Source organism: Schistosoma haematobium, chromosome 4 (assembly GCF_000699445.3).
Source record: "Schistosoma haematobium chromosome 4, whole genome shotgun sequence".
In the NCBI taxonomy this organism is placed as follows: Eukaryota; Metazoa; Platyhelminthes; class Trematoda; order Strigeidida; family Schistosomatidae; genus Schistosoma; species Schistosoma haematobium.
Window position 1 is genome coordinate 10045608 of NC_067199.1, and position 144179 is coordinate 10189786.

General features: G+C 35.8%; 5 protein-coding genes across 6 annotated transcripts in view; 1 reads left to right on the forward strand and 4 right to left on the reverse strand.

The window, feature by feature from the left end:
• Positions 1-207: 207 nt before the first annotated feature.
• Positions 208-39026, reverse strand: MS3_00007347 (uncharacterized protein). 2 transcript variants are annotated; one of them, XM_051215611.1, is made up of 5 exons: positions 38642-39026; positions 32335-32578; positions 24507-24608; positions 22270-22483; positions 3953-5539 (listed from the first exon to the last, which is right to left on the reverse strand). In XM_051215611.1, exons 4-5 carry the CDS (start codon positions 22286-22288, stop codon positions 5031-5033), a joined length of 528 nt encoding a protein of 175 aa, XP_051066142.1. In that variant the 5' UTR covers positions 22289-22483; positions 24507-24608; positions 32335-32578; positions 38642-39026; the 3' UTR covers positions 3953-5030. The 2 variants fall into 2 exon arrangements, with proteins under 2 accessions (XP_051066141.1, XP_051066142.1); XM_051215610.1 differs by lacking the exon at positions 22270-22483 and having other exon boundaries at positions 208-5539.
• A 9025-nt stretch (positions 39027-48051) lies between these two features.
• MS3_00007348 (uncharacterized protein) lies at positions 48052-55493 on the forward strand (the record flags this gene model as incomplete). The annotated part of the gene is made up of 2 exons (XM_035730090.2): positions 48052-48156; positions 53094-55493. The coding sequence occupies 2 exons, from the start codon at positions 48052-48054 to the stop codon at positions 53358-53360; spliced, it is 372 nt and encodes a 123-aa protein (XP_035589257.1). The 3' UTR covers positions 53361-55493.
• A 1419-nt stretch (positions 55494-56912) lies between these two features.
• Positions 56913-75788, reverse strand: MS3_00007349 (uncharacterized protein; the record flags this gene model as incomplete). The annotated part of the gene is made up of 2 exons (XM_035730089.2): positions 74526-75788; positions 56913-59075 (listed from the first exon to the last, which is right to left on the reverse strand). The coding sequence occupies exons 1-2, from the start codon at positions 75060-75062 to the stop codon at positions 56913-56915; spliced, it is 2700 nt and encodes an 899-aa protein (XP_035589256.1). The 5' UTR covers positions 75063-75788.
• Positions 75789-91224: 15436 nt separating this feature from the next.
• Positions 91225-119802, reverse strand: GAD2_2 (Glutamate decarboxylase 2; the record flags this gene model as incomplete). Its single annotated transcript, XM_035730088.1, has 11 exons — positions 91225-91482; positions 96681-96782; positions 97944-98042; positions 100493-100648; positions 102863-102957; positions 104766-104832; positions 107933-108085; positions 111011-111166; positions 114265-114399; positions 116622-116735; positions 119587-119802. 11 exons carry the CDS (start codon positions 119800-119802, stop codon positions 91225-91227), a joined length of 1551 nt encoding a protein of 516 aa, XP_035589255.1.
• An 11474-nt stretch (positions 119803-131276) lies between these two features.
• Positions 131277-144179, reverse strand: part of RPS15 (ribosomal protein S15) — a 13624-nt gene continuing 721 nt past the window's right edge. The window contains exons 4-5 of the mRNA XM_051215612.1: positions 144142-144179; positions 131277-132375 (exon numbers count right to left, since the gene is read on the reverse strand). The exon at positions 144142-144179 is cut by the window's right edge and continues 260 nt beyond it. The gene's annotated coding sequence lies outside the window, so the exon portion shown is untranslated. The remainder of the gene's footprint in view (positions 132376-144141) is intronic.

Sequence of the window (144179 nt, forward strand, 5' to 3'; positions counted from 1 at the left end):
AATATATAGCTTCACAAAAGTGAAAAGACAGTTGAATATAGATTAATTTAAACACTTGAAAATTGACATCTGGTATGAATAAAACTCTACCCGTATGAATCTATTTTGTATTGATATTTGATCAGACATGGTTAGCTCTTAACAATTTAGTATTCAACATCGATTAATTGAGTGAATTAGCCTAATAATCCAATTTATAAATGTCGTAAGTTTGGTATGCTAGCACTAAATAATAATGATTGGTGAGTCATGTGCTTGACTCTTGACATTTTATACGAGCGAATGTAGGTGTAGATGTAGGAGGTATACCTCCTTAAGAGGATTTACTTAAATTCTGTCCCCAGCGTAATACTTTACAAGGTCTCTGTAGGCCGATAAAAAAAAACAGATTTTTGCCGAATTAGTGCTTCATTTATTGATTTGCCTAAAATTATTTCCACTGGAATGTGAAACACATAAACTCAACAACCTATAATCAAGAAAATATCAGATTTTCCTTATTATTTCTTCACAGGATTCTGACAGCAAATTGTGAGATCAAGGGAATTTTTCAATCAGTATGTTTCCCATAGATAATAAACTCAGTATTGTCCGATAATCTAGATAAAAGTTTTAGAATACTTCGTATCTTGTTCATTAATTACTTCTTCCCTTTCCGAGGATCAACAAAACGTTCCCATGTGCTATTAATTGTATGATGATGATAATATAGAAGAGATCTAATATGTTTAATCTCAAAATGGTTAATTACTTTCCTAGAATCTTTGAAAACTCCGCCTAGAGCCCCTCTGGGGCTACTGCCAGTCCCAAGCCCCGATAAAGGAGGAGGGTTGGACATGGGGTTAGCGACTCCGTTACGTAAGAAATGAACTCGCTAAAAAAACGCTAGAATCTTTGGAAGATTTTTTGAAACTGCTAACCATTTGGAAATAGCATTAAAACAATACGAAGAACACTTATCGAATGGTTCAGCAAAATTCTCATGCAGACATTACTGAATTTCTGTCTGTATTAGTCATCATGATGAATCGGAATTTAATAAGTAACATCGACAACTGTGTTGATTTTTAAAGTTTACCGAATGGTTAAATATATTTTAATCATACTTTATTTCCATTTATTTATCAATGGAATGTAGAACGTGTGTTTTGTCTTGCCTGAGACTTATTAATTTGATGTACCCAAAATTGATTATTGATTTCCACACTGAAATTTGAACCTAGTACCAATGAGCGGCTAATTTGTTCAAAAATGGTTTATCCACTCAAATATTTCAATTAAAGAGAACAAGAACGAAGATTATTGCAGAATGAATTTATATTATTCTGCATCAATCTTCGTTCTTGCTCTATTTAAGATAGTAAAGGGAACTATGTATATATTATAACGGTTGGTTTTCCACGTTTACAAGTATGGGACGTTAATTTACCTTAAACGAATATCTACACTAGATTCCCTTCCCAGTGTTTGTTCTACAGGACTTCAACATAACTCAGATCAAGAACACGTGATTAGCCTGACCACAACGTAAATATATTCCCACACCAAAATCCGACACAATCCAACAACAATGAACAATCAATGATGATAAGAATAGAGGAATATATAACTCATCTGACATTTGTCAGACTACTTACATGTCTGACTAAGCAGACAACCAATCATTATCATTCTCGCCCACACATCAGTATACGTCATTTCAATTAAGACTTATCGAAAAAACCAGTTCGGAGTATCGTCAGCTGAACGATACAAATCCCTACTAATAATATTTATAAAATAATTTTATTGTCTACTCCAACTTGTTTTACATTAGTCGTAGTTACAAATAAAAATCAGTGTAATATGAAAAGAAAATACATTTGGGACCTAAACAATTTGTACTTTAGAATCTATTACATAAAAACGTGATCAATTCACAAGTGTAGCACATTAAGAATTAAAATAATTTAAACGAGTATTCTTTTACATTATCTATATAATCTAAACAAATATACAGTAAGAAGGGATTTTGTGAAGATTTTAGTAATTTCAATAGTTGAAATTATGAGTTAAATGAAGCTAGATCACCAGGGGAAACCTGGAAGCACTGGATGTCCGTTTGATTGTTAGTTGAAGCAAGTAAAGTAGTTTCCATAACATGACATGGTGTCGTGGTATGAAAGAAAGCTGCAAAGGACTGGCTACTGTCGGCCCTTCACGGCTCCCCAGTTGGGGTCCGAGAGATGGTGCAACACAGTGGCTAGAGACGTTATCAGATATGGCTCAGAATAGAAGCCAGTGGCGATCCTGCTGTAACCTTCTTTTACTTTCTTCATAAAAAGTGGTTGTGTCTTCCTTACCTGAAAGGTTTGCTTCCGATTGTACCTTTCCGTTCCCTCGTTACTACCACACTACCTTACACCAATCTCTTCGTTATTCACTTTTTTTTCTTGCGCTCCTTACCTTTTTTTTCTTCGATTTCTCATTGCTTTGTGTGGCGCATATATATAAGCGCTCTCTTGTTCCAATATTTATGTGTTCAAATAAATGAATAAATTATGGATGTCCATTTCGTCCTACTGTGAGATTGCTCAGAAGTGCACATCCACGATCTCGCCTCGCGAGATTAGAACCCAGGACCTATCAATTTCGAGCGTGAGCGCTTAACCACTAGACCACTGAGCCGGTATCCGACGGTACTAATGTTTAACTTCAACAAATCCACGAAATTACGCCACCGTACACCATTGCCTTCAGTGAGCTGATATCTCACAATAGACCTGGTTCAACTCCACTGGTAACGGTTTCTCACTCGAATCTCGCGGCGAGGGGCGGATCGTCGGTGTGCACTACTGAGGAGTCCCACATTAGGACGAAACGGACGTCCAGTGCTTCCAGGTTCTCCATGGTGGTCTAGCTTCAACTGAATGATGATTTTAACTATTGAAATATACAATTTTTTTTCAAAAAAGGTTAGAATATAAATATTCTTCTGTTTTGAATTTGTAGTGATTCATATTGATTGAAAGGAAAGAAAACGTGTGCATTTCGGAAAGTAGAACTCTATTTTATTTTATACAAAACATGTATTGAATTTGTCCTTGTGAGAGATATTATCAACTTTAGGAAATAGTTATTTGAAATGAAATTCAACTTTTCAATAATCTTATAATTTAATGAGATGAAATAAACTCAATTCATTTCATATGTATCTGACTGGTCAGTGAGTAGTGACTATTGTTATGTTTATCGTTGTTTAGTGCTGGTATATTTACAGTTGAAGTTGATCGGAGTCTAAATAGTTCAGTGGTAGCAACTCCTACTGTGAAGCTGAGTGATGAGGATTCGAATCTCACAGTCCCCTCAAGTTTCCAGGTATAACTTGACGACTAGCGTCAGCTATTACGATGTTTAAGTCAGCGATTCTCTGCTGATTCACCTTTAACCATCTAACATCTCAACATAGAACACATAGTGTCTAGTAACTCAGGCTAGTGGCCTGACTGATAGAGCCCGCGCATATGTATTATATGTCCTGACCGTCTCAGTCGATAAAAATTCACATCCTCGTCAGCCGATCAACCGTCTTTACCTGGTATACTGTGTTTAACCACAAAATCGCTAACTCGATGGCCTTAAAATATGCGAGCGATGCTCTAAAGACACCTATGACCGATTCTTAGTGAACTACGAATATCCCCTATTTTAAGAGGTCAGGCTTAGCAGCCACAAAAAACAACTGCTGTATAGTGCACTTATCCTTTAGTTGGTAGACGAATAGCTTACCTACGCCACAAATGATGTAATTTGGTAAAAGACAACGGGACTTTTTGAATTTGTGTTGAAATCTCGTCAGACACCAACCCATCCGGGCTGTTGAGATTTCCAAGACAGGTGAAGTGGTCTACATGTTTAACTACTGCACTTCCAATCATTAGTTCAGGCATTGATGCAAACCAGTACTAAAGTAAAATTTTGCATATCATTTATCGCTGTAATGAATTATGTATTACAATAATCATGAATTCCATAAATTTATACAACTGCAATACTAAACTATACTCGATTCAATTTCAATTCATAACATAAATAGTCATATATGTAATAGCTAGAACTGTAAAACAGGAATACTACACGAATCAACAGACATATATATATACAAATGTGGCGAAATAATTCATTGATACACGTATCATTGTTTACTGAAAAGAGTAAATCAACATAAAATATCATCAATCATGTTTACCATATCATACTATTTTCTAGCAAATAACTGTACATCAGTGTCAGTTTATGTTTCATTGTAATCAGAAAATCTTATCAACTAGAGATGAATGAATGGATCCGATATATGAGGGAATATCACATTGATAAATATTTGGTTCAATGTTCAAACAGTTGTTAATTTTAAAAACAAATCAATAAAATATAAGAAAGATAACGAAAGGATAATAAAATGAATTCATGTTGGAGGTTTGATCCTGTTTTATTGTTTTACAATAAATAAATAAATAAAAACCCTAATACAAATGATAAAATGTACTTGAAAAGAAGATTCATTAAAATATTTTAATTAAATTGATTTACAGGTGAGAATACAATTTATGGACAACCTTTGAGCGACACTAAAGTGATCTTGAGAAAGTCCATATACTAACTAGGACCAAATGAGGGTTATAAACTATGGTGAGGAACTAGAATTAAGATTTACTGTTGATGATTAAGGGTTAGGAATTAGATTCATGATTTTCATCACGAACTGACATCAGCTAAAATGTCAAAAACGCTCTTTAACCAAATGGATGAATGAATTTCGTGACAAAATCCAAGACATTTTATCTTATATCTGATTGGTTTGTCCATAAATTATAGTCTTGCCATGAATGATATGTATTATGGATAGGTTTAATCAGGTTAAAATTATCAATTCACTAACATAGATAAGTAGCAGCAATAATAAAGGAGCATTGAATAGCAGTGTAAACCTTGTTGATTAATATACAAACTTCAGTTAATTTCCATGAAATTTCTATTTCCAATTGATGATATCATTTTAGTTTTTCATTTAAATTGTGTACACCAGTTGATGATGATGACTGTCGACTTAACAGATCTAGTGTAGTTGTACTGTTATCCATTAAATATGCTACATCATCATTAGAATCATACCATACAGTAGTACTTTGTTGACATAAACTTGCAAGAAAATCTCGAGTGATGACTAATGTTAATAGAATACAATGTATCATAATACCAATAAAGATAGCTCCTAACAAAACGATAAATATACGTGGTATATTTGAAAAATCTTGATAACCATTTGGTAACAATGCATGTCCACCAATGAATACAGTTGGATTTGAAGGAAACGGTGTAGTTTTATCCAGATTACCAATTGTATACGCTAAATACAGGCTTAATGTTGCAACAGCCAAATAGATTAGATGTACAATTACAGGATAGAATGTATGACATATATATAATGGGATACTGTTTAAAAATAAATCCATTAATATTAAACAACCAGGTATGCTATGTTTCAATGTTTGTTCAAGGGCTATAATGGAAAAAAAGCGAAATAACAACAAAACATATAACTAAATCAATAGAAAGGCGGGTTTATTATCCAAGATGGAGGCGGGTAAACATTTTGTTAAGATGGATAATAGTTGATTAGGAAAAAACGAATAGTAACTTACTGATGGTTAGTAACAACTCATCGGTTAGCATAGCAAAAAACCTATAAGCTAGAAGTGGTGATATGTAGGCTCAGTTCAATACATTTAGACAGAGTTGTGAAGTTTTCACTGCTATTCTAGACGACAACAGCAATATCAACACCTATTTTGGGTAGAAATTAGTTTATTTGTTGTAAATCATGTTTGTGACTAGTTGTTTTGGCTGAATTTATTATCTCCATATATGTTTTTGTATTTTTGTTGACTGTGTTTATACTTTTGACCTTAGACTATAATGGTGATTGGGTAACTTTCTATCCAGAAATTGATTAAATGGATCTATCAGTATAGAGGGATTGTGAATACTGTTGAATGTTATAGCTTACATCAGGAACCGGTTATCAATCGGCTCTTAATCCCGTGGTCTGTATCTAATATCAGTTTTGAAAAAAAATTAACAATTAGTTCACTTAACTTTAACATTGTTTAAAATCGGTCACAATCGTGTACAGTTGCATTTAATCTCTACCTTTTGTTGTAGTGTCCAAACGTATCTCTCGGAAAAATCCATAGAGGCCCAGAAAACGCTTGGAAACACTTTACTCAACCAGCGTCGAAAAAAAGCACCTCAGAAACATCTAGAAACTGAAGTTATATCTCATATTTCTGACTGGATATTCAACTATACCGCTACAGTATTTAGCATGGTTCCAGAAACCCAAGATCGTGTGTAACTCTACAAATACCAAAGTTTTCTGTGCATACATTAACATTAGGGTAAAGCGTTCTTCTCATATTTGGTGCTTTTTTTCTTATGTTTAAGTTGCCGAGTAGATTTAGTCAGTTGTTAGGAGAGGAAAGGAAATCAGATCGAGTGTTCATTTCGTAGACTTACCATCTATACTCCCTGAGATTATGAACTGCAATATTGATTAGTGATTTTTATCCCACGAATTTATTCATTCTTTTACAATTACTGATATTATGAGTATTTTTGCCTCATTTGCTATCTAATCTTGTCAATTTCCCATCATTGAGTTAATATCAGTTATGATCACTTGAACTGATGAACATTATAATTACACTTGATAACATTGTTCATGATTGATTGATTGATACAACTATATCATGTATATTTTGATACAAAAACAACTGAACTATTCTAAGCAAACAAACAGAATTTAAGCTCAAAGACCTTTAATAAATGCGATTGATTAAAATTTTGGAATCTTTTTCTTAATCACATACATGACAAATAATTCTCACGGATTAAATAAATCTTAGTGATTGTGACTTATTTCTACAAAGTTTCCAGTTATTTCTAAAAATTCCTTTCATAATCCAATCGAAATGTCAACCGTCAATTCACTAAACAATGTACTGGTGTAACGGGCGGATCGCACGGTTAGATGCGCAGCGTATTTATCGATCGACTCAATGACACGTAAAACACGTAAGGACGACCTAGAGTCCCGATTGGTCCCGCTTCCCTGTCTAGCCCAGCCAGTTGAGTCTAGAACGCAAGTCACAACCTCTGAGTTATGAATCGTTATATTTCAAACATACTCTGTTTATATACCAACCAAACAGAGCACACCGTACCATAAAAATAGAAAACAACATCTGTACAATATTTAACGAGTGAAATAAATAATGGCCAATAGGGAATGCCCATTTAGAGTCCAAGGACATCATTAGACTTAACATGATAATGATTGGTATATTCCTCAGCATCCTTAACACGTACTTCATTTTAAACTACTTTCTCTATATGTTACTAAGGTTAGAAAGTGAAATTCATTCACTTAAACTCAATTAATGTCAATTATTCTAAAATCAGTTAATAAGACTATTGAATAAATTCATTACTAAATAAAGCATTATTGATTAATTTTAGATAAACTTCCAAATTATCTTTACGTCGATTGATTATAGACAATCAGCAACAACAAAACAACCAATTCGTGAATTAATGTAAGCAACTTCTTCAGAGTAAATAAATAACCGAATCAAATTAACACAATTACAAATAGTAACAAAAGAAACAGTGCAAAATATTTTTTGTACATTCAAAATCATAATAGGTCTGAATATGTCAATGTCAAGTTATTCTTCTACACAAAAATTGTGTTAACAGAAAAATTATGTCGATTTTGATGTGTTCTAAATTAGAGAGCCTTACCATGAGATATCGATCCGACCAGAACAAAAACTAAATTATACAAAATCATCTCCTAATAATCCTGTAAAATTGAGACATCCACAAGTTAAATCACCAACAGTAGTACATGCTAGTTTCAACAATCACCAAATTCATATTAAAAATATTTCAGAAATGTTCTCCCAACTATGAAGGCAGGACAGTAATCTGATGCTAAATCCCTCTTCCTTCAATACGAATGAACACCTAACCATCCATCCAATCTGAACTGTTTATCCAATTAACCACATTTCACCCCATTCATTTTCCACACAATCTGCATATACACACATATATATATATACTCAATTTCAATCTCACTCTACTTCATATTACAAATGTATACATCTTTTACCCATACATTTCCACTTATGACGCACAAATTAATGCAGTGATAGGTGATACAAAATCACCTTGACTAAAAATAACTTGACATTCACATGTTCAGACCTATTATAACTCTGACTGTACTAAAAATATTCTTCATTGTTTCCTTTGTACCATTTAAACTTGTGTTAATTTTATTTCGGTTATTTATTTGCTCCGAAGAAGTGAGTTATGTTACGTGACGAAACGTCAGAAATACAATTTTCTACTCATTGCAATTTCACTTTCTACCCAATGTTCGATTTATTTGAAACTACTAGGTCCAATCTTGGCATTGATACCTATGAAAAACTATTAGCTTATCTTAACTTGTTTCAAATAAAATGTTAGTATAAAAGGGGTTTATAGAGATTGTTGAATTCTAGAGCTTAGTTACATCAGCAACTGGTTGTGGTTAGACAACCACTGAAAATTAGAAGCACTGGACAACTGTCTCATCCTCATATGGAACTCCTTAGACGTTAGCCATTCATCATTCGTGGTCAATGCAGGCCTTGGCAAAGATGACAAACCATATTAACATGACAAGATAAATTGTAAAACAGACAGAAATAATGCAATAGCAATTATAATCAGAAATATTGAATATTGGAAATATAGTTTGAAAATACGAAGTGGGAAAGGTATAGACGAAGGAATTCGCGATCGAGAAGAGGATAAAGTGTGAATGAATCTGTGTCATTGTGAACGATTCTGAATGGTCCACATCTACGACCTGATAGGGGATCAAACACAGAACCTACACATATCACCGTAAGCGTTTTATCTTTTCAAATGAAAATGTTATCCGAGTTGATGTAGCGTTTTCCGTAGAACTAAACTATACCAACGGCTTTCAAATAAATGGAATTGGCCATTCATAGTAGAAATAGCGATCGTTGAATATATGCACGAATTTTAAAAAGGAATTGCAGGATATCATGCTTTTGACGAAATTTCCCATTTTGGTTAAGTTGGTTAGTGATATCAGATAGATCAGCTATAGAACATTGAACTACATTCTGGCTGGCTCATATTCGATTGGCTAATCCCAAGGTCACACCTAAAACCGCTCAAGGCCGTCACTATTACTTGGTTCTACCAAATTTTCTATTCAAAAAACATAAATTCTATAAAAATATAAAAAACTATTACAGAACATTTACAGCTATATGAGTTAAGAAAACGTTTTTTAGTTGAGATCATGAACCGATCAATGTTAGACCACTACTGAAAACCTGAGAGCACTGGACTGCTGAGGAGTCCCACATTAGGACGAAATGGCTGTCCAGTGCTTCCAGGTTTTCAATTTTGGTCTAACATCGGTCGGTTCATGATCTCAATTAAAATTCAACAATCTCCACAACCTGATACTAATAAATATTTTTTGTCTATAGCAAATCGAAGTTTTTTTACTCATATGCGACAATGGAAAACAGAACACATAAAGTAAAAAACCAAAATGTAATTTTACGCTCACTCTAAAGTCGTTCACCATTCAAATAATCAATAACTATAATAGTATTCGTATTCATAACAAGCTAATGAAGGTATCATACGAATTAAACATTGTCCACTCAGTTGCTAGTTATCTTAACACAGTCAACCAACAAAACCATAGTTTGGTGTTCGTCGTCATAGTAACAATATTGAATAGCCTAGGTACCGTTACTAAAATGTGTATTTGTGTGTGTGTGTATTTGTAAATAAAATTCATTAGATTTCAATAGAGTTCTGTTCAATTTTTGATATATTGGAGAAATTGGCACGATTTAAGAAAACAATTCTTGTAACAAATGCTACATACTACTGATAAACTGAAGCAAACTGATCATTAAAACACGGTTATTAATATATAGCTTGTAATAACACACAAGAGACACGTGGCAACCTTGAATAGTGAACTTCTTACTAGTGCTTCACTTTGTTTGACACGATATAAAGACGGGGAAAATGTAGAATTTCGAAAAATATTTTAGTGAAAAAAAATCAAAAGTAGAAAGCTTTTATCGACTAATCGGATTTAGAATATATGTAAAACCGATACGTTGAACTTTGAGAATTATAACACTGAATCAGTGGAGAGTATAAGATTGATACTAAAGTAAGAAATATGTAAAGATTATTCAATCTGTAATTTTACATCACAGATTGATATAATACAGTAGCCAAGTAAATAATTATATTTTCCAAGTAACTCTCAAAAACATAATCTATTTATCGTTTACGTTAAAGGTTAAGTGATACAAGGGAATTAGCAGGATAATGATCAATATGATGTATTGGGAGATGTATTGAGAGATCTGTATTATTCACATGTGTATAAATAGTGATAGTTGGAAACAATATAAGAGCTGATACGAACATTCATACATCAAGGTTGTCACATTACAACAACACAAAGGGTTCCAGTAGAGTTGCATTCTTTGAGTCGGATGGCTTAATAGTAAAGTTTTCATTGACACTCTAGACAATGTTATTTGCATAAACTTCAGCATAGCAGTTTTTCGGTTGACAGAACACTTCTATCTGAAATTTGTGCTGCTGAGCCAGCGCGTTTAAGGTAGATTAATGAAAGCCTGAAATCTAGTGATTAAAACTTGTAGTATTCTTTTATCTAGACTTAAAACTGGCTGATAGAAGGCGCTTGTAACAGCATATCAATAACAGTTAAGATGATCTTGTCAGTGTTCAAAGTTACTCGTGTTAGCCTTATTGGTCAAGTTAAGTAATCAACCAGTAGACAGACTAACTCGAACTCGAGGAAAATAAATCAAAATTTCAACTGGTGCTTTGTCTTCCCGAGATATAGATTCAAGAAGTCCAGATTAACGTCTCAATCATAACAAAATTACACAAGATCCATAACAAAGAAGAGCAAATTTTAGATTAATGTCTACCAAAGTAATAGAAAAGAATACACAAAAATGTAGTTTTAATCGAAGGACGGGAACATAGGAAATAAATAGTAATGAAATCAAACTTGACAAATTAAGATTTACGCGAAAAGTTTTTTTAAGAAAATGAAAAAACCTCCAAAGATACTCCTAGCAAAATAGTACCAATTTGTGCATATGTTCACAAATTTCAAAGGTTATATTACATAACTATCATTTAAAACAAAGTGAAAATCTATACTAGTCTACTATAACTAGTGAAACATTGACACAGTACCAAAGTGAAGTAAATTATCTGTCAAAAACTAAATCAGTAGTTTAAGTGTACAAATGATTTACAAAGTTTAATGCCAACATGAATAGCTTCAAATTCTGTCTCGCCAAAAAAAGACATGAGTTAGGTAGCCAATTAACTAAACCCAACTAACATTGAAAGAAAAAACACTGTAAACAAGGCTACGTGTCAGGTAGTAAACAATATCTATGTGTAAATTCAAGTATATATTTATACATGGTCATGTTTGAACAGGAAATAAGAATCAATTGTCTGGCTAGTTCATCATGTACTAGATTTAGTTGTGAAAAATATGATTATGTATACTACAAAATAAACCGTATGATACATGCTTTTATCGAGATGGGGATTTGTGGAAATTGTATTAATTTTAATAGTTGAAGGTTAACACCGTTGGATGACAACTCAGTTGTCTAGAGGTTAAGCGTTCGTGCGCAAGGCCAAAGGTCCAGGTCTTGAGTCCCTCTTGCGGATAGGGGTGCGCACTGCTGAGGAGTTCTATACTAAGACGAAACGGCTGTCCAGTGCTTCCAGGTTTTCAATGGTGGTTTAGCTTGAATCGATTCATGAATTCAACATGCTTCATGATAAATTTGAAGGGAGTTAGCGCTACGACTTTAAAACTTGTTTCATTTATAAGAAAAATATTAATCACTGAATAGTTCTAAACCTCGACACTTTATACACTCACAACTAATGAGTATTTATAATTTACAAGTAACCCGTTTTGATTTAGAACTGCGAATTGTCATCACTCAGCATCAGCAAATTGTACCTCCAAAATGTCTGGGTACAGTGAGAATAAATAAAGTCCCATTATGTTCCACGATTGAATTTAATTAGTAATGTGCCTTTTTTTAATCCTAGCCTAACCAGCCATGCAGATCACGAAGCCTAAAATTGAGTAGAAATCGGTTTTGTCAAAAGCCGAATGATAATGTGCATAACTCATGTGCATATGTCAGTTAATTAATTGATTCACACTGTGATGCTCAAATGGTGATTTTTCACATGATCTGCTCATACGATTCACGTGGTGAAGTAATTTCCACATAAAAGTGAGAGTAAAAGCAAACATCAAAAGCGTGAACTGGTTTGTTGGTTGTGAGTGATCTACATAGAGAAGCCATGAAATCGATTCAAAGCACGTAGTGCATATGCACTCAAGACCTGTGGAAAAGAATGATGAGAAAACATACTTTAGTTACCAGAGCATGAATTAAAGTTATTCCACTTCCCCGTGGATTAAAACATTACGTCGTAGGTTCGAAGAGTGATCTTCCAATAAGACGACCAGCTTTAATTTCAGAGCTCTGATATAATTATCGCCCTAACACAAACCACAACAACTATAACGAATAATGCAAAGATTATGAGTTGCTCGCCTTACAGTACAGCCTATATTTTTCAGGCTGCACTGTAGCAAGCATTCATCTTGGAGATTTCGTCTAGTCATCCTGATGTTGTGTGGCAAATTGAACAAAATGTGCTGGCAACAGTTGAATCTAATCAATTGGATAACTGACTAGATGTTCACATAAAACCGTGAAGCTGTAATCTTGTAGTTTAATCACTCAAACTTTCACACCCACTAAGTCAGTTGACAGTTTTTAAAACATTCACAACCCACAGGAATTAGTGCATTATTTAATCTCGAATTTATCAATGGATTTATCTTTAAATTAAGACTGGTATAAATAACACAATCTGATTACATAGAAGGACTCTTTAGTTCCATTCAAATAATATATCTTGATAATCGTAAAATAAAAGTAGACAGATAACCGGAAATGAACAAATAACAGGATAAATTGCCAAAACTAAAGTATACAGATCAACCTGAGAAAGTGAAGTCGTCTTTTTATCTAATCGGAAAAAAGGTTGTGAAAATGATTGATTTTTAATTGAAAAAGTATTTGTAAACAACTTAAAATATGTGCACCATATTTGTATAATATGGATTATTCAAAGGTTTAATGTGTTTCATGTCAAAACAACTGTGGCAAACACATTCATTTGTATAATTAAACGGCACCATTTCAGGTGATCCTTCATAAGTTCGAAGATAGTCTTTGACCATACTCACGTGGCCTTAATGATTTTGTACCAACTTACCCGAAGACTAACTAATTAGAATTCCTCTACCATGATGGCACAAAATTGTTTTATGAATCAGGACCTTATATTATTATTATCACATCTTCGTTAAAATTAGCTAGCATATATTCGATAGTGTACTTATTTTTTGGAACAGGAAAGGTGATCTGAAACCCTTATGGCTCGTCTTTGTACGTTAATCTGACCGATAATTTTAATAAAAAAGAGAAGTAATACACAAACCGATTTGGTAAGTATCCTATAATCCTTTAATTTCAAATTAATGCGTTTCATGAAAATGAACAGAGATTAACTATTGAACGAAAATAGACAGATTTGTGTTTGCTACTATATGTTTCTCTATTCCATTGATATTTGTCATACAATATGTTGTCTTACGTTCGATTCCTGATCAGTTCTCAGATAATTGATTACAGTGTACTATACGATCGAATGTCTAATGCCCAATTGAAAAGACATTAGTGAGAGCTATGACAGTTGATCCCGGGTATTTAAAAAAAATGAACATTAGTCATTATTTTGCCGTTGTACAACCTTTTTCCATAACCACAAATGAATGGTGTAAAGGCATTGTCGCAGCAACACAAAAAATTAATTGAAGCTTTGGTGGCCATTATATCCTTATTGCGACGGAAAGAGAACGATGAAAAGTCCCTCCGCAGCTTTTTTGTTGGACAGTACTGTCATTTATCTGTTTCGTCTCCCTGTCGTGTATTTTAGCCTTTGTTCAGATCTCGTTTAACCACATCTTTTGTTCCTCAGTCTTCGTCAGCCACTCCTCTAGGTAAAGGAACAACATTGTAACTTTCATCGAAATAAGTATCGCGCTCTACTATGCTGCTTACGTTTGAATCACTCAGAGATAATGATTTATCAGAGGGATAGTCGCCATCAAACTCATAGTTATACTCCACAGGGACATCAATTTGAGAGATATAATTTACAATCCTTTTACTGTTTTTGTTAAAGCCTGTCGGTCCAAACAGAACCCATCCTAGGAGTGTCCTAATAGCATATGGGCTTTTACTTCCACCCAATCTTTGATCCAGGACCCAATTCGCTTCAGGAACGTCACAACCAATAAGCAACATAACTTCACCACCCACTGATTCTGTCCAAGGTAAGTCAATAAGATAGGGCCATTTATTGACGCTGTCCTTCACAGGCACTTTTGGTCGATGCACCGGCAAATCATCTACTGCAACAGCCTGTTCAATACATATACATTCGTCTCCGTTCAATGAGTAAGCTTTAAAGGCTTTAGTTGTCGATCTGCTTAACTTATTTCCGTTGACTGTTTTGATGGTAATCGACGCACTCTCTGACGATAATCCTAAAAGTCGTACGGTACTTGACTCGATTAGGGTTGTATCTGAGCCATTGTCTAGAAACGTATATCCAGAAACTTCCTTGTCCCCAGCTCTAAGGCGTACAGGGACTAGACCAAGAAACACATCCTCTTTTAGTGACTCTGTGTACCCACAATGACTTTCTTTTAAGCACTTACTCGAACCACCCTGAACTCGAATGGTTTTATGCAACAATAGGTGGTGCCGATCCCGGCAACCTTCAACAGTACACACAACACGATCTTTACAATCCACTGATCTGTGGCCCCTTCGAGGACAACAAAAGCACAAACCCTTTTCTCTTGCTTTCGCCCACTTATCGTTGACTGTTAATGTTGAGAACTGGAAACATTTATCCACGCTATGAGTTTCTCCGCATATAACACAAAGTGACTTGCTAACAATTCTACCGAACGACAAACCTTGTGTGGAACAGGCCACTTTGCTTACAACTCGTTTACTAGCAGTTGCAATCTGTCCGAATCTGCTAAGCAAAATTCCCACTCTAGATGATACAAATTCTGTTAACTCGGCAAAAGTAGGCTCTCTTCCATTCGCTGTTACCTTTCCTACTGTTTCAGCCCATCTCATCTGTAAAACCGTGGGCAACTTCTTTACTATACTTTCTATTGTTACTACGGAGTTGAGATCCGCTGAATAATCCATTTGTTTTAAGGTTATAGAACAATTTCCCATCTTGATCGCTAACCTAGATAGACTTTCTGCCTCATTATGCATAATATCAGGACCTTCAGTTAAATCTTTCATTAAAGCCCGACTTATTTCGTGAATTCTGCCAAACAACGGTTTCAGTATATCGCACGCTCTACGATAACCCAACGATGGTGGAAGCATTATGCATTCCTCTATGGCCTCTCGAGCTTTTCATTTACAATAACGTAACAAGTACAAGAGCCGTTGACCATCGTCTTCAACCTTGAAAACCACATATAACTCAAATTGTCTAATAAATTTCCAGTATTTAGCTGGTTGCCCATCAAAAGTACTTAGCTCTACCTTTGGAAGTTCAAGACCTACACTTAGAGATTCCAAGGTCACTTCCTTCTTCTTCGTTCCTGGATAATCTAGCAGTTTTGACTTTTCTGGAGACTTTATCCTAAGGTCATGAGAAGGGCTTACGAACCTGTGAACGTGCTCCTGTTCTCTGTCATCACAATTAGAGGCGGAAGATAATTTACTATACGTGTTCTCGTTCAGCCTTAACGACCCGAACTCTCTCTGAAAGCACAGTAGTTGTTTCCTCTGTCTATTTTTCCAATCTCTAATTTCTGATAATTGTCTTTCTTTCAACTCTGCTAAGGTAATCCTAGAGCTAATTTTGCTATGTCGACTTACGAAACTAACATTAGAGCCATGACATGAAAATGCATCTAATTTGACTTGCCGTGCATCTGGAGGTGCATCCGATTGAATTTCGCCGTGGACCAATGCCGAGTTCTCGTTGATCTTATTGCGCTTTCCAGGCATTCCAGTATTTGTCACTTGGGATCACTGTTCGTTTGAGAACTGTAGCGACCGAACAACGGACAATTGGTTGTTCGGTCGCTACAGTTCTCAAACGAACAGTGATCCCAAGTGACAAATACTGGAATGCCTGGAAAGCGCAATAAGATCAACGAGAACTCGGCATTGGTCCACGGCGAAATTCAATCGGATGCACCTCCAGATGCACGGCAAGTCAAATTAGATGCATTTTCATGTCATGGCTCTAATGTTAGTTTCGTAAGTCGACATAGCAAAATTAGCTCTAGGATTACCTTAGCAGAGTTGAAAGAAAGACAATTATCAGAAATTAGAGATTGGAAAATAGACAGAGGAAACAACTACTGTGCTTTCAGAGAGAGTTCGGGTCGTTAAGGCTGAACGAGAACACGTATAGTAAATTATCTTCCGCCTCTAATTGTGATGACAGAGAACAGGAGCACGTTCACAGGTTCGTAAGCCCTTCTCATGACCTTAGGATAAAGTCTCCAGAAAAGTCAAAACTGCTAGATTATCCAGGAACGAAGAAGGAAGTGACCTTGGAATCTCTAAGTGTAGGTCTTGAACTTCCAAAGGTAGAGCTAAGTACTTTTGATGGGCAACCAGCTAAATACTGGAAATTTATTAGACAATTTGAGTTATATGTGGTTTTCAAGGTTGAAGACGATGGTCAACGGCTCTTGTACTTGTTACGTTATTGTAAATGAAAAGCTCGAGAGGCCATAGAGGAATGCATAATGCTTCCACCATCGTTGGGTTATCGTAGAGCGTGCGATATACTGAAACCGTTGTTTGGCAGAATTCACGAAATAAGTCGGGCTTTAATGAAAGATTTAACTGAAGGTCCTGATATTATGCATAATGAGGCAGAAAGTCTATCTAGGTTAGCGATCAAGATGGGAAATTGTTCTATAACCTTAAAACAAATGGATTATTCAGCGGATCTCAACTCCGTAGTAACAATAGAAAGTATAGTAAAGAAGTTGCCCACGGTTTTACAGATGAGATGGGCTGAAACAGTAGGAAAGGTAACAGCGAATGGAAGAGAGCCTACTTTTGCCGAGTTAACAGAATTTGTATCATCTAGAGGAATTTTGCTTAGCAGATTCGGACAGATTGCAACTGCTAGTAAACGAGTTGTAAGCAAAGTGGCCTGTTCCACACAAGGTTTGTCGTTCGGTAGAATTGTTAGCAAGTCACTTTGTGTTATATGCGGAGAAACTCATAGCGTGGATAAATGTTTCCAGTTCTCAACATTAACAGTCAACGATAAGTGGGCGAAAGCAAGAGAAAAGGGTTTGTGCTTTTGTTGTCCTCGAAGGGGCCACAGATCAGTGGATTGTAAAGATCGTGTTGTGTGTACTGTTGAAGGTTGCCGGGATCGGCACCACCTATTGTTGCATAAAACCATTCGAGTTCAGGGTGGTTCGAGTAAGTGCTTAAAAGAAAGTCATTGTGGGTACACAGAGTCACTAAAAGAGGATGTGTTTCTTGGTCTAGTCCCTGTACGCCTTAGAGCTGGGGACAAGGAAGTTTCTGGATATACGTTTCTAGACAATGGCTCAGATACAACCCTAATCGAGTCAAGTACCGTACGACTTTAGGATTATCGTCAGAGAGTGCGTCGATTACCATCAAAACAGTCAACGGAAATAAGTTAAGCAGATCGACAACTAAAGCCTTTAAAGCTTACTCATTGAACGGAGACGAATGTATATGTATTGAACAGGCTGTTGCAGTAGATGATTTGCCGGTGCATCGACCAAAAGTGCCTGTGAAGGACAGCGTCAATAAATGGCCCTATCTTATTGACTTACCTTGGACAGAATCAGTGGGTGGTGAAGTTATGTTGCTTATTGGTTGTGACGTTCCTGAAGCGAATTGGGTCCTGGATCAAAGATTGGGTGGAAGTAAAAGCCCATATGCTATTAGGACACTCCTAGGATGGGTTCTGTTTGGACCGACAGGCTTTAACAAAAACAGTAAAAGGATTGTAAATTATATCTCTCAAATTGATGTCCCTGTGGAGTATAACTATGAGTTTGATGGCGACTATCCCTCTGATAAATCATTATCTCTGAGTGATTCAAACGTAAGCAGCATAGTAGAGCGCGATACTTATTTCGATGAAAGTTACAATGTTGTTCCTTTACCTAGAGGAGTGGCTGACGAAGACTGAGGAACAAAAGATGTGGTTAAACGAGATCTGAACAAAGGCTAAAATACACGACAGGGAGACGAAACAGATAAATGACAGTACTGTCCAACAAAAAAGCTGCGGAGGGACTTTTCATCGTTCTCTTTCCGTCGCAATAAGGATATAATGGCCACCAAAGCTTCAATTAATTTTTGTGTTGCTGCGACAATGCCTTTACACCATTCATTTGTGGTTATGGAAAAAGGTTGTACAACGGCAAAATAATGACTAATGTTCATTTTTTTAAATACCCGGGATCAACTGTCATAACTCTCACTAATGCCTAGAATTAACCATCTACATCCAACAGATATAATTGATATGACTACTTCTTAATATACGATTAAATGTCATTGATGATTGAACAAGAAGAAATCAATATAATAATTCACTGACACTTCAATCAATTAGATCTTTGTTCATAATATCAGTTAGGCGTGTCAAATTATGATAGTTGCAGTAATGATATTTTAAGAGAAATAACAATGATTCACATTCTCGTTGAAAATGTATAACACTCTTAGTGGATGTTTGATGAGCAATCGTCAATGTAATATCCTTAGTTAATCTGTAATTTGATTTCTCTCAAACTATGAAAATCTTGAGTGAAAAACCGTCAGAAATCTTTGAAAATCAGCAAAGACTATTTTAAAGAGGAGGGTTACATTTATACTATAACGAATACTACACCAAGTAATGTGATTTGCTGGAAAATCGCTGCCGTATGCTTATTCAAAAGCATTATGAATTAAACCGAAAATAAACGTCGATAACTATTGACTGTCAGCAAAGATTGATCAATTTCATAAAGTTATTCAGTAGCAATATATATTATTTGTAAGGTATAATTAAGAATTCGGAAGATCTATGCATATAGTTCATACAATTCTACTTCAATTTTTCAATTATGAACGTTAGGTTAACAGGTGGAATTTGATTTTCTTCGTAGTTAATACAGCCGTTTTTACTCCAGTTGAATAGTGTCTAGCAGTGATATCCGCAACATGCGTTTTGTCCTCGTTGAGACTCGTCAGCTAGATGTACATGCATCCTAGTGTTGATATTCAAAATGGAACTTGAACTCAATACCTTTTGCTCTAAACACTGACCTATTATCCACTAAACTACTGAGTCCAGATATCCACTCCGGTCAGAATGCACATAACCCAATAGAGACAGATTAGTTCAAGCCTTTAGTATCAACAAAGGCTAAAACAATTAAAGTTTGTAAATAGCACTATATTTAATTAAAGCAGCCATTTATACATATTTCGTCGGCATGTTGCATATGACACTAAATTGTCACAGCAGTAGTTCATATCGATTAGTACTGATTGTTTTTCGTTTTCACACATTATTATTATTATTAATGATTTCGCTTAATTATATCTTTTTCTTTAATCAATGTTCTTGTTTTATTGACTATCAACGACCTTGAATCATCAATTCATAGAAAACAGTGAAAATGATGATTCTACTGTTTAAGAATGAATAAAATAATTGTCTTGTTAAAGTGTTAAATCAAGTAGACTTTCTTTTCTTCATAATATTAATATTTAGTTGAAGAAAATGATTTTCACAACAAACTAACTTAGAACACTGATAGAACAATTGAAACTAACCTAGACTTATTCAAAAAAAAATACACTTCACTTCTTGAATTTAACCTTAATTAATATGAAAGTTTAAAAAACCTGAGACTAATTCGTTCCCTTACCTTAAAATATTATCTTGACTACTAATAGATGCTGGATTAAATAGTAAATGAATGATGAGATATCATGCCCATAATAAAGTTTGAAATTTTCAAATTCACTATATAATTGAGAAGTTTTGTATTTAGAATAAAACAATCGTTCACTATTACAACTACTTTCTAACACTCTTACAATTGATGATATCAGATCCAGATGGAAATAATTTTTAACTTATCAAATGTTTTTTTTTACGCAATCGGTTTCAAAGGTAAAACATGAGAACAGTGTGATCAACACTCCAGTCACTATAGATACGTGGAAAACGAAGATACACACAACAAAAACTCAACCAATAAAGTATAAAAACAGTCATCAGTAAAGAGACCATCAATTAAGTTTGAATGCAGTCCCTAAAAATCTGAATACATTTTACTCATTATTGCAATCAATAAGTACCACCCAATTTAAAGTGATCGAACTCACTACAGTAACATTGCAAAGAGTAAAAATACAATAGAAGGGTTAGACATAGTTAGCTACTTAATGACAAAATTAAAAGTTAGTTTCCCTCTAAAGTTAATATCAGCTGCGGAATTATTAAAAACTCAAGAGGACTGAATAGGTGTTTCATCCTAGTTTGGCACTTCTCAACAGTATACATTTACAATCGAAGATGTGATCGAACTCAGGTTTCGTTGAAAGGGCGATAACTTTAAATCAGGAAATGTTGCCTTAATAATGTTTTAACGAGCAACTAGAATCGAGATGGATTAGCAAAACTCTAATTAAAAGAATTAATGTATAGAGATTAAAAAAATTCGGGATTGACACTGTAGCTCAACGATGATACTGTTTAGGAATCGCGCTACATCACATCCGTCTTCGTGGCTCATACACAGTATGTCCTGAGTCAGATTTGTAGGCATAAGAAGTTAACCCTTTCCAGGATCTTGGGTATGAAACTTTTGACGAATTCCAAACAACAACAAGACAATTATCTACCACTTCTTGGTATTCAATGGTTGGCTAGTTCAAATCATCCCATGATGTAGCTTCGAAGTAAACAATATCTCTAAAAACTACTATCTCAATATCACATACAATATAACACAGAGGCATTAAAAAAGAGGAAAAACAAAAAAGTAAGAACGGCCATCCAAGAATGCCAAACTTAACCTATTAGATACGAATCAATGCCAAGGTTGGACTTGATAGTTTCAAATAAACTGAGCATTGGGCAGAAGGCTAGTGATAAATATATAAGTAGAAAATTGTATTTCTGACGTTTCGTCATATAATGTAACTCACTTCTTCAAAACAAATAAACAACCGAAATAAAATCAACACAGGTTTAGGTGGTACAAAGAAAACAATGAAGAATATTTTAGTAAAGTCAAAATCATAACAGGTCTAACGGGACTATATTCAAAGATCGATTCAAAAATCTTCAAGTGGCTAGGAATAAGGTTAAATCACAGAAAAGTGAACTTCTGAGTGGACTTCCCACATACGCTTTATCTAAATATCGAAATAATACTGGAGCTAATTCAGCATAACCTAATTAATGTCTTAAAGGATTCATACGAATTCAAATCAAAGAACTCGGAGTTATCCATCAGCAAGAACGAAACAATGGTAAGTTATGATGTTGCATCTTTATGCACTAGCATCCCAACTGGTCTTTGTCTAGAATTTATTAATGGTTTAATAAAGAATATTGTTACTCTATCTAGCAGATATCCATTAAGCAATAGTTCAATCATGAAATCCTTCAAACTATGCTTGAATTCAACACCATGCACTTTCAAAGGGACAAACAGAGTAGCCATCGGATCTCCGATTGTTGCTAATTTATTTATGTCCCGTATTGAGTTGCTTATTTTTGCCAGTACCATCAGACCACTCATTTGGCTCAGATATGTAGATGACACATTTGTCATTATTAAAAAAAACCTTAGAAATTTCTCCAAACAGATAAACATCTCACTTTCGAAAAGGAAGAACATGGTGAACTAACTTTCTTAAACTGTTTAGTTAAAAGAAATACTAATCGAAGTCTAAATTTAATCATATACTGATAACCGGCACATCCAAATCGATATATTGATTTTAGCCCTGTACAACCATTCAGTGCAAACGTTTTCGTAGCTCTGGTTCCTTTCAGAAGAGAAATCAAGATAATTACTTCGGGAGAAGACAAGCTAAAAGAAAAATAGAATTAATAAACATCCTACGATTTGAGAATTCTCCTAAGAATACTATTAAAAACATTAAGACAAAACCATTTTTCTTTAAAAAATAACAACTTTAATGAAAGATCTTGGATTGGTACTGTGATTTTACTTTATCGTCAAGATAAGACAGAAAAATTACAACCAAGACTAAGAAACGCTCTAGTTAGAATAAAAGATAAGATCCTGTCCACTTTACACGAAAATTGTGTCGATAGATTATGTTGATTTCAATGCGTTCTACATTAGAGAGCCTTACCATGAGATATCGATCCGACCAGAACAAAAACTAAATTATACAAAATCATCTCCTAATAATCCTGTAAAATTGAGACATCCACAAGTTAAATCACCAACAGTAGTACATGCTAGTTTCAACAATCACCAAATTCATATTAAAAATATTTCAGAAATGTTCTCCCAACTATGAAGGCAGGACAGTAATCTGATGCTAAATCCCTCTTCCTTCAATACGAATGAACACCTAACCATCCATCCAATCTGAACTGTTTATCCAATTAACCACATTTCACCCCATTCATTTTCCACACAATCTGCATATACACACACATATATATATACTCAATTTCAATCTCACTCTACTTCATATTACAAATGTATACATCTTTTACCCATACATTTCCACTTATGACGCACAAATTAATGCAGTGATAGGTGATACAAAATCACCTTGACTAAAAATAACTTGACATTCACATGTTCAGACCTATTATAACTCTGACTGTACTAAAAATATTCTTCATTGTTTCCTTTGTACCATTTAAACTTGTGTTAATTTTATTTCGGTTATTTATTTGCTCCGAAGAAGTGAGTTATGTTACGTGATGAAACGTCAGGAATACAATTTTTTACTCAATGTAACTCCACAAAAATATGGTTATTTTACCTATTAAGATAGTTGGAGATAGTTATCAAGAAACCTTGATCTTAGGTTTATACTGGTTGGCACTCGTCAGTAAGGTGCATATTTGGTCTTGAAGAAATTAATGCTCCTTCGTGAATCTGGGCCTGAATCATCCTGTTTTACCGTCTAAAGCATTACCACTGAGTTATGACTGACTTCCTGTAGAACTGAGATATTTACATTAGCTGATCATTGATCACAGCTAATCTCACGTTCATCTAGCCCTTAGTGGTTGAGACAAGTGTTACGTATATCCAATTGGCATCTATCTCGGTACACGTTGTTTGCTTCCTTACAAGTAGGTTGTGAGGAAAACAGAGAGGTCAACTCAGGGCGTTAGATTGGTCCACAAAATCACTGGTTGTTGTACAAAGATGTGCAGATAGGTGTAGACTGCCTTGTTGGTGTCCTCACTATTACTCTAACCAAATGTTGGAAACGTTAAGTAGCGTAGCTGGGAAATAGTAGTAAGTAGAAGATGCGTTCACTTTTTGTCTTCGCTTAGACCTTGAGTCTAGAAATGATCGTACGCTTTTTTATTCTGCGAGTTCATGCTTTCTTCTTGAATCACAATTCCGATAACTAATCCGTTTGTATACACTCTCGGTCTTCCCTTAAACTATGAGATTAAAATTGCTTTCTTTCTTTCTACCAACTAATTGTTTCTTACTGTACTATATGCTCATATGCAATCCTTTTCTTTATATTTTAGCACCATTGAATTAACTACTTATATGAATTCGGTGTTCATCTTGTTGTGCTAATGAGATGTGGCAACCTGGAGCGATGCATATATATGCCGGATCCTACGTTGTAGCTGACTGACTGACCTAATCCGTTCAAGTACCACTGATACAGTTACTACTACTATTCTGGGATTTATTTTGTCATTTCACTGTGCTAATATGGTGTGACAACTTCAATCGATGTACATGTGTCTGGCCTTGTTGTTTATGATTAACTGACTAACCAGTAGGCTAAACACCAAAATGTCAATGTAGATATATTAAGATGAATTTAAAAGATAAACAAACTATCGATACCTATTATTTATGAAAAATTACTTACAAGATTGATGACCACTAAACATCCAATGCAGTGTCATTGTTGAATACACGCAATTCACGCTGCATGTATATAATAGCCAAACAAATTTATAAGGAATCGTAGCTACAAAGACAAATAACAAAGTTGATATAAATAAATAGAAACAAAACTACTAAACGAATTTTTTTAATTGAAACTATAGTATGTATGATATGTGTAGCTAGTGAAAGTAAGATGTGATTGGTCACTGGGCGTGGATTGCAGGATACCCAGCTTGCCAACTGTCCTTCATATTAGTAATTTTACTCTAAACTCACTGAATTTACACTGCTTGTAATTGTATTGCATGAAGCAACGTCTAGCCTATACACTGGCTCTCTATATTTGGTCGTGAGTCGTGTATCTGTGAATGGCATATCAATTGAGTATCCAGTCTAATGGCAGTATAATCTCCGTCACCGATCCTATTATCGTATTATGATATGTTGTTACGTAGAACAGAAAATACCCGACCGTTGTTGCTACCTTGACGTGGTGGTCGGGCTTGCCTATCGTGATGAAGCAACCGAGCTATATTGGTTGGAACAACCGTTCCTCAAGGTCCTACCATGTCAGACAGGTCGGTTGAAGAGCGGTAAGACTAAGAGCAACAAACCCAAGGTCCGAAGGCGAAGTCGTACTGCTGACTGTACAGAGGTGTGACAGCAGTAAGGTGTTTCCTTCAGACAACCAGCATGATAGAGATGCTGCCTTCCCACAAGGAGGGGTGGGGTTAGAAAAGGTCGACCCTACAAATGCACACCCCGCCTCATCCCACGGATATCCGTCTCCGGAGGTAAGGTCTCAACAAGTACGGAGCTAACACAAAAATTACCCACAAGAAGGTCGTGTGTGACCGACCTCAAGCAGTTGTCCTTGGGCACTGCGGTCACGCTCCCAGGTTACTAAGACCACCTCTAATCCAATTTCCTTTTCAGGTACCTGCAGAAGAACCCTTCCACGGTGTGGGCAACCGGGAAGTGATAATTGCCCTCATACCTCTGACAGCACTCAAGACTGACTGAGAACAGAAAATAACTTTTATTCTCCCCGTTATACGAATGTGAAATAATCGGTTTAATTTAAAAATAAATTTTAGTACACGGTTGATATTGACGTGGAAGTCTAACATTCAGGTGTTTGTTCATTGAAGAGTGAATAAACCTACAAAACTGGTATCTTCCAATCGCTTATGACGCCTAATCACGTTATTTCTATGTTAAATCTTTTATAGAAACATGTCATTTTACAACAAACAAAAACCTATTTTTTACCAGTAATTTCGTCCTTAATTTCCAACTATTTAGGAGATTACGTCAATAATTCGTTCTAGGGAACAGGTGTCATTTAGTTATATTGTATTATTGCATTATTATTGTATTATTATTGTATTATTAGTCTGGGTGCCCCTAGCTTGCTTCCAACCTACTTCTACACCACAGAACAAGAGGAGACAGGAGTTCGTAGAGTTAAAAAAATGTAAAATTAAGAGTAAAATATCAGGAGGGGTTTTGTGGAGATTGTAGTAATTTCAACAGATGAGATCATGAGTCAATTGAAGCTAGACCACCATGGAAAACCTGGAAGAAATGGGCAGCGGTTTCGTCCCATTGTGGGACTCCTCAGCAGTGCGCATCCACGACCCCGCCTCGCGGGATTCGAACCCAGGACCTATATATATCGTGGAGTTCTAGTGAGAAGCAGTGACCAGTGGAGATCAACCGGGTCAGTTGTGAGATAGTAACTCACTGATAACAATGGTGGATGTGTCGCTCAACTCCGTGGATTAGTTGAAGTTAGACGTTAACACTGTTGGATGCCGGCTCAGCGGTCTAGTTGGTTAAGCGTCTGGCGCGAGACTGATAGGCCCTGGGTTCGAATCTCGCGAGGCGGGGTCGTGGATGCGCACTGCCGAGGAGCCCCACAATAGGACGAAACCGCTGTCCAGTTCTTCCAGGTTTTCCATGGCGGTCTAGCTTCAATTGGCTCATGATCTCAACTGTTGAAATTACTACAATCTTCACAAAACCCCTCCTGATAGTAAAATATCCAATTAGTGATGCCTAATTTCTAATCAATTAGCAGAATGATAAATCAGTTGACAGCTTTTCTTTTTCCTTTTAAAATACTAAATAAAATTGTAGCTCAATACAATCACAGTTTACACTTATACTACTTAAAACTATAATTAACTTATAAGCTTTAAAACAAAATAATACAAGAACACAATTGGCTAACAGCAATATTGTGTATATTATTTCTTGGTTAAATTGGGTGTGGTTTTATTTTTCTTTTAATTTAAAAAATAAAACAAAACTTTTGAACAATCTATTTCATTTTCTTCTCAAGGTCAATCATATATCCCTACTTAATTATGTTGATGTTCTTAGTAATAAAATAGACGTTGTTTCATAGAGAGAAATAATTCTTATTTCATAAAAACTTTCTAATAATATGAAATTATTGTATTACAACAGAGAATATACTCATCGAATGTGTATCTTTATTTAGTATTATTATTATTCTTTTCATTACATTGTGTACATGTATAAATATACACATATACATACTCTTTCATTGTAGATAGTAAGATGTATTCAATATCATATGTTCATTAAACAGTATTTATAACAACAACAAAGTGAAAGACATATTTGATCTAATCAATAATATTGATATGTATCATTGATGATCAGTGATTAAAATGATATGAATGAATTAGCTAATTAGTTAAAGAAAGTATTAACTCGATTTTTATATGGATTTGATACTTGCTCAATACCTATTTCTGTTTAAGTCCCCCAAATACTCTAGTACGGCCGATGATGGGTAGAGACTATTCTCCCTCTCGAAATGCTCTCACATGGTCACATGTATACAGTCACTGACAGAGAAGTCCTACTCAGTGCCTCCTCGAGGCAGGAATGTTGTTTACGAAGTTGAGGGGATGAAAAGCGAATGTCCAGCACTTAAACTGTGTCATGGTGAGTACGGAGGATCCACGTAGGGGAGTCAGAAAACCCTGATTCAGAACCAATTGTGCACATGGACTCCAGGATCCTGAGAAAACAAAGAGCGTATGGACATATTATTGGTCACCGGCTACCATGGAACTGCATCTCCTAACGTTGCTCCACTGTTTTATGGATTGGATTATTATTATTATTATTTATTATTTTAACACATAGATATTGGTACAAGAAGGCACCAAATACATATGCGCCACACAAATCTCATTCGATATGTGTGAGGGCTGTGATACTGCCCGGGTGCCCAAATCGAAGCAGGTGGTTTTCTTAGGAGGCCACTCCCCGAGCCTTCGACTTGAAGGTCTGATCCACAAGGCAGTGGAGCATCGTCAGGAGATGCAGTCCCATGGTAGCCGGTGACCAACGATTGGTTCATACGCCATTTGTTCCCGCAGGATACTGGAGCCCATGTGCACCATCAGTTTGGAATCCGGTTAAAGCGCCGGACATTCACTTCTCGTCCTCTCATTTTCGTAAATAACACCCCCGCCACGAGAAGGCAGTGAGTAGGACTTCCCTGGCAGAGGCTATATACGCGTGGCCATGTGAGAGCATTTCGAGAGGGAGAGCGGACTCTCCCCACTCTCGGCCGTACCAGGGGGATTGGACCTTCAGGTCAGAAACTCGGGGTGGCCCGCTAAGAAAACCACCTACTCCGGTTTGGGCACCCGGACAGTATCTCAGTCGTCACACAAACCCAATGATTTGTATGGCGCATATATATTCGACATGTCCTTGTACCAATGTTTATTTATATAAATAAATAAATAAACATTTTCGGAAATTAAAAACACTAAAGACTGTAAGATTGATAGGTTAAAAGAGAAGAAAAACGATATATTTGATATACAACCGAGTGTGAAATTTTATTGCAATTCCCTACATGAGAATCAAAATACATTTGTTTGAGTACAGCAAAATCTTTAGGAAAGTTAACGCAAAAGATCTAATTCATGGTATGACTGGTTGCTTCTTTTTCTTCCAGTAAAAACAAGTAAAATCAGTAGTTAGTCGGATGACACGTTGGTTGTTTAAAGAAAAAGGTATTGAGTTCAAATCCAAATGTGTGAACATTAACACTGGGATGAAAGCATATCCAGCGGACGAGTCTCAAAGAGGACGAAATGTGTGTTGTACATCCCACTGGCTATGAGATGGTGGAGATGATTTGTAGCTCAGGTGGATGATTTTGATGGAGTTTTGTTCTCTGAGCTGGACGGTTTGGTTGTGGAGTTTTCATCGTTCTTCTGAACGACATCATCATCACAAACTTCAGGTAGAAGTGAAGTGTTCGAATTTCTCCTTATGTGGTTCACAGCTTGTCCTGTACGTCTCGATGTCAACAAGAACCAATCAACATCGAGACGTACAGGACAAGCTGTGAACCACGTAAGGAGAAATTCGAACACTTCACTTCTACCTGAAGTTTGTGCTGACTATGTCGTTCAGAAGAACGATGAAAGCTCCACAACCAAACCGTCCAACTCAGAGAACAAAACTCCGTCAAAATTCCACTGACTAGCCACTATCCAGATTTAATGATAAAAACTTATGAATAAATGACATCACGACGATCCACTTAGGATGCGCATATACTAATAGAGACTAATCGACTGTAATCGCGAGATCATAGCAACCGATGGTTAGAGACCCTAAATGATATGGCTCAAAATCGTTTGCAATGGCGCAGGTGCATACACTTTTTGTATTCTCCCAACTTCTGAATTCTTCATATCCCTTTCTTTTTTCTCTTTCCAAATTTATTTCACTGGATTATACTCTTTGAATAATATCTTCAAACGCTAATCTTTCGGATTACTGCATATACTCTTACTACATCTAGCACTACGGGATTTGGATCGACCACTGCATCTCTGTGCTAATGTGGTGTGGCAACTCGAACTGATGTACGTACGTACGAAGTTCTACGTTGTTACTGACTGACTGACTGACTAATCGACTGTAGTTGTTAAGATCAACAATGGAAAAATACGATTCTTTGTAAATAAAATGATCAGGTTAAAACATCATCTCGAAGCTTTCGCGCGGTGAACTGACATCAGCTGAATTATTACTAAAGACCGAAATTCATGAAAATATACAATAGTTTCGTCTTAGTTTAAGCTACTTCTCAATAATGGGCACTTTAATTCTCATTATTATTTATATTTAAATTCTACTAATACTCACTACTGAAAGCTCAGTGTACTATATAGTTTTGACTAGTATACCTAATGTAAATAAGCATTAATCAAATCTCACATTTACCTACACTGAATATTTAGAAAGCCTCTTTAGTACTTCTTTCATTAAAAAAAGAAATAGGTGTACAACTTGCACATTCTACATATAACGCTAAACAGTGGTGATTTCGATTTTTTTGAATTCGAAGATATTTGATTGTGAAAATTTTCGCAAGTACTGTTAGAAGAGTATAGGGCGTTGTCACTCCCTTGTTGCTCACAGTGTGGAAGTATACTTCTTGAGAGGACTGAAAAGAAGTCTGAGTTAGAGATAATTACAACAACCTCTAAGTGAAATCGTAGTTTCCAAAGTATAGCTTCCTAAAATCAGTCATATATGGCCACTTTAAGAGTACTTTTAGATGAGTTAGCTGTTCAATTTTAGGGCCTTACAGTCAGAGACGGAAATCTGTGAGGTTTTCTATTTTTAGGGTCGATCTTTTCCAATCCCCACCTTCCGTCATGAGAAATTAGCATCTCTGTATATGCTGGTTGTCTAAGGGGAACACAATACTACCGCCACACCCCTGTACAATCCTCAGTACGACTTTGCCCATGGACCATGAGTTTTATGCTCTTAGATTTACAGTTCTCCAACCAACTTGTCTGGGATGGACTTCAATGAGTGAGTTTTTCAGCCAATATAGCTCGATTAGGCCATTACAGTAGGCAAGCCCAACGATTAAGTCGAATAAACAGCTACAGTCGGGACCTTACTAAATTGATTTAATATCTTACACTAATAAAACCTCGACTATTGGTGTACAGAGACGATTATACAGATTTACAACACAAAGTATTCAATAGTGTACAGGAGAGGTTTGTGTAGGCTGTTAAACTACAAAAGATTCTGATTTCTAATGAGATAAAATGATACATGAATTACAGTATACAAATAGCCAAGGCAACTAGATACAATAATACGATAATCGTTGAACAAAGTAGAATAAAAAATATTTCTCCTCGGGTATTTCTTGATTAACACATTGTTCATCGGTTCCCCCGATACTCCACACAATCAAATACTTTTCGTGCACACACACACACAGGGTAGTCTAGTTTTGAAAATATTTCGAAATACTAAGACTAACTCAATTATTTAATTAATAAGGAAGCTGTCACCACCTTTATCAAGAACATGTGGTAAAAAAGTCATGGAAACAGATGATTTACCAACAATATTAAGGATCTTCAAAAGGAATGAACAAAAATATCACTGAAATCACAAACCCATCAAAGTTAGACAACCATTAAAAACCTGAAAGCACTGGATACCCGTTTCGTCCCAGTACGGGACTCCTTAGCAGTGCACATCCAAGAACTCAGTATATACAGTCTCGTACGCGAACACCTAACTTTTAGACCATTAAGGTGGAATCCAATAGTGTACAAGTCTAAATTCAAACCGGTCCAGGATGGTGCACGACCATCTATTGTCTTCGGTGAGTACCTTTGTTACACCCGACTGTTTAGTCCACTGATCACAGCTTCACGCCAGAACGCCAAAAACTTTTTCTCGAAGCTTGTCACTAGTGAGCACGTGATAATTGCCAGCATAGGGTTGTGAAGATTGTTGGATTTCACTAAAATCACGAGAATAATCCGATGTTCAACATTAATGGGAAGTTAAGATCTTCTGTTAATAGGATGTTTAAAAATAAAGGATACTTTTCTCCATCAGGTTAAAGCTTGAATCGCGCTGTATTAAATGACTCAAAGACAGGCTTTTCTACTATCACATAAACAGAATACATGACTGTGAGACGAACATACTCTTCAGCTAGCACTATAATGGAAGAGCAAGTAAATATCCCAAATGGCTCAGAATTTTGGTCTCATTAACTTAATTTGGAAATGAGAACTATTGTTTGTTAACTCAGAAACGTAAAGAAGTGATGATGTTGAATGAATTGAAGAGTCCAAGTCCAACCCCTAGTAGGGCTAAGGATCTGGGCTTTTGGCTGAGGAAACCCAAAATCGTACGAAACAAATGTCCAGTGGTACCATTAATGGGGTTGGTATCCATGATGAAAACTATATTCACATCAAAGAATTAATCCCCGTAATTTACTCGATTAAATCTTATGGTCAAGTTGAATTATAAGGGTGAGCTCGAATAACATAAAATGACCTTGATAAATATTGACCCGTTCAGACAATCAGAAACAGCATATATGAAAGAGTGATTTATAATCATACGACTAGAGCTTAGGATCAGAATTTAGAGTTAAATTTAGTGTTTTCATCACGAACTGTAATACAAGAATGCTTTCCAGCCAAATGGATGAGTGAATTTTATAGAAAAAATTCAAGAGGCACTACCGTAAATTTGATCAGTTTGTCTATAACTTTGAGACTCGTAGCTTAGATTGTAGTCTTAACTAAAGTACTTAATGATGATTTTGTCAATGGAACTAATGATCTACGTTTGATAGACAACATTCTTGTCAGACATGTTCTCTATGACATTGAATTGGTTTGCACATTAATATATTGGATCGCCCTCATAATTCAGCTTTATTGATTTGTAATACTTACTTTCGTTGTTTGATTCCCCATTTCGTCTAGATATGCACACCGCATTACATGCCAATATTATATAACATACAGCTGTGCCTAATAAAGCCCACTGAGATGCATCCAAACACCAGGATAGAAAGTCTGGAAATTTCGGATCACGTAGAATTATCCATACATAATCCAGGATGAGTAGAGTTGCAAACAAGGAAGCAAAAATACATCGATATATTGCAAATGCATTGCCTCGACTAAAACATATGTACTAAAATCCAAGAAAAAGAATAAAAGTGATGGATTAAGCTTAATGCAATCGGTTAGTATTTGCAGACTGAAGAAATTCAAAAATTAATATTAGATGAAGTCACTGATAGTTGGAACATGAAACCTGAATATACTTGCTTTGTTTGAAACTCTCACTCACTAGCCAATACTCGTTTACAGCTTCTATGGGAAGTACTGAAATCCTTTGGTTCGATAACTGTAGTTAACAAATGTTAATGATAAATGACGTTCCATCGTTTATGAATTTCACATCACGATTAAATAATTTTATTTATTTATTTATTTGAATACATAAATATTGGTACAAAGGGGGACCAAATACATATGCGCCACACGATAACAATAAGGTTGTGAAGAGATAGGGGATATAAAGTGCGCATAATAAAGAGGATAACAACAACGAGCAGAAATTAGTGCATGAGTGTAATAATGATAATGATAACAATAATAATAATAATAATAATAATAATAATAATAATAAAGGGAAACATTTCAGTTAGCAAAAATACAACCAGAAAGAATTCTTTCAGTTAAAGAAGTTACGTTCATTTTTATGGAGAAACTAAAAGAAAGTTACAGCAGGATCCCCCACTGGCTTCTATCCTGAGCCATATCTAATAACGTCTCTAAACAGTGTTGCACCATTTCCAGGCTAGAGCTCCAAACCGATCTAGATGAATAAAACAGCTAGTCTAAATGAAGTTGCTTAGGAATAAGTTTTGGTTAAACTGCAATAATCCAGGTCGAACACAATAATAGCTATAAGTACACTACCGATGGGATACCATTTCCAAAACGGCGAGACTATAATTTATGGACGAACCAATCACGTATAAGATAACAGGTCTCGGGTTTTGGTGCGGAATTCACTCATTCGTTCGGATAAATAGAGTTTTGGCATTTTAGCTGACGTCAGTTTGTGATGAAAACCCTAACCTTAATCACCGACTTTATATCATAATTTTAATTCTCCACACAGGTTTACAACCTTCATTCGGTCCTGGTTATTAGGTGGATACTCTCAAGGACAGTCTGGCGTCACTCGAAAGTCATCCATAAATTACAGTCTCACCGATGTTATGTATTACGGCCAGGTGTAGAGCGTCCTAATGCTTTGATGAAAGAATGTTTCAGCTTCCGTATCCCAAATGCGCAAGACCTCTTTTTGAATATCTTGTCCAAGCAGCCAATCCGTATCTAAATAGACAGACACTTGAGAATGTCTAAAAAAGTAGGTACTAAGTTAGTGACGGGGCTTTCCAATTAATTCCATGATGAGCGGCCCACATTCATATCTCGTCCCCTTATCGTGCTATGTAAGGTGACACATAAGCACCGTATAGTCTAAATGATGACTTGGTTGTAAACATATCTCGCCTTTCCCCACTTCCCTATGACTAGCCATCACCGAGGCAATCACAAAAAGGTTCGATAACCGCGGTCGAATTAGATCAGCGCGCTATTTAAAAAGGACAGTGGTATTTTTCCTCGCTGAGTAAATTTCTTTGTTTTGATCGTTTATTACGTATCAAGACTACTGTTTTTCACTTTAATTGAATTTATTTCAGTTAAAGTATTCGACTAAAGTATCGTTTTTACTGTTTTGTCGTTGGTACTCTTGAGTACCTCTTTTTCAACTGTATCTGTTAGTACTTTTGGTCCTAGCAATCTACAGCCCTTCACTTTTGGTCATTGATAAATTTTTTTGTTCTGAGTATCATCACAGTTTAAAAAAGAACCCCTCCTAAATGACCGGACAGTGTAAAAAAAGCAGTTGTCAACGTCCGGGTTGTCGTTATCCTGTTGAAAGCGGCATGCAGTGCGACGAGTGCAAAGGCTGGTACCACGAAGTTTGCACGAACTTAACGCCTGATGCTTTCAAACGGTTCAGTAAGAAGGGTTGTGTGTGGCTTTGTCAACAGTGCTGCTCGGATGCAAACAGTTTGTTAACCGAGGCCATCTCACTGGTTGATGCTGCAAAGAAGTGTTTTAGCAAGCATAGTCGGAACGCGTCAAACAGCACTCGATCTGTCGACACGCAAATCAACGTGAAGGAAACTAAGGTTAGTCCGGTGATAGATGACTCACGCCCGTCAAAGAAGGAAAAGCAGTCTCCAAAGAGGCCTGCCTTAAAAAAAGCTCAAGAAAAGTAGGGTCTTCCGTTCCCCGTCTCCCAGATGGGATCCAACAGGAAACACCTAGGAGCCGCAATCGCAAGGCTCGATCGGTTTCAAATGGTAAACATAACACGACCCCTCAGGTCGTCGACAACCCCCCAAAACCCAACACTAGGTTTGACGCAACTGTTATTGCTTCTACCAGCACCGTTGACGAATGGGTAAAGGTTGTAAGGAAGAAAAGTATTGATATAAAAGGGAAACCTGCCCCCGTAAAAGTGGTTGAAAAATCGAAAGCTGATCATAGCGACAGATCAGCTATTTTTCATAGAATTAAGGAGAGCGATAGCTCTGAACCTAAAGCTCGTTTTGAGCATGACATTGTACTGATTAGGCAGCTGCTTAATCAACTCATGCCTCAAAATATGACTGGGGTCACCTTGCTAAAGGTGTACAGACTAGGGAGTCTAACGGACTCGAAACCAAATCATTCCAGACTGCTTAAAGTAGTATTCGGCTCTTCGAACGAACGTGACCTAATTTTACAAAATGGACACAAATTAAAGGGTTCAGGAGTCTTTATCCGAAAGGACCTACCGTTGGTAGACCGTGTTAAAAGACGGGAAGCCGAGAAAGAACTACAACATAGGTTAGACGCTGGAGAAAAGGACCTAAAAATTGTAAATTTTCGGGTTGTAAGACTTCGACAGAGAATGATGCCGAAGCCACTCTGGGTGAAGCACGAAGGCACTTAAACAGGCTTCGGATCTGTTACACCAATGCACGAAGCTTACTTAATAAGCGATCGGAACTAGGTGTACAGATTGACTCTACAAAGCCAGATATAATCGCAGTAACAGAAACCTGGCTGACACAGGCTATAGATAGTATAGAACTTGATTTCGAGGGCTTTACGTTAGTAAGGGCCGACAGAACACAAAAGCGCAAAGGAGGGGGAGTAGCCCTATTTATTAGGACTGCTATCCCATTTACCATTATCGATAGTGTATCCCATGAGAGTGGGACGTGTGAATTAGTTAGTCTTCGCTTAAAATGCAAGGGACAAGAGCTGCTTATTGGTTTGGTCTATCGCAGTCCAAGCTGTGAGGCAAATGAGATCCTGTTAAGCAGTCTCAATACTTGGTCCCAAAGTGGTCGATGTCTAATCCTAGGGGACTTTAATGCACCTATGGTAGACTGGGAAAATCTGCGAACTAAATCGTCGGAGAATTCTTTCGAGCAGGAACTAGTTGGTGGGGTTATCACATGTGCTCTAGTGCAACATGTGAAAGAAGCGACAAGGTACGATCCGGACACTGAATCATCCTTATTAGATCTTATACTGACTCACTATGAGGATGATGTTGCGAACCTCCATCATATGCCACCCTTAGGTAAAAGTGACCACGCAGTTTTAACTTTCGACTTCCATATAACTGCCAGTCATGAGGACGCGTCAGTCCAGTCCAGACCCAACGTCTGGAAAGCAAACATACCAGATATCATGCACTCAGCATCGTTAATAGATTGGACAATAGACCCAGAGTCCTCCATTGAAACGGCCTGGGACGCATTTCGAAATTCATACTTAAAAGTTACCACACCTCACATCCCTTGGACTATACCAAAGGGACCGAAAAACTCACCACCATGGTTCAGTAGGGAGGTCCGTATCCTTCTCCGTAAGAAAAGGAAAACGTGGGATAGATTTAGGTTACTGGGGACTGATGAGTCAAAATCTCAGTATCGAAAGGCTCGGAACACTTGTGCCTCGACCCTCCGTAAGTCTAGAAAATTGTACGAAGAAAAACTTGTTAAGGAATCCATAGAATGTCCTAAACGCTTGTATTCCTATATAAACCAAAGGACAAGGAGAAAAGGAAATATTCCTGCTCTATGGGGAGACAGTACTGCTTCATCATTAGTGGAGGACGACTTTGGTAAGGCTCAAGCGTTCTCGAACTACTTTAGCAACGTGTATACCATAGAAGCGCCCTTCTCGTCAGCGTATACAGATCCCCCCATACATACACTGGATAGCGTGACCATTAAAGAACTCGATGTCTTTGGTCTGCTAAATAAGCTTGACATAGGTAAATCCACGGGGCCCGATGAATTACATCCTAAGCTACTGAAGGAATTATCTAACTTCGTTGCAAGCCCTTTAAGTACATGCTTTAACCTATCCGTTACGCAGGGTCGCTTACCGAAAGATTGGAAAAATGCCATAGTAAGTCCTGTCTTCAAAACAGGTACGAAACACAAACCTGAGAACTACCGCCCCGTTAGCCTAACTAGTGTGGTTGTTAAAATCTTAGAAAAGATTATTCGGAAGGAGCTGTTTAAGTATCTCGATAAAAACCGGATCCTCTCGGAGAAGCAGCATGGCTTCAGAATAGGTTATTCTTGTCTCACTAACTTATTAGTGGCTCGTGAAAGCTGGTGTGCTCTTAAGGACCAAAAGCTACCTGTAGACGTCGCCTTCATTGATTTCAGTAAAGCTTTTGATAAAGTTCCGCACAACCGGCTGTTATATAAGCTAAGAAAAGTCGGGATTGGAGGCAATTTATTGATGTGGATAAAAGACTTCTTAGTTGGGCGTCAACAAAGAGTTCGGGTGAACTCAAAGTTATCTAGCTGGGAAACTGTCGTTAGTGGAGTGCCCCAGGGTACAGTTTTGGGGCCAGTGCTATTCCTCTTGTATGTAAATGACCTTCCTTGTATCCTATCATCATCGGTCTTGCTATATGCTGACGATGTCAAGATATGGAGAACGATACGATGTGAGGGTGATAGCTTAGAACTTCAAAATGACCTGAAGAAGTTATCTGAATGGTCTCAAACATGGCAGTTGCCGATAAATACTTCCAAGTGTGTTGTGATGCATATCGGTCATCAAGGCACAGATACATACACGATGAATAACACTGAGCTACCTGTCGTCCAGACATATAATGACTTAGGAGTTATCGTTAGTCAAGACTTAAAGACTACTGCACACTGCCGTGCAATAGCCGCCAAAAGTTTTAGAACGTTATGGTCAATACGTAGGGCTTTTAGTCATGTCGACGCTAAGACGTTTTTGACTTTGTATACAGCGTTCGTCCTAAACTTGAGTACTGCATACAAGCGGCTAGCCCCTGCTTTAAAAAAGACAGTGAGCTTCTGGAAAAGGTTCAGAGAACGGCGACTAAGCTGGTTCCCGGAATGGCGAAGCTTCCGTATGAATCTCGACTGGCCAAGCTGAACCTTTTCCCGTTGTCATATCGCAGAACTAGAGGCGACTTGATTACAGTCTACAAATTGCTTAGTGATAAATTTGCACCTAACATGCCCTCATTTTTCTTGTCTTCCAAAACAGAGAATTTACGAGGACACTCCAAAAAAGTTCACAAGCCGAGAACAAATTACTTGTCAGCTGACTATCGACTTTCCCATCGAATCATCAACGAGTGGAATTCACTACCTCAGCACGTGGTTGAGGCTCCATCCGTCGACTCTTTCAAAAGAAAGTTGGATCAACTGAGAGACCACCATTGCCAGGACTAACATAGGCCATCGAGCCTCCTGTCCTTCCCAAACTGAAACTGAAACTGAAACTGAATTCACTCATCTCCCCGAGTGGCTAACGGCTGAAACACTCCGTTTATTTTCTGCTTAAAACTGCCTGTTGACAGACTATCTAGTCAGCTGACAAGATTGGTTACGTCGATCTTATAGGGTTCCGTAGTTAACGCCTAATGTAAAGTATGGAAAGGATCAGAAACATCCATGAACTATAGTTCATGGGTCACTCTAACCTCTACGTATGTAGAGATTAGAATGACCCATTCAAGTAATAAGCAAATGATATCAAAACCACTTCATACCAAAAGGCCGAACACAATAAGGGGAAGTCACACAAATTACACAGATTACAAACTTACCCTGCATTGATAAAAAACGTTAGGATGGGGATATACGAGGCTAAACCGTTCTCTAGTGCACTCTACTGCAATCTGTGAACACGACATAAACAGGTAACAAGTTTATTCCAGGGGATAAATAAACTGTAATGTGCAACTCGATCAGTTGGCTGGAATTGTCTTTAGGGTCAAACCCCCCCCCACTATGAGATGCGTACAGATTCGCGACTCAATTGGCCTCTAACAAACTGTAACGTTCCAATTAAATGTATTGATCCAATCGACCAATGAACCAACGATTTAAAAGCAAAGGTCGCCTCTATCTCAGCGAGCTGCTAATGTTACAAAACCAAGTTTTGAAATTTTGCGGCTCTATAGCACTAAGGCCACAAACATACGATGGGTTCTAACAACATAGTGATTTAAACCTTAAATATCGGTGTATAATAATACTAATCTGTAGTTTTCTTGGGATCGAATTCGTAGTCGCATTAGAAGATGATTGGTTACCGATAGTTATCATTCTTGTCTTAGTCTCTTAGGAATACAGGAAGACTAAAGCTTTTATGTATGATTAAGTCTTCTTCTCCTTTATGTCCATCGAACTCCTAGTAAGATTTTCATTGTAACTGCCCACTCGTTTGCGTTTACAAATCATAGTGCTTTTGGGTGATAATTTTGGAAATCATTCTTGTTCGATGCTAGGAATAGTTTCAACCAAAGTTAATAATCCTCGATGATGTTTCACTGTGCTGATGGAGAATACTGTTAATTATTGAGATGGTGCTTGAAGTGATGAATTCAGAAACATACAACTTCGGCTTCTAAGAAATAAGGAGCAGCAACGGTGCGTTTCTAGGCACACAGAAGACAGCTATAAGCCGACAACGTGAAACACCATGTAGGGCTGGAGTTTTAAAGAATGTATAAATATAAAATTTATACGTTGGTGAAAAAGGTATTCAGAACAAACACAGTTAGTCACAGTGGCATTTTGAAAGACATAAAGTGACAGTAATTCACTGCTAAGAACAACTAAGCTTGAAGATCTCTTGGAACCAGTTTTATCAACGCTATTGACGGAAAGTACTTATACAAGTAAAGATGCCAAGGGTATTCGGATCAGAAGTCAGAGACAAAGTGGTTCGAAGACATATTCAGAGGGCTATCGGATGTCGAGGAACGTTTGGTCTAAAGTGGCTCACAGCTGAAAGGAATGCGCCGCACAGCATACCCACACGTGATCTGGTGAGCATGCGGGGCCGAGCGCCTTCAGCTAGATGTGTTCAGTAAAATTAACAGGGCCAGCATCAGTTTCAATTACCTACAGCACTATTCATTTCGATGACTTATTAACCACTTCAGCTCACTTCCCTGGCGGGGTAGTGATGACCCCAAAATATGGATAGCCAGAAGTTCACAACTGAGAGCTTGTCGTTGGTAGACACTCCTCTGATGGATTGTTATGCTCGGAAGCATCTGGTTGTATTTCCCTAACACAAGGGGCTATATCGTATAATATAGCCATCATCGTAATCTTCGTCCGTATTTCCTCTTTTCTGTCCGTCCTAGATAAAAAGAAATTGCGTGTGAATGTCAAAATACACTTGTACGTAGGTAAAAACACACAATGGGCGAAAAACGAAGAAAGATTGGTATATATGCGTTTTGTTAACATGAAAAAGCGTTAAAATAATTTTTGGACTTTTCTGAAAAAAATAATAAAAGATATACACATATATATGAGCATATTAGAAAAATTAATACTTGTTTTCGGTCTTTTGACATAATGATACAAAGAAATTTAGGTGAGACAAAATGTTATGCAGTGTCCTACACGGACTGGTTAAATTATTCAAGAAACCTTGCTCTTCTTCCAGAACGCGTTGTTTTGAGTCCGCTGTCAGATAACATCAAAGTGTCACCATGATTATTGATTTTCGGTTGAGGTATCGTAAATTTGGGAATCGTGTCTTTCGACTGAACCGGGAGAAGATCGACATGAATACGGTTTCCTTCTAAATACGCGGCTTTGAGGCGTTCATTGCTGATGCTATCGTTAGCTTCGTTCTTATCGATTATATGGCACTTGGTGTCGCTCTGAAGAACTCTGAACGGTCCTTCGTGTGTCGTTTCGAGTGGCCGTCGAAGTGAGTCGCGACGTACGAAGACGCGTGTACTATATCGTAGGGCAGGTTCGACGAAAACATAGGTCGATTGCGGTCTAACGGAAACGCGTTTAACTGAACGCATTGCGTTTGTAAGCCTGCTCGTGTGAAAGTTTAGATCCATATTTCTTGAAGAAGATGAGGGATCCACGAATGCTCCTGGAAGTCGGAGTGTCGTTCCATAAACGATTTGAGCTAAAATGTATCCAATGTCAGCCTTCACTACGTTGCGAACACAAAGTAAGACGAGTTAAAGACCATCGATCCACTGCGAAACGTTTGCAGCTGACAGGGAAGCTTTAGGCTGTGGGTGAAAGTGTTCTACCAACCCGTTTGTTTGTGAGTGATAGGCGGTTGTTATGATTTGTATGATTCCTAGTAGTGTAGTAGGACAACGGAAAAGTCCAGGTTCGTACTGGTTTCCACGGCCTGTAGTGATAGTTGGAGAGCAGCCAAAGTTTGCCATCCATCATTCGACGAGGAGGCGGCCCACCGTTACATCAGTAATGTCCTTGATGGGTGCTAATCTTGGCCATCGTGGGAAATGGGCTACATATTTTAAGTGGTAAGACTACCAATTTGAATATAGTGAGGGTCCTGCCAAATCCAGATGAACATGGTCGAGACGAGCATCGAGAGTTGTCAAAGAGCCTAGAGGACAACTGCCATGTATGCAAGGGAGATGCCCATGGACTATTTGGCGGCTGAATGATTCCTAAATCCATCATGTGATTGAAATCGTTTTTGGTCAACCTCAGCTTTTCGAGAGCCAGTCAGCGCGCTTTCGAGAACACAATTGGTCTTGTAGTCGTGATGTGATACGTAACATTGCTGGTGACACATGGCGATTTCGGTTGAGTTTGATGTATCTCAGGTAACTTATCGAATATCTTTGGAAGTATGTGTCGATCGTGCCTCTTACTGTGCCCGGGGATAATCAGCAACAGGAAAAAGAAGTTACGCAAACAGAGAAATTAGTATTTCCGTCCACTAAACTCCGTTTGCGCGTGTCGACGAGTAAATTATGATGTTGTAGCCGGTCTATACCAATGATTAGCATAGAAACATCTACGAAAACGAAAAACCAGTGGATGGTTTTGAGTCAACCCACGTTAAGATAGATATGCCGTTTACCGTATGTGGCGGTCGGTTTTCTGTTTGCCGCCCGTAAGTTTAAACCCGGTTCGTGAAGTCCGTCATCAGAGTTCCCTGGAAGAACGCTAACTTGTGCGCTAGAGTCGACGGGGTAGCGGACTTTCGTAATCACATCAGTGACACATAACAGATGGCTATGTTCGTCGGCCACTGTTGCCGTTAACCTGTGCCAGCTGGAATGTTCCCCGAAACGTTTTTCATGTTGGCCGGTTTGGAGTCCGGAAAATCGAAGTGTTTTCTGCAATTTCGAGATTTTCCGTACTGATTATGATACCAGCACCAGTCGGTGCTATCTGTCTCCCATGATCTAAAGGAAGATAGTTTTCGATCATAGCGGATATGAAGGTAACGTGTCAGAGTATAAAAGAGTTCCCTATCGTCATTTCATGTCATTTGAGGCTTTTCGTTTGACTGAAATTCCTCGGCGTTCGACGTTTTGCTGATCCCTGGAATACGGTCGGCAGATTCGGCCAGCTCGTCTACGGCGTTGTTTTGAAACGAGACAAGCACCGTCTGCACCTACTGAGGACGTTAAGACAAGAAAAATTGTCTAGACAGGCCATCACCGAAAGTCCTTTGATAAAGTACCTCTCTTGTTCGTAATAATACGTCTGTTGCCGAGCCATGTTGTAGATCGATATTATTGAGAAGTTGATCTAACCTGTATTGATCGCTTAGATCTCCGCGTCTAAGACTTGACCTTTTAAGAGTTTTGTAAGGTTCCGAAACATCACTAGTAAACATACTAGGTGTGATGTACCTGTTGAATTCGCTCCGTAGTGCCCTTAACACTGCGAGGAACTGTGCATACGGATCAATCACTCCTTGCTTATGGAAGTCAGCCTCTACGTAGCAGAACCAGGCTTCAATATTGTTAGGCCAAAATGGCATTGGCTGAAATAAGGGTGGCGTAAGAGTCTTCAGTCTTCAGTAATCAAGATAGTAGGTTGGTGAACCTGTATTAATCCTGACACATTGCTTTCCAGTGAAGGTCCAGCTTCTCCTTGAAAATATTCACTGATGGGGCTGATACCACTTGTTCGGGTAAGGCGTCCCAATGACTGACTACTCGATGAGAAAAACGGGACCCCACTTTAAGTTTATTAGATCGTGGTTTATGAACCTTCCTGCTATGACCTCGGAGATTATTAGTGCTGGAGGGAGCAAAAAGATAAGACATATCAACACCCAAATCATAATTAAAGATACGAAATGCCAGTATAAGGTCACCTCGTGTCCTACGATACGACAAGGGGAAAAGATTTAGGCGTTTTAAACGCTCATCGTAAGGGAGTCTAGAAAGACCCTTCACTAATTTCGTTCCCACACGCTGGACACACTCAAGTGAGTTAGTATCCCTAACCAGACACGGGCTAGCTGCTTGGATACAGTACTCTAAATGTGGTCTTACATAGGTGGGATATAAAATTCGAAACGTTTCCTCGTCAAAAGATTTGAACGCTCGGCGAAGTGACCATAACGCACGAAAACCTTTGACAGCGGCTGCTTTGCAATGCGTAGTTGTTTTTAAATCATGACTTAATACTACTCCTAAGTCTTTATGCTCTTGAGCACATGGGAGAGGTTTACCTTCAATAGTATAACGGTAACTACCACCGTGACCGATGTGCATTAGCACACTTTTCCTAGCATTGATTTCTAAGCCCAACTCTCAAGCCGATCTAACTAAATCGTCTAAGTCAGCTTGAAGATCCAGATGATCAGCCTCACCTTTTATTGTCCTCCAGATTTTTACGTCATCCGCAAGCAATAATGTCGACGACCTAAGTAACAGTGGTAACTCATTAACGTAGAGAAGGAAGAGCAGGGGGCCTAAGATGGTGCCTTGGGGTACACTACTTTTGACCGGCTTCCAATCGGATAGCGTTCCGTTAACCCTCACTCTCTGTCTGCGGTCACATGAGAAATTTCCTATCCACGCATGTACAGTACCTATTATTCCGAAGCTCGTGAGCTTCTGCATAAGACCTACGTGTGGAAGCTTGTCAAATGCTTTGCTAAAATCTATGAATATCACATCGACAGACAGACCGTCATCTAGGGCTGCTGTCCAATCCTCCCTCCCAATAAGCAAGTTAGTCAAGCATGAACGCTTGTTACGAAATCCGTGTTGCTCACGAGCTAACAGATTGTGTAAATCTATGTGGCTTAGCAACCTAACCCGAATTAACTTTTCAGGTAACTTAACGACTATGCTAGTTGGACTAACAGGTCGGTAGTTAGATGCTATCTGTCTCTGACCGTCCTTGAATATAGGACTGACTATAGCATCCTTCCAACCTCTAGGGAGTTGAGCGAGTGAAAGGGACATGTTGAAGAGTGTTGCGAGAGGTTTTGAAATAATGTCCGCAAGAGATGACAGCAACCGTGGATGTAATCCCTCAAGGCACCGGTATCTTACCAGGTTTGAGGTTAGTTTCAACGGAAGGACAGTCTCCTCAATCACTTGTACAGATTCAATGGTTGGTATCTCTGTGTTTGGGACAAGTATTTGTTACAATAAACGTAGAGAAGACCTTGCTAAAATAGTTTGAAAAAGTCTCAGCTTTTGATCGATCTGATTCAGCTAGTAATTCTGAATGTTCGTGTAACAGTAACGGAGGAATACCATCACTACGTTTCATTCACCGTTTAACATACGAAAACAATCGTATCGGACAAGTACGGCTATCATATACTAGCTGTCGTTCGTAAGTGATACGGGATTTGGCTATGGTTTTCTCACAGATATTACGGAATTTTCGGTACTCACGCTTAAATGTTGCATAACCTGTCAGTAAGAATAAGTCCCACAAATGTTTCCTACGCTTTAACAGCTTCCAGGTTTCCTTATTAATCCATGGACAGCAATATGATAGCTTACGTGCTGACCATGGGATAAACGGTGACGTTACGGACTCGAATGTAGCCTTAAACTTATTCCATTCATCTTCGATCAATCCATCCGCGTCGACCGACCAATCAGTCGAGATAGCACAGTCTCTGATCGCCAGAATATTGGCTCGCCAGATATTGGGACGGGGTGGAGCAGATACGAATTGTATACCATGTGTCCTAAACTTAAAGTGAATTACAACGTGATCACTGTTCACTAGTGGGGGAAGGTGCTGAATATCAAAGACATCCTCACAGTGGTGGGTGAGGGCGAGGTCCAGCAGTGACGGATCATGATTGAAATCAATATGTGTCGGTTTTGTGATACATTGTACAAGTGCACACTGAATAACGGTAGATAAAAGGTCGCTATCGAAACCACTACCTGGAGCTGTAAGCTCTATCCAGTTGATATGCGGTGCGTTGAAATCCCCGATGATGAGACAACATTCTGCCATACTCCAAGAACACATGTGTCTTAGGATAAAGTCGTCAGCAAGACAAAACGGACTACGGTATATTCCCCCTATAGTCACTAACCCATTTCTAGATTTAATCTTACAACATGCAACCTCACATATGCCACTGATATGAGCCTCCGATATGGTTGATTGTATACGGAAGTGATCCCTAACGTATAATGTTATACCTCCAACTTTGCGAATTGAAACTCTATCACTTCCAATACAGATATAGCCTGCAATGAAAGGAGAAGAGTCCATATCTACTGTGAACCAAGTTTCTGTAACAACGATTATATCGGAACATCATTCTTCCATCATCAGACTTAGCTTGGACGTTTTGTTTCTAAGACTACAAGCGTTCGTGTAGCACACACTTAAGGTGTTTTGGCAATCAATCGTTCTACCCACACAGGCCCCGGAAGCATTGGCTTCCAAGACCTGACTACCCGAAAACCCTTAATGGTAAGGTTATTTTCGCCATTTAATTTACGAGTCCTCATCACCGTAAGAGCATTCTTCCACTTGATTCGATCCTCAAGCGGCCAATCTGGTCGAATACGGATATTTGAGTCACGAGTTTATGGTGCGTTTTTCAATAATATGTCTCGTTCTTCGAAACTCCCGAGACCCAGCTTCAGGATTCTTCTTGGTTGAGTCTCTCCTCAAACCCATTTACCAAGTCGTATTACTTTTGTAATATGTACCCCTGAAACCTCTTCAGGTAGCACATTTCTTACCACAGACTCCACTAACTGCAGGTCACGTGCATGTCTTCTAGAAGGGTCGTTATCTTTCGACTCCTCTAGATTCCAAATAATTAAACTAGGAAGGGGTTTAGCTTCCTTTGAAATTGTGTTAACAGCTTTCGACCGTGACGATAGATCCTGTATATTAACTACTGGTATCTTACGATTGGCCTTTATTGTAATAGAGTCCTGTGGGTCGAGCGAGTGACTCACAACAGCGTTAGACGAAACTTTACTTTAGAGCTTTGGCGGATTGGTCTGAGGACTTATCAAGTAAACAGTCATTAGTTTTAGCTGTCTTTCCTACTCTTCTGCGTTTTCGCGTAATCCATTTTCCATCAGTTGAAACATCTACATTAGAACAACTCGGGACAGTAATTGTCTTATCTGGATCACTAGTCGCAGCTGTAGCAATATGGCCACCAACGTCTAATGAGGTGTCACTCACTGATCGTTTCGGGGGGAACGTTTAACTGCGGGTTGCACAGGTAGGTGTCTAGCTTGCGCCATGACAGCACTTATGACGCTAACGCAATCTTCGCCATCAGTACCAATGTTACCAGTACGGCTCTCATCAACCTTCTTATTAGCCAACATCAGGAGGCTAACTGCTTCCTGGATGAGTAATGTTTTGCTCGAGCAACAAAAATTACAAAGCCAATGGGAGTCGGGCTTTGAGCACCTTTTATATGCAGTGGGGTTTAATCGGGTGCACATCTTATGGAACCACTTACTACACTCATCATATTGCATCCCTTCCTCCACGGGAAATAAGCAATATGGTTGTCCACATTTATGTGCAGATCTAGCCATCTTGAAAATCAACTAGAACGGTGACAAAAATGGGATATGTAAAAGGATTCTCAAACCTCAACCAAATAAATCAATTAAAAGTTGACCAAGTATGCTTCGATGCAACAAATACACATATGCAAAATCGAAACACTCAATACAATATCACTTTAACCGGGGTAGATGCAATTAAAGTGTAAACAGTAGTTTTGATGCGTAATTTAAGATCAAAACGGTTAATTAACTCAACGAGAAACAATACCACTGTCCTATATAATTGAACAGTCTGTTCTGGCATGACGAATACAAAGTATAGCAATAAACGAAAAGTCCACAAATACAAAACATCGCAATATACAAAAATTAAAGTGATAAATTGGGGTATAAAGATCCAACAGGGAACAAATTTACAGTTCACGAGTTGGTGTACGAGATAACGTCGGCTTACCATCGAAGATGCCATAGGTATTCGTAGGTTGACAATACTTAAACCAGTACCGCCTCCCATGATTGAACTGTGCCCTCCCAGTAAAATCAGAAGTCAAAAGCGAGGAGGTTCGAAGATATATTTGATAGCTTATCAATACATCGAGGAGTGACTGATCTGAAGTGGCTAGCGATTACAGTAGAATTTGAGCGCGGCGTTCTCACTCATGATCTACTATGGATGCGTGACCGAGCGCCTTCAGCTAGGTGAGTCCATTAAAACTAATGTTATTTACCTACTTACGCCTGTTACTCCCAATGGAGCATAGGCCGCCAACCAGAATTCTCCAACACCTTGTCGTGGGCTTTCCTTTCCAGTTCTACCCAATCTTTGTTCATTCTTCTCATGTCTGTCTTCATTTCTCGACTTAATGGGTTCTTTGATCTTCCTCTTTTATTTTGGCCTTGAGGATTCCATGTGGGGACTTGCCTCGTGACTCAATTTTGTGCCTTTCTCAATGTGTCTTATCCAATTCCAGTGCTTCTTCCTGGTTTCTTCCTCCGCCGGGATCTGGTTTGCTCCCTTCCACAATAAGTTGTTGCTGATATTATCTGGCTAACGGATCCGAAATATTTTGCGTATACAACTGTTGATAAACGCTTGTATCTTCTGGATTATGGCTTTCGTAGTTCTCCAGGTTTCTGCCCCATACAGTAGAACTGTCTTAACATTTGTGTTGAAAATCCTGACCTTGGTGTTGGTTGACAGTTGCTTTGAGTTCCAGATGTTCCTCAGTTGTAAATATGCTGCTCTTGCTTTTCCGATCTGCGCCTTCACATCTGCATCAGATCCACCCTGTTCATCAATGATGCTGCCCAGATATGTAAAGGTTTTTACATCTTCCAAGTCTTCTCCGTCAATTGTGATTCGATTTTTGCATGCTGTATTGTATCGGAGAATCTTGCTTTTCCCTTTGTGTATATTGAGACCTACTGCTGCTGAGTCTGCTGCTACACTGGTCGTCTTCTCCTGCATTTGTTGTTGCGTTTGGGATAGAAGGGCCAGATCATCTGCATCCTAGATGTCCATTGTATCCCGTGCTTCCCTTCAGATGTTGACGTCTTCATGATTCAGTTGATCACCAGGAGAAAGAGAAAGAGTGAGAGTAAGCAACCTTGCCTGACACCGGTCTTCACTTTGAACGACTTTGTCAACTGTCCTCCATGCACGATTTTGCAGTGTAATCCATCATATGAGTTCTGTATGATATTGACTATCTTCTGAGGCACGCCGTAGTGTCGAAGAAGCCTCCATAGTGTTGTTCTGTCCACGCTATCAAATACTTTTTCGTAGTCAATGAAGTTGATGTAGAGTGATGAATCCAGTCTGTTGGTACTAGTCCTTCTTCCTAAATCTTGCTGAAGAGAATGTGGAGTGTCTTTGCAGTTACTGATACGTCTGCTTTCAGTGCCTCTGCTAGAATTTTGTCTGGTCCCGCTGCTTTGCCGCTTTTGATTTGTCTGATATTCGTGCTCATCTCTTCAAATTTTTACGTTTATCGGCTCTGATGCTTCCCATCACTTGCTTGTTTACTTCTGCGTATTCAGCTTGTGCCTTGGCTCTCTCTGCTATTGTTCGACTGGTATTGATTGCTGCTTTCTTGTTCCTCCTTTCTTGAATCTTATCAAGTGCATCAACAGTGATCCATTCCTTGTGATGGTGCTTCTTGTGGCACAGAACTCCGTGATATGTTGAAGTTATTGTTTCTTCCATCTCTTTCTTGTTGCTCTCCATAGTTGTTCCTTCTCCATTGAATGGATCATGAAAGGCCTGGAACTTATTGCTGAGGACTATCTTGAATTCGCTGAGTTTGTCAGTATCCTGAAGAAAGGCTGTATTGAACATTTGTGATATTGTCCTCCCCGTTGTCCAGTGCTTCTTGAGTTTCAGTTTGATCTTGGCGACCAGCAAGTGATGATCTGATGCTATATCAGCTCCTCTATTGGTTCACACATCCTCCATTGTCCTCCTGAACTTTTATGGATGCCGATTTGGTCGATTTGGTTCTGTGTAGTGTGAGACGGTGAAGTTCGTGTGACTTTGCGTATGCGCTTTTGTAGGAATATACAGCCACCATTTTCGTTCCTTTCCACCAGTCCATGTCGTCTCATGATGTCTTCACATCAGCCTCGTGACTACCGAAGGAACATGACTTTCACTATGAGGCGTAATAACTCCTCTAAGTGAAGGATTTCTAGCTCCTAGAACAGACTACAAATGGGTTGAATTATTTTTTCCTGTTAGCGCTGTTTTTTAGCGAGTTAGTTTTCTACGAGATGGGGTCGCTAACCCCCTTGCCCAACCCTCCTCCTTTATCCGGGCTTGGGACCGGCAGTAGCCGCAGAGAAGCTCCAGGCCGAGTTAAAAATAATGTGACCAGCATCAAATATAGATGATTTACAGAGTTATTGATTTTGGGAATTTATTTATCGCTACACCCGATATAACTGTCCAACTGAACCATGAACATCGCTATTTTGAGTGATATTTTGTTTTCTTCAATTAGAATGGGCGAAACTTTTCAACTTTATATTAAATGTCAAGCGTCTCACTACTTCTGATGCAGAGACCATTTGTACCTGCTTAGGTTTCGTGAACTATTTTAAGGGCTGCTTGATTCGAAACTTGAACGCGCCAAGGTCAGCACTCCTGTATTTAGAGAGTAGACTGTCTCCAGTTCTGCTAAACTCTAAGCCAGTTTGTAGGAAGAAGACTGAAGTCAATTCCCATATTTTGTAAAGTCTCTCTGACTTATTTACAATAAATATCCATTAATTGTAAATGTAGTACTAGCTTCATAATCTATTCGACAACAATTGGAATCAAGTTAGCAAATGAATATAATTAATAGCACACCAAGCTTTATTGTTCTCATTGAGTAGTCGCTTAAAACGACCATTAAAATACCAATGGGAAGGACATATGTTTCCAAGTTAAATACAGAAAAACTCAAGTTATAGGTCATGTTGTTACTTAGGAAGTCTGTTTTTTAAAACAAACAAAGCTTTTCTCACGCTCATTCTTAGTCAGACAGTTGTATACGTGGGTTACAAATTGTAAAACAAGCGGTATCTATGCTTCACTCTAAAACCTCCCTATTTTGGGGTTTTTCCACAGTCGTAAGAAAATTGGTAGTTTTCCCCCAAAGAATTCACTACGCGTGATGAATTCTCTTGTCTTAATATCAGCAATTTGCATTCATCTGGAGAAGAGCATAGAGGTACTACTAACCAATGATGTATGCCAATCGAATGTGTTCTTACATTCTATACTCCGAACATATGTGTTCGGGGTATGTTTCTAAGCCAGCATCCTAAATAAGGTATATGGTAAGTGAAGCCTACAACTTCTACATACCCTAACCGCTGATGTGAAAACCTTTTGAGGAAGTAACCGTAATTGCAACTTATTATCTCGTGACGGTTCAAGTCATAAGTTTAAAGCATTTCTGGTATGTTTGCGGATTGATTAGTCCCCTGACTGATTGAGGAATAATCTTAATATTTTAGTCGGTTCTCATTTTATTGCTCTTATCAGTATTAATTTTTAGTTACTCAGTCAGACAAACGCAGTACTTGTGGGTATGTGTTCAATTTGTCACACCCCACTAGCTCTGCTAGATGTATACCCTAACGCAAATCTTGAAGTCGTAAAGACAGTAACAGTACTACTGGTAGTGGAAAAATTAAGCATCGCAAACACGATTTGAGAAGATACAAATTAGTAAAATAAAAGGATTACGAGGAATTTAGAAATATAGGATCGAATCGATGACAGAGTGAATGGACCTAAGTCATTGAAGACGATTCTGAGTGGATTTCACCTAATCTCTGACCATTTGTTATGATCAGGTGGACTCGAACCAGGTAGCCTGCACCTCTCTACCTACATGATTTAATCCAATATTCAGTGTCTTCATGGACTGATGCCATCTCTTGAGTTGGCTGTCCTTAGCTTTTTTCCAACCTACTCTTATTCTAGTCAATCTCTATGTCTATGGAAATTACTTTTCTCACAGATGATGAACTCTCTATTCTAGTCAATGTCGCCCATCGATGTAGTTGGCGGGTGGACATACGTAGTATATGTCCTGACCGTCTCAGCCGATAAAACTTCACATCTTTGTCGGTCGATCGACCATCTTTACCTTTTACTGTGTTTAACCACAAAATCGGTAACTGGATGGTCCTAAAATATGTGAGCGATGCTCTGAAGTCACCTATAAACGATTCTTAGCAAACCAAAAGTCTCCCTAAATTTTAGCGTCCAAGTTTCACAGCCATAAAGTGAAACGAAGAGAACTGGGTAGTGCACCTGTCCTTTAGACGACAGATGGGTATCTTACCTACGTCACAAATGATCCAATTTTGCAAAAGCCAATTGAGCTATCTGGATTCGTGTTGAATTTCCGTCAAACTCCAACACATCAGTCACTAGTATTTGAATAACCCACACAATCTACTCTAGTATTCTTTCAGATGTAATTTGTCTTCACTATTACTTATCGTATTCTGACTTCAATACATAATAATAAATGTCATCATCCAACAGTCCATTCTTATAGTGAGTAAGGAAGTGGACCTGAGATCGCATATGGATTTGTGTTGTTTGTCAACAAAACGTTTCGTTAAATGCTTGTATTATGAAGCAACCAAAAAACAAGATGTTGAAAAGTTTTCTGAAGTTAGGAGTAAAGATTACGTAGTAAATCCTAACGGTGTAGATCTGTATACGCAGTCTAGGAGAACATTTGAATGTAGTAATGAAACCTACCATCGAATACTAATTTATTCAGTAAAATATATGCTAGCTCCATTTACATGGAATGCATCACGATAGTTTGCGATAAGCCACTAGTATTTCCGACGTTCTTTGTATTCTATTACGAAGTCATCGACCAGATGACCTGGGTTGTCTAAGATTATTCCACTGATAAATGTAACGAGTAGTCCCACAAGTGATTTTTAAGGATCACTTTGTACGTTATTTACGTGGAGTGTTGTCTCACACGTTGACTCTGTCACTACGCAAAGAACTATGTTTTAATAACTGTCTTTTATGTCCGTATGCAAATAAATATTGTTTATAAAATCAGAGTAATTGGGGACTTTATACAATACTATGCCTTATATATAATAATCTTATATATATACATAACTAGACGAAATATTCAGAAACCCTTAGACAGAAACTGCAATATATCTGCCTCTCAACCAACCAGCAATGCTCATCGTTATACTCCTATTCGTTTAGTTGTCTGTGCGATTCGTCTCTCTTTTATTGCTTCATTTGTGTGGTGCATTTTTCGAGGCACCCTATTGTACCAGTATTTATGTACTACAGTGTGTTTTTTACTCAAGCACGTAACTCGGTTTGTGGAGTACAAAAGTAAACATTGAACTGTCTAGGGGATTCGTTTTAAAATTCGACACTAGTCTATATAGACTTGCTGTAAGCTTTCTTAAGATGTCAACTGCATCAGTAGTCTTAATACTAAAAGACTAATTGTCGTTGGGTAAAATTGTAAGGCAAGTTACATAATTTGCCTAAATTTCACTTCTTCGGTTTGTTACCAGACATTCCGTTATCATGGAGTTGGGTTAAACGTTTTCAACAGACTTTGGTATTATATGATTTTCATATTGTTTTATGTATGAAATAAAAGCTATGAGTTTGTATTTACACCAAATTTCGTTCCAAAGTTTCGTTCACCTGTTTTTTGCTTCCTCCTTGAACTGAATACTAAATTCTCAGTCCATTTTTTAGATGGAAGACTCTGTGTATGTAACTAAACTCCCCGCTCCACGTGAAGTATCACCACTCATACGAACAGCGCGTTGGGGATTGTTAGCTGCTGGGATTGTTTATGGAGCTCTACGCCTAAAATATCTTACTAGAAGGGAAAAGAAGATATCCGAACGTGACCGTGCAATTATAGAAAAAAGATTGGAAGAGTACAATGAATTGTGTGCTCTACAGGCACAAAAATCTCTGGAGGAGTTATCTAAAGCAACTGGTGTACCGTTGGATTAGTAGATAACATAATAAACTTTAGAAACTACTATGATGTATATCACTTCCAATTTTTTAGATATATAATCAGTCCACTTTCTTTTCTTTTTACTTGTTTTCAATTTTATACTAACAAGATAGCACTATACAAATCAAAACTGATGACACACGCTTTAATCCTTCTCCACCTGACAGGGTTTAAGAAGCTGTGTTATTAGACTTAACATAAACGCGACTCATAAGCTAGTACCCAAACCTACACAGAAACTAAAGTCACTTGATTACCTTATAAATTCGTTTTAAAAACAGGCTCGTTTATATTTATCAATCTGTGCCACTTAATATTTGTAGAAGCATACTGTACAGCATTGTGCTCTGTATGTAACCCCATAAATAAATAGAAAAAAAAACACGTAAAACGAAATAAGACTCATACCCGTTGCACAAGCGCATCTATCTATACTCGGTAGATAACACACGCAATGGATAACTAGGTCTAATTGTACTGGACTTGAGTCCCAGCGTAAGCATCAACGCTAGAATGTGGGTACATCTAGCTGGCGATCCTCAAATCAAACGAAGCGCGTGTCCTGTATTCCGCTACCACCCATTTCCCGACTTTGCTAAAACGTGTGTATTTTATATTTAAGGTTGTTTATTCGGCTTCTATGGCTCAAATCATTGTTTTGAGACACTATGAGAGATCGAAGATTTTATAGTTTGAAAGTCGTAATATTTTGTTTTTATGTGGATCCTTTATGAATTTTTTTATAGGCCTTATTTCTTACTGATTATGTTTAACTCACTTTTTGTCTATTATATACTATGTTGTTCAGCGTCGTAGTGCGTGGTGAAGTTAAAACCTTAAATAAATGGTTTACGTAAATGTAAATTATTAAGCAAGTACATAGTTTGCATTGAACGCTGATTATTATAAAGAACAATACTACCAACCAGTCATTGTCAGCATTGAACCTGACAAATGTGCGTTATCCCAAATTTCTATACCACATCATCACAACGAAGTGAAACTAACAAGATGAATAACAAAAGTCGAGGTAATTCTATTAGTGGTGATAACGCTAAAAACCCTAACCAGGTAGTCTGAACTTTCTAACAGGACTCAGACTAGCAATTAGTGAACTCACGGACTGATGTTATGTTTTGGTTTAGGTCCCACCAGCGCTTTTCCAAACTACTACAACAGCATCTGTAAAAGTAGGTGATGGTCGAGCATACATAGCACGTGGACCACGAACCGTTCGACTACAGTTTCGAACTCTACCGTACTCTGGAGTGTCAGGTAGCATCGCGGGTTTTAACACAAAATGAGTTTCGAAATGGAATGTGCGAACCTGTAATTGATTAGTCAATCCCATTAAATAAAAGTAACAGTAGAAGTAACCAAATCAGTATAATAGATAGTCATAATTAACATGATGTTCGGGACTATGATGGTTAACCCAAGTTCCCATACCAAATCAACACATCGAGATATACTTAACCAGATAAGTAGAAAATGAGTCGAAATAATAATGGTAGTGGTGATAATGATAAGCGATCATTTAGAGTACAAAAAGACAAAGCGCAACGGTATGTATGTGTAAATATTCGATCTCAAGATCTGGAGAAAGGTAAGAAGTTAATGCATCTCCACTATGAACCGTGTCACTCAAATTCTCTAACCACTTATCTTGTTTATCGTGTGGTTCGCAAGCATATAGTGTTTATCTGCCAACATGACTCAGAGCAGCACTAGTGACCTTGTGGATTGGTCCTATGTCTTGGTTTGGTCCCTCCTAACCTTATCGATTCACTCCTACACCAGGAAACATCGCCTATCCATGTAAGAGGTGATTAGGCATACGTAACGTCCTAATCGCGTCAGTTGACGAGTAGTGTTGGTAACGTTCATTCAACTAAAGTGAGCCTTGAAGCTAATTACATAAGTACGTACCGATAAATTTCAACCTGTTCAAAAATGATAGTTTTCAGTATATGGTACTATTAATTTATTTGTACAATAACTACCAAAGGAGTTGGCTTCCGTATCAATAACCCTGAAAACCTTTATTCTCTTAATTAAAAGTATCTGAATTATTGTACGAACTAGGAATCCCCGAAATAGCTCAATTTAAACCAAATAGAACTAGGTGTGTACAGAGGAATCATTAGTTCATACAAACACCACAATGACTTACACCAATAATTTGGTTTCGTGAGCTGTTATCATTCAATGATTGTACCATTCCATTCATCTAATCATCAGCATTAATTAAAGCCAGAGTAATCCTGAGATCGTTGCCCGTTTTTGCCAATCAGGAGACAGCAAAGATAAATGATTAATTTATTATGCTAGGATTAGGGCTTAGAATATCCAGTTTAAGATTCTTACATTATGGCTGATGTCGATCCGTGACAAAAAAAAACTAACGCGTGACCTAAAAGTGCTTTACGCATTCACCATTGGCTAAACAGTATAGCTTGGCTTTATCCAATGTACTTGCCCACAAATACCCTAACACGGCCGAGAGTGGGGAGAGTCCGCTCTCCCTCTCGAAATGCTCTCACATGGCCACGTATATATAGCCTCTGCCAGGGAAGTCCTACCCACTGCCTTCTCGTGGCGGGGGTGTTGTTTACGAAAATGAGAGGACGAAAAGCGAATGTCCGGCGCTTTAACAGGATTCCAAACCAATGGTGCACATGAGCTCCAGTATCCTGCGGGAACAAATGGCGTATGAACCAATTGTTGGTCACCAGCTTCTATGGGACTGCATCTCCTGACGATACTCCACTGCCTTGTGGATCAGACCTTCAAGTCGAGGGCTCGGGGAGTGGCCCCCTAAGAAAACCACCTGCTTCGATTTGGGCACCCGGGCAGTATCACAGCCCTCACACATATCGAATGAGATTTGTGTGGCGCATATGTATTTGGTGCCTCGTTGTAGCAATATCTATGTATTGAAATAAATAATCCAACGTTCTATTGATTTAAATGAAAAGCTTTTAAACCGTAGATCACTCATGAAGTCAATAATAAAGAAGTAACTCTATGATATCATTGGATGATAATTGGGCTATATCACAAATAATATAAGTATATTACCACATCAACATGAATCTCGGATGGCATAAGAAAAACAAACTTTAAATATCACTCGTAAGAATGTATATTCGTTTAGAATAGCAAGAAAATTATAGGCTAAACAAAATAAACTGAAATAATAGCGTTGTTTTACTGTTTTTCTTTCACTAAAACTAGAAAAAAAAGATAATGAAATAAACAAATGCATTGGTTGTTAGATTTTGTCTTTTCAAGATTTTGAGGTCAGTTTACTTTAGTTAGTGAATTATTTCAATGTAATTAAATTAATGTACAGGTATGATTATATAACTATTTTTCATATGTGGAATGTTTACACATATCACTTATGATAACAAAAGGTATTTAGAATAATTAGTATAAGCCAACGAGGATGTGTATAAATTTGACGATCATCTAAAATGAAATGTAAATGATAGTATGTATTTCATGCAATAATTATTAAATTTTTAGAAATTTAAGACAGTCTAATTGTTATTCACTGTTGATGATAAGGATGCTGACGACATTGATGATGATGTTGATGAGGAGGAGGAAGTGGAAAAGGAGGATAATGTCATAAAATTCGATTGATTTAACGAATTGTTATTAAGACCTTTTATGTTCGATAGTAAATTAAACCATGAATTCAGCATAGTCACAGGTACGGGCATCCATACACATTTATTCTCTGACATAGATAACGTCGGTAAGGATGACATACTCGTGTTATCAGTTCTACTATTGTTGTAAGTGGTGTTTACTGTTGAAGAATTTAAATTCGACGCCATTTTCGAATCAGATAACATTACATTTTTTGTCAGTGGTATCTTACATTCACCAGCAGAAAAATAATCATTCCTATTCATATCTTCATTATGATTAGCAATTTGTTCATCTTTCATAAGATTCGATTTTGTTAAATTATTATTATTTATTGGGGAATATTTGTTTATAAACATTAAATTATTATTTGAATGATTTCCTGTTGAGTTTAAATGATTTAAACGTGTCAGTTGTTCACCTAAACGTTTCATATTAATTGAATGACGTTTATTATGTAACTTGGTTGGTAGTTCATCAGAATTTCCAGTTATTGATTGTTTAGTTGAATAATCTCTTAACTTTTCTATGATATTATTATTGTCTGTTAGATGAGATGAATTAATTTGGTGTTGTATACTTTGCATTAGAGGATGATTAGATTCATGGGTTAATTGTGAATGACAACTACATTCACAACACGGTGATCGAGGTCTGTTATCTTGATTACAATACTGTTTAAATTGTAATTTCTCAGATGTTTTTAAATTTGTAGCAGTAAAATTCATTGGATTATCTTTTTCATACTGTGTAAAATCTTCAACTTTCCATAATTCTGAATCATAATTATTCATCAAGTCCGGATGATAATTAGCGTGTAAATTCACTGGACAATTATCAATATTTTGATTATTCATCAATTGATGATTATCGGTAATATTGGTAATAATTTTCTCTTTATTTAAGATTGAATTGTTTTGTCCTATTCGACAACATGTATCAGTTGTATATATTTGTTTTTCTTGATCAACATTGAATTGTTCAATATTATGACAATTAAACAGGTTCAATAAACTACCGGATTGTTTGAAACATTCCATTAACCGAAAGTTATTAAGATAATTACTTTGTGACATCATAGATACCCAAGAAGAAATAAAATCACTTAAGTCGTTAATCTCATGTGAAGCTTTAATCTGGCTCGGATCAGACAAGGTTGATATTGATTCACCAACATGATTTAGCAGGATATTATTGTCATTATTATTATTGTTATTATCATGATTATTATTATTATTATTATTATTTGTAATGGTATTCGTTTCGTAGTTGTTCTTATTCAAATATGAATTGATAAATGTTGTAATTGTTGTTATATCCAAATTATTAGGAAAATATGTTAAATTATTAGTTGAACAGTTCAAATTTGGAGATTTTTCAGTTTGTGTAGATGTTAAAGTACAGTTATTCACATTCGTAATAGTATTTAGAATATTATTAATAGTATTACTAGTAGTAGTATGTTTACAATCACGTTGATTTTCATAAAATTTAGTATTATGAGAAGGTGTATAAAACCAATCTTGATGTTGTTTTTCATTATGATTATATAATTCATTTAATTTACTAGCAGTATGATATAATGAAGATGTTACTGGTAAATCAATATCATCGATTTTTGAATCTACTGGTAAATTGTTCAATGGTGTCAATGTTTGTTGTAATGTTGAAGTCACTATTGTTGGTGTTATTATTGATGTTGTCACTGATGTTGTTATTAGTGTTGAATTCATTGATGTACAACAAAATTTAATTAAATTTTTTAATCCTATAAATTGATAAACAAATTTACGTCCATGTACTTTACGTATAATATTTTTTTGATAATAATATCTTAATGCACGACTTAATTTATCATAATTCATACGATGATTTTTATCTTTACGCATACCCCATAATTTTGCAACAATTTCAGCTTGTACTAATATAAATTCACCACGTTTATTTGTCCATCTTATAATATGTTCATATTTATTTGATAATAATAATTCTAATAAAAATTGCCATAATGTTAATTTACCATTACTTCCATCAATTTCAGTAGTAAACTATCAATTTTGATCATTTTTTTTATCGAAGCAGAAGAAACAAACAAACAAATAGAAAAATTAGTTCGTATAAAAATTGTGAATGTCACATTTACAAAATAATAAGAGAAAATATTTCTTTTTAATTGAGATCATGAACCGATTGATGTTAGATCACCATTGAAAACCTGAAAGCACTGGTCTAACATCAATCGATTCATGATCTCAATCAAAAACTTAACAATCTCCACAACCCATAAAGAGATAAAAACATTTCTATTGAATCAAGGATATTTGTTAAAATGATTGATTTAATGTAGAAGAATCATCATGAATGATTCAAGCTTTTCAATAGTAATATAAATGCCAATATAAAATTAACTTAAACACTAGATAGTTTTCCTATTTTATTGACAGATCAGTAGCTAAGATCATGTTTTACGTTCTTACAACGATTTAATAGAAAGAACCTAAATGTTCAGATTAGTTATGTTATAACTTAGTCGCTAATTGTTATTGTTGAAATCGTCTATTACTTTTATTTGTGAAACAAAGAATTACCGTAATTTCCATAACAAGACTGATGCAAGTGAAGATTTATTAAACCCAAAACACAACGACAACGACCCAATTCGAAAATGCACTCGTTCATATATTGATTTTATACCCATTTTGATTATTAATCAGAATGAAATCACATATATGATCAATACCGTGAGTTATAACAAATCACACGCTGTATATCATGGTAATTTAATACAAAAATATTGTAACTTGAACAAACATCACACTCAAGTAACGATTCATCATTATTCAGTGTAGAACAACACATATATAAGCGAACAATTGTCATCAGGCTTTTGCTCTAATATACATGAATATTTATACGAAAATGTTAAACCAATCATGGCAATTCGGGTCAATAATCACAATGAAATAGAATACCTCACTGCACATAATAAGTAAAAAGTACAAGTTGATAGTAGGAAGACAGGTGTACTGATAGTAATAAGAATAATAAAATATGATAACAAAAGTCTTGTCAATAGTTAGACGTTGGAAATAGAAGGTCAAATGTAGGTAAATAGACTTAAACTAATCATCACAAAATATTAAAACCATTACATAATAAGAAGTGTGTAAATAATTAGGTAGTGAATAATACAAATGGAAAGAGGCGGAAAATTGCAAACAAATACCGGATGTGAAAATAATGCTAATGATAACAAAATTAAGTCGTTTGTTAAGTTATATCCAGCCATAGAACGGATAGGGGGTCACGAATTTCTTCTGTACACATAAATTGGGGTTAAATTTACGAATTCTTGTGGCTTCAGCTATATGTAGGAGATGGGAACGAACTCCGTTGGGAAATGATGGTAGATGTTCACTCATTCGTTGGTTAAGTTGCTTGGTAGTACGCCCGATATAGCTATCTCCATAAGGGCAGCTAAATTTGCAAATGCACATTGAGGAGGCCAACTCAGGTAACTTATCCTTCGTTTGTGTAGACATCACTGGTCGACTCGAGAAAATCAACACAAGATTGGCTGCGTAGAATGTCCTGCTAATTATTTTCGTTAACCTATCTTTCAGAGTATCGCGATTTACATCCCCGTTGAATTGCAGTTTAATGTATAAAGGCTTTTTTAGAACAGTCGAAATCTCCGACTTTTTTAATATTATACATGTACTTCTCTATGAACGCACTGGGGTAGCCGATCTCGGTCAGTGAATTGTTGATAAATTCCAGCTCTTGACTTAAAGTATCTACTGAACAGATCTTTTTTGCTCTGCTAAAAAGACTTCTAACCAAATTTCTCTTGTAACGGATAGGTGTAAACCTATAGAAGTATATTATCGACCCAAATTGCCTTGATTGGTTTGACATTTTCGTATAAATATTCATGTATATTAGAGCAAAGCCTGATGACGATCTAATTGAAAACAATTGTTTGCTTACATGTGTTGTTCTAATTTTCACTGAGCAATTATCATATTGAATTAAACATATGGAAGTAATGTTGAACAATGAATAAAAGAGTGTAGTTTTGCCTTTTCATCCTGTCATATCACCTCCTCTTCTTTTTTAATGGAATGTGTAAGAATAAATTTCCATGGAGAGTCTATTCTAAAGATTACTGTTCTTCTTCGTACTCTCTCGGATGTCGGCTGGTCACGTGGTCGTGTTCCAGCTTCTAGTTCAGATCTGATCAGTTATTCAGTTACACTGATATTATATGAATATATATTCAAGACAAATATTCATAAGATTTGCGGTTTAATGTGCAAATTATATAATTATTTGGAAATCTTACTAAGGTTTCCTTTGCAGGCCGAATAACATGTGGTTTTGTTATGTTTTTCGGTCGTCCGACCCACATACTGATATAAAAGGTACCTATTCGTTAGCCTAACCAGCTACTTGAGTGAGAAATAAGCTTTGTTGACGAAAATCTAAATTAAAATGTGTTTGCAATTATTCAATAATATACGTCTTTCTTTCTTAGGAAATAAAACCACATTTTCATATTTACCTTTCACCCTATATCTAATCGGCTCAATATATCAAGTTTAGGTGTGATGAAGTGAAATTTCTAAATTTCAACAAACGTTTTTTGAGGTCACCATGTGGTCACTTATCAACTTCAAGAAAAACAGAATAAGAGCTATTCGATATACTCTAGTGAAAACTATGGATAAATACAAATTATTGATGATATTTTGAAAAGAGAAAGGACAAAGATTCTAGTAGAATAGCATGAATTCATTTTATTTCGTAGGTTCTCGTCAGCTGCTTACAACCTGTGATATTTAAAATCATAATTACATAATGGGTTTAAGTTGCTAACTGAATACAATTTTTTTCTAAAGAGTTCAGACTATTTTGAATCTACTTCAATATAAATCAAACGATCACCCTAAACTACACGAATTCGTGATTTGTTATACTGAGCTGATCATCGTTTGTCCATGAAATATCGATATCGATCTACAGTTGAATCCCGACCGCATATATTGGTAGTGGTCAACAATCAGACAACAATTGTAAATATTCCTTCTTGCCTAGAGATTTTTATTTCGTCAGCCAACATCTTATAGTTATCGTTTCATGAAAAAAAGCTAAGCACATTCGTTTTATTTGAAAAATTCTATTCTTGTCACATTTTTTTAAGCTGACAATGATGTTAAATATATGGAATATGAATAACCAGTTTCCAATTCAGAGACCGTTTAATCTTAATTAGTTTTTTTCGATTTAAATTATGCTACTTTAAACTTATATAATAGCCAGAGTTTTATCACAAATAAATCTAGGGTTCAGTAACAGAAACGAATTTAAATAGGATAAACAGAATCGTCAACTAATTTAACTTTCCTATGAAGTACAGATTCGTTACTTGCCCCTAAGCCATAGTATAAATGGGAGGACTGGTGATACTCCCTAGTAATCAAGTGGGGTGTGGTTCGAACCCGAGACTCAGTGCTGAATGTCGTATACCTTGACCGTGTAGGCACCGTTCTGTTAAAAATAAGTAGTTGAAAGTGTAATAGTCATTAAAGACATTAATTAAATACTAATGACTAATAACTCCAGACAAATGAAAAAAAAGAAGACTGATAGCATAAGGACTTCGTCATGAGTAAAATCCTTTAACATAGTAATAAAAATAAGTACATTTAATTGTATTGTATATTGGTTTGGTTTCTGTATTTATGAATCACGAACGATTAGGAGATTCTCTAAATTTATAAAGGGAACCTTTGTTAACTGGGTGGATAGGATGGTTAAATTGAAACGTTTAAAAGATAATCCCATGCAGGGCTAAGAAAGCCTTGTAGGGAATATTGATTGGTTCTCGAGAATTGAATTACATTCGAACTTAGTCATTTATGCACCCCATGCCGGATAAGCCCATATAAATAGAAATATGAGGTTCAGTCAAAACCAATTTATGAATTTCAAGTTTGATTTCTCCCTAAGTGTATTATTTACACATTCTTTATCTCCAACAGATTCAGTTTGAGAATGTGGAGATTGATAAATTTCATTGAAATCATGAACCGATCTGAGCCAGACCGACGATGAAAACCTGGAACCAATGGACGTCTTTTTCGTCCCAGCATGGGACTCCTCAGCAGTGCTCATCCACGACCCCACACACAGGACTCAAACACAGGATTTTCAGTTCGATTCACAGTTTAAATGAAATTCAACAATCTTCACGCACTCATACTGAAAATTACTATGTAATCACTAGTGAGTAGCTTCGAGAGAAAATTTTAGGAGTTCGAATGAGAAACAGTGGGGATAATCCGTGTGGGATGTGAAGCAGTTACCCACAAAAGAAAATGGAAGATTATCGCGCATTATCGTGGGTTGATCGAAGTTAAGCATTAACGACATTGGATATTGAATCAGTTGTTTATAGATTAAGCGTTCACGTGAGAGGTTAGAGGTGCTGGGTTTGATTCCCACGTGTGGAGTTGTGGATGTGCACTATATAGGAGTCCCATACTATGTCGGAACGTCTGTGGGGTGCTTCCATGTTTTCAATGGTGGTCCAACTTTGACGGGTTGATGATCTCTATGAAACCCAACGGTCTCCATGAAACCTTATTGATAAAATAACTAATTCATGTCTCCACAAACTGTAAAAATCCAGTGTTAGCTCAAGAGGAAAGGTTGATTTTTCCAAATAAGTGTTAATGTGATCAGATGAATATCAAGAGATGTTGGACTATTTTAATAAAGTCCACCCAGCTTTCAAATTCACCAGCGAAGAGGAAAAAGACAACAGTATAGCTTTCTTTGATGTCCTAATTTATAGGAGGATAGGTGATCCCATAAAAAGAAATATATATTGAGAAAAAATACATGGACGGCTCAGTATTTCCATTCCCGGAGCTTCGCACCTTTAATATAAGATAAATTTGGTTAAATATCTCGACCACAGAATCAAGCTATTATGTTCTGAGGATAGTGTAGACAGCGAAATAGATATACTAAAGAACACATTACGAAATAATGGCTATCCAGATAATTTTGTCAGAAAATTCCTAGTAGGTAATAAAAACTGAAGAAATTGTGACTCATTCAGAGAAAAACCCTATATTTGAAACTGGATTTAAAGGGGATATAGCGGGTGATATTTTAGCACGTCGACTCGAAAGATCTGCTGAAAGGAAGTTTCACGCCTCTCAGTTACATATAATTTTTTTCAACTAAATCAGTACTTACACAACAAATCAAGGATAGGTTACCGATGATGGTCTCCTACATGTGTGTATACCAATTTAGCTGCTCCTATGGAGCTAGTTACATAGGCCGTACTCAGAGGGCTTTATCCTTGAGTGTTCGTGAACATGTACTAGCACGGTTGGGAAAGGGAGTTACTAAATCGATCAACAGAATTATTCTTTCTCACTTGGTAGATAGTGAACATTATATCAAAATAGAAGAAGTTTTCCCTGTTTTATATGAAGTTCCAAAGAATCTATCTCAAGCAGCTAGATTACAGCTACAGACATCTGGATCAACTCCAGAAAACCGAACTTATGTATCCAGAAAAGGTATATCCAGCCTCTATGTTTACCTTGACCTACGACTGGACCGCCGGATACCTTAGCAGAATATTATAAACCTTTACCACCCCTCCCATATTTTTATAACATCTATCTTAATCTTGACATCCATCTTTTCCAATTCATATGAATTCTTTTTTATTGTAATTACCTCGATAACAACTCTTTTATTACATGTTTGTACGATATTATTATTACAATTACTATTTTCGTTATTACCTCAATTAACAAGATGAAATTCTCCTACTGATAGTGACTGGATATTACTCCAAATCATTCTGACCTTCATTAAGTGACCTTTCTAATATACAAATAGCACAATTTTTAAGTATATATGTCGTAACAGATGCAAACGTTCACCATTTTTAACATATAACATTGTCAAATTCATTAATATATGCCTTATTTTGGCCTTTGTAAAATATCATAATTATGGACTTATAACTGTAGAGCCTGATGATGAAGCTATTGAAAACAAATGTTCGCTCAAATATTCTTCATTTTTTGAATATTCTATGGGGATTTTTAAATTTCGGATAAATATCATGTAAACCACCGTTTTTGAAAATGAAATTGTGAGATAAAAACATTCGTAGTACTTAATTGACTAAAATATTCTAACAAAAATATCTTAGTATGGGGTTTCTCAACAGTGTGTACCCACGACCAGTTATCATTAATGTCATTTGATAGTTGTAGCGCTATATCACATTTTGATCGAAGTCGAAAGCTTAACCTGTGGTTCTAATGGTTGAGCATACACTTAGTGAAATCTCCCAGTTGCTTCAAAATATGTTTACCAACGACTCAAACGGCAAAGTCATCAAAGTATCACAGGAAGAAAACCAATTTTCATAATGTATTTTATAACACCATATTACTAAATTGTTTTCTATTTTACACTTTGTTATCATCCTAACTAAAGATCAGAGGGGCGAGAATGAAAACAGGAATAGTGCGAAAACTACCGATCAACTTGATAAGAGTATATCAGAACTTTGTACTACCGTATAATGGCAGTGCATTTCACAGTAGCAGACCAATAAGTCACTGTCCCATTCAAATATACTATTCAAGAAAAGAAACATATCGAAATTTAAGTCAGACTTGTAAAACCATTGGAGTCCGAGTTACTGGTTTTAATGCAACAAACGTTCTTATCGCAGTCACGGAATTAGTATTTCTCAATAAACTTTGTTAACTATGGATTAGTGAAATTCTATCAGTTTAGCATTGAACTGTCAGTGACGTTCAGTATTGATTAAATTCAATATTTCCTGAGAATTTCATACTATATTATGTTATTAATAATGAATAAAACCATTTGAACTTCTATCTGAAGTTTGTGCTGATGATGTCGTTTAGAAGAACGATGAAAGTTTCACGACCAAACCATCCAGCTCAGAGAACAAAACTCCATCTAAACCATTAGTATTAGGTATTAAAATAGTAGTATATCATGATGAAATTCATCATAGAACCGACTTTTCTACAGCCATCAACCGTTATTAGTGTCACAACATCCAAAATAATAGTTCAGTTTCACGTATTTAATTCTTTTATAACCTTAAAAACTACATCGTCTATTTCAACAACCTAGTTTTAAATAACCAGTCTAATTTCTATAAGTATAAACGTCGAATTTTCTTCCCCTTTAACCTTCACTTCCTTAAATTCGATAGATAGACAGACATAGCAAAATTTGGTCTAACAAAAACTATCCTGTAAGATATACATATGTAAACACACATACAGTATACACCATATACAAGTATAACTACATACACGTAACTTTTGCTTCCGCCCGATTTTTGCTCTCCTTCCGTCTATTGATTTTTTTTCAGGATACGGAGCGGAAGCAGTTAGAATTTATATCGGAAGGTAGAAAACAAGAGAGAGAGAGAGAGAGAGAGAGAGTTGACTAACCTCTTTAGTCTTGGGATAGGTCATATAATTGTATTGTCTAAATTGATTTTCCGTTTTCTAACTTCATTTTTTAATCAAAAAAAATGCATGGCCTTGTTTCTTTATTTAAATCATGAAATTATCGATAACCAAAAAACTAACGAATCTCAATAGCTGATTAAGAGGCAAAAGGTGTAGAATTATTTTTTTTTTTAGAAAATAGATGGGGTTTGGATTAAGTTTCAAATGGTCATGGGCACTCAATAATCAATCTTAGTTCAAGTGAAGGAATTTGTTACAACATGAAAATGATCGAGATATGTATTATTGAATAAAGTGATTTTTAATTAGGAGACAAATCCACTTTAATAGGATGTAAATATATTAAGCTGAGCAGTGCCAAACACCTAAACGATTATTTTCATTGCTAAAAGATATCCTGTACCTAAATAATCAGTGAAATTTTGAGTACAATAAGTTAAGTAATAAATATATGGAAAACATCCATGAAAACATGACTTCCTTTTAATTTTCTATGATAGAAAAGTGGAATACTATCGGTTGTGTAATTCTTTTTAGTAAAGAAAATCGCATATCTCAACTATGTATGGTCATATATTCTACCGTAACTATTATTTTATGTACAATGATTCCATACTTTAATGAATATATGTAGATGTAATTGTGACCAAATCAAAACAGTTTGAATTTCCCTAATAGTCAATAAGTTATTAACAACAAAGCCTGGACAAAAAAATATAATCAGAATGGGGATTTATTGAGATTTCAGTAATTTAAATAGTTGAATTCATGAGTCGGGATCGTGAATGCGTATTACTGAGGAGTCTCATACTAGGATGAAATGGCCGTATATTAATTAGATCGACTCATGAATTCAACTATTAAAATAACAAAAATATAAACCTAACTCTAAATTCCACATAAGTATAATAAAATGGAATTAAAAAGATGAATAAGAAAATAGATTATCAATATGAATAGAGATTCAAAAAGACAATCAAAAGATATGTATGAAGGAATGCTAAAACCGAAGATCGAGAGTAAGAAAAAGCTGTAAGTACATCTATTTCATCGTGACAGTTTCTGTCTAACGTCACCTAAAATCTCTAATAAAGTGGTCATTTAAAAAACTCCCAATGACAAATGCACGTTATGGGCCAAGGAATGGTTACGTTTTCTAGGGAGTATATACATATATTTACTTGATACAGTTTAGCCCGATGAACCTCCTTCACTCAGTCTTCTCACTCTGAAGCCGGTTAAGAGCTTGGATGTAGGAAGCTTTCTTTTTCTTTATCAGACACCGCACATTATAACAATCTCCAAACACTGATTATAGTTAATATGCTGACCTCAACCCAGGAGTCCGCAATTAACAAAATGGCTGAGACCAACGGGCACTTGTGCTATTTTTTGGTTTGGTTGTCTTTTTTCTGCAACTCATCCTTACATCAGCTAAAATTGCCCGCTGAAGTAGCAAAGGTTAGGTAAACATAACACATGTCCTAAGAACTTCAGTCGATGAAAACTCTTAACTTAATCATACACTATAGTCATTATTCATAACATTAAAAATAGGTATGATCTGACACTTTGCCACTTCATGAGACCTATTAATACCAGTTTTATTATTATTGTTATTAATTACTTTATTCAATATTATATGTTTGGTACAGTATAGAATTCCCAACATGATTAATTGATGAAAACAGGATTCCAATCAATACTACACAATGGTTACACAACAATTACAACTCAATAAGCAAGAATAAATTCTCTTGTTAATATATTTGAACTGAACCTGTTTTGGGGTATGAAGCCTAGTGACATTAGTTGACTGGTCATTTCGAAGGAAGGAATGAATGAAAGTCGGACTGAAAACCCTTTATTTGAACAATCTAACCATTATTTTCGAGTTGTTTAGCCTCATCGACGATATAACTTTCCCAAGTTCAGATTGTACGATATATACATAGAAATGTACATGTATAAATCATTTTTATTAACAAGGAATCAGTTGTTTCATTTAAAATTTATTAAAATTAGCCGTGATAATTTTATAGGTCACATTGTATGTAAATAAGTATTATTATTATTATTGCTAACATATATATAGTATACATTATTTTTATATCCGGTTTAGGTAAAACTTGAATTTCCGTTGAACATGTATATCCTGAATCACTGAACTATATAAATATTTGTATATTGTGTAGTTGGGGGATTCAAGAATGAGTGGTAATTTGTGATATATATGTGATTTGACTAGTAATAATCGATTTATCTCTGATGAAGTATAATTCGACATTTTAGTTGTTATATTAAATGATTATCAAGTCAGTTAGTCTAAGGAAATGGATCTTTACAAAAGATTTACATATATGTACTATTTAATAATTTCAAAGTTAAACAGTTTTTTTTACAATTATGATATTCAGTTTAGGATTGTGGAGATTGTTGAATTTTATTGAAATCATGAACTGATCTGAGTTAGACTACCATTTAAAAGCCTGAAGGCATTTCACGGCCACTCTGTCCTAACATTGGACTTCTCCACAGTACGCATCTACGATCCCATATGCGGGACTCAATCCCAGGACCTTCGGACAATAGAAGATGGTCGCACGACATCGTGAATTGGCCGAAGTTATACACCAACAGAGTCGGATTTCAACTTTGTGATCTAGAGGTTTAGCGTTCACGTGAGAGACTGACGGTTTTAAATGGTGATCTAACATTGATCGGTTGATGATTTCATTTAGATAAATAATATTTTTAAGTGTTACAATAATCTTATAGTTATGCAACTCGTTAAAAAAAGATTACACTTTATTTAGTGTTTTTATTTAACAGTGTGTTGCATATGCTACGTATGCCTGTCGACATGTAACGGACAACTGATGGGGGATTTACAAATAAGGCATTTAATGGATGGTCTTCTAATTTTATCAACGAACTCTTTAATTTTGCACTGAACAATAAATTGGTTTTCTCCCACTTGAGTTTTTGTTCACTACAAATGTAGCCTAATTAACTAACATATTATCTTCTAAGTCATGGTTATACATTCAATTCCATAAATATTAACTCTAGTTTACAATGAGATATACATTGAGATTGTGAGATGATTAGAATGACCAACACTCCTCAGATTTACAATGATGGCTGGCACATGAGTCAAGTAGATTAAAGCTAGAAACCACATAAAACTATGTAATCAGTCTATGAAGACTTCGAATGCTAGACTGAACTACGTCAGCAGACCTAAACTTCCTTGTCAGTGTTGACGTGATAAATGTAAGTAGTGGAAGATGATATTGAACTATATATCTCAAAACTGGTTATAATGATATACATGTATTCATTCTTAACCTGCACCTAAACTTTCAGTTTTGACAATATATATTACGCTTGTATTTTGTGCAAGACAACAATTTATGGACGAACTAATGAAATTTAAAATTGTGAGTCATGGATTTTTGGTGAGAAATTCACCCGTCTATGTGATTGAATAACATTTCAGCATTATAACTGATGTCAGTTCATGATGTAAACCTTAATTCTAATTTCCAACTTTATCTTCTAAATATAATTTTCAGTCCTAATTCCTCACACTAATTTTTAACACTAACTCGAGCCTAGTAAGTGGTTGACATTTTTCTAGACCATTTTCAAAGAACTCAAATGTGCATCCACAAATGATAGTTACACCGTAATTTGTTATACTATCCATGTTACTTGTATTATTTTCATTCCTTGAGTGTTCCGTTCATTAATTTCCTTATATTGGAGAGTTACATAGATCTAGCCTCTGCTGATACACTTCAAAAACATGCAATAGAATTTGAATCCAACTGTTTACTTATAAGAAGAGGAAAAAAAGACTTAATTTTATTTGAATTGATTTTTTAGCTCAGTTTAGTTGATTTTCAGTGATAATTATGGGAAGAGTGAAAATGATTTTAACTAATTGTTCATATCGAAGTAGGTGGTACACTGTTTAAACTTAAAGAGGAAGAATATGTATTTGTAAAATCTCAGCGAAAGAATTTGAAGTAAATTCAACGTTTCACCTGGCAATCTGAACCAAGCTTTTCCAAGGAAATATAATCATACAACAAAATTATCGAATATGAATAGGTACATGGTTCTCCGTGTACTGAATAGGTCATCCAATCAACGTTAACAAAGTTTAAAGTAGGTATTTGCATTATTGAATAAGAAAAAGAAAAGTCAGCGAAGAAAATTTTCTTTTCGACGAAATCATTTACTTGCATTATTGTGTGAGAGACATGTAGTGTGAGAAGGAATTTCATTCACTATGTATTGTCTTTGGTCGTTGAATATTAAGAAAACAATTTTTATTCCCTTGGTATTGTTTTACTTGAATCTTTCCATTGATGTTTAGGACTACAATTGATCAGTCTCTTATTGGCATATGTGCACAATGTGCGTATTTCCTCGATATTGCCTTAATTTACAAGCATTATAAGCAAAGATGAATAGTAGCTAGCAGTGGAATCCACGACGCACGTTTCGTCCTATTTAGGACTCGTCAGCTGGATATACCTGCATCTCAGAGTTGATGTTCACTATGGGACTAGAACCCACTACCGTTCGCTTCAAACGCCATCACGTTATCCACTTAGCTACTGAGTTCTGATAGCCACTTGCTTGTACAATGGGGTGAAGTTCAATTCACTTGTTATTGTTTTACTTGAATCTTCCCATTGATGTTTAGGACTTCAATTTTTATACATGATAAGAATCAAAAATGTCACGGCATGTATAAAATGAAGATAAATAAACAAGGTGATAGAATGAATTCAAAGAGGAATCGAAAGTTTGTGTTATTTTAATGTTCCAGTCAATTGTTTAACATGTTCAGATAAGATAACTGATTTGAACCATGTACCTATTTACATTCGATAATTTTGTTGTTTGATTATATTTCCTTGAAAAAGCTTGGACCAGATTACCAGGCGAAATGTTGGTTTTCCTTCAAATTCTTTCTCTGAGATTTTACAAATACATTCTTCCTCATTAATCTCTCACATCAACTCAGCACCCAAATACTGTGAAACTATAAGATCAAATTTAGACGAAAATTCTTATTTAACTGTTAAAACTTGTTATCTGTTGATTGAAAACCAAGTGTCTAACTCATTCAGATCCTCATCCCAACGTCTGAAATAAAAAGATTTATTAACTGGATGATTAAATGTCAGATTCCAACCAGCCTTCGAATAATAGAAAAAAAAGAACGATTTCAAATAGAGGCAAATATTAAATATCTTTTGAATACTGGATATCAAGTTGGTATCTTGAAATATTTCATGATGATTAATGAACAGCCAAACCCCAGTCTTTTAAATTTTGCGGAAATCATTGTTACCAGACAACGGGAATCTGATTTATATATTCCAAAAGAAATGGTTGTTAATCATTCTTTGTCTTAGTGACAAACATTCCTTGATTACACCATAAAATTTTGTTCGGTTATTTTTTTTAAAATCAATTATTTTAACCATCTTCTCAATTAGTAATCTCGTTTGAACTAACTGAGCTTTACTCATTTCATTCTTAAGTATAATCAAGATTTTTTCATTGATCAATCAGTTGGTCCTTTGCTACTATCAATGTTATGGAACATTCTTTCATATAAGATATATACTTACAGTATTTTATTAAGTCTTTGAATTTTATTGACATGCTTGCTATACTATACTGATGTATGATCATAGCAACCTCCAAGAGACTAATAAGAACCAACCAGTATAATTGAATTCATATTATTCTCCTCAAATCTTTGTTCTCTCTCGTCAACATGATAAAGGGAACTAGATTTATGAAATTACATATACCTCTGATTACAAATGACAGTGGTATTTGCTATATAAAAAGTCCTGGTTAAGGTCCTTATCATTGTCATTACCATTCGTCGGAGATGTTGGGTGACATGGTTCAGAATTGATAACAAGAGCACAGATTTATTTAATCTGTATTCCTTTAGATCATGAGTTTCAAAATCATATAATACTTTTATTGCCAAAATAAACTCTTTCTTCTTGAACTATATTATTTGTGTCTAATATTTTCTACTAATACTGACGTGGTTACTATTTTTGCAACTGTGACATTTGTTTGGATAAGCCCATCTCACTGTACTGGTTCGGTATCAACTTCAACTAATACATATATGTACAAGGTCCTATGCTGTTAATGACTGACCGATAATTGATGTTCACCTGTTCTTTTACACTTTTTCCGATCTCCCTTTAATTCTTTTCCATTTTTCCTTTACGCTAATGTTTCAGAAATTTGAACATCCTACACAATTCACTACAATAAATTCTTCAACTGTTTATGCATGATAACAAACTTTAAGAATGAATAATACTGAAATTTACTTAGATTAATATAATATACAGCATTGTAAAACACTTCCTAGTTGGTTCATAGTGTCAATTTTGCGTTTGTTCTTTTAGTGTATACATCCACCAGACATTTTTATCATTACAAGTACGGGGATATATATGCAATTTTATCTGTGATTAATAATAATAATAATAATAATAGTTTGTCAAACCCGACTTAACGCTAACTAATATCAGTATTTTAAATCAGTTGGTTCCGTTACTTTTAAATACACATGCTGACTTCTTATCATAACTTAGGAAGTGAGACAACATTCCTACTTATTGTCTAACTAGCATTATTCATATCTTACAAGTATTGAAGTGTCGGAAGTAGGTTTATACTGTTTTATGTAAAACAGTGTAAATGTAAAAAATTACTGATTAACAGTGTTTTTCTAATTACAATTACTAACAATAAAATATATGCATATCATTTATGTATGTTGTAATGCATTAATAAATTCAACGGACATGGGAAGTTGTTGTTTTTAAGAAAATATTCTCTTAAGTGAAAGAAGAATTCAAGGAGAATAACTTGGGAAAAAATGATTCTTCGACAGACCTAGATTAGTTCGAAACTAGCATAGGGTAACATATAAAGTTTGAGTAGATGAATGTAGTCATGTAGTAGTACGGTCTACAATTAATTGGTCGCTGAGTAGTCGAATTATATTGGTGAAATTGTAATATGATACCTACTCTGAATGGCTCTATATTATATACACTATGTTGAGATGCTAGATGGTTGAAGGAAGTCGGCAAGAACTTCTGAATCTAGGTTTCATGATAGTTGGCACTAATCGGTAAGGTTACATGTAGCCTTAAGGGAAATGATGCTCCATGTGGGATTTAAACCTGAGCGTCTAAGACGTTATCAGTGAACTATTCCGTGAGGTAGTACAGTCCAAAATTTGTACTATCAGATAATGTGAACTTCAAATGTAACTTCCTTTATCCAAGTTGAATATTATCTACTTTCAGTTAACCATTATTAAAACCGAACCGAACATAAATGTATATAAGTTATAATTGCCAGAACAAGATCAAAATTAACAAGATAAATGTCAAAGGAAATTGAAATAACAATAATATAAATGTTTCTTTTTAAAGACAGAATTAAATATGGAGAAGGAATGAAATAAGAGGATAAAGGTTATGAAGTAATATTTAAACTTAGGATGAAATGTAAATTCATCCTGATTACTGAGACGATCTTTAAATATCGACTATGATTTAAACGTTTCATCAAATGGTTTTCATTACTCGCATACATCATCAGTACTCTTTAAAAAAAACAACTAATAAACTAACTAATCATTCACTCTTACAAGAACCACATAAAAGCACTTCATCAGTCTAATTTCTATGTAAAATAATCTACAGTGTTAGGGCTAAAAACTCAAAGTTCGAGACAAGAAAAGCCTTCTTATTTCGAGTTTAATACCACGTTCATAGCTAGTATAACCCGCACTGAATGCCTATAATAATACTATTACTACTGCTAATAATAATAATAATAATAATAATAATAATAGCTTACATCTTCAGAATCATGATCATTTAATTGGAATTGTATCGATGGAATATGTGCATCTTTTTCATCATCAAATAAATTTATCTGATCTGTTCTATTTCTCTGATTAAATACATTTAATTGATCCTTATTTTCATCATTAATATATGAATTAGAATTATTAACAACTGTGATGGATGTTGTTTGATGTGTTGCTATTGTTGTAGGTGTTGATATTGGTGATGATGATGATGACGATGATGATGTTTTCTCTAAATCATGATGTTGATATTCATCATTAGAGGTTAATTTAATTCCTGTGTCAATATAATTAGTTGTTGTATTTAGTATATTATCCTGTGTACAATTATATTCACCTTCTTCATTATCTTCAACTGTTATGAATGCTCTTTTCGCTGATGTACTTGTTAATTCTGTTGATTGATGATGTTGATATTGATGATGATGATGATGATCTAATCGACTTCGTTTTATTGATAAACTTGATAAATCTTTCTTTTCATTATTATAATCACATGGCGTTAAACTATGTATATCATTCATATTTGTTATATCAATAGTGTACAAAATTCAATTACCATTGTGTATAAATATTCATTATTAGTGAAATAAATAATAATAATAATAAAATCTGTTTAAGATATTTCACATGATTTATCTATATTAGATGAAACAAGAAATGGTATAGAGAACACATTATGAATTGGTCAAAGGAAGTTTCACAATACACAATAATGAAAATATTTAGCATGCATTTATTATTTAATCCTCAAATTTCCGGGCTGATCGAATCTGTGTTAGACGATTGTTATATAGTTATATAATGTATATATCTATACATATATATGTATATATGTTATGCGTATATAGTTTTGTTTCTTTTGTTTTGTTCGGCCTTTTCTAGTTAATAGTTGGTCAGTATTTTCGCCTTTCTTTGCAAAATAGGCCAGACAAAACAAGAGTCATCTTTTTTTATTCAGATTATTAATAGAAAATAGTGAATTGACGCCATTGTGTTAACGGATAGACAGGGGTTGGTTTATTATGTGTTGTACATATATATATACATATATTAACTACTACTAGTGTAAAAGACACGGAAGTGGGAGCGGAAATAAGAAATGGATGTTTAACATAATCAGAAAATGAATAATAGATAAGTGAGGTGCGTGTGTTAGTCGTTTTGTTAGTTTATAAATGAGCAGAATAAAAATGCTCTACAACACAGTATTCATTCAGCCTTCCGTGCTTGGACATATTGTATGCAATGAAGGGCGGAAGCGTACCATATATTTTAATGTTGCATGGCATGCATAGTACATCCGCTTGTGCATTACTGTGTAGAAATAATGTGTGTTACCTTTATGTATATGTGTATATGGAACATAATCAAATGTTCTCTTGTACATGACTTATGTATCTGTATGTCGTATGCAAGCAAATACGATATACGGACAGGTTAGTTTATTGACGGAAGTTTCAGGGATAGAGAAATATGAATGGACAAACAAGACGGAAGTTTGTCTCAGATAACAATTATTATCATTACTATTTATTTTAAATAAAAATTCAAATAGCTGATCAAGCTATCCTGGAGAATATAGAGTTAAATCTACTAATTATAAATCACAACAATAAAGATAAGATAAACTAGGAAGTGAATGATAGAATGAAACACAGCGATGAAATGAAATGAAATCAACAAAAAAACCTTGTGAGATTCTAATCAAAATCTTGAAGAATGAACTTTAAAGGTCATACCATTTGATATTTCATATCCTAGGTTGATTAAAAATCGTAATAAGAGAATGACACAATTTGAATAATACAACCAATCAAAGCTGATCAAATTTCAGTTAACATATTAACAACGACAACATCTAAGCGATTTCGAATGAGATAAATTTGAACAATATAACATAAACTAGTTCTTATTTTATTTGGTAATTTTTCCAAATCGAATACAACTGAAAGTACTAAGAGGAATGAGTTTGCCAAAAGTTGGAGTGAGAAACACACGTGTCCGTATGGTAGTAAAGATGTACTTACGTCTGTTACCTATCATGGAGGATCATAGGTTGCCCACCAGGTTTCTCCATTGAACCCTGTCTTGAGCAATCCTTTCCAGTTGTTATCCATCCTTTTTATCTCTGCTTCTGATTTTCGGCTCAATGTGTTCCTTGATCTTCCTCTTTTTCTTTCCCCTTCATGATTACAAGTTAGAGTATCGCGATGTAGTCTGATGATTTCCGAAATGTGTGTTCTACCAAACATTTTTTAATTTCCTCTTCAGATAAAAAATCATTTGTTCTCTGCTATAGTAGGTTGATGCCTAAGGTATCCGATCAGCGAACATTCAGTATCTTACGTAGACAATTATTTATAAATACTTGTACCTTCTTCATGATGGTTGTAGTAGTTCTTCAAGTTTCAGCCCCATACAGTAGAAATGTCTTGTCATACGTATTGAACATTGTGACTCTGCCATTGATTGACAGTTGTTTTGAGTCCCATATTGTTGTGGATGCGGAGGAATAGACCAATAATTATCATGTTAAGTCCAATGGTGTCCTTGGACTTTAAATGGACATTTCCTATTGGTCGATATCTGTTCACTTGTGAATAATGTACAGAGTGTTGTTTTCTATTTTATGGTACGATGTGGTATGCTTGATTGGTATATAAACAAAGTATGTTTGAAATATAATGTATTCATATCTCAGAGGTTGTGACTTGTGTTCTGGACTCAACTGGCTGGGCTGGACAGGGAAACAGGACCAATCAGAACTGTAGGCCGCTCGTGCGTGTTTACGTGACATTGGATCGATCGATAAATACGCTGTTCTCTAATCTCTTCAGTCAAGGACACAACAATTAGCACAGGGTAAAAATCGACAGCAACTTAAAGTCATAACACATATGTTCTTCAACTATAGGATAACTGTCCTTACTTTGCCAATCCTTGCCTTTACATCTGCGTTGGATCCTCCTCGTTCATCGATAATACTGATCACATATGTGAAACATTCCACTACTTCCAGAGCTTCTCCACCAAGGGCGATTGGGTTGGTGTTCTTCGTGTTGTATTTGAGGATTTTGGTCTTTCCTTTGTATATATTGGGGCCTACCTTTCATAGTACCGATAATAGTGTGATGCTTCTGTAGTTCTCACATTTACTCAGATCTCTTTTGTTTGGTATCTTGATGAAGTTTTATTTACTCTGAAGAAGTGGCTTCCATCAAGTCACGAAACATCAGAAATACAATTTTTTCTACCCATCGGGATATAATAAAAAATATATTTATCATTACTATAAAATGGATATTGTACACCAAAGAATATTCTACAATACCAACGGTAACGAAAGATAATAGGGCCATCAATAAAATGAATTACAACACAGATTATATAAAATCTAATTATCATTAAGAATAAAAGATTTAAAGTTTGATTAGTTAAAATAAAATTGTAAGTTATGACATCCAAAAAAATGCCACAATAGCTTGTTTTCTCAATTCATATTTCCCTTCTGACCTTTTAGTTTGTTATCCTTGTTGTGTTGTTCAGAGTCATATTTGTCTATGGAGTTTTTACGTTATAATTTGGACTTATTTTGGGAATATCATGACTCTCCTGAATGTCCCATCTTCTCTCTCTCATACACGTGTAAATTAATAACATTAAAAATTTGTAGTGTATTAGTCGTCTGGTTTATCTAGCTTGCGCAGATCCTTTTTTAAAAAAAATCTCCTGATTGTTTAGAATTCGAACCAACCATCAGCTATATTGAAAACGTAAAAGAAGTAGAACAGAGTGAAAAGTAGTGATATAACAAAGTAATCCAATGGGGAGAGCGGAAAGAACTGAAAAATATGATTTCATGGAATAAGGATTTTGTTATCTTAAGACAATTTGAACTCAGTTTTACACCATTAATTGAAATTATCTGGAGAATGATGTGGAAAACAAGGAAATACTGGATATCTTGTTTGGAATGAATTCATAAATGTGTAAATATGAGCACAGAGTCTTGAAATTTTTCAGCAGACTTAAAAACACTTAGATAACTGAATATAAATCCAAGGCTTCATACTACCGACTTTATTAAATTCATGTTATCTCACGGTAATCATCCGATGACATTAATGATATCTGCCTTTACTCTCAACAAGTTTGAACTGCATCAAACATAGCTTCTTATAAATTATGTCTCCTCAGTTCTGTATTTGATGGTTTAGCTTCAATTAACTCATGAATTCAACTACTAAATTAAAATAATCATCAAATTTAGTCATTCAAATTTGACACCAGCTTAATGGTTTCCTTAAAATGAGTTCATTTTGTTGAGCATGATTGAACTGTGACTACCAGTGGAATATAGAGTTTGCATCGCCTCCCACTTAAGATTTTTCTAGTAGATTCATTTACATCCCAGTAATTTTTATGCCAGTACTCGAACCCAGTACCAGAAGCTCCAAACACCAGTAAGTTATCTATAAGGCTAACGACTCCAGATAATGACCCACATATTGCCAACCAGTACAGTATTTATTCGTAGGTATTTCTGTTATCTCATTGTTGATGTTCAGGTGTAGAATGAAGTAATTAGCTCAAGATACACATAACCAACAAATTACAATTCAATTATTCACAAGTATATAAATATGCCCTTGTGGAAGAAGGCAATTTTATATCGATTTTTGAGAGAACCAAACACTCACTAGGCTTTTTACACTACGATCAGAACAGAACAACTCAATCATGCTATGTAACTATACAAGGGACCAAGAACCCCAGCAAACCAATATCCAACAAATATTGATCAAAATTCATTTTCAGCAATTGGGATATTATAAACCATTAAGAATAGTCATTTATTGTTTTGTTCTTTGAGAAAAATTACTGGTAATATTTGGAAATTTGTTACTTGCTGGAAAAAAAACTATAATTCCCACAATGAAAAGAATATAAAACTGACGATAAAGAAGATTTCATTCATTCTTCAGAAATATGATAACTTTAGTCAAAGTACACTTATCTACGTATTGATTTGAATGGTATTTTACAAATAGTTAAAAGATTTCTAACATAACTGAACTAGGCAGAATAGGGATATTGATTGTGTACAAAATTAATGTAGAAATGTATGCTGGAGGAGATTCATATTAAACTAATAACAAGAATACTATACTGATTATATTAATCCTATGATTTAAATGTATTCTTACGTAATATTGTTTTAACCCGGTTATAACGTCAGAAAACTAGCCTTTGGTCATAGGTGATAATTTGAATTGTTCATGTTCTCAGTTTATTAATCTTACATATTTCACTCAGTTATCCCTTTGTTGTTTATTAATTATTTGAGAGCACCAATAACTAATAATGAATAAGGATAACTGTTCTCTAAAGACTTTGGATAAAGTTTTAATGGTGTTATCAAAACAGAAGTCTTGTGGATTTGTTGTAAGGAGGAAATTACATTGGTTATAATGTTCTGTTGTACCAATTTTCTGTAATGTCATCAAGTTTGCCAAGGGTAATGCGGAACATGACTTTATAAGTTTTGAAAGATGAATCCAAATTTAATACCTACCATACCATTAAAATTAAATTGATGAATAGAATTGATAATTAAATCTTTATGTGTTGTTTAGGGTTTATTCGATTCAAATGTTTGCTTATATAAGAATATTTTATACGTAATAGCTTTGATGATTCTTATTTGAATCTATTCAAATCTCTTTTCTGCTGACACTTTATGATGGCTTCTAACTGTTTGTAGGAAATTTTCGCTTTTGGTTCATCACATTTCCGGTTGGTATAACCATTGAAAACTTGTACTTATTACACGAAACTATGATTCACATAAGTTAAAGAATAAGACAAAATTGATAACAAAAGCATTGATAATGTAGTGTAAAAGTGAAAACATGTGTGAATCAAAATGGAGTTGGAAAACAATATATCAATTATAACCAGATTGATAGTAATTCATAACATATTTTAATTAATAAACGATGTTACAGTTACATCTTCGTGAATATAGTTTGACTGATAATTATCATGTGCTCACTAGTGACTAGCTTTGAGAGAAAATTTTAGGAGTTCGAATGGGAAACAGTGGGGATAATCCGTGTGGGATGTGAAGCAGTTACCCACAAAAGAAAATGAAAGATTATCGCGCATTATCGTGGGTTGATCGAAGTTAAGCATTAACGACATTGGATATTGAATCAGTTGTTTATAGATTAAGCGTTCACGTGAGAGGTTAGAGGTGCTGGGTTTGACTCCCACGTGTGGAGTTGTGGATGTGCACTATATAGGAGTCTCATACTATGTCGGAACGTCTGTGGGGTGCTTCCAGGTTTTCAATGTTGGTCTAACGTTGGTGGGTTGATGATCTCTATGAAACCCAACAGTATCCACAAACACTTATTGACGATAAAATATACCGTTCCTTTCTACTAATATCACCTTTCTTATTAATCACATACTAATACGCGTCATTACAATACAACGTTGATAAAATCTCGTTCATTAATGTTTTCAAATTCTGTAATATCAATGATCTTCAATTACTCTTAGTTCTACACTTTCAAGGGATTTGTAATTGTGTTTTAACAAGACATAAAATGATTGAATGAAACTGTTACAACTGATATACATTAAGTAATCGTTCGTACCTTTTATGATCATCAGTTGTATTCTTAGTTTTGCAGTTGTTAACTGGTAAATGGTCCGTACTGCTGTGATTGGATATTATGTATTTGTACATAAACTTCAAACTTTTGTCACATTTTATAAGATAATCCTACGAAAGACGTCTTCAGTTTGATCACTTTGATCGTTCCCATATTTAATCAAGTCAAATATTATTATGACATAATGGAAAAATTCAATAAGAGTGTTACTTATTCGATATTTGAAAAGCAAGTGATATTATCCAAATGCTGAAGTCAACATCAATCGAGTGAAATTAGGATCTATGACCTACAATGGTTGAAAAACAAGTAATTTCTACACTAGGTCACGGCTGTTGATTTCAGCGACTGTTCAAATGATAGTGTATCGTTTTGTAAAACCATGTAATAATACTTTAAACCAATTTATTAGTATCATTTTCTCATTGAAGTTTTGTTTGATACATTGAACTCTTGAGAGATTAACTTACTAAACTAAAAGTAGGGTTAGACACATTTTTTCAGTTGATGACGAATTTTTAAGTAATTATGTAGTATGATTTCTAGATTGCATTCTTCATAAATGAATCTTAGTTGAAATACTATTGAAAACCAGAAAGCATTGGATAACTGTTTCATTCCAGTGTGGGACTACCTAATATTGGGTACTGATGACTCTACCAGAGACCGAAATTGAAAATTTCAGGTATCACGATGAAAACGTTGTAATCAGAACCATTAGGTTAACATCTAATTTAAGTGAAAAACATTCTCAAAATAACATACATTGGATTATAAAATGTAAATAGTTCCGATTCTCCAAGAAAACATAGTTGTATGTAATTAGTGAAAAAAGATTCAATGAAATAAAGTCTGTTTTTTATTTATTGTATAGATAATGATCGGTTGGTAACACTGTTTTCTATTTCTAATTTGAGTTTTCATGATTTCATCAGTTATATCCCCATTAATTATTAACATTTTAGAGATGATGTTCATCCGGGATTGATATTAGTCGAGGTTCTGATGAAAAAAAACTAGATATTTCTTTTGTTATAATTATGAACAAAATGAATAATCAAATCATAATCATATACTCACCAATCAATGATTAACTTTAATCAATTCCATAATAGTCTAATGGAAAGTCTCAACTTTTTTTACTATAAATGCAAAATTGATATGACTTCATTGAGTTTACTTAATCAATTTATGGACTAAATGTGATGACATAACTTCTTTCTACCTCTAACCTATCCACTTAGAACATGAGAAAAGTTGGCTGATTTACTAAATATTTCTTTTGTGACTTATAAACTTAAATGATAATATACATCAATTATATTAAGACCATAAAACACAATAAACAGGAACCAGAAATTTGTACACACGGGAATGCATCACGGGAATGCATCCAATGCCAGAAGTCAAAAGTACATGGACACATCATATCTCCTACAGGAATTCTTCCCGCCGCTAGCTCTAGGTTCGACCACATTCATATCGACATCGTTGGACCGTTACCAATTTCTAATGGTTACACGCATATACTAACATGCATAGATAGATTCATGAGATGGCCCATAGCCGTCCCGTTAAAAAAACACGTCGGCATCAACATTGGCGAAGAAACTAGTGAAACACTGTATTACAAACATTGGTGTCCCTACAACAATTATGACCGACCGTGGAGCTCAGTTTGGAAGCAAACTATTTCAGCAACTTACAGAAACTTTCGGTATAAAGAGGATTAGAACCACTGCTTATCATCCGACTGCTAATGGAATGATAGAAAGGTTCCACAGGCAGTTAAAAGCCTCTTTGACGGCCGCAGGGGGAGAATACTAAATGGGATGTCGAGCTTCTCTTAATACTATTAGGTATTCGCTCAACTATCAAGCAAGACATAGGTTGTTGCGCTGCTGAGTTGGTTTATGGAACAACGTTACGTTTGCCTGGTGAATTTTTTGACCGTGCAACAGATATTCCAGCAGATATAATCAACTACGTGCAACAATTAAAACAGCAGATGAAATCCATCAGGTTCGTCGAACCACAAACCCAAAAGGTAAAGTCATTCGTACCCAATGTTACAGACTCCTTACGACGGCCCTTTTAAAATCATTCGAAAGGACAGTAAAACGGTTATAGTGGAAAGAGCAGGTAAACATGTTACTGTTAGCATCGACAGAGTAAAACCAGTGTTTTTCGAGTACACTGAAAAACAAACAACGGTAAAACCGTCTAAACCTGCAGCAGAGCATGCATCATGTAGACTACCTGCAACAAACAATACTTCACTCCAAAGTACGCCAGCAACAGGAACTACAAGATCGGGAAGAAGAGTACACTGGCCACATAGGTATGTAGCAACCACCATATTTATCTAGACCGAATCCTGAGATTGTTCTTATAACACAAAATTCTCTATTTTCATTACTATTTTTGTTTGGCCCCACGGATCTTCATTATGCTTACATTTTAACTCTATGCAATTCGTTGACGTTAAATATATATTTATACATACATGTAATAGAACGTTTCTACACACAAACTGTCATTACAAATTAACGCCTACTCACATAACGAGTTGTGCATTTATTTTAAAAACAATTTTCTTTTATCTCATTGACGAACATAGATGTTAATAAAAATTTTTTTTTTGTAAGTAAAAACATTAATTTTTTTGGATGGGAGCTTATGTAGTAGGCCCATTCAACTATTGTATTATTTATCTGCTCACTGTAATTTCGACACTTGATCCACTGTGTAAATTTCTGTGTGAGTCTGATTGAGCACATGTCAACTTTTAATCTATTCTCCTATTGGTTGTAATACACAGATAATCAATAATTTATCCATACTTGATTAACACTAAAAATGTATATGGATTTTCAACACACACACATACACACTCTTGGTTTCACTGTGTGCTTGCTTGCTGTACGCTTGCGGATTTTATTAATCTTTAACAATAAAATATCTCTACAACTGGTGTTCAGGCTTCTGAATAATTTCGAGTAAATCCATAATTCTATTAGGAGATTTACAATTGATTGATCACTAGGTGGCGATCAATGTCATGCGTGTCTAGTCCTTATTAGTGCAGACCGAGTGCTATCGACCATGTTACAATGTGGCCACTAGTCTAGGTGACTCGACACTGCGGGAACTATATATATTAGATGGTGGTTGGAAGTATTCGACAGGAAACCGTGGCCCCGGGTTTCGTGCTACTTGGCACTCGTCAGCAAGATGTACCTGTAATCTTGAGGGAACTGGTGCTCTCTGGCGGATTCGATCTCGTGTCACCCAGCTTCACAGTTAAAGACGTTACCACTGAGCTATCCGAGCCGTGACCGACCTCCTGTAGGACTGAGATGTAATCACAATTGATTGATCACTGGGTGGCGATCAATATCATGTGTGTCTAGTCCTTATTAGTGCAGATGGAATGCTATCGACCATGTTGCAATGTGGCCACCCAGACTGGTCACCTAGACTGGTTCCCTCAAGATTACAAGTACACCTTGCTGACGAGTGCCAAGTAGCACGAAACCCGTGTCCAGGGTTTCCTGTCGACTACCTCCAACCACCATCTAACTAGGAGATTTAGCCTGCCTTAAATACTCAGTTAACGGGATATCATTTATTAGAGTCAGATATAGGGGAAATTTGCATCTACAGACCTATGACCTTATAAATTGGCAAGTGGAGAGGGAAGAAAATTTAGCTGAAATGGTTATCCGATTTAATCTTAATTCAAATTAATTCAAAAAAGACATGTATGACTAATATAACCATTACTCATAAACAATGAGGAAAATACAATGATATCCAAATTAGGACACTAAGATAAGAATATGAAGTACAAAGGTCATATTCAAATTATAACAATTTTAAAACAGAAAAAAATATGACAATATATTGTACATTAGACGAAAGCTTATAGTTTCTAGGATAAAATAGTCATACCAATCAATGTTAGTAGTTTAGAATTCAACGAAATAACGTTCCAAATGAAAAAAATATCTTTCATTATTTTTTCAATGCTGTTTCCTATCTCTCTTCATATCAAATGTATAGATAGTTAGTAAATTAACTGAAAGCTTACAATTACAACAATATAAAAATACCTTAGACCAAATATTCAATAAGAAAACCACCTTTTTTTACTTGTTTGTCTATTCACTTGGTGTTGTTTCACTTATATCTTACCATTGTTATTTAGGACTGCAACTGATCAGTCTCATGTGCATCCTATGTGGATTGCCTCGATATAGCCTTAAATCACAAGCTTTGTAAGCAAAGATGGGCAGTGGTTAACAGTGGAATCCAGGATGCGCGTTTCGTCCTATTTATGACTCGTCAGCTGGATGTACCTGCATCTCAGAGTTGATGTTCACTCTGTAACTAGAACCCAGTACCATTCACTTCAAATGCCATCGCGTTATCCACTTAGCTACTGAGTGTTGATAGCTACCTGTTTGTGCAATAGGGTGAAGTTTAAATTCACTTGGTATTGTTTTATTTTGATCTTCCCATTGTTTGTCTATACCTAATGAACATTGAAATAGTTTGACTAGAATAGAGATTATTTGACAGATTTTATAAACTTGAATATCTTTGAAGAAAAGAAAAAAAATTGATAAATTTAAAATTGATCTTTTTTCAATAGAAGAAATTTGATGTTAACAAGGTTAATTTGTTTCCTGTTTTAGACAAATTTATATATATATATATATATATATATATATATATATATATATATATATATATTTCTGTGGTTCTTCCTCTATGAAAACGAAAGAAAACGAGTGCACGTATATATATATGCATAGATAACCAACAACTTTTACTCAATAATATTGTTATCAAACCGGAAGTTTCACTGGAACCGGAAATTTCTTATGCAAATATCTATTTAACCGTTATTATTAATGTTGTTGTAAAAAGAAAACAACATAATAAATAAATGAGATTTTGCAGGTGAAAAAAAACTAAATTCATATCAGAAAGAGACTTATATGACTTTCAGATAATAAGTTGTAAAAACCAGAAATAATGTATCTGTTTTTTATATTTATTTGTATATTCATGGATTCCATGTATAAGTCAATCATGTTAGTCGTATTTACTGTTTCTTTTTACGGCTGCTTATTTTATTTGTATGTTCAGTTTACTACTTAAAAATAGTCACTAGTGTAGTAAGTTATTGTAACATTTGTACCCTGTTAGGTGAGGAAAGTAATTGTTAAGGTTTATGAAGATTTAAGTTATGTTGAACTAAAGGACAATAACTTCTGGATCTGAGTTTAATACCTGGATACCACATATTTTGTCTTTATCCTGAATCTGGTTACTCTAAATAGCAGTCTTTCAATAAGCATGGTGGACACTATAGGAGATATATATAAGGACCTCTAAAATGTAGTAAACATTTAGAATACCGAAAGACTGACTAATCAGTAGGAGATAGTCTCTTTAAATGTGGTATATCTCCCATCAGGAGTTTAGGCTAGGATACACGGAAATCCTAGATATTAGGAGCTTTTGGAAACATGACAAAACTTAATAATTGTCCAATCAAGTTATAAGACAATTTACAGGGTTTTATACTTATCTTGGAAATTTCTAAAGAATGATGATAGGGCGAAGCGTTTTGACTATTTTTCGAACCTGAGATGAACTGAAAATGGTGGGTGACAAGAATGTTGTTTAACCTTCTGATTTACTATGAAGATAGTTTTTCATTTCTCACCGAGATTAAGCTACGGAATTATGAAAGAACCAGCGTTGTGACTACATCGATATGAGTAATTTATGCGTAAACACTTCATCAAATCAGCTATTATTCAGTAAGGTATTGGTAAAATGAATTATTTTCCAGCAAATTGAGGCGAGAACTGATTGATTTACGTGTTGCGTAAAATGTATATACAGAAAAAAGAACAACTGATATGTTTAGCAATGTTAAATTTACTATATAATCTTTAAAAAATTTCAACAAGGTTCTCAGCACTAAAAAAGATACCTCTATTACGCATCTTATGCGACGAAGGATGAAAACTGGCCTTTTTAAATTTCGCACAAAGGTCGGAAGCGGTTCGCTAGTTTCTGATTGGCTCGTCCCTACACTACGTTTAACCATGAATCATGATAGTTATACATTTGTCCTCTCTAGATAATGTACCACCATGTGGTCTGTGAACTTGATTAGAAACAGAATCAAACTCCTTCAATAGCGTGCCACGTTTATAGTGCATATCTGCGTTTTAACCTTGGGACAGTATGTGAGCTACTTAGCTTTTCTAATATACCTGTGATATGTCTAGAATCGCCCATCCTATCAGTATTTTCCTAGTTCTGAGAAGTTCATCACAAAGTGATCAAATTAACGTACTTCTTTTACTTTTAAAATGTACAGACTTTACACGACTTTTATTTGGAAAATTATTAAAAATTGATCCTGTTATTGTTGAAGATGTTAGATCCCCAGAGATCACTTGGTAAACTTCTTATTTTCTTTTCTAACGACACCAATCAAAACATTTCCAGAGCATAGGTCCCTAGCAGAGATCCTCGTAAGAAGAAAACTGATGACGATCCACAACCTGATGGTACTGAGAATCACACAACTACAGATATAGTTCCAGGGACCACCAACGTAGAAAGGTGAGTATCCAGTGTTTGTTCGAGACTACAAACCAAACCATGATCCTTAGGCGGAAACACGTGTGTTTGGAAGACGAGATCAGGTCATTTATGAAGTAAAGGTGAGAAGAGAAAAGTGGACTCGACACCCGAATCGGCTACGGATACAGTTAGCCCTAGAATACTTATCGACGAAGTTCTGATGGTTACATTCAACCTACTCCCGGTTCCGGTCAAGGAAGATGTCTAAAAACAAGTCAACCTACGTTTCAAATTGTGGTCACATCAACGATGGTGATAAATGGTCAGGATGTGGGTAAATCCCAGGAATATACACTCTTAAAAAGGAGAGGTATTGGGTATGCTAGATCTCTAGAAATCATTCGGTAACATATTTTCTGTGTAGACATTTGAATTTCTTATTTCCACACCAAAAGCGCTCATTATTACTCCAGTGTGTGTTTCCCACCTGGAAGGACCTTAAACGTCATTGATTCGTTTCCTCTTTTAGTACTCCATTTTGTGACACTCTTCAAGGACATTTTTATATTGCGTATAAACCAATGAGTTGCATGCTTGTTATTGGTTCTTTCACACTGCTTTTAGAATCGTATATTTCACGATTGAATATGATATTCTCCCTCTCTTTAGCAGGGCTGGAGCTTCGTCCGGTTATTTCGTTGCTGACTTTCGATACATTTTCCAGTCCAAGGTGATATCGTAATATCGCGAACATAGCAGTTTTACTGTTTGTATTGTGCTTCTTATGGATGAAAGACAATATATATATATATATATATATATATATATATATATATATATATATACATCTGTCCTTTAGAAAATTAACCCATTAATATTGGATATCTGATTTCCTGTAAATGCGATGGCCAATTTAGTGCATGTTTCTAAGTTGGTTGACTTTTGACTGACTTGATTTATCACTTTTCCCTCCTGAACGTAAGTCTGACTTCGCGGATTTGGCTTTAGGAAATGAGATGGGAGTATGTCATCAACCACGTCATTTGATGAAGAACCACTACCCAACCAACCGATTTGTCATCTCTGCCTGATACTTCCTCTCTAACCTTAATATTGCTCAGTCGGTAGTCCTAACATACGCAAGCAAAGCTTTAATTACACCTATAATTGATTGCTAGTAACCTGAGAATATCTTTTGTTCTTAGTGTCTGTGTTTCATACCCATAGAGTGGAACAAAGCAAATTACTGCACAGTAAGCTCATCCTTTGTTTGGTAGATGGACATCTCACATGTGCTGCGAGTGATCTAAGTTGACAAAAGCCAACTGATTTCTTCATACACCAACTGTTTTTATATTTTTAAATCGATCCTTGAATATAAAGGTATATCAGTGAAGTGTCTGCACATAAGACTGCGTTTATGGTTTCATTTACGAAGGTACTATTCACTTATTTCGCTTAACTGGAGTGTTTGTGTCAAAAATGCAAAGGAAAAGTGGATATCCAGAACCTACACAGAAGTGGTGGATGCTAGAGATCAGCTTACAGTGGCAAAAAATTCCTGAACCCATTTTCAAAAATGGCTCATTTTCTACATTTGGAAACTATCAAGTTATAAGCCGACTAACATTTTCGTAGAAATATTGACTATGTAGACTATATGAAATCTTTGAAGGGCTGACTGGCGAGTTGTAGACTAGGTTCAGTTGGAATAGTGGTTGTATTAATAACAAAACATCTTCACATGTAATGAAAATCAACAATCGTTGTTTTTTTTACATCTAGACTGATTTTGACTCGTTAAACAGTGTTGTGTTACAGAGTTGTCTGTTAGATGGAAATATGTAGGTGAAGTTTTGTGATATTTTGGAGACTCCATATAAAAAAACATATAAAGAAAAACCGAAAACCTGTTTTGATTGTTTCAATCTAGATTGTTCGCTTTTCATTTTATTTCTACTTTTACCGTCTCTTACATTCTAGAAAAAGCATTGACTAAATTATAGGATAGTGCTATTCTATTACCGGGAAAAAGACTGTTTCTTTTCGAGTATTCTCGTGATATATTGTCAGTTAATTCCATACTAATCAGTTAACTATCATAGTTTGTAAACATAACATACATTTTGTCCTATTGAAGTATTAAGTACTTTTGCAAGACTGATATGAGTTTGTGACTTGATTCATTAATTTTCCTTTTAGAAATAAACATGCCCTTAAATCTGGACAGTTATATGAGTACTGATGCAAAAAAAATTACATCTATTGATATATAGCTAAAGTGGATTATATTAGTTTGGGTCAATTTTGTTACAGTCGTTACATTAGTCCTCTCAAGAAATGTTGTAAATTTCACCCTATAATTACGAGACAGGTTTTCTGAGCTGGGGTTATCTGGTGATATTCTATGTTTAATTATTATCTAAGGTCTGAATACAGAATTGTGGATGTACTTTTATGGTTCACCAATGTTGTTGCCGACTTACTACTCAAGATTCACTGAATTGGGTTTATTTTACGTATGTTATTTCAAAGGATTCCATACTGGCTATTACCCGTTCAGGCTAGTTGGGTAAAGTAGAAATACAGCTTCTGAATGAATGTCAGTCATACTGGGTCAGCATTTGTTAGCTTATTAAGGCTCCTTAGATAAGATTTTAAGGAGTTTTGCAGTTTAGTGAATTGAGACATTCCGAGAAGTGGTTTAGAGTGGGAACTATCGACTATATTACTGATGGTATCCATTATTTCTCTATTTCTCTATAACCTAAAATAGACAAATTTATATTGTTTATGCTTATATATAGATCATATTCATTACTGCTTTAATCTTGTTATCTCACCTTTTGCGTTTCTTCACACTACAGTTCATTTATTTTTGTATGGAACATTTCTTGATATCCTATTTCCATAAAACACTGATTTATGAGTCTATACGATGAATTTCCAAAGTTTCAGGCGATAATTCGTAACAGATGGAGTTAAGCCATGTTAGTAATAACATCCTATAATTGTCTCACAATATCGTAAATCAACTGAAGTTAGAAATGTGAACGAATGTTTTATAACTTAATGATCAGAAAGTATTATATTACTACTCTGTAAACATTGAAAGTCATGGGTTCCTCTGATTTTTTATTAAATTTGTAGCTGATATTCATCATCCATAATGAAAACTATTTCTCAATTAAGTACACAAAACCATAACCCGACTTTAATAAACAAAATAAATACAAGTATCTTGAACACATAAATAATATATTATCGATTGCTCAATTAATTAGTCAGTTGATCATTAGATCAATCAATCAACAGACCGATCAAGCGATTGGTTGATTGATCGGTTGATCAACCAATTAATCTATCTATTCACCAATTAAGCATTTCATTCATTGAATTGATCAAGAATTTCTGTAGCACATGAAGCAATTTTCTGATAAGCATAATCAATATCTTTCATTGTTGTACCGTGTATTGAAACAAATCGAAGAAATACAGTCGTTGTTGTTGTTTGATATGATATAGTTGTATTCATTTGACCAAGTTCTTGACCTGCGTTCTCATGATATGAACTTAAAACAAGATATACTTCACCTTTATTTAATAAATTTTCATGCAATTTCTTTGTTAATTCATTATTATTCTGTTTAAATACAGAGTGCATAACAAAAATATTAAATATTAAATAATACTAACAATTTACCAGGATATAAATATAGGTTTGTGAAAATTATTCAGTCTTTTGGGTTCAGCATGACGAATCAACACCATAAACTGATTGAATATCGAAATATAATCTATTAAACACTGATTCAGAAGGTTTTAAGGTTAAGTGTTTACTGAAAGGCGCCTGTAGCTCTTCTAGAGTTACTGCCGGTCCCAAGCCCGGGTAAAGGAGGAGGGTTGGGCATGGGGTTAGCGTCCCCATCCCGTAGAAAACTAACTAGCTAAAAAACTCTTACAAGAAAAAATAATTCAAACCATTTTAACTCTGCCCTGGGAGTTAGAAGGTCTTCATTTAGAAGAATTATGACGCTTCATGGTGAAAGCCGAGTTCCTTCGGAAGCCACGAGGCCGATGCCCCTTCTAACAACCAGAGCAAAATTTTTTATAGGTACATGGAACGTCCGAACAATGTAGGAGACCAGGAAGACCAGTCAAATAGCAACGGAAATGAGGAGATACAACTTGGCAGTACTGGGAATCAGCGAAACCCATTGGACCCAAGCTGGACAGAAAAGGCTAGCTACGGGAGAGATGCTGCTATACTCCGGTCACGAAGAGGAAAATGCTCCACACACCCAGGGAGTTGCTCTAATGCTGTTCAAAGTAGCACGAAATGCACTTGTAGGATGGGAATCTCACGGATCCAGAATCATCATAGCATCATTCAAAACAAAGAAGGAGGGGATCTTAATGAATATTATCCAATGTTATGCACCCACCAATGATAGAAACGACGACATTAAAGATCAATTCTACGAGCGGCTGCAGTCAATCATAGAGAAATGCTCAAGAAAGGACCTCACCATTCTGATGGGAGATCTAAATGCCAAAGTCGGGATAGACAACACTGAATATGAAGATATCATGGGGCGACATGGACTGGGGGAAAGAAACGAAAATGGAGAAAGATTTGCAAATCTATGTGCATTCAACAAGTTGGTCATAGGCAGCACAATATTTTCACACAAACGTATACATTAATCTACATGGATCTCACCGGACCACACTACAGAGAACCAGATAGATCATATCTGCATCAATAAAAAATTCCGAAGGACAATGGAAGATGTGAGAACCAGGAGAGGAGCTGATATAGCTTCAGATCACCACCTAGTTGCGGCCAATTTAAAACTGAAGCTAAAGAAAAACTGGACAAGTGGACAAACAGCACTACAAAGGTTCAATACAGTCTTCCTTCGAGATACTGACAAACTCAGTGAATTCAACATAGCTCTCAACAACAGGTTCCAAGCCTTACAGGATCTACTGAAGGAAGAAGAAACTACTATGAAGGACAACTGGAAAGGCATCAAAGAAGCATTAACTTCAAAGTGTCAAGAGGTTCTGGGCCTAAAGAAACACCATCATAAGGAATGGATCTCTATAGAAACACTGGACAAGATCAAAGAAAGGAAGAACAAGAAGGCAGCAGTTAACAACAGCCGAACACGAGCAGAGAAAGTCCAAACACAAGCTGAATACATTGAAGCAAACAAGCAAGTGAAGAGGAGCATTGGAGCCGACAAGAAGAAATACGTGGAAGAACTAGCAACGACGGCAGAAAAAGCTGCTAGAGAAGGAAATATGAAACAGCTTCACGATACAACGAAGAAACTAGCAGGGAAATACAGTAAACCAGAGAGACCGGTCAAAGACAGAGAAGGCAAGCCAATTACTGAAATTCAACAACAGCGAAACAGATGGGTAGAATACTTCGAGGAACTCCTGAATAGGCCGGCTCCAATGAATCCACCGGACATCGAAGCAGAACACACAGATCTTCCCATAGACGTCAACCCACCAACGAATGAAGAAATCAGAATGGCCATCAGACAAATCAAGAACGGGAAAGCAGCGGGACCCGACAACATACCAGCTGAAGCACTGAAGTCAGACATCGAAGTAACTACAAACATGCTTTAACTTCTATTCAAAAAGATTTGGGAGGAGGAACAAGTGCCGATGGACTGGAAAAAAGGACACCTCGTCAAGATTCCAAAGAAAGGAGATTTGAGCAAATGTGAGAACTACAGAGGCATTACACTACTGTCAATACCAGGGAAGGTCTTCAACAGAGTGTTGCTGAACCGGACGAACGATGCAGCAGACGTCCAACTTCGAGATCAACAAGCTGGATTCCGTAAGGATCGATCGTGCACAAACCAAATTGCAACACTACGGATCATCGTCGAACAATCAGTTGAGTGGAACTCATCATTATACATCAACTTCATTGATTATGAAAAGGCATTCGACAGTGTAGATAGGAGGACATTATGGAAACTTCTTCGACACTACGGAGTTCCTGAGAAGATTGTCAATATTATCCGGAACTCATACGACGGACTACAGTGCAAAGTAGTGCATGGAGGACAGCTGACAGATGCATTCCAAATAAGGACCGGAGTCAGACAAGGATGCCTACTCTCTCCCTTCCTCTTTCTTCTGGTGGTCGACTGGATTATGAAGACCTCGACATCTGAAAGAAAACACGGAATACAATGGACAGCTCAGAATCAATTAGACGATTTGGACTTCTCAGATGACCTAGCCCTCCTATCGCGTACACACGAACAGATGCAGATGAAGACAGCCAATGTAGCAGCAGTCTCTGCATCAGTAGGCCTCAGTATACACAAAAGGAAAACCAGGGTCCTCAAATACAACACGGAGAACACCAATTCAATCACACTTGATGGCGAAACTCTGGAAGATGTAGAATCCTCCACATACCTGGGAAGCATCATCGATGAACAAGGAGGCTCAGATGCAGACGTAAAGGTGAGGATCGGCAAAGCAAGGGTCGCATTCCTACAATTGAAGAAAATATGGAACTCAAAACAACTTTCAACCAATATCAAAGTGAGAATCTTCAATACGAACGTCAAGACAGTTCTACTGTATGGAGCTGAAACTTGGAGAACTAATACAACCACCATCAGGAAAGTACAAGTATTTATAAATAGCTGTCTTCGCAAGATACTCAACATCCATTGGCCGGATACCATCAGCAATAGCCTTCTCTGGGAGAGAACAAATCAGCTTCCAGCTGAAGAAGAAATTAGGAAAAGACGATGGAAATGGATAGGACATACATTACGCAAATCGTCAAACTGCATCACGAGGCAAGCCCTAACTTGGAATCCTGAAGGGAAGCGGAAAAGAGGAAGGCTTAAGAACACATTACGTCGGATAATAGAAGCAGATATGAAAAGGATGAATAAGAACCGGAAGGAGCTGGAAAGGATTGCTCAGGACAGGGTTGGGTGGCGAATGCTGGTGAGCGGCCTATGCTCCTTCACGAGGAGTAACAGGCGTAAGTAAGTACGTTTACTGAGAGGACTGAAGGTCCTGGGTTCGACCCCTGACAGAATAGTGGCTATACATCATTAGGGAGCAGCTGTCTAACTCCTACTGGTTTTCAGTAGTTGTATAACTTATATTAGCCCGTGATGTTAAACTAAAAGGATAAATAACGTTAGTAAATATTATATATTGTTTGAGAGATTCGTCTAATTTGTGGGTACTATTCAGAAATGAAATACTCATCTTTGATGGCACCAAATGGCGGCTAAACTACATCATGAGTTATCTGAGACTGAACATGCAAAGAGTTGATTACTAAATTAGTAATCCGAGAGTTAACCACTTACAGTGAGACCTAAGGATCTTGAGCTCAACAACTAATTGTCATGGGTGTCTTGTGTTTTCTAGTTTTTGTTAGCGTTAAGGTAGATTTCAGTTCATAACGAAAATCGCCTACAGTCATGACAGTTACAAATTCTTGCCACTTATTTACAACTTATAATTTCCTTCATATAACTTGGCAGTCAAATGTAAGTTGGTATACTTGACTTTGACTCAATGTTCTTCTTTACTATGAAGGCTAGTGATATTATCCAACTACTCAAATTAAATTTGGTGGGACAAAGTTCAAATATGTGACCTATTGAAAATCGAATGTTTTAGTTACCGAACCACCGCCTGCACTATAATCACTGGTAGATGGAACTGTAATGAGATAAACGTATATTCATCATTTAAAAAATCTTTCTACCGTTATAATCATCTACAAATACTTTTAATTAAACATGTTGGATTGTAGGACATCAAAATTTGACCTAACGCCTCCTCGTGCAGCTGCTGGATAGTGGGAATAACCTCATAAGTTAACTTGGTTAATTGGAGGCGATCGGACTATTTCACTACTCCACACTCCGTAACTGGATATCTCGGAGACCACACTTCGACGTGTCGAAAAATTGTTTAGGGAGGCCCTTTGTGTATATATATGAACTTCACAGGTCTCGGCTTGTGTAGCTGATGTATGTAGGTAAATACAAAGTGTACGCGTTGGGCTTGGCCGAAAAGAGCTAAAAATAGACAATCTACTCTATGTCAATAAAGTAGACCCAACAAAAAGAAACAGGTCCGTAAACAAGGTTAGAGAAGAGAGGGACAGTAAATGCAAGTGAACGAATTGGTGACCATCAACCCTCCCTTAAAAGTGCATATACGTATGTGTGTGCTGTGAAGTACACAACTAAAAGCCTATGTACCAGCGGTGTGCATGTAACACACAAGCTCCAGAAAGGGATTGCAAATATGACTGAAGAGAAAGTTGACCACAAACCCTTCCCAGGGGCGAGTATACCGATGTATATGCCACGGGATTCATAAGTGAAAACCAGTGTTACCGGTATTCATTTAACCTATAATTGTCTCTGGTACGACGTCCAAGAGCCAAGACCCTGGGAAATCTATGATTTCCTCCTAAAACAACGTGCACTTGACGGGTATATGTAACTTAAGAGACGTTTTCCACCAAAAAAGACAATAGGTTTCATCTAAAGAGGCTTAACCAACCTCAATGGGGCTGATACATCACTGGATATCACACTTAAAAATCATATTCTATATAATAGCTTTGTCAACAACGGGGAGGAAGTTAATTGCACTAGATTTTTGTCATCACTGCTGTGATAATTGTGACAGCTGAAATAGGTCTATATGTAGATTTCGCGATTTTGTGTAATAATCAACAGTAGATCTATTGTTAAATGTTAACTTTTTAAGCGTAATGAAGAAAAGATATTTTTCTGTCTTTATATTTACCTTTAGTCGAAAACACACCAGACCGAATTGTACATCGTTGACAATTTCAAAACGACCATCCGTTGTCAATAGTTGTTCAAACTTTTTAGCTAAATCAAAATGCTGAAACAAAGAAATATACTTTATATATAAGGAAGTTGAAGGTATTCATTATATACAGAATATGTGGCCGTTATAAAAGTAACAATGAAATCCCTTCTCTCTCATTATAAATGAGAATATTAATCAGTGTAGATGGGCACTTCTAAGGAGTACCATATTAGGACGAAACGGCAGTCCAGTGCTTCCAGGTTTTTCATAGTGGTCTAGCTTTAATCGACTCATAAACTCAACGATCAAATTATTACATTCTCCACATAACCCCTTTCTGATATTAATCAATATGTCACTAAATTACCGTCTATTGTAATTCAGGTAAATAGAAGATGCAACATTTTACTGATTGACCAATATTCAATATTTCCTACCGTAAAATCATACAATTAAATTTCAATATAACGTAAAAACAATATACTTCACTTCTTAATAATGCTGTCTCAATGAATTTCCCATAAGATCTAATGTAAAATCTTTAATTTTTTATTGAGAATATAATATAATTTAAACCATACGAGAATAAAATGAAAATATTGAAATAGGACTTTTGATATAAGCAAAGATGGGTAGTGGTTAACAGTGGAATCCAGGACACGTCAACTGGATGTACCTGCACCCCAAGGTTGATGTCCTCCTCAGGGCTAGAACTCAGTACGAGTCCCAAATAGGACGAAAAGCGCATGCTATATCCCACTACCAGCCACCATCTATCTTCGATTGTAATGCTTGTGATTTAAGACAATATCGAGGCAATCCATACACGTATGCCAATAAGAGACTGATCGATTGCACTCCTAAACCTCAATGGGAAGATTCAAATAAACAGTTTATGACATTCGATAGTTTATCATTTAAATGCCAGTTTACTTGTTGAAAATCATCATTCAAAAAAGAAAATCTAGTTAGGGTTCTTTTAATTTTACGGTAAATTACTAATACTTAGTTCATAAAAAATTTCAATGGTTGAGATCATCCACCGTTGTCATCAGTGAGTTACTATCTCATAACAGACCTGGTTGAACTCCACTGGTCACTGCTTCTCACTAGAACTTCAAGATATACCTCTAGCTTCAACTGACTCATGATCTCAACCATTGAAGTTACTATAATATCCACAATACCCCTTCTGATATTGATAAAAATTTGTTTAACATTTTGGTAACTTACTAATCGAAGTAAATGACGAATATTTTTAAGTCCATATAATCGTAAAACAAACCAAAGTTTTAAAGCTCGAAATCGTCTACCAAGTGATATACTCCAATTCTAGAAAACAAAAAATTAAAAGAAATATATATTATATTGATATATTGATCATAAAATTGTTAACCATTTATATTTTTTTATAAGGGCCCATATGCATACGAAATCTAATAACTTACTTACTTACTTATGCCTGTTAATCCTCGTGAGGGAACACAGGCCGTCAACCATCATTCTCCATCTAACTCTGTCCTCAACAATCCTATCCAGTTGCTATTCATCCTTTCCGTGTCTGCTTCGAATTCTCGACGCAGTGTTTTTTTGGTCTTCCTTTTTCCCTTTTCCCTTCAGGACTGCAAGTTAGCGCTTGTCTTGTGATGTAGTTTGGTGATTTCTTCAATCTGGCTCCTATTCACCTCCATCGTCTTTTCCTAATTTCCTCTTCATCTGGACATTGGTTTGCTCTCTTCCACAGTAGGTTGTTGCTGATGGTATCCAACAAATAGACATTCTGTATCTGATGTAGACAATTGATTACAAATACTTGTACATTTTTGATGATAGTTGTAGTAGTTCTCCAAGTTTCAGCCCCATACAGAAGAACCGTCTTGACATTCGTATTAAAGATTGTGACTTTAATATTGATTGGTAGTTGTTTTGAGTTCCATATGTTCTTCAATTGTAGGGATGCTGTCCTTGCTCTGGCAATCCACTAACTATTCTAGAATTACTGCTGGTCCCAAACTCACACAAAGGAGGAAGGTTAGGCATGGGATTGGCAACCCTATCCTGTAGAAATCATCCTTGTTAAAAAAACACTAACCACATTAAATAAATTAAATCATTTGAACTCTGCCCTGGGAGTTGAAGGAAGAATTATGACGCCTCATGTTGAAAGCCGAGATTCTTCGGAGGTCACAATGAAACCTAATAGACATTTTACTAAAATTATAACTGTATAGTTTTTGTATGTGACAGACTGATATAGATCCTTAGGTGATTTTATCTAACCTTTACATATGTATTCATACACAAAGAGTATTGCAGAAAACCATCGTTTTCGATAACTTCTTCATTCAGGCACTACAGTTACAAATCGAAAATTATAATTTTGTGTTGCAATTACACTAAACCGTTAAAGTTGAATTAATCCAGGTTATAAGTTAAATAGGTCAAATTTCATGTAGAATAAGTACTACATAGTTTAAATTACTAACGTCACTGTTAACGTTGAGAAAACATATTTAATACGAAGCAGAAATCGTCGTATTGTAGTTGTTGTGATAATAATAATAACAGCATTAAGAATAATTATTAATCGGGATATTATGTAAAATAAGAAAGATTAACGTATCATTCAGAATAAGAAAAGAATGTCTTGGAAGAGAGTGTAAATCACAATGTTTGGTGAAAGGGACACAAATAAAATCAAGAGCGAAGTGACCTTAATATAGGCCAAGGTAAACAGAGAAATTGTATGTATCTTATACAATTAATCTTGACCTTTCATCTGTGTGAGGTTCCTCAACATAGTATTTGTGTACCTAAAACTCCACTATGAGTCAAAGCCACAGCCTCTGTGCTTATTCGTGAGCAAGTTGAATTTTTAAACTACTATGTTACAGGGAACACAGGTCACAAGTTATAACATCAATGATTTTACTTTCGCAACCATAATCTATTCTCAATTTGATACAATATCGTTTACTCACTAGTAACTGATTTTGAAAATAATTTGTGAAGTTCTAGTCGGAATTAATAATGGCTGTTTGAATTTAATTATTTCAAGAGTGGTACAGTTACGCACTACTGGTATTTTGATGATTTCACAATATATATTGTATATCAGTATAGGATTGTGGAGATTGTTGAGTTTAGATTGATATCATTAATGGATAAATGTTAGACGACCATTGAAAACCTTGAAGTACTGGGCGGCTGTTTCGTCATATTATGGGACTCCTCATAGATGCGCATCAAGATGAATTTCTTGGAGTTCTAGTGAGAAGCCGTGACCAGTTGAGTTCAACCGTGTCTGTTGTGAGGCGGTCACTCTCTGAAGACAGTGGTGGACGGTCGCGCAACATTGTGGACAGATTGAAGTTAGACATTAATACCACCGAATGCCTGCTCAGTGATCCAGAGGTTAAGTGTTCGCGCGCAAGAACAGAAGTCCTGTGTTCGAGCCCCGCGTGCAGCGTCGTGGATGCGCTGCTGAGTCCCATACTGAGATGAAATGGCTGTCCAGTTCTTCCAGGTCTTCAATGGTGACCTAACATTGATCCATTCATGAGATTAATGTATTGTATATGTTAATATTTCTTTAATATCTTGAAACTTTATGTCACTGAATGAGTAGAAATCAACAAAATACTTAATGAATACATTGTATTATCTTTAGAGCATTTTTTCCTTGTTCCGACTGAAAAAATCAAAAAAATCAATAAATAGAGCTGTGAATAAACAGGTAAAAGGTAAAAAAAAAACAAGCTCCCTTAAAGTAATCAATTTACACGATACTCTGGCATTCCTTCAAAAGTATGCTGCAAATAAAGTGGATCCACTTGGAATGCAGTCGATATAACAGTGTGATCACTTAGCCAAAGTAATGAACAGTCAAAGTTTACAAGTAATAATTTATGAGCATTGATATTAATTGAGTTAGCTAACTATAGATGAGAGAAGAAAAAACAATAAACACAATCTGATTATTTTATTTCATTACTACTATTATCATCATTATGTATGTGAAAAGATATAGAAAAGGGATTTATTATAAATAATTTTTTCAATGAACAAAGCAAGTTTTTAATTAGAATATAAACGGTGAGTGGAATTTATTTCTTAACATTGATTATAAGGTCTATTTTACCTTCTCTGTCCTTATTTACTTCCCTTAGACTCTTTTGTGTATTGCTTTATACTACTTATTAATATTCAGTAAACAGTTGTATTCACAGCAATTTCTGAGCGTATGTTGTAGCGCAAGTTTATAGAGTAATATTCTAAAATAATTACATATACATATAATATTTATTGAGTTTATCATTATAATCACTTTCCCTCAGTCCTTGGAGCAGTTATTCAAGATTTTGAATGGTTGTTTAATCCTTGTTTAAACGTAACGGTTCCTATATTGCTTGCTCTTGGTTCCGTTTTTGCTTGTTAATAAACTGTTATCAAGAATAGACACAGCTATTAACTGTCATTTGAACTATCGTATGTTGTAATTATTCTTTATGTTATTATTCCAAGAAGCCTTTTCTATTTCAAACTTACAGGCGTGAAGGGCGCCACAGGTACTCCACAAGTTGAGGTTTGCAGCTAAAATATGTATATTACTCAATAAAGAACCACTTTTTTTCAGATAAATCATTGTTTTGTTAACGTCGATCTCGCGCGTATCTCAATTGCGTGGTTTAGACGCTTCGACAGATTTAACATTGAATTTTTCCGTTTGGGCTCTTTGAAATTAACCTGTCATTTGGCTTAACAATATGTAATTTATTATATTTCTGTGATATTTAAAAAAAGTTGCAGTGTGTATAGGTAATTGAATTGATTTTTTAATTGAGATTTATGTTAAGGGCTGAAGTTATTAGGAAGCTATTAGGAACTAGAAGGTACTGAACAGTTGTTCTATTTTAGCATGAAACTCCTTCATAATATATATCCATGACTTCAACAGAGATTGAATCCAGTGACTTATAGGCCTCATGGAGAACGCTTAGACGTTAGATCAGTAAACTGCCATTGAATAGTTTTTACATTTCTAATTTTAGTCAACTTCTTATATTATTATTATCTTACACAGATCAGAAACACTGTATAGTTTGCTCGATTCTTAGGCACATACCTCTTATTTCATTATTAGGAAGGGTGATAGTTATTCCAATTTTGATATTAGAAACTGAAGTTTGATCATTTTTCATCTGTATATCCGTACCCACTGCGAATTGCTTCGATTGCCGGTGTGAACATCATAACTGAAATCCAGGTACATTCAACTAACATGTCCTAAATAAAACTAAACAGAAATCCTAGAGTCCGCTGCTAACCACTATCCATCTAATTAAAGCAAATCTCTTAGTCATTCATTTATTTGGTTTTGTCAACTATGATGTATAGTAGTCTAATATGCCACTTGTACAATTATATGGGTTACATATTTCAACTTTAGAAGACGTAAGTTTGCCTGGTTAATCGATTTTTTAAGAAGAATACGTTGAACGGGTAAGTGAATTTATTATTAGTGGTGCTAAAAATAATGCAAAGTGGTTGGGTCCCCAAGCCTGAGAAGGTGGTTCTCTTAGGAGAGCCATTTCCCGAGCTTTTAACTGAGTGACCGATCCATATGGCAGATGGACGAAGTTATCAAGTTCGGTCTTGTGGTAGCCGGTAACTAAGAATAAGTTTATACTCCATTTGTTCCCGCAGGATATTGGAGCCCATGTACACTATTGGCTTGGGACCAGGGTTTTCAAACTCCTCTAGGTGAATCCTACGTACGCATCAACCTGGTTTCGGCACCGGACATCTGCTTTTCCTTCTCTCAATTTCGTAAACAAAACCCTTACCTCGAGAAGGTAGTGAGTGCGATTTCCATAGGAGTAGCTATTTTCCCATGGCCATGAGTGGATGTTGAGAGGGAGAGGGGACTTTCCCCCACCCTCAGCCTTACAAATGCATTTGAAACTTTTGGAAATTATCTTAATCCATTTACACTAGGTTCATGTAAATATGAAAGGAATTTACAAGAAAAGAAACTACAATATCAACTACTTTGTAAGTGATATTAACAAAATAAAATGACTTTCGTTAGTAGAATATTGAATAAAATTAAGCATCTCCATAAAAGGCATGATGTAACACATTGGACTTACTTCGATACCCTTGCCAAGATAACGAAATTCAGGACAAAGTAATGCACTTCCCGCATATGCTGCATCGACATGAAACCAAATATTGAATTTCTTACCTGAAAAACGAACAAATAAGCAAAATATTTCAACGACAATAAATAATAATGATTCACAATTAATAATCAGACAAAAATATGAACTATAATGGTAATACAAAGTCATATGAATAAAAATTTATATTCATCGAACAAGTTATACGCTAGTTGAACTCAGTAGCTGTGTGATGTGTGCTACTTATACTGACATAAGTAGTATATGATGTTAGTCGTGAACAGAAGGTCTGACAGCAGAGAAACAAGAGAATCGAACAGTAAATAATCGAAACAGGATGCAATTTGTATGAAAATGCAAGAACAATGAAGTCTGAGTAATAATGAGACAACTGGTGGACATTTTGCAAATTAAGCAATTACTTTATGATTGTTAGATTTTATGAACAATTCCTGTAATTTTGTGTTAAATACATTCGATTGTCCCCACCCGTGTTCTGTTCACTACAGTTGAATAAATAACAGGTTTATGTAAGGAATAATAGGTGTTGGGTTTGAGTCTCAGTATGAATATTAACACTGAGACCCAAGGGAATTCAGTTGTTGAGTCTAAAGATGGATGAAATATGCATCAACCCCTACTCGAAATACAAACATGAGGAAATCAAAGTTATAAATTGATTCTTTATTATTATCATAATTGTTATTGTTATTATGGAAATACTTTTTTTCAAGGAAGTACCAATCAGTTTTAGGGAAGTAGTTAATGGATTTTTGCACGACATCCAAAAACAATGGTGAAGTACTGTTTCATTGATTAAAAACGAAGTGAAATCTACCAATATTTGGTTAATTAAACAATTAAATGTTATAAGCACAAGATTATTAAAAAAACAGGGATCATGATCTGTGAACTTTGGGGAGGAAATTAAGGGTTATTGATATTTAATCCAAAACCATAACCTTTATCGGGTTTTCATGTAAAAACTTAGTTTATATTATCTTCATTGGTAAAAGAGCGAATTCTTTGGGTCATTTTAAGAGTTTCTGTAAATCGTGAGTTGAGTATAATTTCACTGTATGAGAATTTTCAACAGTAAACATTGGATGCTCCCTTAAGTTCTAGGTTTGATCAATTCATCTAAACGTCTTATTATTTTTGAATCAGTGAGTTAATGATTAAGAGTATCGCGTTATTGATATTTTGACAAAACGTTTTACCAGTTTTAGTTAGCGGATCGCTGTGATGTAGCCATAATATCACAAGTTTATACAGAATAGAGGAAATGTGGCCCTTATTGCGATAGGTACTTGGTTCGAGTCCCGGAGTGAACACCAACTTTGGAGTGCAAGTACATCCAGCTGAAGAGTTCCAAAACGGATGAAACACGAGTCCTAGTTACTACTACTAACCACATTCCATCTACTCAATAGCTCTTATGTTCAAAAGTGTAATTGATTTGTGATTTAACACAATATTGATCTAATGCTTTTCTAACTGATATTGTGGTGTGTACTATTCATGTCGACAGATATAAGTAGTATGTATCACCAATCGAAAGTGAAATGTTTGGCAGCAGAAGGTTAACAAGATCGAATAGAAGAGAACGTGAACAGGGAGTGATTTGTATGGAAACGAAGGAACAATGAAGTCTGAGGCAATTGATGGAAATTTTGCAAATGAGGTACTGAACGTATGGTATTCATATTTTACCAAATAACTCTGTAATGTTTTATTTAAGTTCATTTTGTCGTTCCCACCCATGCATTCTCATCCACAACAACATTACTTCATAACTGGGAAAAAAACTTAAAAACAATCATTATTATAATTGTCATCGTTGTTCATTGACTGATAAAAAGAGCACACTTACAAATGTTACCGATTTCATAAAGATTTTCAAATTCACATGTCGATGTTGTACCCATTGTTGCTACACACTGTGATAAGAAAAATTAATTATGTAATTATTGGGAAACAAGACTAGTATTACAAATAAGTAATAATGCAACTCAGTAACTTGGTTCTATTTTCACGATCTGGCCTTAGATCAGTAATGAAAACCTAGAAGCACTAGGCGGCTGTTTCGCCCTGGTATTGTAGTGGACGCCACTCACAGGGATATTTGTAAGTTGTATATAGAGAAACGTGATGTCGAAGTTGTAACAGTTATTGAACAGAGAGAAGTGTTTCAGTGCATCGAAAGCACGGCGTTGGCAGAACACTTGGGGACAGGAAAGAAGACAATTAACATGGCAGAACACATTGAAAGATGCAAATTGAATAAAATCTATGTATATGTATTATGCTAATACTTTGTAACCTCCAATGATAAATACACATACCTCCTGACAAAATAATAGTTTATCCTAATCAAGTCTTCGTTCATTACAGCACGATATTATTAACATTGAGCATTCACTATCTTACATCCGGGAATCTATTTGTTGGTTATAAGATTTTGATCTTATGATACCATAAATTGTATACTTACATTAGGTTTCTGGTTATTTAGTGCTAAGTACTACCCGTTTGAGCTTATTCGAAGTGTAGCTATTATACACTCTAAATCAAACGTATAAAAATCAATGTATCCATATAGAGTTTTAGTTTATTTTAGTACATGATAAATCCTCATCTATCCTCTTTTTCTTGTTCATTACATTGAGTCTTATCAGTTTTTATTCAGTTATAACAACTAGTGAACGGGTAAAATTGGAATATATTTCTGCCAATTTATGTAGTAAAGTTATAGCTTAACCAACGACAGAAACGGTTTAAGGCTACTAACAGAAGTGATATAATGGCATCGAAGTTTATTTCAAGTTTCATTTAGATGTAGTTTCAAATAGCAATCTCCAATTTTAACTTGAATCTCATATTTAGAGGCTTGATGTTTGTCATAACAGTAATAAAGATTCATTTAAGTTCATCAAAGTTCACGCTCATCTTAGAAAGTCAAGGTCATAGTAACTAGTGAATCTTACTTCAAAAAGTAATTTACGTTGTTAATTAATATCAACCTAAAAGTTATTGGAGTATTATTCAAGAATCATTGAACCAGTTCAACATTGAATAACCATAAACCCAAACGAAATGAACTTATGGAATATATGGATTTTCTGGCATATAATGCAATATTTAAACTATTGAATTGCTATTCAACGATTTATATAGTACGTATTATTTTTTATTGTTATCACTAAGGTTGCAACTAAAGTACAACGGTGAACCAATCAGGATTCAGAATATAATTTCAAGATTACGGTATATAGTTCACAAAAAGATATTGATGATCAGTTTTATAATTTCTAATTCTAACGAAAATATAATAATAGCGTACTTACAAAAGGAAAGATTGATAAATAGTGGCTAATAGTGGAATCCAGGATGCATGTTTCGTCCGATTTTGGACTAGTCAGCTGCATGTGCCTGCATCGCAGAGTTGATGTTCAGTCCGGGACTCGCACTAAGCACCGTTCGCTTCAAACGCTATCAAGTTATCCACTTAGCTACCGAGTCCTGATAGCCACTTGCTTGTGCAACGGGGTGAAGTTTAAATTCACTTAGTATTATTTGCTTGAATCTTCCCATTGATGTTTAGTACTGCAATTGATCAGTCTGTTAATGCAGTCCTAAACATCAATGGGAAGATTCAAACAAACAATATCAAAAGGAAAGATTGTTTGGAAGATCATTTTATATGATTATAGTCAGAAAAGGATTTTAATAGAATGTCTATATAAACAAGATAATGATATATTTTGGTACCAGTTATGTAAGGGACAAGAGATCTATAAGAGTTGAACTCTTTTTTACTTGTTTGAAAATGACTTTTAGACAATTGATTCTCCCAGTAATAAATTAGATCATGCAAATCTTGGTAACCACTGTATTTGTCCGTATTAATATAGGCGAAGAAACAGGCATATACTTTTATTAATATAGCAAGGAAATATTCTCATAAATGTTGATGATTACGATACTATTTTTGGAGTGGAGAAGTGAAATTATAAGAATTGATAAAACAGTCATTAGAAAGTGAAATTTTACTTTATATTGAATAGACAAAGAAGCGACCATCTATGTGTATTATTGAGTACATTCTAAAATACCTACATCTTGTAGAATAGTGATAACCTTCATTATTCAATTCCATATCATCTGATGGATATGTCATGAATTAGCTACACAAAAGCCATGCAAAATAATCAATAAACAAGATGTTTACATTCTGACATTTTTTTAATAGAAAGCATATCAATTAGAAAGCTAGAACTTGACCTTTGTATTTGAAAACAGTCAGTAAATATCCCTTAATTTACCTCGTAATAGAAATGAGAAATATAGACCAACTCTATTTGGTTTAAACTACATTTCAGTGAATTCGGCATGTAACAAAGCTTTTTATTTATTCTTCCTTTATTCTTAATATCACTATTACATATTATGTAATAAAATATTCTAAAAGTAGAACCTCAATCGTTACGACACTAAATGTAAGCATCATTTTGATTTTATCTTGTAAATAACTTACTGTCTACTTATGGACTGTTTTATCCTTAACTTCCAGGTATATTATTATTGTGGTGTGTGCTACATATGTCGACAAATATTAGTAGTATGTAACACGAATCTAAAGTGAAATGTTTGGCAGCAGAAGATTAACGAGGTCGAATAGAAGAGAACGTGAACAGAGAGTAATTGGTATGGAAACGAAGGAACAATGAAGTCTGAGACAATTGATGAACATTTTTCAAATAAAGTATCTACTGTGTGGTTCTCATATTTTTTACTAAGAGATTCTATAATTTTGTATTTATATACATTTGATTGTCCCCGATTGTATTCTCGCTCACTACATCATTATTACCATTTTTACTTTTCATACATTTGAGCTTATTTGCCTAAATATCGTTGGATATTAGAGAATTCAATCAAATATAACAGATTTATCAGATTATTCAAAAAATATTTATAATATAGTTCTTGATTTAGTTTAACAATATGAAATACCTTCTATACACTCATTGATCTTACCATAACTGGAATAAAACCTTTGTTTATATCGTTTTCAATTGCTTCTTTTAAATCCTTTGAATCAAAAATCAATTTTTTCTCCATCTTCCTTGTTTGAATCATGTGACATTTCAACATAGCCAGATGAAATGCCCGAATGACAGAGCTGTGTGCCTAATAAAAAATTAATATTATTTATATATTCATAAAAAAAGTTAAAGAGTTTAATAAAATCTATATACATAATGGTCAAATGGTTCATTTTTTGTTCTACGATAAGTTAATTTATACAAGAACATTGAAAAATATATATTACATAGAAATAAAAAGTAGATTTTTGAATGGGATCACGAATCGATCAAAGTTAGACCACCATGGGAAACCTGAAAACATTGGACTGCCGTTTCGTCCTAGTATGGGACTCCTCAGTGGTGCGCAATCACGATCCCGCACACGAAATCCGAACCCATGACCTTCAGTTTCGCGCACGAATGCTCCAGCTGTAGACTACTGAGCCAGCATCCAGCGATGTTGATGTTTAAGTCCAACCAATCCACGAAATTGCGCGACCACCACATGTCCACTAGTGACTAGCTTCGAGAGGTAATTCTCGAAGTTCTGGTGAGAAGCCGTGACCAGTGTAACTGTTCCATGTCAGATAGAGACGGGTATCTACCTCATACGATGGAAGATTGTCGCGCGATTTCGTGGATTGGTTAGACTTAAACATCAACATCGCTGGATGCTGGCTCAGTAGTCTACAGCTGGAGCATTCGTGCGCGAAACTGAAGGTCATGGGTTCGGATTTCGTGTGCGCGATCGTGGACCTACACTATTGAGGAGTCCCATACTAGGACGAAATGGCCGTCCAGTGTTTCCAGGTTTTTAATGGTCGTCTAACATTCATCGGTTCATGGTCTCAATCAAAAACTTAACAATCTTCACAAACTCATACTGATAAAAATGAATTTTCGAAGAATTATAGAATGAAAAATATTATGATTTTCTTTTATATGGAACAGGTGTTTATTATCAATAAGATATACAAGTATACATCCTTGTATAATTTTGACTGTTTCGTTATTCAAACGTTTAGAGTAATTTAAGTCAATCATGATCAATGTAGAGCCTGAGACAAATGTGAGCTAGTTCATGTTACTGTACCACATTACGAGGTGATGTGTAGACGAAAATGATAATGAATTGTTGTTTGCTTAGTCAGACATGTAGATAATCTGACAGGTGTCAGATGAGTTATATATTCCCCTATCCTTATTATTATTATTATTATTATTATTATTATTATTATTATTATTATTATTATTATTATTATTATTATTATTATTATTATTATTATTGACATGACAACAGTTATACTTACTATTACAAGTAAGAATGAATAGTTAAAAGATATTATTAAATTGATCTAAAATGTCTATGAAAACGTTGTACTCACAAATTATAGAATCTATATGATCAACAATTGAATTATACATAAAATGTCTCAATTGGAAATAGAGATTTATTAGAAAGTATCGTTCTGTCACAGTAAACAACATGAACACAAAATATACAAACATTAAATTGTGAGGCATATCAACATTAGGTAAGAAATAAAAGGATGTATAATACAGTATTTGTTCTTCAAATAATTAAACAGGAGTAAAACTTCACAACATGGTATTATAAATTAACAAACAGTATGTAACTGTCGAATAGGAGTACCGATAAGATATTTGGTTCTACATTTAAAAAATAACCAAATCATTAAACAGTAACTTATGCAGGAAGTATGAAAAACTGGAGAAAGAAGGAAACACTGACAAAGGACGAAAGGCAAGATAAAATATCGAAAGAAAAGTACAAACAAATAGGGTAGATCGTTTATTGCAAAGGTGAGATGTCATTTATTGGTTATTACAACCGATGTGCATATAATATATTTGAAATTACTCAAACTACTGATGAAGATTAAGTAGAATAAAATAAACTATTAAATTAGCCAGTAGTAAGGTGGATAAACTTAAGCGATCACACAATGATTAATTAATCAGAACATTTTGTTAAAGAAAATGAAAGGTTGGTAAACTTTATTCCCTCAACCACATATTTTGTAGAATAATTCTGTAATTTACCTGAGAAAATACCTTTTGGCTTAGTCGAACTCTCAGATTGAACTTTGTTGATAAGTAGTCTTATTACATTATCGAAATTTATCAAAGGGACCAATTGCTTTAAATAGTATTATATTGATTATAGATTTTAATAGAAGCTACTTTAAAGCAGACAAGAATTTTCACATTTTCATATGTCCGTTGTTCATGTGAATATGTTATGAGAGTTTCAGTCTCAGAGAGAGGTACATTTATGGACAAGTGTCGGAAATTTTGGGATATAACTACTCAGACAATCAGTTAGTCAAGCACAAACTATGTGGAACCTAACGTAAATAAATATTACTCCTACTTGCCACAGTACATCAACATAAAGAGATAAAATCAACAAGACGAACAGAAAATATTCAACATATCATCAGACAATCTGTGAATGTAAAAAACACTAAACATTGAGAACATGACTCAAAATTTAGAAACGAGTTCACAGAATAAAAATTTTGAAATAAATTTGTAACTGAAGGTCTAGCGTAAGAAAAGTAATGAATGCATTTGCACCACAGTGACCAGTTTGTGTCATACCACCTACGTTTTACAAGTACTGATCACAATTTCTATGCAGAATTTAACTGGGTAGTTCATACTTTCTCAAGCAGACTATTCCAAATTTTCAACTTCTGTCCCAATACGCATGATTCTTATCGGTATGTGACCATCTTACTTCCTATTAAGTTGATTTCGTAAGTCTTGACTTTCAAATAGAAATTAGGGGAATTCCTTTTAAAGTTTGTCAGTAGTATGCTTATCGACTTACTTTGTTATATGTATTATGTGTGTGGAATTACATAAATACTATGGTTCATTTCTTTTTAAATAAAAGACCACATCGAAATGGTTGTTTTAAATGTAATGGATCAATAAAAGTTTACACTAGGTGTCCTACAATTTCACAGGTTTATGTCAAAAAATTGAAATCTTTTCTTACCTGATCTGATGTATACGCTACCATACGATCGACCATTGATCCAGTTTTATTCTCATCTATGATTTTTGTAGATTGACTAGTGTTTTTTACGTACGTTTTCATCACTCGATCGCGTATACCCAGAGCTACTGTTGCGCAAGCCAAACTTGCACTTACCTATACACGTACAGTTGTATAAAACAAAAAACGGTTTGGATATAGGTATTGTTAGAAATGGAATATAAATATAATGAATATTTGTAAACACATATTAAATAACTAGTTTTTATCAGGACTATTGGATTCCAACTCAGTGGTCTAAAGATAATGCAGTTACTGTGAAAACTGAAGGTACAATTCAGTTTCATTCATCGAAAGGTTGTAAATGTACGCTATTATAGTCAAGAACTATGATGAAACAGCTTACTAGTACTTTCCTGTTTTCGCAGTTGTTCTTAAATTTTTACAAGGTCACTATGAAAGCGAACTTCAAAATAAACCAACATCCCAAGGAATTCTCAAACCGTACGTCAAGTTTATCCCTAGAAACATTTGGTTTCTAGGATAGCTCTCAAAGTTCTACAGACAAGTCATGACTGAAATGGTTTTCACTCATATCCGGAGTGAAGTAGTTATCAATAAATAATACTGGCTAGTATCTCACTATGTGGTAGAACTATTGTATGTAAAGTAAATTGAGGTATATACCCTAAAGTTCACATTGCTAACTTCTGTCACTATGAAGTATAGAGCGACCATCATTTACTTGTATCTAGAGTGATATTTGTACCATTCCTATTAAGAATGAAGTCCACAGGTCACAACTTCACATGGGGGGCTTCAAGAATTCTTCACAAAGTAATTTATTATTATCGTTGTTGTTATTAAGAAAGATGATTTGTGAAGATCTCTCAATTTAAAAAGAGATAAAACAGCTATTAAGTAGTCATTGGTTTACAGTAATTCTCTTACCGAAGTCAGTCGATGATAAAAGCTATGTATCTTTATTTAGTGTTATGATGAATAGGGCTTCTGAATTATTCCACGTTGTGTTTTTTTTGTATTCAGATCGATTCACAGAAAGTGAAATCTAAATTATTCTCTTTGAGAAGCAAGAATATGAACGTTTATGATATAAGCGAGTGAAGTTGTGCAATAATGATAAAGAACCGTCTAGGTTAATAAGAAATAGCATTGATCCATCAACACTGTGTATCTTTGTGCAGTAAGAGTATTGGATAACAGCTTCTATTCTTTAATCTCAATGATTCATTATTTTTCAAAAAATACACTTCTTTAAGTACATATTTAACTAGCCTAAAATTACAATGATAAAGTTTTTTTTTGAATAAACTGTGATGATTGATTTAACAACAGAATAAATTGTCCAGTTGGACTGTTCTGACAATGTAGCAGTATAAATTAAAACTTGATTTAAGGAAAAGTTTACCACAATAGCTAACAGCCTAAAATGTTTATATTTGATCAGGTTATATTCAATCCACATAACTGTCATCATGTATTTTAGTTCAACTGAATTATATAAACATGTTAATATGAAGCATTTGATCTCTTGATAATAAATATTTTTGGGGTAAACTATTTTACCACTGTGAAGTAAGAAACTAAGAATAATTTATAGGTATATTTGTTAAAATAGTGACTGAATTATATAGCGTGATCCATACTGGCAACATCAATAAATGTTATGCTGATGATGAATTAGCTTAGTTTAATCTGGTTAGCGTTTTTTTAGCAAGGTCGATTTCTACGGGATGGGGTTTCCGACTTCATGCTCAGCCCTTCTCCTTTGTGCGGGTTTGGGACCAGTAGTAATTCTAGAACTGTTATAAGATTGCTAGAGTAAGGACAGCATTCCTACAATTGAAGAACATATGGAACTCAGCATCCAAGTCACAATCTTTAATACGAATATCAAGACATTTCTATTATATGGAGCTTGAACTTGAAGAACTACTATAACTATCATCCATAATGTACAAGTATTTGTAATCAATTGTCTACATAAGATACCGAATATCCGTTTGTCGGATACCATCAGCAACAGTCTACTGTGAGAGGGAACAAAAGAGCTCCCAACTGAAGATTAAAATAGGAAAAGATACTGGATGTGGATAGGTTGTACATTGAGGAAATCACCAAACTGAATCATGAGGCAAACGCTAACTTGTAATCCTGAAGGGAAACAGAAAAGAAAGTGACCAAAGAAGACATTAAGCCGAGAGTTGGAAGCAAACACTGGAAGGATTGCTTGAGACAGAGTTGGATGGAGAATGCTGATGAGCGGCAAATGCTCCTCCACGAGGAGTAATAGGAATAAGTAAGTTAGTTGGTAGAATAAAATGAAAAAGAATTCCCGATATCATGGTTTTTCAACCGCAAATCTAAACATTTGTTCAATGTAAGGCAAAATTTAAAAAGGATTCATTTTCTTAAAAATCATTTAATACACACTTCAGACAATAAATATATTTACTTAGTTATCAATTTTCATAACGCACTCGTTCGCTAATTCATATATCATCATTTCATATTCGTCTAATAATATACTGTTCTTGCTAAACTAAGAATGAACTGTAATAAAACTCAAACCGATTAAGTTGAAGCATGAAACCAACCCATGAAGTAAGTGATAATTGGTTTGAACTGTACATCATAGTATGCATCTCATATTATCAGTGATTTCAAATTATAGATAAAAATTAAACTTCACAGTGTTAAGATCTTAGATGGTTAGAAAGAACCGGTTAGGAATCTTGAACCTAGGTTTCTTGTGTTTTGGAGCTCATTAGCAAAACGGACCTGAGGGAATTACTTTCCCCATCACCCAACTTCACAGTATGAAACATTGACATGGAGCTTTTCAGGTATCAACTAACTTTCTGCATTAATCCATGTTGGCCATTCATTAATAATTTTTTTAAATAGCTTAGTCTCTTATATCGTCAATAAGTAGTTCAGTTTGAAATTCAATATCATTCTGTCTATATGTCTGCATACTTTAATTTTCAAGCTTCCTTAATTAGCAAAAATTACTAGAGACTTTAAATTATTACTTTTAGTATTGACATTCTATCACACTTAATCTACCCAAATAGTAAATGCATTTAAAATCATCTAAACAGCATCTAAATTACAATAGTCTCCTTTCTTTCACCATCTATATTCAATGTTGAATAAAGTGAATCAGTTTAAACAGTAGGGTTACATCAAATTATTATCATCAAAATATTTCAATCATTCAATGAAATTACTTCAATAACTCCACCACCTTTATGTAATGGATCATTCACACTACTAGATGACAAAAATTTATCCGGTAATCCTAATGCATGAACCATCCAATCTAATATGATCACTTCCAATTCTGTACATGGTGGACATGATAACTGAAAATAAAATATAGAGTACAATTTCGATGATGTAATAAGAAGACGAAGATGATCAGAATTATGTGATATATTAGCGCAATACATTTCGAACAATCTGATCACACATATACTTGTTAAGAGCATTTATATATAAATATAAAAGGTCAACTAGACTGGAAATGGGGTAAGAGGAGATAAGGATAATAATAAGAGTAATAATAATGTGAACACAATTCGAAACCTAATCACTCTGGATAATAAGTCAATATCAGAAGGGGTTTGTGGAGATATCACTCATTCTATCAGTCAATATTACCAGGGTAGGCTTAGTTTCTTTATTTCATAATTTATATGAAAAATTATCTTCAGTTAAGTTTATTCGTTGTTTTTATTCATATTTATCCTCTAATAATCTTGGAACAATCAATAGAACTTCATCTTTAACAGTATAAATTGTCGATATGGCATGAGAATGAATCTAAACTATTCAGATCGTAAGTTCAACATGTTACTATTAAACTTAAATTTGAACATTGGGTGCTTGTAATTTTAATTTCTCAGTGACCTGATAATTTCTAAGGCAAAAGGGAAAGAGATAGATCATAGAACATATTGAGCCGAGAATTGAATACAAACATAAAAAGAATGAATCATAATTGGCAACAACTGGAAAGCAGAACTCAGGACAGAGTAGGTTAGAGAATCCTGGTCGGTGATCTATGCATCACGATGGGTAAACAGGCGTAAGTAAGTTCTAAACTCAATACTATTTAAAAACTTTGGGCTCTGAATGAGCAAGAAAACCATACATCCAAAATTCATTTGATATTGTTTGTTCGAATCTTCCCATTGTTGTGTAGGACTGCAATCTATCAGTCTCTTATTGGCATACGTGTACGGATTGCCTCACTGTGGCCTTAAATCGCAAGTATTACAAGTAAAGATAGATGGTGGTTGGTAGTGGAGTCCAGTACGCGCTTTTCGTCCTATTTGAGACTCGTACTGAGTTCGAGTCCTGGGGTGAACACCAACTCTGGGGCGCAGGTACACCCAACTGACGCGGCCTGGATTATACTGCTAGCTATGAAAGCATGAAAGAGGTAAAAAGTGTTTTTTTAAGGGTTAAGCTAACCTTTTTGGTATTATTGGAGAAGTTAGAGATAAACTATTCAAACCATCATTTATACAATAAAAAGTGAATTTCATGGAATTAAGACTGATTATAAACATTTACAGATGAATATAACTGCTGCTTCATAGAAACATTTTCATACAATATAAATTGGAATATTCACAAGTTAAATGATTATATAATATGGATAATGTTTCATCATTACATAATTTATGTTGAATATTCGTTACTGTAATCAAATATATGGTAATGAACAAAGTGATTATTCTTACGATTGTAGTGGCTTGGCTTCGTTAATCAATCACATTGATAACCGTTATTATATAAATCTCAACGACGTTTGAATTCAGAAGGCAATAAGAAGAGGCGACTACAGTTTATTATTAGATTATACAGATAACAAAGTTACAAACACATCGAGCAAATTTGGAGCAGAGGCTAATGTGTGTGTGCAAGCGAACATAGAGGTGAGTTTATAGTCATATGGAATCAAGGCGCAGCTAGACACGGCAGAGGCTAAGCAAGGCAATGCAAAAGCTATTAATAGGATTCGAATACACATATATCCATACGGGCGATATTTAAGTGACTAACATTTAAGCTAGATAGAGATATGTGCGTAGGCTGTCACGTTTATACAGATATGATAGTGATCATAATAATACAAAGAAATAGACGAATTATTACTGTCCGAATAACATTGTCTGTTGGACGATAATTTATGGACAACATTTGAGTGATAATAAGGTGACTTTGAGAGTATCCACCTAATAACTAGGATGAGGACTTACAGTTGATGGTTAAGGTTAGAAATTAGACTTAAGGTTTTCATCACGAACTGATATAAGCTAAAATGCCAAAACGCTATTTAGCCAAATATATGAATGAATTTCGTGCTAAAATCTGGGACCTGTTATCTTATACGTGACTGGTTCATCCATAAATTATAGTCTCGCCACATTGTCTGTCAAATAAGTTAGTAAAAGGGCTTGGCAAAAGTTAATCATGATGGAAATTGATCGTAGGAGAGTTGCTATACCATTATTATTATTATTATTATTATTATTATTATCATTATTGTTATTATTGCTATTATTTAGGAACTTACCCATGAAAATCCAATACATGCAATACTTGAACACAATAAATCACCTAATATTGATGCATATGATGTACCTGTTGGATAATAAGCATGAAAATCCGGATGTTGCCAATGTGTAAGCTGAATTTTGAAGTAAAAATATTAGAATACATATTGAGTGTTTTTCTTTATTTTAATCATTATAACGACTAATGTTAATTACTGACTCATGATCTTAACCATTGAAATTAATTACTTTTGTTGAAGATGTTATCTTCAATAAACTAGGTGATTTTGTTATGAAGATTTGATTATCCATCTAGACAACATTATTAAAACATACTTTCAAAAGAAATGAAGAACTAAAATTCTCCCTCAGTTGACTAACAACTTATATTATTGACTTGAAATTTGATTGGTTATTGTCAATAACTTTGTAGTCATTATTTGCATAATGATTTTTACTGATGATATTACTCAGATGAACAATCAAATCTTCACACAAAAAAAGTCAATCAGCTCAAATAATAAAACACTACTAATAGTCTTACCTTAAGCTGCAAACATTTTCCATCATTTCATAATCAGAGGAAACCTATTTTTAATAATTTATTACTTTCAATAGTTGAAATCATGAGTCAATTGAAGCTAGACCACCATGGAAAACCTGCGAGCGTTGGACGGCCGTTTCGTCCTAGTATAGGATCCCTCAGCAATGCGCATCCACGATCCCGACCCCTGCGAGATTCGAACCCAGAACCTATCAGTCTCGCTTAACCATTAGACCAATGAGCTGGCCGGCATCCAACGGTGTTAATGTCTAACTTCAACCAATCTACTTCCCTTTAATAATCTTGACATAGAAATCGTGTGTCAAACGTAACTCTACTGTCTTCTACACATAATTGTTTTAATAAAAATTCTATGTCAGTAAAAATAATCTTTAGGGATTAATCGATAAATCCGATTCCTTTCGTAATTGAACAGAAAGTTATTTGCATTGTTAGTGAATGAAATGCTGTTATGTCCCGATAATAATGAATGGACCCGACATTATTTCGCGGGGGAGGATGAACCCGGAAATTTTAAATCCGGATACCAACTCCGGATCTTCAAAAAGGGGAGGTGTTGTACCCCGATAAGAATAATGAATGGTAATTTTTGGGATCCATTTATGGACCAATATTATGAGTATATTTTTATCGTATAATTGTTATGTAACTAAACTGTTCATATTCATCTCCCTCTTATTATGAGCTTTATTTTGACCTATGAACTATTATTATACGGTTTACCATTCATGAATTATTCCCTGTCTGTTAATCGCTACCTCCCTCATTCACAGTCACATCCGGCTAATTCTTGTACAAATGTTGTTTTATATTTTGTTGGTGCGTTGTGGTCGGTTTGATTGGTATATAAACTCAGTATGCTTGAAATATAATGATTCATATCTCAGACGCTGAGACTTACGTTCTGGACTCAACTGGCTGGGCTAGACAGGGAAGCAGGACTCTAGGTCGCTCGCACGTGTTTGTGCGTCATTGGTTCAATCGATAATTCGATGCCGTCTAATCTGCAGCCACAGTCATAACAATTGGCGACGAGGATGGAATATGAAGTGTGCACACATATACGCTCACATAAAACAGTCAAGACTGATAAGCGAATAATTAACAAGGTCAAAATATGACTCAAGTAGAATGAATAGATTGGGCTGTCCGAACGTTAGAATAAAGTATATGGGCTTAACATAGTGACTGACACTACATAGCCAACCCCCTTGTAGAAAATAGCACATTTAAAAAATGTGTTTTCGAAAATAACACTGAAGTGATATGAAGTTAACGTTAATAATAAGTAGCGAAAAAATATTGTACAACACTCGATAACGTACAGTGTCACATGAGGGATGAGTGTATTATATGAAAATGTCATACTTATGTAAAGGAATACATGAATATCGCAAAGGCGCGGACAAAAATGGAAACGTTAGCATGCGAATATGAGCAAATTAATGAGCGTACAAAAAATTAACATGTACTAATGCTATGACTGTCTGAACGATAAAATAACACGTTTGTATGAGCGATTCAAAATATCGTGAAAATAGTGATAAATTGTTTGTGGGTATGACAGCGAAACAAATCGTGAAAATAAGTAGAGTAGAACACTTGTGGAATTCTACAGTTTCTTCTACTAATTGAGAAAGAATGGTGGTATTTTTTTCTTCTGACGGCCACATTGATATATGGTTATGAAAAAAAAAACTTAGCAAAGCAAAAAAAATTTAACAGGCGTTTTTTTTGCCAAGTGGAATGATTTATGAATAGTTACATTCATTATAATCTGACACCAGCTGGTAAACTATTGAAAACAATTACGGCAGTTAGTAGGTGCTTCGTTTGGAGATACTATTTGTAATAATTATTATGTTTCAACTATCCTTGAGATAGCTTCCTAAAGTTCTATTGTGATCAATTGAAGGTGGTTAAGTTTAATCGTACAAAAAGATTGATTGTAATTACCTATGGATCCAGTTAAATGTACATCTATACTCTAATTAAACCAAGGCTGAAAACATAGATTAATTCAATAGATGTAGTGTTCTTCTTTTATTTTCTATAACACTTAAAGGTTTTTCGTCTGATCATGTATAAATTGGTTGGTGTCGACTGATTAGTTCATATCGAATTAGGGTAAATCATAAATGAATTTGTCACGTCATTTATCTTAAAAATACAAACAAATAAAATGTAATTTCAATAGTTGTGATCATGAGTTCTTTGAAGCTAGACCACCACCATGGATGCGCACTGCTGAGGAGTCCCACAATAGAAAGAAACAACTGTCCAGTGCTTTCAGGCTTTTCATGACAGTCTAACTTCAATTGACTCATGATCTCAACTAATGAAATTATTACAAACTCCACAAAACCCCTTCTAATACTAATCAAATAAAATGTAAATTATTTATTACAATATTGACTTACTCCAGGCATAATTTTATCTTTAATATCTTTAAGTATTTCATTAAAACTTTCTTTATTCTCTGGTGCTTTATTTGATATTAATGATTTAAGATAATTTGGTTGAATTATTTCTTTATTCGGTAATACTGGAAATTCACGAGAAAATGCTCCATTTCTATACTTCACTATAAATTGTAATAATAATTGTGCAGCAGATAGAAATTCCTCTGAATTCATTATTATAAAAGTCAACTAATATAATCTAGACAACAACGAAAATAACACAAATCAATAAAATATATAGCAATTTAAACAAGGATTGAACAATAGTAACACAAAGGAAATGTGAGTGACAAATGAATCCAAGTAGATCATATTATGCATATTATGTATTTTTTTTTTTAGATCATGAGGTGATCTAAGTTAAACAAACATTGAAAATCTTAAAGCATTGAAAAGACGTTTCATTTCAGTGTGGGATTACTCAACAATGTGAATCTATAACCCCACTGCCGGAAATCGAATCAATGACCTGTGGCCTTGAGCACAAACGCTTAAGCTCCAGACAGCTGATACAAGATTTGATAATGTACAAGTTTAACTTCAATCGATCCATGATACTGTACTACCATATTTCATTGTTTTTTGTGGATACCTTCCTCAAAATCGACACGGTTAAACCCCATTGATCATGGCTTTTTACTAGAACTTCTAAAATTTCCTTTCGAAGCTAGTTGCTAGTGAGCACGCGATAATCATATGTATAGGGTTGTAGAGATTTAGCCACCAGATTTTTAATAGGTTTCTAGCTTAAATTGGTCCATTGTTAAATAGGCTTCGTATTGAGTGAGAAACCAATTTATTTCAACATTAAATGTGAAATTTGTCAATTATTAATTTGAATAGTGTTGGCTTACTTATGTGCTGTCGACTTATATTTTTTGTGTGTGATCAAGAGGAATGAGGATAGGTACTTTCTAACAAACTTTAACATTTAAATGTCGAAACTATTGATTCCAATCATCCAAGAGGTCAACTATAACTTGAAAAGGTTAACAGTAGCATCTCATTTTGTAATTATTATTTTTATACATCATAAGTAGTAAGCAAATGACAAGAACCAAACGAAGTAAAATGAATTCATGTTATTCTGCTCAAATCGTTGTTCTTACTCTTTTCAATATGATAAAGGGAACTATATGTTTGATGTGTATTTGATGAACGTTTAAAAAATTGAAAATCAAAAACACAATGACTGTAATAATTACAAACACTGTTTAATGCATTATGAAGTTATTAGTTATTGTTCGAGTCCAGTAAAATGGTATTGAAGAATCCTTGAAATTGTCCCAGTCACTTTGACTTTAATATGTTAATATGAGTTTGAAACTTTAAAAAGTACTCGGAAAAAAATAGAATGCTTAACTGACTGATCGATTAGGGATGATAGATAAGCACTCAGCAACAAAAGAAATTGATTATCAAGCTGTACAAAATTAATCACTGTTACTAAATAAATCAATAAAAATGATGTTTGTGCCCTTTGTCAATTCATAGTCTCCAAACACTTAAACTAAAAGAGGCTAATAATGATAGAAAAGACTAAATTCTTTTATTCTCCAGAATATTATGCATCATACAGTTTGGTTATAACTAAACCAACATTGAAAATTATACGTGGACGACCAAGAGGGAATAATTTTATGGGAAAATGCAAACAAATCAATTACTCATAGAGTAAATAAAAATTACAAACAAATGTCTAAACATGCCATACTTCAATTTATATACAATACTGATTGAATGACAGGAATATCTAGAACCCAGTGGAAAGTCATATTCCCTTTCAAACTAAAAAAAGGAAATAATCTCATTTAAGAGTATTTGTCAATGATGTGGAAAATAAATTGATCATCGTTAGCAGTTATTTTTGCGACACCATAATTTATGGACGAACTAATCAGATATAAGATAAAAGGTCACGGATTTTGACATGAGATTCACTCATCCATTTGGCTAAATATCATTTTGGCATTATAGCTGATGTCAGTTCGTGATGAAAACCTTAAGTCTAATTTCTAACTCATAACTATCAACTGTAAATTATAATTTTCATTACTCATACTGATTTAGAACCCTCATTTAGCCTTAGTTATTAGATGGATACTCTCAAAGGTTGTTCATAAATTATAGTCTCACCGTTATTTTAATAATGATTGTGCAGTTAGTTAGCCATTCATTCACTCCAAATAATTTATCACAATATCTCTTACCAGAGCATTGAATCTTTTTGCTTTCAATTCATCAATAATGATATAAGTAACTTTCTATAAACAACTTATTTAATCAATTCAAACAAGCCTTTTTGTCCAATTGCAAAGTACATTGATGAATTTAAACTAAATACACATATTATACATATAGCTTTAACGTAAATGTCTAAAAAACTCACATATTACTGTGTAAATCCGAACACAATACCTTTTAGGATATATATATATATATATATATATATATATATATATATATATCATGTGAACTAATATTCTGATTGGCTGATTACATTTTTCCCAGAAATTTTTTAAACTTTCTATTAGCTGCACTGAATTAAAGTGTTTAGTATCTATATCGAATCTTAATTTCATCTCGATTAGTCAGTCAGTAATTCTACCAGTAAGCATACGTAATATAGAATGTAGCATAGATTAACCTCAGTTTAATTTACTAATCCACAAGAACATAATGAAATTTCAGAGTAATATATGTAGTAACAGTATTTATGGTAGAATAGATTGAAGAGAGAAAGTTTGAATTGAGAAGAAAAAATATAGAATAATATAATGAAGTTAGGTATTATGAGGTCTAGCTCCTAAACACTTTTCTCAAATCTTTGGAAAGACATTCTGGAACATATTTTGGTATGTGTTGAAAGTTAGTGTTAGTTATCTCCAATTCACCTTGTTCCAAAAGATCATATGTACAAAGTAGATTTATCTAAAGCTAACAAGAAGTGAATGTTTTATATTTTAAACTTACAAAACATGTTTGAAAACCGTGAGTATTTGTCAGAGTTTAGCTGTATAAAAAATTATCTTTACATATCGAAAAGAAATACTCATATTTTGAAGTTATTTAAATTATGTCGAAAGCATATAAATGTATATAACCTATCTACGTATTGAGCGAATTCGTGACAATAAACTACTCATCAATATGAAGTTGTAGAGATTGTCTGATTTCATTGAAATCACAAACCGGTCTAAGTTAGACAACCATCAGAAACCCGAAAAAATATAGAGGACTGTTTCGTTCAAGCATGGAACTCCTCAGTATTGAGCATCGATGACCACGAATCCAAGGATCAAACCTAGGGCCATTAGTCTTGCGCGTAAATACCTAACCTTTAAATTCCATCTCAATGATCTAGATGTTAAACATTAATGGATGCTCACAGCTCAGAAGTCCTCGATTAGGACTATAAGGCTGTCCAGTGCTTTCAAGTTTTCTAAGGTTTTCTTTATTAGATCGATTCGTGATTTCAAAAAAATAAATTCAACAATCGTTATTTTTGTTCAAATTTATTTCGTTGATTGTTAGTTAATCATACTAGCTCATTCAATAAATAATGTAAACGGAAAAAGAAATCAAATCAACCACAATATACCAAGATATTATTTATATCAAATTCGTTTCATCTTCTAATCTTATCTCATGTAAATGTTTTCAATTGTGTCGTTTTTCAATCAGAACAGGATGAAAATGTTTTATTGACAACGAAATGTTATTTCCGTTTGTCAAAATAAAACAAGTATAGTCAAAGAAGACAATGATTCTAGAAGGAAGGAAAATATATGATATGGGTCATGGAATAAAATTATTTATACGTAAGCGTGTACTTTTGATGATTGAATAAAGCGACATACGAATATTTCTTTCGATGAGTTCTAATGAAAATTGTCAAACTGTAAATATGTTTATAGTTCGTTCAATTAGTACACTGAAGGAAGTCATAAAAACGTTATTTAACAAAATTTGGTATAAATTAGTTTTATCCCCTTCGAAATACTTTGATGTGTAGCAAAACACTTATCTCATCTATTATTCAAAGCATCTATGAACGTTCTCATAACTTATTCTCTTCAGCTGTTTCGTTATTTCTCACTACGACTCAGTGGTTTAGTGGTCAAGAGGTCGCGCGCGCGACTGATAGGTCCTGTAATAGGATTGTCTATACGTCCAGATTTCTTTTTGTTATCTTTATCTGTGCTATAAAATTAGTACTTGATGATAGTTAATATTGGTGAATATTACTATTTGAAAATTAACATTACAAAGTTCATTCTTCACTTAAATCGCATAAATTCGATGATTTCATTTAAACATTATCATATAACGTAATACTACCTTTGAATGTATAGCTCATTTCTCTTTTTTGGGAAATATATTGAAATACATTTAGCTAAATGGATATTAAAAGACATCTTCACACCTTCATACTAAAACTGTGATTTAATGTTCACAGTAAGTTGAAACGAATTAGTATTTTATTCAATTGTTTGGTATTTGGGTGTAATCGACTGAAAACTCGACTTGACCTAGATTTTTTGTTAATTGATAACACTTAGCAGGGGTTCAAAGTTACACAATGAAAATGATCAATTGTTGAGACATTAATCCGAACATTCCATTACAATTATCCACGATAATGACAGCATCTATTGATGATATTCATGAACGGTTAACAGAAAATGAAATTTCATTTTTGGTACTAGTCAATTATTGAACGCGATCGTAGATATCATAAACATGAAAAGAATTACTACCACTTTGTCCGTCCAAACATTGCTTTACAATGTACTTTTGACGGAACTAGATATAAAATGTCAAATGTTTGAGTGAAATTACATTCTATGTTTAATTTAAATATTAATCATCGGATTCCGAAACTGACATCTTTAAACATTGAATATATATTTACTTACTTACTTACTTACTTACGCCTGTTACTCCTAATGGAGCATAGGCCGCCGACCAGCATTCTCCAACCCACTCTGTCCTGGGCCTTCTTTTCTAGTTCCATCCAATTCTTGTTCATTTTTCTCATGTCCGCCTGGAGTCCCTTCGGGGGCTACTGCCGGTCCCAAGCCCGGATAAAAGAGGAGGGTTGAGCATGGGGTTAACGTCCCCATCTCGTAGAAAACTAACTCGCTAAAAAAACGCTAACCAGAAAGAATTATTCAAACCTTTTTAACTCTGTCCTGGGAGTCAGAAGGTCTTCATTTAGAAGAATTATGACGCCTCATGATGAAAGCCGAATTCCTTCGGAAGTTACGAGGCCGATGCCCCTTCTGACAACCAGAGCGACCATTTATTTAGGTACATGGAATGTTCGTACAATGTGGGACACTGGGAGAGCCTTCCAAATTGCTGCAGAAATGAGAAGATACAACCTAGAGGTACTTGGGATCAGTGAAACACATTGGACACAAGTTGGACAACAACGACTAACTACAGGAGAGCTCCTGTTATACTCCGGCCATGAAGAAGAAAATGCTCCACATACACAAGGAGTTGCATTGATGCTGCCTAAACAAGCGCAAAATGCGCTTACAGGATGGGAATCTCATGGACCAAGGATCATCAAGGCCTCCTTCAAAACAAAGAAAGAGGGCATTTCAATGAACATCATCCAATGCTATGCGCCTACCAACGACTACAATGAAGAGGCTAAAGATCAATTCTACAATAGGCTGCAGTCAATCGTCGAGAAGTGCCCAACAAAGGACCTGACAATTCTGATGGGAGATTTCAATGACAAGGTTGGAACGGACAACACTGGATATGAAGACATCATGGGACGACACGGACTGGGAGAAAGAAACGAAAATGGTGAGAGATTTGCAAACCTATGTGCCTTCAATAAACTGGTCATAGGCGGCACCATATTCCCACATAAACTCATACACAAAACCACATGGACTTCACCGGATCACACCACGCAAAACCAAATCGACCATATTTGCATCAATAAAACGTTCAGGAGGACGATGGAGGACGTGAGAACCAAGAGAGAAGCTGATATAGCATCAGATCATCACTTGCTGGTCGCCAAGATGAAAATGAAACTCAAGAAGTACTGGACAACGGGGAGGACAATATCATAAAAGTTCAATACGGCCTTTCTTCAGGATACTAACAAACTCAACAAATTCAAGATAGTCCTCAGCAACAAGTTCCAGGCCTTTCATGATCTACTCAATGGAGAAGGAACTACTGTGGAGAGCAACTGGAAGGGGATCAAAGAGGCAATCACTTCAACATGTCATGAGGTCCTGGGCCACAAGAAGCACCATCACAAGGAATGGATCACCGTTGATACACTGGATAATATTCAAGAAAGGAGGAACAAGAAGGCAGCAATCAATACCAGTCGAACAAGAGCAGAGAGAGCCAAGGCACAAGCTGAATACACAGAAGTAAACAAACAAGTGAAGAGGAGCATCAGAACCGACAAACGTAAATATGTGGAAGATTTAGCAACGACGGTGGAAAAGGCTGCAAGAGAAGGAAACATGAGACAACTTTATGACACGACAAAGAAACTCTCTGGGAGTCGCCGTAAACCAGAACGACCAGTGAAAAGCAAGGAAGGCGAGGTAATCACCAGCATTGAGGAGCAACAAAACAGGTGGGTAGAACACTTCAAAGAACTCTTGAATCGACCAGCTCCACTGAACCCACCCAACATCGAAGTAGCATCCACGGACCTCCCAATCAATGTTGGTCCACCAACAATTGAAGAAATCAGCATGGCCATCAGACAAATCAAGAGTGGCAAAGCAGCAGGACCGGACAACATCCTAGCAGAGGCACTAAAAGCAGACGTAGTGGCAACTGCAAGGATACTCCACATTCTCTTCAATAAGATTTGAGATGAGGAACAAGTACCAACAGACTGGAAAGAAGGACTCCTGATCAAAATACCGAAGAAAGGCGATCTCAGCAAGTGTGATAACTACAGGGGCATCACTCTTTTCTCAATACCGGGAAAAGTCTTCAACAGGGTATTGTTAAACAGGATGAAGGACTGCGTACACGCCCAACTTCGTGACCAACAGGCAGGATTCCGTAAGGATAGATCGTGTACAGACCAAATTTCAACTCTACGGATCATTGTGGAACAATCAATTGAATGGAATTCATCAGTCTACATCAACTTCATTGACTACGAAAAGGCATTTGATAGCGTGGACAGAACAACACTATGGAAACTTCTTCGACACTACGGCGTGCCTCAGAAGATAGTCAATATCATACAAAATTCATATGATGGATTACACTGCAAAATCGTGCATGGAGGACAGTTGACAAAGTCGTTCGAAGTGAAGACTGGTGTTAGGCAGAATGCTTACTCTCACTCTTTCTCTTTCTCCTGGTGATCAACTGAATCATGAAGACGTCAACGTCTGAAGGGAAACACGGGATACAATGGATATCTACGATGCAGTCGGACGATCTAGACTTCACAGATGATCTGGCCCTTCTATCCCAAACGCAACAACAAATGCAGGAGAAGACGACCAGTGTAGCAGCAGCCTCAGCAGCAGTAGGTCTCAATACACACAAAGGGAAAAGCAGGATTCTCCGATACAACACAGAATGCACCAATCCAATCACAATTGACGGAGAAGATTTGGAAGATGTAAAAACCTTTACATATCTGGTAGCATCATTGATGAACAGGGTGGATCTGATGCAGATGTGAAGGCGCAGATCGGAAAAGCAAGAGCAGCATATTTACAACTGAGGAACATCTGGAACTCAAAGCAACTGTCAACCAACACCAAGGTCGGGATTTTCAACACAAATGTCAAGACAGTTCTACTGTATGGGGCAGAAACCTGGAGAACTACGAAAGCCATCATCCAGCAGATACAGGTGTTTATTAACAGTTGTCTACGCAAAATACTTCAGATCCGTTGGCCAGACACTATTAGCAACAACGTACTGTGGGAGAGGACAAACCAGATTCCAGCGGAGGAAGGAATCAGGAAGAAGCACTGGAAGTGGATAGGACACACATTGAGGAAAGCACCCAACTGCGTCACAAGACAAGCCCTCACATGGAATCCTCAAGGCCAAAGGAGGAGAAGAGGAAGACCAAAGAACACATTACGCCGAGAAATGGAAATAGACATGAGAAAAATGAACAAGAATTGGATGGAACTAGAAAAGAAGGCCCAGGACAGAGTGGGTTGGAGAATGCTGGTCGGCAGCCTATGCTCCATTAGGAGTAACAGGTGTAAGTAAGTAAGTAAGTAAGAGCTAGTATGATTAACTAACAATCAACGAAATAAATTTGAACAAAAGTAACGATTGTTTAGTTTATTGTCATGAATTTGGTCAGTAAACAGGCAACCAGTATACAAATTGGAGATACCATATCCGCAAATACAATATATGAAGAATAAAACCAATCTTAAAATTCGCGCATTGATATTAAGTGACTTTATTTGTACTAGATAATTCAAAGTAAATTTTCTTGATTGATTCAATGAATTTTCAACTACATTAGATTCATCATAAGCCAAGATGGATAGTGACTAACAGTGGAATTCAGGACGTGTTTTTCGTCTTGTTTGAGATTTGTCAGTTGGATGTATCTGCACCCGAGATAATGTTCACTCCAGGACTCGAACCCAACACTGTCCGTTCCAAACGACTTTGTGTTATCCACTTAGCTCTTGAATCCTGATGGCCATTTCTTTGTGCAATGGGGTGAAGCTTTAGTTCATTTTGTATTATTTGTTTTAATCTTCCCACTGATGTCTAGGACTGTAATTAGCCAGGACATGCATTTGACGAGTCCCAAATAGGAGGAAACGCACATCCTGTATCCCACTCCAAGCCACAATCCATCTTTTCCTATAACGCTTGCGACTTAAGGCGACATCGAGGCAATCAGCCAATAAGAGACTGATCAATTACGGTCCTAAACATCATTCAGAAAATTCAAACAAATAAAACAAAATGATTTATATTAGATTATTTTAGTATGCAGGTAGTTATTCAGTTGCAATCTTTTTTCACCGTAACAATTAATTCACTGTGATCTTATTTTCAGTGGTAACTATTCAGTTTGGTCGGATTCTGTAGTTCATAATCATTGATTTGATCGATATATGATTGAATAAACGTAAGTGTAATCTGACTCTTTTAGGAGTCACTATCAAGAAAAGCTTTTATACACTTGAACTTCTCACTTTCATTAGATGGATGGAAAGTAGGTTTCTTCATTATGTTGAAGTCGGGGTTGTGAATATCTAGAGTGGTGTGCAATTGTATCAATGTAATTTTGATGGAATTGAAATGACTTCAAAACACACAAAAGATTTAGTTTTGCCTTAGATGGTTAACTACTTACCATAATAAATAAGTAGTAAGTGTAATAACAAATAGATTTTTCGTAGTCTCCCAATGAGTAGGAAATAGCATTTCTAACGTTTCGTGACTTAGCGCAATCCATTTCTTCAAAGTAAATAAATAGTTCAAAATTTACTGGGTCGTCACTAAAGGATATTTATTATTAACTTTATTTATTGGAAACTATCAAGTCCAACCTTGGTATTGGTACCTAAAAGTAGTTAAGGTATTTTTCTCAAAGTTTAAAATGCCAATGACACATGAATTAAACAATACAACTGTATGTAATACATTGTGAATGATATAAAACTTTAGTTAAATCAAGTGGATTTTATGTGAGTGTGTTTATGACAGACTTTATTACTCACATTCTTAACCTGAATCTTTACTGGTTTGTTATACTGTTTCAAATGTGTGGAGTTTATTCTACCCGGTCCAGCACCAATTTGAGTTTTGAACATAAGCGATTTCTGATAATAACACTGGGTTTTGGCGGTTAACATTAATTGTACGGCCATTTTTTTATCGAGTGAAAATCTGATTTGCATAATGTTAGTAATCAAAGAGATATGATTTCATAACGAATTATTCATCAAAATTGTTTAGGAATTTTAGGGTTTAAAACTTTGATGAACATATTCGACAAGGTAAGTGGGGACGCATATTCTCGTGGAGACAATTACACAGACTGAAAATTATTACCAGGACAATCTGTCAGTCTATGTAGATTCATAAAACTTTTTACATAATATTTACATCTGAAACTGTTATTCATGTCAAACAGATCACAATTCATGTATGATATCGATATCGTCACTATCTACGAAGCGGATGTTCTGGGAAATAATTGAGTCTGATAGCCATTTAACAGTACGATTGATAAATGAATGAATCAGAAAGTTCTTAGCTTGTAGCCATTTAGGTTTTATATGGGTTTTGTATCATATTAAATTTTATGTTTCCTGTGTAGTTGCCCATTTGCACATTACTGAATTCATCTTTGCCATTTTAACAACTGTACATTTTCAGTTCATTTGTGTGCAACAGGATTGTTTGAGAATATTACATACTCTTCCCTAAATTTGCAACTCTTTTTGCAAGCTTTCTGATTGCGTAGTATCAAAATAAACCTCTCATTTCATTGTGTGGTCCTCCTTAATCTGATAAAACGTCGTGTCTGTTGTACTGCAGTTTGGTCTAAATGTTATTCGTGTGTAGGGAATTCATACGGTGCAAATAACCGAGTTCGATATCATAGGACCTATCTTGTGTGAAATATCATATAACAATAGTAATAGCTTGGCAAGATACTATTGTGGCTACTCATTATATCCTGCAGATACGACTCGCTACATGTTCACTCATCAGTAAATAAGGACTGGTAATGACCGACCTTAAGAAGAAGGCAAGGCTGCATGTGAGAATTTAGTGACACTACAAATAAATCGACAGCAGATAACTAACTGATAATTTGGTCTACGTCAACGTCTAAACTAATGATAGAGTGTGAATAAGTTCAGTGTGTTGACTACTTCACTTATCACCTGGAAGTCTCATCATTCCGGGTACGTTGCCACCTGATGAGATTTCCCTACGAAGTCAGAAATCTCGACTGATCTCTGCCAACTTGCATCATTTGTGGGGTTGTAGAGATGTCCGTCTTTTTAAGTATAGGAAGTGGATACTGTCAAGCACTCCGCTTTAACACTGAACTTAAAAGTAGTAGACATGAGTAGGTTTCAAATTTTTGATCACAGGTGCCTTTGAAGCATTGTTCTCGTTTCGTAGAACCACCGAGTAAACAATGTCGAGATTAAGTACGGAGTACTAAATAAAGATGGTACATCGGTTGATCAGATTATAGATCTTCAATGATTGATGTGGTTGAGACGTGTCACATATGCCTAACTACCGCTACCACATTATTCCGACCACTTTTACCCTTCATTTTGCTAGTTTCATCCCGTCGTAACAATGGGGTATGGCTACTTGGGTCAGGGCACATCTATGCCAGGATCCAAGTTGATGATGAGTGACTGACTCACTGACAACCACATCAAAAATATACAATTATATATGTGATTTACTTATGTGGTTAAAAAAATCAGGTTTGTATACCCTGAGTTAGGTAGTAGTTAATATAAACTAAACAATAACTAAACACATACTTACAATCCACATTTTCAATAGATTTAAATGCATCGATTAACTGTGATACAGTTAGTTAATGCTGTCGAGATTCCATGGCCACCTATATTGTCTGAACACGTGTTAAACAAAGCTTTTGTTTGGTTTTCAGAAATTTATCAATTTATACACAATAATATTTCACTACTGTTGTCAATTTAACTTTTATCTGTGGTACGATGATGAAAAAGTATGTAAACATCAGAGGCATATTCGAATTGTATACTTTGCACAAAATAAGTCTGTAAATTTCCGTTAAATATTCGACGTAAAAAAGAAAAGTAGATAGTCTCCCTATATACTTTACTGTACCTGTAGTGAACAAGAACACAGGTGGGGACAATCGAATGTATTTAGCACGAAAATTACAGACTATTTCAATAAACTCTGAATACCATATAGTAAATCGTCAATTTGCAAAATATTAATGCATCATATCAAACTGGACTGTTTCTGTTGCAAATATTAATCCATTGTCTCCCATTCCATTACTCATGAGTTTTCTAACAAATTCCATTGTGTTCTCGCTCTTCTTTTTTTTTATCTTCCCCTCATCTTCTGATCAATATAAGTAGCACGCACCACATACCTTTTATTTTCAAACTTTTTTTGCTTGCTTGGGATAAGTGAATTATTGAGTCACATATTTACTCCTTCCTAACAGTATTTACATTTTACATATTCGTATCATTTTACTACATATAACGATTCAATTAGCCAACGCACTTGTTTTATCGTTTGATACTCTTCTTACCAAAGTGATCCAGGTTTTTAGCATCAACAATACGGTTTGCGTGATTAATTGTCACTCGAACCCTTTCTCCATGTCAATGCAGACAAATGATAGCATGTTCACATTGTTTGATCTGTTAAAGCACATTCATTATTAATGCGATTTACTCTTAATTAGTTGAATAAATCAATAGTATTATATACCCCAAACTGTATGAAAACACACATCACGAAAGTAACATCAACCAACAAGTTGACAATTCCTTATTCCTTGTAATTTGCCTGGTTTTCACATAAAAATACAGTGAAACTGCTGTAGAGAGATAAAAAAGACTGCCAGTCAACGTAAACTATGTTTGAATTAAAATCCATCCCAAGTTGCGAGGTCGTGGATATGCAGTGCTGAGGAGTCCCATATTATGATGAAAGATCTGTCCAGTGTTTCTAAGTTGTCAATGGTTGTTTAACCTAGATCGGTTGGTGATTTCAATCGAAAACAAAAATGTTATGAATTAGCCTTTTATCAAAAGACGTCTGAAAACTGTCAAAATTAATGGATGAAATCATCTGACAGACTGGTATTATACAATGTGGCTCGTTAATGGCTGTGCATGAGACCGAATTATTGACATAAGAAGAAAAAGTAGATGATTTGCAGAGTAGTTCTCCTCTTAAAAAGTCGCACACCTACATAAAAAATACTGAACATGGGAATGAGCATGATTAGAGGTCATTTAACTGATAAACAATTGTAGGATATAATATATATAGGTCATTTACTCTCCAATGAAATCAACGTTTAAATTTTATATCGACATAAGTAGTATATAACGCTATTCAGGAATAGAATGTCTGGCAGCAGGAGGTCAAGAAGATCGAGGAGGAAAGAACAGGAACAGAAAGAAATTGATATGGAAATGCAGGAACAATTAAGTCTGAGACGATTGACTGATATTTGTAAAAGGAACAATCAAGTTTGAAACAATTGATTAACATTTTGCAAACTCAGTGTTTACTGTATGGTTCTCAGATATTACTAAAACGTTCTGTAATTTAGTGTTCACATATATTAGGTTGTGCCCACCAATATTCTCACTCACTACACTACTTGTTTCCGCGTTATCTCTAAACGGCGTTATTAAATACGACTAAATAATACGTCTAATAATCCACGTCTTATCCAATAGTCGAGATTATTTTTTTCCGCGAACACAACATTTTCTTTTCTATCAACATCATCTTGTTACCCAGAGAAGATTTGTCGAGAACTGCATCAATGTACACCATAACTTAGTTGAAAAGTTTGTAATTTACAGGAATCCTTGGTTTACGCTAGATGCTTGCTAATGCACCAGTCATTGAATAGTAATTATTGTTACGGTAACTAGTATTCTATTTGTTGATTTGATCACCCATAACTCTCCTACAACTTACCCCTAACCTAATCATCATCAAACACCTAAGTAGATTAGTTATTGAACATAAGTAATGCACTTCACATTCACTATAATCTATGGAGATTCACAGGTTCTTCGACTGATTTTAAATTTCTTACCCGATATTCTATATCAGGTTTCAACAGTGATCATTCACATGAACGTTGGATATTACTTCATTGTAATTTATTTTAATACAAGAGAATGGAATTTCGCATAACTTACTTACTTACGCCTGTTACTCCTCGTGAAGGAGCATAGGCCGCTCACCAGCATTCACCATCCAACTCTGTCCTGGGCAGTCCTTTCCAGTTGTTATTCATTCTTTTCATGTCTGCTTCTATTTCCCGATGTAGTCTGTTCTTTGGCCTTCCTCTTTTCCGCTTCCCTTCAGGATTCCAAGTTAGGACTTGCCTAGTGATGCAGTTTAATGATTTGAGTAATGTATGTTCTATCCATTCCCATCGTCTTTTATTAATTTCCTCTTCATCTGGAAGCTGGTTTGTTCTCTCCCACAGAAGGCTGTTGCTGATGGTATCCGGCCAATCGATGTTGAGTATCTTGCGTAGACAGCTATTTATAAATACTTGTACCTTCTTGATGTTGGTTGTTGTAGTTCTCCAAGTTTCAGCTCCGTACAGTAGAACTGCCTTGACGTTCGTATTGAAGATTCTCACTTTGATATTGGTTGAAAGTTGTTTTGAGTTCCATATTTTCTTCAATTGTAGGAATGCGACCCTTGCTTTGCCGATCCTCACCTTTACGTCTGCATCTGAGCCTCCTTGTTCATCGATGATGCTTCCCAGGTATGTGGAGGATTCTACATCTTCCAGAGTTTCGCCATCAAGTGTGACTGAATTGGTGTTCTCCGTGTTGTATTTGAGGACCCTGGTTTTCCTTTTGTGTATACTGAGGCCTACTGATGCAGAGACTGCTGCTACACTGGTTGTCTTTATCTGTATTTGTTCATGTGTATGCGATAGGAGGGCTAGGTCATCTGCGAAGTCCAAATCGTCTAATTGATTCTGAGCTGTCCATTGTACGCCGTGTTTCTCCTCAAATGTCGAGGTCTTCATAATCCAGTCGACCACCAGAAGAAAAAGGAAGGGAGAGAGTAGACAGCCTTATCTGACTCCGATCCTTACTTGGAATGCATCTGTTGGCTGTCCTCCATGCATGACTGCAGTGTGGTCCGTTGTATGAATTCCCGATTATATTGACGATCTTATCAGGTAAAGCATAGTGTCGAAGAAGTTTCCATAATGTTCTCCTATCTACATTGTCCAACGCCTTTTCATAATCAATGAAGTTGATGTATAGTGGCGAGAATTTCGCATAACAATCTCTTATATCTTACTGTCGTATATGTAATGATTTTCAAATGTATAGCCTAGTATACATACATATGGAACATTATCAATATAAGAGAATAGGTTTCACAAGTTATTATAATTATTTGTTGAACAAATATAGCTTGCTTCTAGTTTATTACATATGAAAAAAAAGTATAATACAAATGACCTTTTAATAAAATTGATATCTTATTATGATTATTATGTTGTTGATTGTATATGATAATTAAAAGTATTCGAATTAATGTGCTAAGAATTTCTGAAGGTGTAATTTAAGGCAAGTAGGACCAAATGAACATAAATGAACGTATTATAACTAAAATTTTCTTCCTTCCATTAAACTTAGTACATGTAACTATCAAATCTTTGAGTAAAACATCAGATTGTATATGTTCTTTCAAACATTAAATATTCTCCATCGTGTTGATTTCATGGTTTGATAAATTGAATAAACAAAATCCAATGTTGACCCCGATTATCTAAACATTTAACTGAATTATATTGTTCAGAATATATATATATATATATATTCGAGCAGTGGGGTTAGGTAGGGTTGCCCAATCTCACCATTCCTCTTCAACTTTGCCATCGATAACATTCTGGAAACAGCTCTGATGAATGTAAGTAATGGTGGTGTGGATCTGTTGCCTGGAGAAAGACTTCTCGACCTTGAGTGTGCGGATGATATTGTCTTACTGTGCGATAATGCCCAAGGCATGCAATCCGCACTTAATCAGTTGGCAATCAGTGTCCGTAGGTATGGTATGTGCTTTGCACCTTCTAAGTGCAAAGTACTTCTACAAGACTGGCAGGATTCCAATCCTGTACTCACCCTGGACGGTGAACAGATAGACGTAGTCGAGAAGTTCGTGTATCTGGGTAGCTGCATAAGTGCTGGTGGTGGCGTGAGTGATGAGATCAATGCACGAATAGTGAAAGCCAGAGCGGTTTATGCCAATCTGGGCCACCTTTGGCGCCTTCGTGATGTTAGTCTGGCTGTAAAAGGTCGGATCTACAACGTGTCGGTGAGAGCAGTTCTGCTCTATGCTTGTGAAACCTGGTCTCTCCGAGTTGAGGATGTTGGACGACTCTGTGTTTGATCATCATTGTCTCCAAAGGATTGCTGACATCCAGTGGCAACACCATGTCAGTAATGCAGAGGTTCGGTATCGTGTGTTCGGGCACAGAGATGATAATTCAATTGGTGTCACCATCTTGAAACACCGACTTCGGTGGCTTGGACATGTTCTCCGAATGTCGTCCCAGAGAATTCCACGTCGTGCATTATTTGCCGACTCTGGGACTGGTTGGAAGAAGCGGAGAGGTGGTCAGTGCATGACATGGTGTCGTGGCATATATAATATATATATATATATATATATATATATATATATATATATATATATATTATAATTTTGAATAATTTTTTTGGTTAGCGTTTTTTTAGCGAGTTAGTTTTCTACGGGATGGGGACGCTAACCCCATGCATGAAAGAAAGCTGCAAAGGACTGGCTTTTGTTGGTCCTTCACGACTCCCTGGTCGGGGTCTGAGAGATGGTGCTACACAGTGGCTAGAGACGTTATCAGATATGGCTCAGAATAGAAGCCAGTGGCGAACCTGCTGTAACCTTCTTTTACTTTCTTCATAAAAAGTGGTTGTGTCTCCCTTACTTGAAAGATTTCTTCCGATTGTACCTTTCCGTTCCCTCATTAGCACGCTTCGACCACCAGGCTTCTCGGTCCTTACGCAAGCTTTGCCCAATTTCCTTACGTAACATCCTTCGCTTATGGTCAAACTCACGGTCACCCGGAGTAGACCGACGGGCTTCAATGAGTTGCAAGGAGCCTGAAGAAACCCAGTGCTTATAAGCGGGACGTTTCGCGAACCCACAACTGACTGTACCCGCCATTTTGATGGCGTCATGCAATGCAACCAATGCTCATCTATACTTTTCGGTGGAATGGTAGCTAGCCTAGAGGCTAGCTCGGTTCGATACTTACTTGCAACAGAAGTTGCAACCAGCTTGCTAATATCAATCCGTTGATGGCGGTCACTTCTTTGGCCACTGAAAAGTAAGGCAAGATTGGCGCAGACCAAGGCATGGTCAGAGTCCAGTTAGGTACTCCACAAGGAGCGGCAGTCTTGTACACAACCACGCCAGCGGTAGCTGATCGCGATGTGATCAATCTGAGTCCAGGCTTGAGATGCAGAGGGAGGACGCCAGGTGGCACATCAGCGATGACTGTGCCGAAAGTTAGTGCTAGCTAGAAACAGGTTGTGGTCTGTGCAAAGTTGCAGTAGACGATCCCCGTTATCTGACCTGCGACCAACGAGTCCCCATCGGCCAACTAAACGACTCTCTTCTGTGCCTAGACGCCCGACCTGAGCATTCAAGTCTCCGGCTAGTACTACAATATCTGTCGAACGCACTTTCTGGAGAAGAACAGATAGCTGGTGGTAAAACTCATCCTTGATTGCATCCGGGCTGCAATCTTTCGGGGCATAGGCGGAGACGACGAAAAGACATCGTTTCCCACGCCGATTTCTTCTCACTTTGATGGAACTTTCTAGTCTAACAGCACATAACCGTCTGTTTATGGGGATCCAATCGACTAGTGCTGCCTCAGCTCTAGCGCTTAGTGCGACACCAACGCCAGCAAGACCAGCCGAAGATGCCACAGGGTCCCCGGATAAGCGCACGTAAAACAAGCTTTTTGAAGTGACAGATGTAGAGCGAATTTGTAGTACTTCACCAGAGTTTTGAATACGGGTCTCAGATAGACAGCAAACGTCGATATTAATACTTTCCAAAGACATAGCCAGCGAACGTTGAAGGCAGCTAGTTTGAATGGTGCACGTGGTTTCAGAAAAACTGCTTCGGTACTCATATTCGGTGGTAACATACAATTTCCAACCGGACAGTGACTCGAGAACGTTTAGATACAGTCGAATTTCCACCAAAGACGAGCCGCTGTATAAGTATAAAAGAGGGTGAATAATGTGGAAAATAATAATAATAATAATAATAATAATAATAATGATAATAATAATAATAATATTAATAATGACAATAATAGTAATGATGATAATTTGAATCAATTGATTGTTTTTCGAAGCGAGAAATGTAGTTTTCATAGACATAGAGAGTTCATCATTTGTGTGTGGGCTGTGATACTGCCCGGGTGCTCAAACCGAAGCAGGTGGTTATCTTAGGGGGCCACTCCCCGAGCCTTTGACCTAAAGGTCTAACCCACAAGACAGTGGAGCATCGTAAGAAGATGCAATCCCATAGCAGCCGGTGACCAACGATTGGTTCATTCGCCATTTGTTCCCGCAGGATACTGGAGCCCATGTGCACCATTGGTTTGTGATCCGGTTAAAGCGCCGGACATTCGCTTTTCGTCCTCTCATTTTCGTAAACAACACCCCCGCCACGAGAAGGCAATGAGTAGGACTTCCCTGGCAGAGGCTATATACGCGCGGCCGTGTGAGAGTATTTCGAGAGGGAGAGCGGACTCTCCCCACTCTCGGCCGTACCAGGGCATTCGGGGGCAGCATCATTGATGAACAGGGTGGATCTGATGCAGATGTGAAGGCGCAGATCGGAAAAGCAAGAGCAGCATATTTACAACTGAGGAACATCTGGAACTCAAAGCAACTGTCAACCAACACCAAGGTCGGGATTTTCAACACAAATGTCAAGACAGTTCTACTGTATGGGGCAGAAACCTGGAGAACTACGAAAGCCATCATCCAGCAGATACAGGTGTTTATTAACAGTTGTCTACGCAAAATACTTCAGATCCGTTGGCCAGACACTATTAGCAACAACGTACTGTGGGAGAGGACAAACCAGATTCCAGCGGAGGAAGGAATCAGGAAGAAGCACTGGAAGTGGATAGGACACACATTGAGGAAAGCACCCAACTGCGTCACAAGACAAGCCCTCACATGGAATCCTCAAGGCCAAAGGAGGAGAAGAGGAAGACCAAAGAACACATTACGCCGAGAAATGGAAATAGACATGAGAAAAATGAACAAGAATTGGATGGAACTAGAAAAGAAGGCCCAGGACAGAGTGGGTTGGAGAATGCTGGTCGGCGGCCTATGCTCCATTGGGAGTAACAAGCGTGAGTAATATATATATATAGATATAGTGTCACTAAAGTTTGCGAAAACCTGTGAACACTTCATTAACTCAACTGTAATATGGTAAGTAGTCTGTGCTAAATTAGTAAGTGTTAAATTTCAATTTAGCGTAAACATATAAATTTACACACTACACAAACTGGAGTACAAATGGGAAATGCATGCTGTAAACTTTATTGTTTAGAACATAGTATACAACTAAATGGTTTGATACTAACTATTGAATTCTTTAATCAACAAGATAATATGTTTAATACAATTTTCTCCAGCAAAATTCCGGAAAATACGCATTAAATGTTTTATTTATAGATTTAGGACCTAATGTTATTGATGAAGTGAGAACTGATCCACACAAACAACTATTTCATCCAGAACAAATAATCACAGGAAACGATGCGACAAGTAATCATCCTCGAGGCCACTATACGATTAGCAAAGACAGTATTAACCTGGTTCTGGATCGCATTAGAAGATCTGCTGATCAGTGTACGGTTTTCTTAATTTTTCATTCATTTGAAGGAGGTACTTGGTCTGGATCACATCATTGTTAATGGAGAGATTGAACGTAGAATATGGTAAACAGTTTAATCTTGAATTCGCTGTTTATACAGCAATAAAGATTGCTACAACTGATGTTGAAACATACAATACAATTATTATCACCCATGCAACACTAGAGCATCCAGATTGTGCTTTCGTGGCGGATAAACGGGCAATTTACTATATTTGCGGGTAACTAACATGTGACAGTTACAAACCAGTTGAATTCTATTTTTCTCAGGAAAATTCATCTATTTGTTTATTTAAACACAAATGTTAGTACGAGGGAGCAACAAATACACATGCGCCACACTTTAACATATGATTTGTGTGAGGGACGGGATACCGCGCGAGTGCCCAAACCGAAGTACGTAGTTTTCTAAGGGGGCCACACCCGGAGTCTTAGACCTAAAGGTCCAACCCATAAGACAGCGGAGAAACGTAAGGAGATGCATTCTCGTGGCAGCCGGTGACCAACAATAGGTTTATACGCCATTTGGTTCTTCAGAATCCTGGAGCCCATGTTCACCATTGGTTCGAAATCAGGGTCTTCCAACCCCCCTAGGTGGGTCTCCATATCCATCGATCCGGTGAAAGCACCGGACATTCGCCTTTTGTCCTCTCAATTTCGTAAACAAAACCCCCACCTCGAGGCGGTGAGTAGGACTTTCCTGGCAGTGGTTGTATATGAGTGGCCATGTAAAAGGATTTCGGGAGGGAGAGCGGACTTCCCACCCTCGGCCGTACCCGGGCATTCGGGGGCCGTAACATAAGAAGACCTAATTATTTAAATCTAACGAGACTGATCACTTGAATTTTTACTTCCATCACTGCTTTAATTTTCTTTCAAATGATTAAACGTGACCTACGTACTGGGAAATATATGGCGTATTGCTTATTATATCGTGATGTTACTCCTAAAGATGTTAATATGGTCATCGCAAGTATAAGAACTAACGGAACGGTCCAATTTGTTGTCCAACTGGATTCAAAGTTGCAGTTAATTGTCAACCTCCAGCATCCAGACATAATGATGACTTAGCTAAAGATCAAAGAGCTGTACGTATGCTAAGTAATATAACTGCAATTTCAGAAGCATGGATGAAAGTGGATGGTAAACTTGATTTAATGTATTCGGAACACCAATTTGTTCATTGGTATGTAAATGAAGGTATGAAAGAAAGTGAATTCAGTGAAGCATAAGAAGATATAGCTACTTTAGAAAAGATTATGAAGAGATTGGTCAATAAACACTTAATAGAGGTGAAAACGGATTTCGACTGTTACTTTTACAGGAGCTTCACCCAGTCAGTCACAACGTACAACTTCGCACGTACGTACATCAGTTCGAGTTGCTATACCACATTAGCAGAGAGATACAATTGTCGATTCAAATCCCATGGTGGTAGAGGTAGTAAAAGTATAAGCAGTGATCAGAAAGATTAGTTTTTGAAGATGTTATTCAAGGAGTATAATCCAGTGAAATAAATTTGGAAAGAGGGCATGAAGAATTCAGAAGATTGGAATATGGGAAAACACAAAGAGTGGATGCACCTGCGCCATCGCAAACGATTTTGAGTCATGTCATTCAAAGTCTCTAACCATCGGTTGCCATCGTCTCGCAAATCCCAACCAGGTGGTCTACACCTGCCAACGTGGCTCAGTCCACTTGTCAATGACTTCACGGATTTGTGCCATGTTTGGTCTCGCGATCCCTAGCTTTATTCCAACCTATTCCTAAACTATAAAACATAGCACGTCTGTGGTTGGGCATACGTAACACGTGTCCCGGCCATCTCAACTGATGAAGTCTCACTACTTCATCAACCGATTTGCCATCCTTACCTAGTACCCGTTTCCTAACAACTACATTACTTATTCGGTGGTCCCAGGATATACGAGCAATGTTTCGAAGACAGCTATGGTCGAATACTAGTAACCTACTGTTATCCTCTACTCTTAGCGGCCATGTTTCACTGCCATAAAGTAGGACGGAACGAACTGCTGCGCAGTAAACACGTCCTTTGGTTGATAGACGGACATCTCACCTACGCCATAAATGACTCAGGTTAGAAAAAGCTAGTTGAGCCTTCTCTGTCCGTGCTGAGATTTCGCCACACACCAGAATACAAGAGTTGATGAGATTCCCAAGATAAGTGAAGCGGTTGACACACTCAACTACTCCACTCCCTATCATTAGTTCATGTGTCCGTTCAACCCAATCCTGAAGCAACATTTTGCATTTCGAGGAAGGGAATCGCATCCGAATATGTTTGCATTGTTGATTAGAGTGGTCAGAAGACTGCATTCTGTAAGCGTCTTCACCAAAAAGAACTATGTCATCGGTATATTCCAAGTCAGTAAGTGAATCTTCCGGTAAAAGTTCAGGAGCCTCACTAACTACTGAGAGCAAATCAATTGCGATCAGTCAGGTATATTCAGACGAAATGATCATACCTTTTGTTTGGATAATTATTTGCAATACATTGTTCGTTTTAACTATACTCTTTCAATGGGTCAACACGTTATCAAATGGATAATATATGTATGGTTTATCATTTTTGTGCCTTAACGCTACGCAAGTGTAGAAGATTGTATGAAGTAGTGGTAGTCTATAGGATACTCAAAACACCTGTATTCGTACCAATGAACTAAAAGGAGAGGCGGCATCCCAGCATTATGTGACTATACGGTGATGCATGTTACTTATGTTGATAGTTATGAACAGTATATAGCACCGGTTAGAAGTGAAGTGCCTGAGAGCAGAAGAATGATAACACAGAAAACTAAGAGCAATCGAGATAACAGATATGAAGGAACAATGAAGTTTGTAAGGAAAAGTTCGAAAATGTGCAAATTACGTATCTAATGTATAGTTTTCACATTTTACTGAACCACTGTGACTTCGAACTGAACAAATTGGTTCGCCCACCTGAGTTCTTCGTTTACAACAGTACTACATCACCTGTAGAAGACGACTACGAAGAAGCTCAAGTATCCTCTAGCTACCTTTAGAGATACTATACCGTAGAGACCCCTTTCCATCCGGTTCCTATAAACCCCGCATCCGTACTCTAGACATCGTGACCATGAAAAAACTCAATATTTTGATTAGTTAAATAAGCTCGCATAGGTTAATTCATTGGACCCGATGGAACACAACCTAGATTCTCAAAAATCCAGATTTCTATCGCGAATCTCTTAAACATGTTTCGATCTACTTATAACCCAAGGTAGATTAGTAAAGAACTGGAAGAATGCCAAATTAAGTCATGTCTTCGAGACAAGTACGAAACAAACCTGAGAAACATAGATATGCAAGGCCAACCAGCGTGGTTGTTTAGATTTTAGAGGTTATTCGGAAATATCTAGGCGAAAATCTGGTCCTTTCTGAAAGGTAGCACGGTTTCAGGAAGCCCGTGAGAGTTGGTGTTATATCGACTAAAGGGTACCTATGAATGTAGCCCTCATCGACTGCAGTAAGGCTTCTGATAAACTTCCACACATCATCCTGTTATTTAAATCAAATGATATCGGGATTAGAGGCAACTTATTTATGTGGATAAGAACTTTCCTCGTTGGGGATCAATCCCAGGTGTTCTAACCGAGAGACTGTACTTAGTGGAGTCCTGGGATAGTTTCGGTACGTATTATTCATACAGTATGTAAATAACCTTATCCTATCATCGAATTCGTTATATGCTGACGGTATCAAGAAAAAATGGGGAGCGAGAAAATGAAAGATTAGAGCCTCAAAATGACATGCAGCCATCTCGTTACTCTAAAATTTGTCAATAAGGGCACCCATGTGTGATATAATGCACATTGGTCATCAAAATACAGATACATACATGACAAGTGACATTAAGCAACCTGTTCCTCAGAAACAATAACCTGAAGTTCATCGTTGGTTAAAACTTGAAAACTCCACCTTGCTATGCAATAGCTGCCTACGGTCTCAGAAACCTCTGGTCATAACGTGGAGCCGGCGGTCATGTCGATGTTGAGACCTTTAAGACTTTACCGTGTTTATTTGGCCTAAACCTGAATAATGCATACAAGCATCCATCCCGTCCAAAATAAGAGAATGAACTGATGGCAAAGATACAGAGTACAAAACTCCCGTAAACGAGACTATCTAAACAGAAGGAGCAGACGTGACTTGACCACATATTCTAATGATGAACTAGCGAATAACATACCAACATCCTTTTCTCTCAAAACGAAATTTACGAGAAATTCCTGGGAATACCCATTTGGCTATATCGTTCCAGTTCGTGATGAAAACCCTAAATATAGTTCCTAACCTTAACGATCAACCATAAATCATAATTCTAGTTCTTCGCCCTGGTTTATAAACCTTATTTGGTCCTAGTTAGTAGGTGGGTATCCTCAAGATCACTTCAGCGTCTCTAGGTCCTAAATAAATTATAGTCCCACCCAAATTATTTGTCAAGTGCTTATCAACTTTCTCATCGAGTTATCAACAATGAAGCTCATCCACTCAACATGTGGTTAAAACTTCATCTTTTGACGCACTCAAAAGATGGATCGGCTGAGACCAACGCCGCTTGGACTAAAACAGGTCACCCGCCCTTCTATATTTTCTAGACTGAGACTACTGTGACTGAGGAATGTCTTGGCAAGACAATTATTAGCATAAAGCGCACCTAATAGTCTGAACAAAACCCCGCTAATCTTAGGAGCAGTTACAACACTCAATCCGTCAGCCTTCATACTGAAACTATGTGCTTACCATCGATAAGCATATTTAACGTCATCACAGTCATCTAT

What these genes read in the sequence shown, in the direction of transcription:
- MS3_00007347 (XM_051215610.1), bottom strand. Translation starts at nt 38,728, where the DNA reads ATGTCGTGTTCACAGATTGCAGTAGAGTGCACTAGAGAACGGTTTAGC. An exon ending in TGGGGAATCAAACAACGAAA is followed by an intron (nt 24,609 to 32,334) that starts GTAAGTATTACA and finishes TTGTCTTTGTAG; the next exon opens with CTACGATTCCTTATAAATTT. An exon ending in GTTTAGTGGTCATCAATCTT is followed by an intron (nt 5,540 to 24,506) that starts GTAAGTAATTTT and finishes TTTCCATTATAG; the next exon opens with CCCTTGAACAAACATTGAAA.